The sequence below is a fragment of the Lethenteron reissneri genome, chromosome 12 (genome assembly GCF_015708825.2).
Source record: "Lethenteron reissneri isolate LAM-NWPU_2019-01 chromosome 12, ASM1570882v1, whole genome shotgun sequence".
Classification (NCBI taxonomy): domain Eukaryota; kingdom Metazoa; phylum Chordata; class Hyperoartia; order Petromyzontiformes; family Petromyzontidae; genus Lethenteron; species Lethenteron reissneri.
This window is the reverse complement of record NC_083790.1, coordinates 70,555-212,496: the sequence shown is the minus strand read 5'-3', so window position 1 is coordinate 212,496 and position 141,942 is coordinate 70,555. Positions and strand designations below refer to the sequence as shown.

At 56.9% G+C, this 141,942-nt stretch overlaps 6 protein-coding genes and 1 long non-coding RNA gene across 14 annotated transcripts in view; 2 read left to right on the top strand and 5 right to left on the bottom strand.

Annotated features, from left to right (window-relative positions):
* Window positions 1–1,405, top strand: part of PLA2G4A (phospholipase A2 group IVA) — an 18,307-nt gene extending 16,902 nt beyond the window's left edge. Inside the window, exon 17 of the mRNA XM_061550283.1 lies at window positions 1–1,405. This exon is cut by the window's left edge and continues 395 nt beyond it. The gene's annotated coding sequence lies outside the window, so the exon portion shown is untranslated.
* A 5,514-nt stretch (window positions 1,406–6,919) lies between these two features.
* RPL35 (ribosomal protein L35) lies at window positions 6,920–12,180 on the bottom strand. The gene is made up of 4 exons (XM_061550282.1): window positions 12,094–12,180; window positions 10,724–10,860; window positions 9,709–9,790; window positions 6,920–7,130 (listed from the first exon to the last, which is right to left on the bottom strand). The coding sequence occupies exons 1-4, from the start codon at window positions 12,094–12,096 to the stop codon at window positions 6,981–6,983; spliced, it is 372 nt and encodes a 123-aa protein (XP_061406266.1). The 5' UTR covers window positions 12,097–12,180; the 3' UTR covers window positions 6,920–6,980.
* Window positions 12,181–14,892: 2,712 nt separating this feature from the next.
* Window positions 14,893–30,740, bottom strand: LOC133341655 (myomegalin-like). Its single transcript, XM_061550248.1, has 15 exons — window positions 30,536–30,740; window positions 28,010–28,110; window positions 24,585–24,738; window positions 24,398–24,469; window positions 23,421–23,934; window positions 23,157–23,281; window positions 22,614–22,925; window positions 22,181–22,333; window positions 21,320–21,552; window positions 21,036–21,185; window positions 20,721–20,859; window positions 20,215–20,261; window positions 19,519–19,579; window positions 18,200–19,111; window positions 14,893–18,079 (listed from the first exon to the last, which is right to left on the bottom strand). Exons 1-14 carry the CDS (start codon window positions 30,738–30,740, stop codon window positions 18,978–18,980), a joined length of 2,400 nt encoding a protein of 799 aa, XP_061406232.1. The 3' UTR covers window positions 14,893–18,079; window positions 18,200–18,977.
* A 4,598-nt stretch (window positions 30,741–35,338) lies between these two features.
* Window positions 35,339–66,551, bottom strand: LOC133341680 (myomegalin-like). 5 transcript variants are annotated; one of them, XM_061550272.1, is made up of 33 exons: window positions 63,876–66,551; window positions 62,143–62,280; window positions 61,449–61,568; window positions 60,956–61,048; window positions 60,150–60,368; window positions 59,822–59,992; window positions 59,306–59,410; window positions 58,525–58,662; window positions 58,133–58,300; window positions 57,678–57,881; window positions 56,955–57,158; window positions 56,498–56,606; window positions 55,516–55,910; window positions 55,154–55,260; window positions 54,519–54,646; window positions 49,930–50,058; window positions 49,338–49,456; window positions 48,651–48,989; window positions 48,117–48,295; window positions 47,551–48,001; window positions 46,825–47,353; window positions 46,301–46,444; window positions 42,946–43,696; window positions 42,338–42,570; window positions 41,935–41,992; window positions 40,777–40,920; window positions 40,038–40,633; window positions 39,203–39,355; window positions 38,282–38,533; window positions 37,252–37,689; window positions 36,410–36,529; window positions 36,223–36,294; window positions 35,339–35,759 (listed from the first exon to the last, which is right to left on the bottom strand). In XM_061550272.1, exons 1-33 carry the CDS (start codon window positions 65,178–65,180, stop codon window positions 35,458–35,460), a joined length of 8,613 nt encoding a protein of 2,870 aa, XP_061406256.1. In that variant the 5' UTR covers window positions 65,181–66,551; the 3' UTR covers window positions 35,339–35,457. The 5 variants fall into 5 exon arrangements, with proteins under 5 accessions (XP_061406256.1, XP_061406257.1, XP_061406258.1 ...); XM_061550273.1 differs by having other exon boundaries at window positions 41,935–41,989; XM_061550274.1 differs by having other exon boundaries at window positions 46,352–46,444.
* A 6,069-nt stretch (window positions 66,552–72,620) lies between these two features.
* On the bottom strand, window positions 72,621–93,978 carry LOC133341682 (CDK5 regulatory subunit-associated protein 2-like). Of its 4 annotated transcripts, none has more exons than XM_061550278.1 (9): window positions 93,673–93,978; window positions 82,153–82,244; window positions 80,137–80,198; window positions 78,080–78,190; window positions 77,338–77,414; window positions 75,556–75,667; window positions 75,033–75,301; window positions 74,300–74,473; window positions 72,621–72,675 (listed from the first exon to the last, which is right to left on the bottom strand). In XM_061550278.1, exons 1-8 carry the CDS (start codon window positions 93,717–93,719, stop codon window positions 74,410–74,412), a joined length of 834 nt encoding a protein of 277 aa, XP_061406262.1. In that variant the 5' UTR covers window positions 93,720–93,978; the 3' UTR covers window positions 72,621–72,675; window positions 74,300–74,409. The 4 variants fall into 4 exon arrangements, with proteins under 4 accessions (XP_061406262.1, XP_061406265.1, XP_061406264.1 ...); XM_061550281.1 differs by lacking the exon at window positions 93,673–93,978 and adding an exon at window positions 90,094–90,243 and having other exon boundaries at window positions 72,623–72,675; XM_061550280.1 differs by lacking the exon at window positions 93,673–93,978 and adding an exon at window positions 90,094–90,226 and having other exon boundaries at window positions 72,623–72,675; window positions 82,153–82,241.
* Window positions 93,979–98,178: 4,200 nt separating this feature from the next.
* Window positions 98,179–132,993, bottom strand: LOC133341679 (paired mesoderm homeobox protein 2-like). Its single transcript, XM_061550271.1, has 4 exons — window positions 132,297–132,993; window positions 105,259–105,437; window positions 98,698–98,885; window positions 98,179–98,352 (listed from the first exon to the last, which is right to left on the bottom strand). The coding sequence occupies exons 1-4, from the start codon at window positions 132,622–132,624 to the stop codon at window positions 98,214–98,216; spliced, it is 834 nt and encodes a 277-aa protein (XP_061406255.1). The 5' UTR covers window positions 132,625–132,993; the 3' UTR covers window positions 98,179–98,213.
* A 4,984-nt stretch (window positions 132,994–137,977) lies between these two features.
* Window positions 137,978–141,942, top strand: part of LOC133341632 (uncharacterized) — a 4,841-nt gene continuing 876 nt past the window's right edge. Inside the window, exons 1-2 of the long non-coding RNA XR_009755050.1 lie at window positions 137,978–138,088; window positions 139,428–139,581. This is a non-coding gene — a long non-coding RNA (uncharacterized LOC133341632). The remainder of the gene's footprint in view (window positions 138,089–139,427; window positions 139,582–141,942) is intronic.

Genomic DNA, 141,942 nt, shown 5'->3' with positions numbered 1-141,942 from the left:
CGTGCCGGTCCTATTCTTGAGACGCTCTTCCCTCTCGCAACCGTTACTCAGTGCCCACCGTGACCACAAACATGTCGGAAGTTCGACCCCCTGACAAGCAATACAAACGTGACACGTAGCGAGGTTTTTTTCCCGGGAGAGCCCTCCCCTCCGTGAGGAATGAAGAGTAGCGCGGTGCCTCAGGTGTAGCGCAGGGCTGTGAGGAACGCGGGGCGCTACGCTCCACACGCGGCTTCGGTCGGCCAGCGGGGGAACGCGACGCTGCCTCCCAGTGCGGTCCCAACCGAGGGCTACTTTGACGGTGGTCACACCGCCCGGCACACAATGGCCAAGTCGGTAAATGCTCGTGCGCATTAAATATTTTTGGTCGTGTGAGGTGGTGGAGGGTCCTAACGACACAGATGGTTACATGGCCCATCCCAAAAATACATCCTGAACCGAAGGACATTTAAGGGATGGGTAGGCCGGCGACAAAAGGGATACGTAGGCAGACGGGGCCCGCGCGAGGGAAAGGTCGTCTTACAGAATAGACTCGGCGCTGTAATCAATTTCTACGCTCATCGACTGTTGCGCGACTATGCGCATATATTGTACGCGATTGGTTAATGTGATCCCGGGATGGATAAACCTACAGGGCTGCAGATGACACTGTATTTACTTGTGACACGACTATCCTGGATTCCACCCAAGTAGCCAGCAAAAACATCCTGGCTGATATCACCGCCATCATCACAACCCCCCCCCCCCCGTACCTCCAAGCCCTTCCGTAGAAGCAAAGGTCGTGTTTGTTATTTGGGGAGATTCCCAACGTCCCCGGCATACCGCATCTTGTATTCCTCCTCTCGCTCTGGCTGTGGCTACCGGACACATTCCACCGCTTCCAGTGTTACCTGCCCCGCGGAAAACATGTTCGTAAACCTGCACACCACATCCAGTAGAACTCCCCTTGGCTCTGCCTTCAACAACGTGCAGCCACGTGCCACGCACTCCCGACTTAGCAGCAGCAGCGTGCTCCGCAGTTGTGACGCTCATGAGCCCGAGAGCGACACGGGGACCAACTGCGCCCTGCTGCCCCCTTCCCCCGTGGCCCTGCCCTGTTGCCCTGCCCCGTGGCCCTGCCCCGTGGCGCTGGATGTGCAACGTGCGTCACGTCGCGGGATATTCATTGCGGGATTTCCCACCGGGTTTCCCAAATCCACTGCAGTGAGTCTGTGCGCTTGAGTCGCCGTGGAATTATTGTTAGCTTATTATAATACAAATAATGGGTCATAAAAACAAGCGCGGTCTTTAAATACACACGCAAGGCATATGTGTCACCTCCCTGTGCTCCCTAGTACTAATGCCTTAGAGAGCGGATACGTTCAGCCTTTTCATTTCCGTTTCTTCAACTTTGCCAATAAAGTAAAAACTTAGAATTGCGTCAGAGCGATCCAAACTGAGTGTGCGTGCGCGTGCGTAAACCACCACCGAAGTGGCAGGCAATAAAAACGTCCTCGTCAGCCGAACGGCAGAGCCAAACTGGGTGCGTGGCCACCACCCCCATGAGCCAGCGAGTTTAGACAGCGAGTTGAGACAGCGAGTTCGAGGAGGTGGCGAGGGGGCCTCGTCCCACACAGGAATCGGTCCCCGGGGTCTCGCCGTCTCACAAAACGAAGGGGGCCCAAGGGGATACTACCTCTCGTTCCATCGCAAGATCCAATCAAATACCGTTCCACGGTTCTCTCCCAAGTGCAAACTGCTCAATACATTTCAGAAACAAGTTTTAGATCTGGTTTCTGCCAGCAGCATTTGTTTAAGCAGGCAAAAGTGGACCGGTTTCACCTTCTCCAAGTCTCATCAGCAGTCAGGCCTGTTATACAAATGGTTCCAGGTTAAGGAATTGCACCTCCAGAGCGCCTGGTTAAATTCCTCAGGAACTCGAATCGCCTTGCACCCCATCTCATCTCAATTAATCCGACGCCTTGCTGCAGTGGAGCCACCTCTCCCTGCGCGTCGCAATGTGTACGGCGCACTGGCCTGCAAATGGGAATTTGTATGACCGATGTTACAAGCAAGGGCTGTCGAGACATGTTTTTAATAGGTGAAGGTTGCTGGAAATTAAGTGGCTTTCTGCTCATGTGTTTCACACCACGAGTCAGAGGTGGAGATACCACGTCCGTATGGCGAACACCGATCCGCGATGTTGGGGTGGTGCCGCGTTGATCCATCGCCAGCTCACGCACGTCACGTGCGAGCGGAGGGATCCACGTCCTTCTGACGATGTTCACCGCGGGGGTTTCCCCGCGCCGCGTGCGAGTTCACTTCCTGTTTGGGGCCGACTCAGCCCTTCTGGAATCTTGTCTACAAGAGACAAAGGTCCCCCGTGTATCCTATACAGACTGCTGGGGCAAGAGGTGCTCGCGAGCGCCTCTTCATGCCGGCATGGCACCAGGGGTAGTGGTTCGGTCAGCACCACGGCCACCCCCGGCCGCCTTTGTCTTTCCCGTGATGACGGTCACACACCGTATCCGGTACTCATGTAGGGCCGAGATGACCTATTAGGGGAGGTTTAAAACAATGCCCCGCAGTTCATGTTTCGCCAGACACGTAGGGCTTGACATTTGGACCGTGGAATTTCCAAAATTTCAGTGGAAAATTCCCGTCAGAGAAGCCGGGACCAGGGCCTCCCCCTGGTCCACTGACTGTGCACCTGGGAGGGGCTCAAAGGGAAAGTGGGGGGCGAGCAGGCACGGGAGACGGATGAACGGTGGGGGGAGCGAGGGGGCGGGGCAGGGATTATTATTAGAATGAACATCGACAGTCAACATTTTCCGAATTCCTCTCCTGATCCCCGAGTTCTGTCCGTGCCTTGCACCGCGTCTGGCTGAAGAGGGGGCTGGGATGGCTGCGGTGGCCAGGGGTTGGCGAATCACGAAAAGATCACGATCGTCGTCACATCCACGCCTCTCTCTGCAAATAAGACTCGTCTAAGTCCCTAGCGTTCGCACAGAGGTCAAACCAAATCCACTCAAAATACGAAACTTTCACTGTTGCCATAACCGTGATTACCAACCTGAGCCAGCCATCCCAATTACGGACAGGACCCTCTTGCAAAGGTCGTCCTCGTGCACTCGTGGTCAAAGAGAGGGCTGCTCACTGCGACAAATGTCGGAGTGGCAGCCGAGGAATGGAACGCGCGCGTGCGAGAGGTCATCCACGATGGAGATGGAGCCGCGAAGTTCGCGTGCTGGATGGACGGATTGTTCCATCGCAAGCTCCCAGAGACGTGACGGCGGCATGGGCAGTGGATCGACCAAGGCTGATGATGATGAGGATGATGGCTCCTACTCCGACAATAAACATGCGACCCGGACGACCACCCGGGCGGTCGCCGTCTCCCGGCAGAGTCGCGGCGACGCCGCCGGCTTCTTGAATCGTCGCCGCCGCCCCCGCCAGGGTCGACGTGGACAGCGGCTCGGCGTTGACGAAGTGGCACGTGTGGCACGCGTGGTGGGTTCCAGTGCGGGGACTCCCAGCCCTTCCCACACGGCTGGTCGGCGTGGAGACGCGGCCAAGCACCCTGTGGAGCTCCCTCGAGGGGAGGGGCCCTTCAGCCAGCAACGTCACGAATAAGCCATTGCAGGTCTGCGACTTGACCTCACAGAGACATCAGTAGAGTACTGCAAGTAGCACAATCTACTCAAGTTTACCCATCCCGCCACGCGACACCAACACGAGCTCGTGTTTGTCCCGTGGACCAGCCTGGGCCTGCCATCCCACTTACGCGCAGGATCCTCTTGGAGCGGCATCCTCGAGGGTCCGCCAAGGACCCTGGCGAAGCACGGCGCCTCCGTTGTGGCACGTGGCGGGGGGGGGGGGGGCGTTCATCTCCGCTTGACCGACCTCCTTTGTACGCAGAGATTGAACGCCCCCCACCCCTTCCTGCATCGTGAGGGATCAAGGTAGAGCCGGGGTGGAGGTGGAGTACGTGAAGGGGGGGGGGTACGTGGAGGGGGGGGGGGTACGTGGGTGGAGACGCTCCATTTTCCACGACCCAACCGAAGTTTCCGAGGCCGAGTTGGTGACCGTGAAAGTCGACTGACAAACAGAGAACCACTCGCAGGGCCTCCAGTCGGCAACCTTGAGACCGGCTTCAACCTCCTGGAAACGCTCGCTGCTGGAGTACCCAGTGGCCATTGGCAGGCGGACTCCACGCAGTCGGTCTACGCACCACGCGGCCAACCAAGTTCGATTCCCCGCTACGGCCGTGCCATCATTACCGATCCCACCCAAGCGCTTCTCTCACGAGCCTCACCTCGGAGGAGCCGCCTGACCAGGGAACACGTGACCTCCCCACGCCGTGTCGGTCGATGGTGGCCGTTTGACCATACTTCACTACGCTGGTCAGTGTGGGTAGGGAAAGTGAAAGCCCGGGTCCAAGTTTAGACATAACTTGGATCGCGGCCAGGAATCGAACTCAGGTTGCCGGGTGCGCAGCGGAGACGGGGCAGGAACCCACCTCGACACCGCTCCACTTTGCGGCAGGCAGAATCCACCCCGGGGTTTTCCCCCCCAACCCCGAATTTCAGATGACGTCTGCAGGCGTGTTAATTGATATGAATGATTGCTGGTAATTACACAGCAGCACACGTGGCGCTATTGCCAGGCCAGTTTTGGGTTTGGAAAGTTACAGGGACTTAATTCAGTCGCTGTCCCTTCACCCCCTAATTAACTTAATTAACCAACTTGGCACGCGCTGCCGAGACAGGAAATCCAGAGTGCAGTTCGTAAGCTCGTCAACACGGACGCTGAATGAACATCTCGCGGGCTTTACAATCTCACCTCGAACGGCGTCATCTTCCGCTTCTCGTCGAGTTTGCTCGGTCGAGCAAACTGCGTCACCACGCTGACGGCGGTCACAACACACCCAGCTGCACGACCAGTCAACCACCAGCTCACTCGGCATACTGCAGGTCACAACTCAACAACTTGTTTTTATATTTACCAGGTAAGGCCCCACTTGAGCTGCTCTGGAGCTCTGAAGCGACCCTGGGCCGTCGCGAGTGACGGCTCGACGAATTGGGCTCGTCACGTGGGAATGTCGAGCAGCCAAAAATACTCTGAACGCGTGGTGACGTCGATTCTGAACGTGGAGGGAAAAACGGGAGGGCCCGCAGAAAAATCCATGCGACCACGGGGAGAACATTCAAACTCCAAATGTACAGGGATATAACCTACGACCTCCTGCGTATCAGGCGAGGGAGACATCTCGCCACCGTGGCACCAACACCCTGCAGATCATCCCCCCCCCCCAGCTCTCACGGCAACAATAACAACGTTGCTGCTCAAGCTAATGAACGTCTTGACCTCTTTGTCAAAACGTTGCCAGTGCTGCTGGCCTACAGAGTGACGTGTTGGGCCTTTACTCCAGACATTGTGAGAGTAAAACAAGGACGCGGGTTGGCCATTGCCCACGATGGGCACAGACCCTCAGAGACGCCTTCTCGACAACAGCTTCCACGGCCACCCGATCTCGCGCGTGACTTAAGAGGTGAAGCCGGCAGCATTCGTCGCCCCGGGTCGTATCGAGGCCACTTCTGATTGACCAACTCGGATTCGTTTAACCCGCCTCCCACAAACACCAATGAGCCGTCATCTCATGTCCTTGCTTCCTTCCTCCCCAATCACATTGTAGCTCTGCGGCGACGGCTTTATCGAGTCAGGGCAATTCTCGTAAAATCCCTTCCCCCACATCTCTCTCGACTCTCCAAACCCTCACGTAGCCCCATTGTGTGGCCCTGGGGACGTAGGCACCGCCAGGATGCCGCGGGGCTGCCAAGGGAAGTGTTAGTGATAAGTGCGGGGCCGCCACTGCAGCAACAACCCAGCTCGCCAAGGCGCTCTCCCGGCCACTCTCACGCGAGTGGCGGATGCAGAGGCGCGCAAACACGGGAGCCGGGGTGGCGATTGTGCTGCGTTTGTTTAGGCAGCAACGTGCAATGTCTGCACACGGATTTAATAACACTCACACAGCCAACAACACTTACACACACAGCATAGCCAACAACACTTACACACAGCCAACACTCACACAGCATAGCCAACAGCACTCATACAGCATAGCCAACAACACTCACAGACAGCCAACACGGCAGAGTGGTGCACTGGTACCACTCACAGCCAAAACCATTTAACTCCTGTGTCCTTTGGGGCAGGTTTCTATTATCTCCCTCCGTTATGCATGGGTTTCTCCCGGGTTCTCTGGCTTATGTAGAAACAAAACATTGCTATAGGTCAAAAAATCTAAGGCTAATAAAATACCTGCAAATTAGTCGATTAGGATTACAAAGATACCCCGTTTTTCCAGAAGACATTTGAAGTGTTGTTCGTGAGCACCTACGAAGGGCCGCACCTCCGATTAACGCTGGCTACGTACGGTTTCAAAGTTCAACATGCATACAAGGCCAACTTGTTTCCCCAGTGTCGATGTTTACACACTGCAGAAAGTACCCAGTTGAGGCCAAGTCGACCTAGGAAAGATCCAGGCCAGGTCCAGATAATTGGCACTCGTTATGGCCTCGAGTGGGAATCGAACCCGGGTCGGGTTCATTGCGCCGCACGCGAACCACTCCACTGCCCCTCCCTCACACACACACGCGTACACGTACAAAAAGACAAAGATCCCCGATATAGACCAACCGCCTTTGTCTCCCCAATAGTGTTTTTATGCATTGCACCAGGTACTCATTTGAGGCTGAGTCAACCTAGGGGAGGCCCAAGTCCGGCTCAGATAATCGTCACCGATGTTGGCCGTGAGCAGGAATCGAACTCGGGTCGCCAGGTTCGTAGCACAGCGCGCTAACTGCTACACTGCCGCTCCTCACACACACGTGCACGCGCACACACACACACGAGCAGCAAGGCAGGCGCACGCAAAGACTGTGTGAAGAAGCCGACGGTTTTATTGAGGGCGATGGTGGTGGAGGTTGGGGGAGGCCTCACTAGGCCTTGACCGCAAACTTCCTCATGGGGAAGAGGCGCGTCTTGCGCTCCTGCTTCTTGGTGCGCAGGGCCTCCTCGTGCTTGCTGAGGCGCCGTCGCATGGCGCGCGTCTTCTTGGGCCGCAGGTCCAGCGGCTTGTACTTCTTGCCCTGCTCGCGCACGCACACAATCATGTCATCAAGGGAGGCAATGCTCCTGTGGTTTGGTTTAATTACACTGTTGCCGAGCAGAGGCCAACCATGTCATGTGACCAGCAACAAACAGCACTTTTAAAGTTGTGATGGATAAGCGTGAAACACATTTCTTAAATTTTAGTAAGATTGTCATTCGAACTTATGAAGAGGGATGATGGCAGGGAATTCCAAGTGGAGCATTGCAAGGGAAGAGGCAGCAAGAGGAAGGAGTGTCGCGGTGACCTGCCGTGTGGTGGTTGGACTCCGTGTGGTGGATCAGACGAACTCAATGCCGGGTGGACCCAATTCTCAACACGGGTGGAGGAATCAGCAAGCGGAGTTCACGGGAACAGTAACCACGGCCGTAGCGAAGAGTGATAAGCGGGCCACTGACCGCTGCTGGCGAGCGAGTGACCGGACTAAATCATCGAGTGCTTGGCCTTGCACAATCCCTGCCTGCAGTGAGTTGGCAGCCAACTGAGGGCCAACAGAGCGCTCGAAGGGGTGGTGTGTGACCAGAAGCAGCACGCTGGAAAGCTTCTTCAGGAACACAAAAAAAGTTGTTCTTAAAGAAGCTTGCACAGCATGTGGAGTTAAACGTTGGACATCCCGACAACAAACTGAAAATGCACGGAGAGGGCTCTGTGCAGGAGGCGCCCGGTGCCCCCTCCACGTCGAGTTAAAACGCGCACCGCACCCAAGCGGCACCGGAGCACGTGGGGGGGGGGGGCGGCTGATCGGGGGATTTAATAGAAGCGGTCAAACGGAGCGGGCAACGTCGTTCGCGTTAACACGCGCCGGCACGGGGTGGCACGCGGGTGCGGCGATGGGGCAGAAACAGCAATTCCCCCGTTGGTCCAGCTTGTGGCACGATGAATCGTGTTTACAGCGACACATTACGAGCCCGAGTAAAGTTCTGCTTGAAAAGCTCGGTGCTGGGCACAAGAGCTGTAAACGTGATCCAGGCAAGCATCACGTTTACAGCTCCACAACTCCTCTTGCTGCACGTGGCTCGGCGAGAGGCAACTCGGAGCTCTGCATCCACGCGAGAGCCAGACGACCGCTTCACGAAAGGCCCAGCAAAGTGCCGCTGTTGCCGCCGCTTCCGTGGAAATTGTAAAGTTCGCAGCGGTTGCAACGCGCCCGATGCTTTGGTCAGGGCCACATACGTCAAGGTGGTGACCAGATCTGGCTAGGGCTGCGGGGACCACGTGCGCCGTCGTGGCGGGGGAAGGGTGGCCCAAGGGGGCCGAGTGTCCCTCCCTTGGCTGAGATGGCAGCAGAGCACAGCAGCAATGCTCGCCATGGCGCTTTGGCTGCAGAGCCACGTGGATTCACGATCCTTCACCGCCCCCTTGTGGCCACACTCAATTATTCACCTCTACCAACTACCAACTCAAACCCAACTCTCAGAACTTGAAACGTCACAATTTAATTCAGGAATGGATTTTACAAAACAATCTTGGTTACACCGTCTTGGCGCATGTGCGTCTAATTTCTGACGTCTAACCTATGTACTGCCGGTCAGCGTGACGTGACGAAGCCTTTAATTTGGGTGTCAATGGATGTTGCGGTCTGGCTGCTCTCTAGCGGGCACCACGTGGCCCCGCACACCCCGAGGGACGTGTTGCTTGCGTTATGGATTATTTGGTTACAGGCTCACACAACTATACAGTGGGTTCAAACACGCAGAATGAGAACCAATATTGCCTAAACTTATTCCCCTCCTGAGGAGTAGGAATCGGTGAAAACAGCTCAACGACGGCTCGGCACCTGGACGCTCTCTCGCCGTGGCACGCGCCTTGTGCGCCACCGTGGATTACGGATCTTATGCCATCCTCCTTACGAGCTTACAGTGCATCCATCATCGCATTAGAGTTGGGGACAGCGCCTTAGCGGTGACGCACGCCGCACCGCCGTGGCCCGGTGGCGAAGACGTTAACCGGGGTGACTGGGGGGGGGGGGGGGGGGGAGATTCGGCGGGGCGGCACATTCGGGGTGGCCGACCACGGTAGGGACCAATTATAGTCAAGGGCAGTCAGGTCGGAGGGAAGCAACGGCATAGAGCAGCCAGGTCTGCAATAATCAGTATTTTGTAATTTCCTTCAAATGTCATGACGAGCGGGCTATCAGACGTCACGAGTAGAAACACCGACTCAGAACTGGCACGGAGCAGTGCAATCCTGTTCTCGACGACGGCTTGGGGAAGCGGATTTCGCCGTCAGCACGAAAATCCCGACATGTGAGCAGCAGAGGGCACTTGAAAGAATCTCAGTGGTAGCTCTCCGATATCCAGCTACACGAGAGCCATGTTCGTCGCTTGACAGTCAAGGAATTCAGTCAACTGAACTGCATAAGAAACCGAGATTGGATTCCAGGACCTCAGCGGTGCTGCCTCAGTGCTCTGACCTCCAAGCCACTCGGCCACCTCGGTTCTCTTCAGACGGGTGGGAGGGGGGGGGTCATGCCTACAGGAGGTGGAGCGGTTGCGCTGCATTTCGGTGGGGGGGGGGTGGCGCCCTCTAGTGGCTAGAGCCACGTGGTCGCCACTCACCTTGTAGAACTTGCGCAGGTTCTCCTTCTGGGTCTGGTTGATCACCGTGAGCACACGGGCGATGGACTTGCGCACCACGCGGCTGAGGAGAAAGGAGACGCGCACACACGGGACATCAGCAACGCAGGGCACCCCGGGGGCACGGCACGGGGCCCGCGGGCACCACGGCACCGGGAAGATGCGGGGCGCCGGGCGGTAGAGCCCCGAGACCGCCATGCTGCTACGCGGGTTATTCTGCTGTGTGCGGCGCACAGCCGTGGCGATGTGATTAATTTGGTTGTAGCTGGTGTGTGGTGCAGTGCTCACATTGTGGCAGTGGGCCGTTGTTTACGGTTTGGTGGAGGTGGTGTGCGGATAAATGTGCTGTGTGATAGTTGTGTGGTGTGGGACGGTTGTGCGGAAGCAGATACGGAGTACAAGGTTGAGCGTGACGTGCGGTCGCGATGCGGTAGCAGCTGTGTGGGTGCGCGCTAGAGGTACACGACTGTTACGTGGGTGCTGCCAGGTCGTGCGAGGTAAGGATATGTGGTTCCTGTAAAAAGCAGCTAGGCATTATGTGGTTATAATGCACAGTACAGTGTGTGGTTATAGTGTACAGTACATTGTGTGGTTATAGTGTAGAGTACAATGTGTGGTTATAGTGTAGAGTACAATGTGTGGTTATAGTGTACAGTGTGGTTGTGGTGTACAGTAGTCGTGTGCTGTGCGGTAGAGTTGCAAAGTAGCTATGCATGGTGGTGTGCTGTAGTGGCACGCAGTAGCTGTGCGCGCCGTGGTTGTGGAGCATGGTAGCTGTGTGGTTGTGGCAGCAGAGCGGTGTGGTCGTGCAGTGTGGTAGTGCAATGCGGTAGTGGTCGTGCAGTGCCGTAGTGGTCGTGCAGTGCGGTAGTGCAGTGCGGTAGTGCAGTGCGGTAGTGCAGTGCGGTAGTGGTTGTGAAGTGCGGTAGTGCGGTGCGGTAGTGCGGTGCGGTAGTGCAGTGCGCGGTAGTGCAGTGCGCGGTAGTAGGGGTCTCACATCTTGGAGAGCTTGTTGGCCGCGCCGCCCGTCACCTTGGCGACACGCAGCTGGGACAGCTCCTCCTTGAGCTCCTCCAGCTGCTTCAGCAGCTCCTCCTTCTTCTTGCCGCGCAGCTCGTGAGCCTTAATCTTACCCTGAAGCAGCAGCACGCACACACACACACACAAGGCGCCCGTCATCAACGCGCACTGGTACACGTAACACTCGCATGTATCACGCAGTGCTACACGCGACAAACCAGCAACGCACACCAACACACATCACATACCACACCAACACATCACACCACACCAACACACACCCCAACACACATCACACCAACGGCGCGCACCAGCACAGACAACTCCAACAGCGGACATCTCAAACAGTGCAGTTCACATTAAATAAAATTCCTATTACACGTGGGATAGAACTACGTAAAGCGTGGCTTATCTATTGAATAAGTCACTGGTTCGATACGTACTCGACGAATACGACAGCACCACCGTCACCATCCCCACGTGGACGGGTGTCGTCGGGTTCGACCCACTCTGTTTAATGAGCAGCACTCCCGCAACGAGAAACTTTACAGTTTATTTCTCGACCGCAGTCCGAAGTGGTTGCTGACAAGAGGTCCACTTTAAAAAAATCTAACTACAGTATATTAATAACAAGCTTCTTTTTAAAGTGTGAAATGTTGATTATTATGCGTTATATCGTGTCGGTACACAATGCCAATTCATCAATTATAACCCTCCACCACCCGACAGAGCCAATCGACTCAATATTAAATGTTTACAAATCAATGTGGAATGTTCATCTGAAATCGTGAAGCCGCCTCCCAGGAGGCAACTTTACATCGCTCGCGGCGGGGAACGCGCACTGAGGCAGCGACTCCCCACGGGTCCCGCAAACACCAGCAGCAGCAGCACAACGCGGTCAGCAGCACCCCAAGAGCACACGCCAGGAGGAGATCAACTCGTGAGGCCGTGGCCCTCGCCAGGAGATCAACTCGTGAGGCCGCGGCCCACGCAAAGCCCCACTACCCCGCCACCATCATTCCTCAGCAACACAACTCTCACCCTCGCCACCACTCTCCTTCGTCACATCTAATCCCCATTTACCGTCTCTCGAAATTAACCCCGACATCGTTTCCTTCTTCACCACCTTCTCGTCAAACGCACGAGAGTTTACGGACGCGGCCTCCACTCGCAGGCCGCATCCTCGCCCAACAAATAACCACAAGACGGAGCCTGATCCGCCCGCAGAACCCGGCGCCCCACATCGAGGGACCTCTGTTCCACATCCCCGCACGCCCCGCGGGGCCCGCTGGCCGCGGTGGCCGCCGATGTTCGCGGATTCTCGCGGCCCCGCAAACCCAACTTCACCATGGCGGCTCCGGTGGGAGAGAGAGAGAGAGGCGGGGTCACGGCGCGCGTAACCGCGTCCGGGTCACCGGGTGATACCAAATGTGGGTTAGCGGGGGGGGGAGGGGGGCAGCGCGCTAATAGTATTGCCCTGTAGTGGGCGTGGCGAGGCGTGGGCGTGGCATGCCCATATATGGGCGTAAGCGGTCGGGGAGGGGGGAAAGGCGCGCTAATGGTATCGCCCAATGACGGTATTTGCCAATGGGAACGCTGCTGGCCATTCAGAATCAGAATATTTATTTATGCTGGATGAATCCGATGAGCTATAAAGCTCTTCTTCACATATGTCCATTCGGGGCGGGTAATACTGTTACATCAACAAACAATACATCAAAGTGATAGGCGTGTAAAGGATAGGAAAGGTAAAAATGATCGGTTTAAAAAACTATACAAAACTAAACATGTTTTATCTTACCAGGTCAGGCCCACTGAGCTATTAGGTTATTTTTCAGAGGCGACCTGGCCACAAATGATAGCTCCACAGTGGCGTATGTGGAAATCTATAGCAGTAACATAATAACAGGACCCTGCGGGGTGGGCTGGTAGGAATAATACTTAGTACCGGTACAGGGATATCGACTGGGTATAGAGGAGTTAAAGAAAAAATTACTGTATTCTAGTGTAACGTTAATTAAAAGTGTTTGTTTTGACAAGAAACGCTGTGAGATTTAAAGACCCCCCCAACACCACCCTCAACACCACCCCCCACCACCACCTTCTGCACTAGGCCTCGCGAAGCCTGCCGCACTAGGCCTCGCGAAGCCTGCAGCACTAGGCCTCGCGCCGTGCTTTTCGTGCACAAATAAGGCGATTAAATGTATCTCGTCTCTGTGTTAATAAATGTTTCTTGTCTCTGTGTTAAAAAAACGTGCTGCGTTTCATCTGTGTTAATAAGCCTGCCGCACTAGGCCTCGCGAAGCCTGCCGCACTAGGCCTCGCGCCGTGCTTTTCGTGCACAAATAAGGCGATTAAATGTATCTCGTCTCTGTGTTAATAAATGTTTCTTGTCTCTGTGTTAAAAAAACGTGCTGCGTTTCAGTAAAGTAATTTTGAAGCGAAGTTTTAAGTTTTGCCGCGAGGCGCCGGAAGCGACGGCCATCTTGTTTAATTCACAGATCGCAGGGGGAGCGGGCGGCCATCTTGTCGGACAGGGTCATGCCAAGCGTTTGCAGTAGGGGGCGATGTTGATACACGGACGGACGGACAGTCGGACGGACGGACGGACACATTAATCTATTGGTGGTCTGGTCCACTTCGTTCATACCAGTATAAATGTTCTTCAAAGGTGCCCGCTCACAGCACTTGCCCCAACAGCCTGTTAAGGCTACGCAAGGGATCTTTGTCTTTGGTATAGCCAAATATTGGAGGACAGGGCGGTGGAAGCTCGAAAACGAAGAGCCGTTGCCCAAAACGTCGCCTATTCTATACGCTTAATTTTAAGGCCACAGTGTTGACGAATGTTGAGATTTTATTTTATTTGTGGTTGTGCACCACCGCCAAACGCAGTGTCACCACGTAATTTGGATATTGGGGCTGGAACGCCAATAGGCTGTGGACTAAAACGTTCTTATTTAAAGGGGTGGTGCCTGTGTTCGATTTGAAGCATCACAAAGTGGCCTCGGGGTGTGCGCCTTCGCGAGAGACGCGGCTACCCAGGCCTCGTGCGGCTCTCTCCCCACCACGTGTCGCGTCGGAAATGCGTGTGCACACACCGCCTGTTCACTCACCTGCAGTTGCGGCCAGGGGCCTGTAGGGGGCGCCAACCTGGACAAGGGGACAGAGAGAGAGCCGGACCAGGTGAGGGGTTGGGGGGGGGGCTTTCCAGGATCCCCTGGAAGGTTCCAGAAAGGGGGCGGTACCGGGGGCAGAGAGTCCCCGGGACGAGTATAAAAGGCAGCTCCCAGGTCGGCTCGAGGCAGCGCGACGAAGACCAGCTAGGCTAGGGCCCTGGGACCCGATGTCCTTGTAAGGGCCGTGGACGCGTGGTCAGGACTCGCACCTTGGCTGTGTCGGGTCAGCCAGTCTCCCCTAGGTCACCCTAGCCCAGGGGTCGGCAACCTACGGCTCCGGAGCCGCATGCGGCTCTTTACGGGCTGCTTCTTGACGATGAGTACGTATGTACTCAGATGCATTGCGGCTCTTGAAATACTGAATTTTGTACCGAATTGGAAAGAAATGGCTCTTCTTGTTATTTTGGTTGCCGACCCCTGCCCTAGCCAGAGGGCTCAAGGTGACCCCGAGTGACAGGGCACGTTAGCCCAGAGGCTGTAGCTCCCGAGAGAGCGGGGTAAGGGCTGCCCCGTGTTGTATTATCGCAAGTCTCCTGGAACTCACTACACACGTGACCAGCACAGCTGGGCTCGCAGAGGTTGATCGGGTCACTCGATCCGTCTGGATTGCAATTCAACGGTCGAATAACTCTCATCTGAATCTGCAACAGATTCCACGCGGCCAGCATCGCCATTAAAACCTATGATGTGGCATGGTGAAGTATGTCAGCGACTTGCGGGGGTGGGAGGCTTCCTCCAGCAGAGGATAGACAAAGACGAATGATAGAGCGGCTTTCATCAAGTAGTGGAGACCATGGCTCACGAGGCGGCAATTTCGCCATCAATGGATAGACCGTAGCCAATGTTAACGATGGATAATTCATCCAGCATTAGCAAGACCAGAGTTCATGATGATGATGACGATAGATCACGGCTCGCATGTGTGTGGGGGCAAGCACCTCACAGAGAACTCAGAGCGACACGGTACAAGTTGGGAGCGCTCCTCGTTTTATTAACACTGGGGGGGGAGGGGGGCGAGGGGTCCATGGGGAGGGCGCACGGACCCGTGGGGGTCAACTGGGCTCAGCGCATGCGATCGGGGACCCGGGGCTGTTTCCCGAGGCCCCAACTCGGGGCCTCCGGATCAGGGGGGCGTCTCGCCACGCCGTGTCAAACATACCCGATACATACAGTATATAATACTGTAACTTTATACAGTATATAATACTGTATAAAGTTACAGTATATAATACTGTAACTTTATACAGTATACGTCAATACAATGTCAGGTCTGCGGGCATGATCGAGGCTGCTTGAAGACGGCTCCGATTGGGATCGGGGAGGTCCGTGTCACGCGCCTCGGGTTTTTGAGATGAAGCTACACGCGGGGGTCCCTATAGCCTCACTCAGTAGCCGTGGATGTGACCTGGCTGGATAATTTGGTTATGGTTACCGCCAATGCTCAACTTCAGCCTGAACAGTCCGGAAAGCCGCTTCCGGGGGGGGGGGGGGGGTATTTTGGTAACCATATCCATCTCGTCCTGCTTATTCTAAGCATAGCTCCACAGGAATTTATGCCGAAATCTTGTATTATTACAATGTATAGGCGTACCTTCTCCTCTTAGCGGTAGTGCAAGCATGCCCAATGCTACCAACGACAAGCGAGCCAAACAGCGTACTGCAAAATTATCCAGTGAGAAATGAATCCCTTGGTTTTCGCTCTGGGTCTGGCTGGGCGACAGTGGTTATGGCTAGAGGCTGGGTTCTGGCTGGCTAGGGTGTGGTGACAGCAAGGGGTCACGCCTAGAACGTGGCGAGGGTCAGCATTCGCGCCGGCGTTACTTCACAGCGACACGTAGCCCACCCCTAGCCACCCCCCACCGCACGGACCACCGCTCACAAAGGGTGCGAACTTCAACAGTGACTGCTCAATGACGCGGCCACGTGCTCGGCAGCCTGGCCAATTCCACTGGCAATTCACATATGTACATACGTGCCAGCCGCTAAGCATCGACGACGAATCGTTCTATATACATACACACAGCGCACAGGCAGGGCGAGAGTGCCGCCCAACACCTGTACAGCCCATCCAAGTGCCCGTGCAAAGGTAACCATCAAATCAGTATTCATACTGAACCCCTGTGCGCGAGTGTGTACACCTGTGAACAGGTAACACTCGGGCACCTGCTGCCTCTTGTCGATCACCTGCGGGGAGGCGGGGGGCGAGGTGGGCTCCCCCTCCAGGAGGGACCTCCAGGAGGCGCAGGTAAGGCAGAACTCGCAGACTTAAAGGCAGAGGAACGGCAAAGCTCGCGGCACTTACGGTGGTGGCAGCTGAAGGGTTAAATCCCTTACATTCGGAAGCCTTCAGTCTCATCTCCTCATTACCGCGCCACGACTGCAATGACGCTTACAGGGCCCTTCCATGAAAGCGCGACACCGAGCTCTCGATTGAGATTCCTAGAACCTCCGTGGAACGGGACAAGGTAACTAACACACGCGCTGAGCGCGTCCGGGTTTGGTCGTGCCTTGAGGGTGATGTTGATGCTGGGACGTTCAGCAGTGACAAGAGTTCGTATGTTGGGATGTCTCGCAGTGTGTTGGGCCGTTCGGCAGTGAAGGGGTTAAAGTGTTGGTTGGTTTGGTTATGGCCTGGCTGGCTGGTGTGGTTACTCGTTAAAGTCAGAATTATAATCGAGCGAGTTAGTATGGTCAGTCTGGTTAGTACTGGTTAGAGTTAGGGCCAGTACTGGAGTGTGGCTGGCTAGTGTCACTAGGTTAGGGATACATTTAGACTGAGGGATACAGCCAGTATTAGCATCTGGCTGGCCAGTGTGGTTAGTATCTAGTTAGTTCTGGTTAGGGCCAGTACTATGGTCTGGTTGGCTGGCGTGGTTAGTGAGCGAGTGGAGATGACTGACGTGGGGTCAGCGCTGCGGCTACGTTGTGCCAAGACCTCGGATACCCCTCCCGCTCGTACCCACTCCATTCATAATCACCGTCTCAGGCGATCCTCTGAAAGGAATCGACCAAACATTATTGCGCAGCGGCCTCCGAGATAAACCATTGACGACATCGTCAACACAGATCACAACGTCTCCCCTCTCCCCGCGGCCCATGGCGAGGATCACGTCGCCCGCCTGGCCGTCGCGACAGATGGCGGCCCCCACCCAGACCCCAGGCTCATCTCCCATCTAGAGACTGCTCTGCAGAGCCAGCGGGGGAAACTCCACATTCCTTTGGTGGGGGCGAGTCTACTCATAGGACAATCACCGTTGAGCTTCCACACAATGCGGTACTTCTATCGACCCCAGAGAGAGGGATGATGAACAGTGTCAACACCCCCGCTCCCCAACTAGGATTTGAACTCGTTCCCTTCCGATTGAGTCCGAGGCGCTCGCTCTACCGCTGATCCACGTGGGCGGGTCACCCCAACCTGAACCCTGACCCAGAGGCTGACCTCCCCCCTCCTCTCTCCGTGTTGTGACGGCATGACGACAGTGCGCTACAACGCACCTCGTCAGGAGAGCCAGGGGTGAGAAACCTCTTCCGTGCCGAGGGCCAAAGAGGAAGATCAGTTACCCGTGGTGAGCGGCCACACGACATCACATCCCGTCTCAATTGTTTGTTTTACAAACCTGTCTCTACAGCCAGGACGCTACGGAACATTATTCCTGAAACAGTCGAAATTCATAAATATGGAATTCCCTCCTCCCATTGTCTCTTTTCCACCAAGCTCTTATAATAATGATAATAAACGTGCTCAATTCGCGAAACTTGTTCACTCTTATCTATTACAACTCAATTGTACTGTTTGTTACTGGCTGCTTGACGTTTTGGGCCTTGGGGCCTCTGGTTGGCAACCAAGTCTTAAAAAAATATAATCGAGGTGTTGGAATTAATCATAATTTGGGTTCTGGTGTCTGAGTTGGCCACACTGGACCAATGGGGGACAGCCAGCCATGCTGGGCCTACCCCCTGCCTCCCACAACCCAGCCCTGTTGGGAGCCCCCCAACACAACCCTGGACCATCTCACTTCCATACTCTTAATCTCACTTCCCTCTCTACCAATGACGGAGAAGCTGCCAAGGGCACCTTCTCACCATCCTGCCACCGTCTGTGACCTGCCACGTGTACCTGTGACCTGCCACGTGTATCTGTGACCTGCCACGTGTACCTGTGACCTGCCACGTGTACCTGTGACCTGCCACGTGTATCTGTGACCTGCCACGTGTACCTGTGACCTGCCACGTGTACCTGTGACCTGCCACGTGTATCTGTGACCTGCCACGTGTACCTGTGAGCTGCCAGATACCTACAACATTCCACAACCTGCCATGAGTATGAATTGCTACAAACGCATACAACCGGGGCTTAATTTAGCACGCAATATTTTCAAGGCTGCTGCTGCTGCTACAGGTAGGCTGGATTAGTAGGTGGCACGTGCCCAGTAGCCACAGCGATAAGCGAGAAAAGGAATCCTAGAGGTGGTGTGCCGGGCACAGAAATATTTTCTGGCTAGCCGACCCAGACTGCTGAAATGAAGCCCTGTCTACAACCTGCTACGAGTTCCCGTAATCTGCCAAGACCTTCTAATGACCTGCCACGACCTTCTAATGCCCTGATACAAACCCGCCACCACCTGCCGCGAACTCGGCCACGGAAACGGTTCGACGTCGTGACGGTGTCCGAGGGCTCGGCAAAAGGAAACGGCGCGGGATCGCGAGTACCGGCGAGCGATCAGCCATGCAGTGGTGGCGGTGGTTGTGGCGTGGGTTGAGCGGTGTAGCGGTGGCGGTGTTAGGCTACGTGTGGTGAGCTGCAGAGTGCGGTGCTGCTGGGTGCTTGGGCGGTGGGCGGTGAGCGGCAGAGGGCTGGACGTTGGATGCGGTGTTTGGTAGCGGCAGAGGGCTGGACGCTGGATGCGGTGTTTGGTAGCGGCAGGATGGGTGAGCGAGCGACGCTCGGGCCGCTGGCGCTGGGTGGTCGAGTGGTAGACGAGCGAGTGCTGCATGCTGGGTGGCGAGCGCTATTGTGCTGGGTGGTCGGGTGCCGCTGGGTGCCGGACACGGGGCTCAGTAGTGGCAGGGCGAGTGCGCCAGCTCCGGGCTGCTGGGGGCCGAGTTCCCTGCGGAACTGCAGAGGGGGTCCCACGTCCTGGAGAGTCCGGAGCTCAGCGAGCCGGGGGACAGGCTGCCTGCGCGTGCTGCTGCTGGCACAATGCACACAGCAACGCACGTGTCAACCTCCATCACCTTGGGTCGCCGCCTCCACTTCCATCGTGAATCAATCAACTACCACATGGTGCTGCATGGTGCTGCGTCTGGCGGTGCTGTGTTGAGTGGTGGTGCTGCGTGATGAGTAGCGTTGAGCGTTGGCGCTGGGATGCTATGTGGAAAGTTAAACACCGCACCTCTCATCACGTCGATGAGAGGCGCCCGATCACGTGACATCGTCGTATCAGCCGTTCCACATCAACCGAAAATCATCGTGAACTCGTGGGTAAGGAAAGAGCCGGGTAACACAGGGGTGAGGATTCAGGGGTTGCAGCGGGAGATCGTAGAGCATCCGGAGAGCGATTGGAGGCGCACGTAGAGGCGGGGCGGCGGTACTGACCTGAGCTCATCAGAGGAGCGAATCCGAGACCCAAGGCCAGGTAGGGGTTCACCTGCGTGGGCTTGCGTGCCACGGAGAAAACAAGAGGCGGCGGACGAAAAAAAGGAGAAAAGACAGGGACACAGGTGTGAAGGGCAGCTTGCAGGTGAGAGGCGAGACGGGTAAGTCGTTGAGGGAAACGTGCAGTTCACAAGTGACAGGTAAGTCGTTGAGTGGAGCACGCAGCTCACAGGTAACAGGTGTGGTAGGTAGGTCGCTGCGTGGAACACACAGGTGGTGCCCAGCCAAAGGTGAACAGTGCAAGAATAGCACTTAGCATGGACAGGTGAGGTGCACGGGATGTACAGTAGGGGGCGCAGATCAACGATGGCGTCGTCGCCATCGAAGCTCCGCCCCGATTGCGATGCGCAGGGGACGGGCACGGCGAACGCACGGGACCGAGCGACGTGGGCGAGACGGCGCCGTGCCGGTGAGTGAGGGTGCACGCAGGAGCTGCGAAAGGAGAGGCTGCGCCCGTGCTGCCAGTCGGAGCAGCAGCTGCCTCGCCGCACGAGACGAGAACCTCTGCTGCAGGCACTGCCGTGAGCCCGTCGCCCTGCGCGCACGCGCAGCCTGCGTGGCCCCAAGGGAACAAGCGGCGCCACCTCTCCCCTGGGCGGAGCGGCAGCATCAGCCGGCGCTCAACAGTGACCTCACCTCCAAGTTGCCGCGAGCCTTCTTGAGCACCTCGTGCGTCCTGGTCACTGTCGGGCACAGGGGGAGAACGTGAGAACCGCGCGCAGCTTCGAGGGCAGCACCGCCGGCAGCCACGCTGGAGGTGGCTCGTAATGCCCGGCCGCCTTTGCCTCCCCAGTATTGATGTTTACACACCGCACCAGGAACTCACTCGAGGCCGAGTCAAACTGGAAGGGTCCCTGAACCGGTTAAGATAATCGTTACCGGTGTTGGCCGTTAGCGGGAATGGAACTCGGGCCGCCAGGTTTACAGCGCAGGGCCCTGACCACTAAACTACCGCTCCCCACTCACGCACACGAGCGCACACCCCCTGGCACACCCCCTGGCACACCCCCTGGCACACCCCCTGGCACACCCCCTGGTACACCCCCTGGCACACCCCCTGGTACACCCGCTGACACCCACACAAACACACAAGTGTCCTCAATACTCCCCGCGGTGGCACGAGTTTGTGGAACGCAACGCACGCTGCTTGATGATTGCCCGCTCCACGCTGTCCTTGCGCTGGTTGGAGGTGCGAAGGCGGCTCACGGTGCTCTGCAGCAGCGACTCTTGCTCCGTCAATTTGCGCCGCAGCCGCGTCACCTCGTCGCTCAGCACGCCACCCTGCACGGCGCGGGGGAGGAAGCCGCGCGCACCGAGGGAGCGTTCACGCCAGGCCGCTACACACACCGTAGATGCTCGATGGTTCGTTACACCGCAGAACCGTGACATGGCGACGGCTTGAGGCCTTCATCCGGCAGCGTGCACGCGGTGTATGTACAGTGGGGCGCGCGAAGCACCTGCGTGTGTGTCGCCGGCGCCCCCGCCGGCGCCGTGGGTGGCAGTGCCGCGCGCCAGAAGAGCTGCAGCAGGGCGGCAGCCTCCTCCAGCAGCTGCTGCATGGCGCTCACGTTCCCACGCAGCTCCCGCACCGTCGCCACGTCCGACGTCTGCCACGCAGAGAACGAGAGAGGGCGGCGCGGTAAGCGGCGAGACGAGCGGCAAGTCGCGAGTGCCAAGTTTGCGACTTCGCCGCCGCCGCCGCCGTTCCACGAAACCGCGTGGTGGTGCCGAGCGGACGCACCGTGCGCCCGGCGACGTGCTGCGCCAGCGTGTTGAGGCAGTCGCGGATGCGCGAGTCCATGCCGCGGATCAGGAGCCGCCCCTCGGCCACGCGCTGCCGCAGCGCGTCGTAATCCCCGGCCAGCGCGATCACGTGACCGCCAGCCGCATCCCAGAATGCCTTGCTCCCCTCCGGGTGTGGGGTGGAGGACTTTCCGCCCTTGAGGCGCGGCACACCACTGCCGCTGCGGACGCCTGTCGCAAACACGCAGACGCAGCGGAACAACCGGGCGCCGTTTAACGTACAGCACGCACAGAGGCAGTCCCGCAACTGCTCACTCACAGCCCTGCTGGCAGAAGAGGCTCCACCGGAGAGGGCTCCGGAGCCCCTCTACTTCTACACGAACAGACGAGAAAGGCACGTTTGAACGTGCCAAATGGCACACGCTACGGAGTGTACCGATCAGTTAAAATCCACGAATCGACGAGTCGTTAAGACATCTCATGGTTGCACTAAGAGACCAAGCTGCGTCTGCCTAGAAAACTCCTGCTAGACCCTCCCACTAACGTCAATGAGTGATGAGTCATTTGAAAGCTCGTGTCAAGTAGTTTCCGCAAACAAAAAAACGGCCCTCACATTGCCGATCCGCTCAACCAATTTCAATAGGCAGGGATGAGAAGTGAACCTCCCATCCCAATCGTACAGAGGGTAGGCGAGCGTCATTAGGGAGGGGGTCACCATCTCACTCTCGGGACACGGGCGTCCTCTCATGCCGCAGGTGGCGGCTCTGCGGGTGTGGGCACGAGGTGCGGGGGGGCGGAGCGGCGTGAACGGGGAGGGAGTGGCGGGAGGTCGGTGGCGATCAGTGGGGGGGGCGCTGACCCTCGATGCTGCTGAGCGTCGACTCGGAGAGGTCGAGTCCTCGCAGGGACGAGGAGGAGCTGGGCGGCGTGGGGAACGCCTGCGGGCCCGGGGTCCCGTCGGCAGCCTCCGCTCCGCCGCGGGTCGCCCGCACGCTCCCTCCTCCGTCTTCTCCTGCGGCGTCGTCGGTGAGCATACGGAGGTCACGGGGCGCGTGGAGGAAGAACAGAGGCAGCGATGTTCATTTGATCAACGTGACCCGTTTGAGAGGTGATCGGTGAGCAATGGTCAGGGATGGCAGGGGATGAGAGGTGGTGAAAGGTGATGGGAGGTGAACAACGCAGGACGGGCATTCAAGCGAGGCGATGGGGAGATTTTGGGAAGTGCCATCTCAGGGAGGGGAAGGCGGCGGGCCTCGGGCGACAGCAGCGCTGGCGGTTGGGGGTGAACTTACCGGCGGCGCTAGCAGGGGAGGAGGGATCCCTCGGCCACATGTAGTTGATGTTGATGGTGGAAGCCGGCGCGGCGGGGGAGGGGGCCGTGGTGGGGGGCGGCGGCGGCGCCCGCTCCCCATGCCACAGCTGCGCTTGCAGCTGCAGCCGCAGGGCCTGGTTCGCCTGGATCCCGCGCTCCAGCTCTCTCCGCAGTGCCCGCATCTCCGCCAGCAGCTCCGCCAGCGTCACGGCGTCGGGGGTCGGGGGTCGCGCCCCGGTGTCGTGCCCGAGGGCGTCCGTGGAGCGCCGGCGACTCAGCACCGCCTTCTTGTCTGCGAGAGGCACAAATTATATGGAGCGACGGGTGAGCAGAATCGGATTTGTGTTCAATTACAAGAGAAAAAAACAGACTACATGCCTCCTTCACATAGCTGTTCGGTAAACAAGTGATTTATTCTTTACGCATCTGATCAGCCACACGGCGTTCTGAAAGTGCATGTAAACCGATGCTGTATTGAAGAGTCGCGTATTGCAAAGGAGAGAGGCCAGGGAAGTGGAGGAACCTGTGTGGCGGGCGGCAGGAGTGCCGCTGAGACGCTCCTGCACCTTCATCTCCACCTTCAGCGACGTCACCACCTGCTGTGCCTCTCCCAGCTGCTGCTTGAGCCAGCCCACCTCACCCTGCAGCCTGCGACACCACCACCACACAACTCACCACGGGCACCACGCCGCAAAGAGAAACAAAGCGACGGGAGGAAACGTCGCGAGCGCGGCACCACGGCGCGTGCGGAGGCAAGCGCCCCGCGGCCCTCTTGGCGCCGTCGCACCTGTTGATGTCGTCGTGGGCGGCCCGCAGCTGGCGCGACAGCTCCTCTCCGTCGTCGCCGTGATCGCCGGCTGGCGCCGCCCTCTCCCGCGCGTCCCTCTCTCCCTTCTCCGCCTCCGCCCTCCGGCGCTCGCCCCGCTCCGCCGCCAGCTCGGCGCGCAGATCCTCCCCCGCCCGCTCGGCGCCGCGCAGCCTCTCCCGCGCCACCTCCAGTTCGGACGCCGCCTCCCTCGCCTGCGCCAGCACGCGCTCCAGCTCGGCCTTGGCTCCCGCCCGCTCCCGGTCGGCCCGTTCCAGTTCGGCGCTCGCCCGCCGGGTCTCCTCTCCCGCCCGCGCCCGCGTCTCCTCCAGCTCGCGCCGGAGCCGCTCGCCGGCCGCCCGCGCCGCGTCCAGCTCGGACTGGCGCTGCGCCAGCTGCGAGCGTGACGCGTCCAGCTCGGCGCCGAGCTGCTCCAGCTCCTCCGTCTTGCGCAGCAGCGCCTCCCTGAGGACCGCCTCTTCCTCCGAGCCGGCGTCTGTAGACGACAGCCGCGTACGCGCGCTTAACCCTGCGCATCTTGGCGAGCGGCCTAAACCCAACGCGACGTACCGGCGGGGCCGCACACCTGTTCTAGACGATCAGGTGACAGTGACCACTCACTCAAGGTAACAGCTGAGGTGGCGGGGTGGTTGACAGCCGGCTCCTCGTAATGCTTAACGAAAACACGTGTGTACGTGTGCGTGCATGCACGTGTATGTATGTGGGTACAAACACGCATGTGTGCATGTTCACGCCTGCGCGTCTACACGTACACGTTTGCGTGCACGTGAGTGTTTGCGCATCAGTGCACACGATGTCTGTGTACGTGTGTCTGTGCACTGGCCACCCCACCCTCTTCTGTGCCGTTCCGGCCTTCATAGGTGCTCGCGAACAGCACTTGGCCCAATGGCCAGTTAAAAGACTACACGGGGGATCTTTGTCTTTATCTTTGCACTCACCGTGGGGTCCGCTACGCTCGCGGTGCCAGCGGTTCTCCTCCGAGCGTTGAATGTAGATGTTGGTGGAGTTGCCTGCGCATGCAGGGACACGCGCAAATAGGTTAACAGTGCATGCGCGCGCGTCGCGTGCCCGTCACTTACGTGCCGACCGCGCATGCGTCAAGCGTGTCCCGCGTGCGCTCCGCACCGTGCTCCGAGTCGGCGAGCCGCTGCTCCAGCTGGCGCCGGAGCTGCTCGTTGGTGAGAATCGACTCCTCCAGACGGCGTCGCAGAGCACGGATCTCCCGCAGGTGCTCCTCCAGCAGCTCTGCCACGCGGCACACACATACGGTGACCCTGCACTAGGCCTCGCGAAGCCTGCCGCACTAGGCCTCGCGAAGCCTGCAGCACTAGGCCTCGCGCCGTGCTTTTCGTGCACAAATAAGGCGATTAAATGTATCTCGTCTCTGTGTTAATAAATGTTTCTTGTCTCTGTGTTAAAAAAACGTGCTGCGTTTCAGTAAAGTAATTCTTTTTTTAAAAAAACGTGCTGCGTTTCATCTGTGTTAATAAGCCTGCCGCACTAGGCCTCGCGAAGCCTGCCGCACTAGGCCTCGCGCCGTGCTTTTCGTGCACAAATAAGGCGATTAAATGTATCTCGTCTCTGTGTTAATAAATGTTTCTTGTCTCTGTGTTAAAAAAACGTGCTGCGTTTCAGTAAAGTAATTTTGAAGCGAAGTTTTAAGTTTTGTCGTGATGCGCCGGAAGCGACGGCCATCTTGTTTAATTCACAGATCGCAGGGGGAGCGGGCGGCCATCTTGTCGGACAGGGTCATGCCAAGCGTTTGCAGTAGGGGGCGATGTTGATACACGGACGGACGGACAGTCGGACGGACGGACACATTAATCTATTGGTGGTCTGGTCCACTTCGTTCATACCAGTATAAATGTTCTTCTAAGGTGCCCGCTCACAGCACTTGCCCCAACAGCCTGTTAAGGCTACGCGGGGGATCTTCGTCTTTGGTATAGCCAAATATTGGAGGACAGGGCGGTGGAAGCTTGAAAACGAAGAGCCGTTGCCCAAAACGTCGCCTATTCTATACGCTTAATTTTAAGGCCACAGTGTTGACGAATGTTGAGATTTTATTTTATTTGTGGTTGTGCACCACCGCCAAACGCAGTGTCACCACGTAATTTGGATATTGGGGCTGGAACGCCAATAGGCTGTGGACTAAAACGTTCTTATTTAAAGGGGTGGTGCCTGTGTTCGATTTGAAGCATCACAAAGTGGCCTCGGGGTGTGCGCCTTCGCGAGAGACGCGGCTACCCAGGCCTCGTGCGGCTCTCTCCCCACCACGTGTCGCGTCGGAAATGCGTGTGCACACACCGCCTGTTCACTCACCTGCAGTTGCGGCCAGGGGCCTGTAGGGGGCGCCAACCTGGACAAGGGGACAGAGAGAGAGCCGGACCAGGTGAGGGGTTGGGGGGGGGGCTTTCCAGGATCCCCTGGAAGGTTCCAGAAAGGGGGCGGTACCGGGGGCAGAGAGTCCCCGGGACGAGTATAAAAGGCAGCTCCCAGGTCGGCTCGAGGCAGCGCGACGAAGACCAGCTAGGCTAGGGCCCTGGGACCCGATGTCCTTGTAAGGGCCGTGGACGCGTGGTCAGGACTCGCACCTTGGCTGTGTCGGGTCAGCCAGTCTCCCCTAGGTCACCCTAGCCCAGGGGTCGGCAACCTACGGCTCCGGAGCCGCATGCGGCTCTTTACGGGCTGCTTCTTGACGATGAGTACGTATGTACTCAGATGCATTGCGGCTCTTGAAATACTGAATTTTGTACCGAATTGGAAAGAAATGGCTCTTCTTGTTATTTTGGTTGCCGACCCCTGCCCTAGCCAGAGGGCTCAAGGTGACCCCGAGTGACAGGGCACGTTAGCCCAGAGGCTGTAGCTCCCGAGAGAGCGGGGTAAGGGCTGCCCCGTGTTGTATTATCGCAAGTCTCCTGGAACTCACTACACACGTGACCAGCACAGCTGGGCTCGCAGAGGTTGATCGGGTCACTCGATCCGTCTGGATTGCAATTCAACGGTCGAATAACTCTCATCTGAATCTGCAACAGATTCCACGCGGCCAGCATCGCCATTAAAACCTATGATGTGGCATGGTGAAGTATGTCAGCGACTTGCGGGGGTGGGAGGCTTCCTCCAGCAGAGGATAGACAAAGACGAATGATAGAGCGGCTTTCATCAAGTAGTGGAGACCATGGCTCACGAGGCGGCAATTTCGCCATCAATGGATAGACCGTAGCCAATGTTAACGATGGATAATTCATCCAGCATTAGCAAGACCAGAGTTCATGATGATGATGACGATAGATCACGGCTCGCATGTGTGTGGGGGCAAGCACCTCACAGAGAACTCAGAGCGACACGGTACAAGTTGGGAGCGCTCCTCGTTTTATTAACACTGGGGGGGGAGGGGGGCGAGGGGTCCATGGGGAGGGCGCACGGACCCGTGGGGGTCAACTGGGCTCAGCGCATGCGATCGGGGACCCGGGGCTGTTTCCCGAGGCCCCAACTCGGGGCCTCCGGATCAGGGGGGCGTCTCGCCACGCCGTGTCAAACATACCCGATACATACAGTATATAATACTGTAACTTTATACAGTATATAATACTGTATAAAGTTACAGTATATAATACTGTAACTTTATACAGTATACGTCAATACAATGTCAGGTCTGCGGGCATGATCGAGGCTGCTTGAAGACGGCTCCGATTGGGATCGGGGAGGTCCGTGTCACGCGCCTCGGGTTTTTGAGATGAAGCTACACGCGGGGGTCCCTATAGCCTCATTCAGTAGCCGTGGATGTGACCTGGCTGGATAATTTGGTTATGGTTACCGCCAATGCTCAACTTCAGCCTGAACAGTCCGGAAAGCCGCTTCCGGGGGGGGGGGGGGGGGGGGGTATTTTGGTAACCATATCCATCTCGTCCTGCTTATTCTAAGCATAGCTCCACAGGAATTTATGCCGAAATCTTGTATTATTACAATGTATAGGCGTACCTTCTCCTCTTAGCGGTAGTGCAAGCATGCCCAATGCTACCAACGACAAGCGAGCCAAACAGCGTACTGCAAAATTATCCAGTGAGAAATGAATCCCTTGGTTTTCGCTCTGGGTCTGGCTGGGCGACAGTGGTTATGGCTAGAGGCTGGGTTCTGGCTGGCTAGGGTGTGGTGACAGCAAGGGGTCACGCCTAGAACGTGGCGAGGGTCAGCATTCGCGCCGGCGTTACTTCACAGCGACACGTAGCCCACCCCTAGCCACCCCCCACCGCACGGACCACCGCTCACAAAGGGTGCGAACTTCAACAGTGACTGCTCAATGACGCGGCCACGTGCTCGGCAGCCTGGCCAATTCCACTGGCAATTCACATATGTACATACGTGCCAGCCGCTAAGCATCGACGACGAATCGTTCTATATACATACACACAGCGCACAGGCAGGGCGAGAGTGCCGCCCAACACCTGTACAGCCCATCCAAGTGCCCGTGCAAAGGTAACCATCAAATCAGTATTCATACTGAACCCCTGTGCGCGAGTGTGTACACCTGTGAACAGGTAACACTCGGGCACCTGCTGCCTCTTGTCGATCACCTGCGGGGAGGCGGGGGGCGAGGTGGGCTCCCCCTCCAGGAGGGACCTCCAGGAGGCGCAGGTAAGGCAGAACTCGCAGACTTAAAGGCAGAGGAACGGCAAAGCTCGCGGCACTTACGGTGGTGGCAGCTGAAGGGTTAAATCCCTTACATTCGGAAGCCTTCAGTCTCATCTCCTCATTACCGCGCCACGACTGCAATGACGCTTACAGGGCCCTTCCATGAAAGCGCGACACCGAGCTCTCGATTGAGATTCCTAGAACCTCCGTGGAACGGGACAAGGTAACTAACACACGCGCTGAGCGCGTCCGGGTTTGGTCGTGCCTTGAGGGTGATGTTGATGCTGGGACGTTCAGCAGTGACAAGAGTTCGTATGTTGGGATGTCTCGCAGTGTGTTGGGCCGTTCGGCAGTGAAGGGGTTAAAGTGTTGGTTGGTTTGGTTATGGCCTGGCTGGCTGGTGTGGTTACTCGTTAAAGTCAGAATTATAATCGAGCGAGTTAGTATGGTCAGTCTGGTTAGTACTGGTTAGAGTTAGGGCCAGTACTGGAGTGTGGCTGGCTAGTGTCACTAGGTTAGGGATACATTTAGACTGAGGGATACAGCCAGTATTAGCATCTGGCTGGCCAGTGTGGTTAGTATCTAGTTAGTTCTGGTTAGGGCCAGTACTATGGTCTGGTTGGCTGGCGTGGTTAGTGAGCGAGTGGAGATGACTGACGTGGGGTCAGCGCTGCGGCTACGTTGTGCCAAGACCTCGGATACCCCTCCCGCTCGTACCCACTCCATTCATAATCACCGTCTCAGGCGATCCTCTGAAAGGAATCGACCAAACATTATTGCGCAGCGGCCTCCGAGATAAACCATTGACGACATCGTCAACACAGATCACAACGTCTCCCCTCTCCCCGCGGCCCATGGCGAGGATCACGTCGCCCGCCTGGCCGTCGCGACAGATGGCGGCCCCCACCCAGACCCCAGGCTCATCTCCCATCTAGAGACTGCTCTGCAGAGCCAGCGGGGGAAACTCCACATTCCTTTGGTGGGGGCGAGTCTACTCATAGGACAATCACCGTTGAGCTTCCACACAATGCGGTACTTCTATCGACCCCAGAGAGAGGGATGATGAACAGTGTCAACACCCCCGCTCCCCAACTAGGATTTGAACTCGTTCCCTTCCGATTGAGTCCGAGGCGCTCGCTCTACCGCTGATCCACGTGGGCGGGTCACCCCAACCTGAACCCTGACCCAGAGGCTGACCTCCCCCCTCCTCTCTCCGTGTTGTGACGGCATGACGACAGTGCGCTACAACGCACCTCGTCAGGAGAGCCAGGGGTGAGAAACCTCTTCCGTGCCGAGGGCCAAAGAGGAAGATCAGTTACCCGTGGTGAGCGGCCACACGACATCACATCCCGTCTCAATTGTTTGTTTTACAAACCTGTCTCTACAGCCAGGACGCTACGGAACATTATTCCTGAAACAGTCGAAATTCATAAATATGGAATTCCCTCCTCCCATTGTCTCTTTTCCACCAAGCTCTTATAATAATGATAATAAACGTGCTCAATTCGCGAAACTTGTTCACTCTTATCTATTACAACTCAATTGTACTGTTTGTTACTGGCTGCTTGACGTTTTGGGCCTTGGGGCCTCTGGTTGGCAACCAAGTCTTAAAAAAATATAATCGAGGTGTTGGAATTAATCATAATTTGGGTTCTGGTGTCTGAGTTGGCCACACTGGACCAATGGGGGACAGCCAGCCATGCTGGGCCTACCCCCTGCCTCCCACAACCCAGCCCTGTTGGGAGCCCCCCAACACAACCCTGGACCATCTCACTTCCATACTCTTAATCTCACTTCCCTCTCTACCAATGACGGAGAAGCTGCCAAGGGCACCTTCTCACCATCCTGCCACCGTCTGTGACCTGCCACGTGTACCTGTGACCTGCCACGTGTACCTGTGACCTGCCACGTGTATCTGTGACCTGCCACGTGTACCTGTGAGCTGCCAGATACCTACAACATTCCACAACCTGCCATGAGTATGAATTGCTACAAACGCATACAACCGGGGCTTAATTTAGCACGCAATATTTTCAAGGCTGCTGCTGCTGCTACAGGTAGGCTGGATTAGTAGGTGGCACGTGCCCAGTAGCCACAGCGATAAGCGAGAAAAGGAATCCTAGAGGTGGTGTGCCGGGCACAGAAATATTTTCTGGCTAGCCGACCCAGACTGCTGAAATGAAGCCCTGTCTACAACCTGCTACGAGTTCCCGTAATCTGCCAAGACCTTCTAATGACCTGCCACGACCTTCTAATGCCCTGATACAAACCCGCCACCACCTGCCGCGAACTCGGCCACGGAAACGGTTCGACGTCGTGACGGTGTCCGAGGGCTCGGCAAAAGGAAACGGCGCGGGATCGCGAGTACCGGCGAGCGATCAGCCATGCAGTGGTGGCGGTGGTTGTGGCGTGGGTTGAGCGGTGTAGCGGTGGCGGTGTTAGGCTACGTGTGGTGAGCTGCAGAGTGCGGTGCTGCTGGGTGCTTGGGCGGTGGGCGGTGAGCGGCAGAGGGCTGGACGTTGGATGCGGTGTTTGGTAGCGGCAGAGGGCTGGACGCTGGATGCGGTGTTTGGTAGCGGCAGGATGGGTGAGCGAGCGACGCTCGGGCCGCTGGCGCTGGGTGGTCGAGTGGTAGACGAGCGAGTGCTGCATGCTGGGTGGCGAGCGCTATTGTGCTGGGTGGTCGGGTGCCGCTGGGTGCCGGACACGGGGCTCAGTAGTGGCAGGGCGAGTGCGCCAGCTCCGGGCTGCTGGGGGCCGAGTTCCCTGCGGAACTGCAGAGGGGGTCCCACGTCCTGGAGAGTCCGGAGCTCAGCGAGCCGGGGGACAGGCTGCCTGCGCGTGCTGCTGCTGGCACAATGCACACAGCAACGCACGTGTCAACCTCCATCACCTTGGGTCGCCGCCTCCACTTCCATCGTGAATCAATCAACTACCACATGGTGCTGCATGGTGCTGCGTCTGGCGGTGCTGTGTTGAGTGGTGGTGCTGCGTGATGAGTAGCGTTGAGCGTTGGCGCTGGGATGCTATGTGGAAAGTTAAACACCGCACCTCTCATCACGTCGATGAGAGGCGCCCGATCACGTGACATCGTCGTATCAGCCGTTCCACATCAACCGAAAATCATCGTGAACTCGTGGGTAAGGAAAGAGCCGGGTAACACAGGGGTGAGGATTCAGGGGTTGCAGCGGGAGATCGTAGAGCATCCGGAGAGCGATTGGAGGCGCACGTAGAGGCGGGGCGGCGGTACTGACCTGAGCTCATCAGAGGAGCGAATCCGAGACCCAAGGCCAGGTAGGGGTTCACCTGCGTGGGCTTGCGTGCCACGGAGAAAACAAGAGGCGGCGGACGAAAAAAAGGAGAAAAGACAGGGACACAGGTGTGAAGGGCAGCTTGCAGGTGAGAGGCGAGACGGGTAAGTCGTTGAGGGAAACGTGCAGTTCACAAGTGACAGGTAAGTCGTTGAGTGGAGCACGCAGCTCACAGGTAACAGGTGTGGTAGGTAGGTCGCTGCGTGGAACACACAGGTGGTGCCCAGCCAAAGGTGAACAGTGCAAGAATAGCACTTAGCATGGACAGGTGAGGTGCACGGGATGTACAGTAGGGGGCGCAGATCAACGATGGCGTCGTCGCCATCGAAGCTCCGCCCCGATTGCGATGCGCAGGGGACGGGCACGGCGAACGCACGGGACCGAGCGACGTGGGCGAGACGGCGCCGTGCCGGTGAGTGAGGGTGCACGCAGGAGCTGCGAAAGGAGAGGCTGCGCCCGTGCTGCCAGTCGGAGCAGCAGCTGCCTCGCCGCACGAGACGAGAACCTCTGCTGCAGGCACTGCCGTGAGCCCGTCGCCCTGCGCGCACGCGCAGCCTGCGTGGCCCCAAGGGAACAAGCGGCGCCACCTCTCCCCTGGGCGGAGCGGCAGCATCAGCCGGCGCTCAACAGTGACCTCACCTCCAAGTTGCCGCGAGCCTTCTTGAGCACCTCGTGCGTCCTGGTCACTGTCGGGCACAGGGGGAGAACGTGAGAACCGCGCGCAGCTTCGAGGGCAGCACCGCCGGCAGCCACGCTGGAGGTGGCTCGTAATGCCCGGCCGCCTTTGCCTCCCCAGTATTGATGTTTACACACCGCACCAGGAACTCACTCGAGGCCGAGTCAAACTGGAAGGGTCCCTGAACCGGTTAAGATAATCGTTACCGGTGTTGGCCGTTAGCGGGAATGGAACTCGGGCCGCCAGGTTTACAGCGCAGGGCCCTGACCACTAAACTACCGCTCCCCACTCACGCACACGAGCGCACACCCCCTGGCACACCCCCTGGCACACCCCCTGGCACACCCCCTGGCACACCCCCTGGTACACCCCCTGGCACACCCCCTGGTACACCCGCTGACACCCACACAAACACACAAGTGTCCTCAATACTCCCCGCGGTGGCACGAGTTTGTGGAACGCAACGCACGCTGCTTGATGATTGCCCGCTCCACGCTGTCCTTGCGCTGGTTGGAGGTGCGAAGGCGGCTCACGGTGCTCTGCAGCAGCGACTCTTGCTCCGTCAATTTGCGCCGCAGCCGCGTCACCTCGTCGCTCAGCACGCCACCCTGCACGGCGCGGGGGAGGAAGCCGCGCGCACCGAGGGAGCGTTCACGCCAGGCCGCTACACACACCGTAGATGCTCGATGGTTCGTTACACCGCAGAACCGTGACATGGCGACGGCTTGAGGCCTTCATCCGGCAGCGTGCACGCGGTGTATGTACAGTGGGGCGCGCGAAGCACCTGCGTGTGTGTCGCCGGCGCCCCCGCCGGCGCCGTGGGTGGCAGTGCCGCGCGCCAGAAGAGCTGCAGCAGGGCGGCAGCCTCCTCCAGCAGCTGCTGCATGGCGCTCACGTTCCCACGCAGCTCCCGCACCGTCGCCACGTCCGACGTCTGCCACGCAGAGAACGAGAGAGGGCGGCGCGGTAAGCGGCGAGACGAGCGGCAAGTCGCGAGTGCCAAGTTTGCGACTTCGCCGCCGCCGCCGCCGTTCCACGAAACCGCGTGGTGGTGCCGAGCGGACGCACCGTGCGCCCGGCGACGTGCTGCGCCAGCGTGTTGAGGCAGTCGCGGATGCGCGAGTCCATGCCGCGGATCAGGAGCCGCCCCTCGGCCACGCGCTGCCGCAGCGCGTCGTAATCCCCGGCCAGCGCGATCACGTGACCGCCAGCCGCATCCCAGAATGCCTTGCTCCCCTCCGGGTGTGGGGTGGAGGACTTTCCGCCCTTGAGGCGCGGCACACCACTGCCGCTGCGGACGCCTGTCGCAAACACGCAGACGCAGCGGAACAACCGGGCGCCGTTTAACGTACAGCACGCACAGAGGCAGTCCCGCAACTGCTCACTCACAGCCCTGCTGGCAGAAGAGGCTCCACCGGAGAGGGCTCCGGAGCCCCTCTACTTCTACACGAACAGACGAGAAAGGCACGTTTGAACGTGCCAAATGGCACACGCTACGGAGTGTACCGATCAGTTAAAATCCACGAATCGACGAGTCGTTAAGACATCTCATGGTTGCACTAAGAGACCAAGCTGCGTCTGCCTAGAAAACTCCTGCTAGACCCTCCCACTAACGTCAATGAGTGATGAGTCATTTGAAAGCTCGTGTCAAGTAGTTTCCGCAAACAAAAAAACGGCCCTCACATTGCCGATCCGCTCAACCAATTTCAATAGGCAGGGATGAGAAGTGAACCTCCCATCCCAATCGTACAGAGGGTAGGCGAGCGTCATTAGGGAGGGGGTCACCATCTCACTCTCGGGACACGGGCGTCCTCTCATGCCGCAGGTGGCGGCTCTGCGGGTGTGGGCACGAGGTGCGGGGGGGCGGAGCGGCGTGAACGGGGAGGGAGTGGCGGGAGGTCGGTGGCGATCAGTGGGGGGGGCGCTGACCCTCGATGCTGCTGAGCGTCGACTCGGAGAGGTCGAGTCCTCGCAGGGACGAGGAGGAGCTGGGCGGCGTGGGGAACGCCTGCGGGCCCGGGGTCCCGTCGGCAGCCTCCGCTCCGCCGCGGGTCGCCCGCACGCTCCCTCCTCCGTCTTCTCCTGCGGCGTCGTCGGTGAGCATACGGAGGTCACGGGGCGCGTGGAGGAAGAACAGAGGCAGCGATGTTCATTTGATCAACGTGACCCGTTTGAGAGGTGATCGGTGAGCAATGGTCAGGGATGGCAGGGGATGAGAGGTGGTGAAAGGTGATGGGAGGTGAACAACGCAGGACGGGCATTCAAGCGAGGCGATGGGGAGATTTTGGGAAGTGCCATCTCAGGGAGGGGAAGGCGGCGGGCCTCGGGCGACAGCAGCGCTGGCGGTTGGGGGTGAACTTACCGGCGGCGCTAGCAGGGGAGGAGGGATCCCTCGGCCACATGTAGTTGATGTTGATGGTGGAAGCCGGCGCGGCGGGGGAGGGGGCCGTGGTGGGGGGCGGCGGCGGCGCCCGCTCCCCATGCCACAGCTGCGCTTGCAGCTGCAGCCGCAGGGCCTGGTTCGCCTGGATCCCGCGCTCCAGCTCTCTCCGCAGTGCCCGCATCTCCGCCAGCAGCTCCGCCAGCGTCACGGCGTCGGGGGTCGGGGGTCGCGCCCCGGTGTCGTGCCCGAGGGCGTCCGTGGAGCGCCGGCGACTCAGCACCGCCTTCTTGTCTGCGAGAGGCACAAATTATATGGAGCGACGGGTGAGCAGAATCGGATTTGTGTTCAATTACAAGAGAAAAAAACAGACTACATGCCTCCTTCACATAGCTGTTCGGTAAACAAGTGATTTATTCTTTACGCATCTGATCAGCCACACGGCGTTCTGAAAGTGCATGTAAACCGATGCTGTATTGAAGAGTCGCGTATTGCAAAGGAGAGAGGCCAGGGAAGTGGAGGAACCTGTGTGGCGGGCGGCAGGAGTGCCGCTGAGACGCTCCTGCACCTTCATCTCCACCTTCAGCGACGTCACCACCTGCTGTGCCTCTCCCAGCTGCTGCTTGAGCCAGCCCACCTCACCCTGCAGCCTGCGACACCACCACCACACAACTCACCACGGGCACCACGCCGCAAAGAGAAACAAAGCGACGGGAGGAAACGTCGCGAGCGCGGCACCACGGCGCGTGCGGAGGCAAGCGCCCCGCGGCCCTCTTGGCGCCGTCGCACCTGTTGATGTCGTCGTGGGCGGCCCGCAGCTGGCGCGACAGCTCCTCTCCGTCGTCGCCGTGATCGCCGGCTGGCGCCGCCCTCTCCCGCGCGTCCCTCTCTCCCTTCTCCGCCTCCGCCCTCCGGCGCTCGCCCCGCTCCGCCGCCAGCTCGGCGCGCAGATCCTCCCCCGCCCGCTCGGCGCCGCGCAGCCTCTCCCGCGCCACCTCCAGTTCAGGACGCCGCCTCCCTCGCCTGCGCCAGCACGCGCTCCAGCTCGGCCTGGCTCCCGCCCGCTCCCGGTCGGCCCGTTCCAGTTCGGCGCTCGCCCGCCGGGTCTCCTCTCCCGTCCCGCGCCCGCGTCTCCTCCAGCTCGCGCCGGAGCCGCTCGCCGGCCGCCCGCGCCGCGTCCAGCTCGGACTGGCGCTGCGCCAGCTGCGAGCGTGACGCGTCCAGCTCGGCGCCGAGCTGCTCCAGCTCCTCCGTCTTGCGCAGCAGCGCCTCCCTGAGGACCGCCTCTTCCTCCGAGCCGGCGTCTGTAGACGACAGCCGCGTACGCGCGCTTAACCCTGCGCATCTTGGCGAGCGGCCTAAACCCAACGCGACGTACCGGCGGGGCCGCACACCTGTTCTAGACGATCAGGTGACAGTGACCACTCACTCAAGGTAACAGCTGAGGTGGCGGGGTGGTTGACAGCCGGCTCCTCGTAATGCTTAACGAAAACACGTGTGTACGTGTGCGTGCATGCACGTGTATGTATGTGGGTACAAACACGCATGTGTGCATGTTCACGCCTGCGCGTCTACACGTACACGTTTGCGTGCACGTGAGTGTTTGCGCATCAGTGCACACGATGTCTGTGTACGTGTGTCTGTGCACTGGCCACCCCACCCTCTTCTGTGCCGTTCCGGCCTTCATAGGTGCTCGCGAACAGCACTTGGCCCAATGGCCAGTTAAAAGACTACACGGGGGATCTTTGTCTTTATCTTTGCACTCACCGTGGGGTCCGCTACGCTCGCGGTGCCAGCGGTTCTCCTCCGAGCGTTGAATGTAGATGTTGGTGGAGTTGCCTGCGCATGCAGGGACACGCGCAAATAGGTTAACAGTGCATGCGCGCGCGTCGCGTGCCCGTCACTTACGTGCCGACCGCGCATGCGTCAAGCGTGTCCCGCGTGCGCTCCGCACCGTGCTCCGAGTCGGCGAGCCGCTGCTCCAGCTGGCGCCGGAGCTGCTCGTTGGTGAGAATCGACTCCTCCAGACGGCGTCGCAGAGCACGGATCTCCCGCAGGTGCTCCTCCAGCAGCTCTGCCACGCGGCACACACATACGGTGACCCTCGCCCAACTTCTCGCACCTCCGCCACGCTGCCTTCGCCCGCACCACGCTGCCATCGCCTCCGCTAAGCTAGCCTCACCTCCATCATGCTGCCCTCACCTCCATCACGCTGCCCTCACCTCCACCACGCTGCCCTCACCTCCACCACGCTGCCCTCACCTCCACCACGCTACCCTCACCTCCACCACGCTGCCCTCACCTCCACCACGCTGCCCTCACCTCCACCACGCTGCCCTCACCTCCACCACGCTGCCCTCACCTGTGCCACACCGCCTTCACCTGCGCCACGCTGCTCTCACCTCCATTAATCTGCCCTGACTTTGGATTGCAGATCACAGTCAAATGTCCCATGTGACATCTGCAGATGATTCGCTGGCTCAGTACAGGTGAGGACCTGGGTTCGAATCTGCAGCGAGTTGATGATCTGAGCCCAGTCACAAATTAAATTTGGTTTTGTTCTTAATTTGACGAACACGCAGCTCTGACTACCGCACGTGTGGATGAAAGTGGCCATTCGAAGGGATCTCAGAAGCAGTTCTGTGACAGCTCCTTTCACGGAACATTCTCGAACACATCTCACGACGCCAAAAGCGCACCTGGAATTAAATAATGGTAAAAAAAACCCACAAAAAAGATGTAAACTCCTGCGCAGACAGTGGAGGTGCACGCACGGCACACTGGCTACGCCACTACCTGCGGTGTTCCTGCTGGGGAACACGGGCGAGGGCGCCGTCGGCTGCTCCACGTTCCGGGGTGACGGCGCCTCCCGGGCCCAGCCTTGCCCCTGCCCTTGTCCCGACCGCGCCCCCTGGAGCTGCCCCTGCCCGGGGCTGCCCAGCAGGCTGTGGTGCAGCTCCAGCTCGGCCCTGAGCGTGGCGTTGAGCTCCTCGGCTCCGCGCAGACGCTCGTGCAGCGTCTCGTTCCGCTCCCGCAGCGCGGTGTCGCGCGCCGGCGGCGCCGTCTCGCCGGCAACCGGCGCCGCAAATGCTTTGGCGGCGCCGCCCTGCCAGCCCGGCGCTCCGTGCGGCTGCTGGCGCTGCTGGTGATGGTGCAGCTGCGACTGCTGCTCGTGATGCTGCTGGTGCGGTTGCTGCTGCTGGTGTTGCCCCGCCAGCGCCATCTCTGCCGAGCCTGCGAGCACCACACGGCCACCGCGTCGGTGAGCGGCGCCGGCCCCTGGGCGCTTTGCGCCGAGCTCCCCGCGCGAGCGCGGGCGCCAGCAAAGGGAGTGGACATTTACGAACCCCAGGGAGAGAGAAACCGATGGTGGAAGGCAGCAGATGAAAGAGTAGGAAACAAGGGCCCTAAGGCCGATTTCCAGCTGAGAATAAACCTCGAAGAGACCCAACACGTCAACATTCACCGCTAGCCACCTCGGTCTAAATACAATAAACAGTTTGAAAATTAACCCCAGCACACAGCCTAAACCCTTACCCGACAAGTCTACAGGATCATGTAAACGCATAGCATAAACCCCTTTGGAGTTTAGTTTCTCCAAACCACTGCCGAAACCTGCAACCTAATGCACAGTTTAAATCATCATCAGCCGTGGACAGTCCACTGCTGGATGAAGGCAAGGAACAAGCCCGTGGATCTTATGTCTACCTTTTAACTTGGGCCTTAGATGATTAACCAAGACCACAGGACATCAACCTAGCCCACTCCAACCCTAACCCACGAGCTCGCGGGAACCGGTTCCCAGAGAGGGGTTAGCGGAGCTCACGTTCTCCCAGCTGCCTCTGCAGGAGGTCGAGCTCCCGCTGGATGTCGGAGAGGCAGAGGGCCGGGGGGTGCGCGTGGGGGCCCAGCGGAGGGCGGCCCTGGCCCGGAGGGGGCGGCCGCGTGTAGGGCAGGCCCGGCCGATGGGGGGGGCCCTCGGCCACTGGCGCCGGCACCGCCGTTAACGGTGGGGGGCGGCACAGCTCGAGGGCGCGAGAGTGAGAAGGAAAGGACGGCAGGAAGAGGCCAGGCGCTCCTGGGAGAGAGAGGGAGCGGTAGGCGCGCACCCGCGCGGAGAGGGGCGGCAGCAGGAGGTTAGAGACAAGGTCACGGGAAGGGGGCAGTAGTGGAGGTCCGAGATGAGGTCGGAAGTCAGAGACAAGGTTCCATGAAAGGGGCAGCAGCGCTGTTACATCAGGAGGAGCGCGAACAAAACGTGAACAGCACTGGGAAGGAACAGGGAATAGAGTCCTGTGACTAAGTACACAAGAGTGGCCGAGCGCCGGCTGGAGGTTTCGAGGAAGGGGCAATCAAAAACCAAGCAGCTCTATCTTGTCAACACACGCCGAGGCTGCGTGTCGCGAGTCTGTCTCTCGATAAACTAAACATGTCTGCTGTATCTGTACCGCGCCCTCAGACGCCATCATCATCTGCACGATCCATGATCTATCCACTGCTGGATGAAGGCCTCTCCAAGCCTTCGACATCTCTCACGGTCTTGCCATGCAGAAATCGATCCGATCAGTCTGTCATCATGGACACGACTGCGGCACAAAACCCGACCGTTCTTCCGAGCGCAGCTCCGAGCTTGCCGGACGGCCTGGGATGAGCGCACGGGACCCGCAGAACCAGGCGTGCGTCTACAACGCGCCGGCCAACTCAAGGGGTCACGGCCCCCATTAGCGAGGAAGGAGGTTCCCGTTACCTGCGGTGGGGGCGTTCGCGTAAATGCAGCCGTGCGCGTCGAGTGCTCGGTTCTCCGCGCCGTGCACGACGAGCGCCAGATTCTTGGCGCCTTCCGCCGCTCCGAACGGCGCCCCTGCGGCGGCGGCGGCAGCGGCGGCGTACGCCTGCGCAGCTGCAAGATAACGGCACGCGGCAAGAACAAACGTTAGTATGGCGACGGCCGGGGGAACGCCGGTGGAGATGCCGCAGCAGCAGGTGCCTGGCGGCACGGCTCGGCTGGCGAGGAAGCGGGCGGAGCGGCGAGCGTAATGCAAGCCGCACGCCGGTAACCGCAGAGGCCGAGCGGCGCAGCCGTCCATCCGCCCGTCACACAAGGCGCATGAATGAGTCATGAGGAGGCCGTGGAGGCTGCCTCCCGTGCACTCCCCCTCGCTTCTCTCCTCGCCGCTCCCCTCTTGCCTCGCTCGGCTGCTCCCCCGCGCGTGGGGATCGATTACAGCGGCACTCAAGAAATGATGGCCACGTTAACCCGCTGCTCTCCGCTTCTCCCCGCTTCCCTCTCTTGGGCACGACGCGTCACGGCTAGAAGGGACGACGGCCCGGCGGTCAAGACTCACGACGGAGTGGCAACCAAAGGAGAGAACATCGAAATCCAGGGAGATCCATTTATTGATACCCTGCTGACTTCTCGTAACCATTTTACTTACTCAAGGCTATTGCATATTGAGGAAGTGATGACTCCACAGCTGACGGTGGCGAAAGTTATAATACTCGAGGTGTATTGAAACTAGCAGCTTCACAAGGAAATGTCGTTCCCTCTCTACACAAAACACAGATCGTGATCAAACGCTCACCTAGCGCATGATGGGAGGCGTGATGTCCAGCAGCCAATCCTGCGTGGCCCGTGTCGCTATGGTAACCCCGCTGCTCGAACGACACATCGGCACTTCCGAACCCGGACAGGCTGTGCGCCAGCCCATTTCCGTGGTAACCGCAAGGCCCCCGGTTCAGGACCTCCGCGTCGCTATGGTAACCCCGAGGCACCGCCGCCGCCACCGCCGCCGCGGGTACCGCCCCCGGCGCTGCCCTCCTTTGGTCGTCACGGTAACGCTCCCCTGGCCCTCTGGCCGGGTTGTAGTGATCCTGGAAACTGTCGCCATCCTCCTCCTCGGCGAGCGACTTGCGGTCCAGCGAATCGCGCTCGGAGCTCAGCGAGCAGGAGCGGTTCCACGAGCGTGGGGCGGAACCAGAAACGGATCCGTCCGACCCGGAGACGGATCCCGACGTGGAGCCGGCTCGGGAGCGCGAGTGGCTCGAGCGACCCGACCCGGAGGCGGAACGCGGGCGCAGGAAGCGGTCGTCGCAGGCCGAGGGCGATGGAGGCGGAGACGACAGCTGCTGCTGAAGGTCCTCGATCAGCCGGTCCCGCTCCAGGAGCTCCTCCTCCAGCCTGCGCCAGGTGCGGTGCACGGGTCCCGTTATGCAGAGAAGCACGGTACATGGCACTTGGTGTCTTTGTTCGGCGGGAAGTCGCTCATTCGACCGTAAAGAACGACTGTACTAAACATTGCCACAAGTGCGTGCGTGTGCCACCTCTCTATGCGCGTGTGCGTGTGCGTTGCTTGCGCCTCGCTGCGCCGCGTCGCCTCCTGCAGCTTCTTGGTCAGGTGACGCCGCTCGGTCTCCAGCTGCTTCCTCAGCATGGCCACCTCGTGCTGCAGGGATCCCCCTGCACCACTGCTCGCCGCACAACCACGCAAAAAACACACAACCACACAACCATCACTGCGACCGTTGTCACGACAACCACCCACGACCATTATTACGACAAGATCTACCACCACTGCCACTACCATCATTACTCAGAACCACCACCAGCACCACCACCATGTGCACATAACCGTGGCGCAAGTATCGCGACCGAAAGAACCGTTACAACCGGTAAATTGGCTAACTCCCGTGGACCCGGTGCCTCGACACCACGGGCGAGGCTGCTCGCTCACGCTTGGGGACCCAGGTACCAGGAGGGCCAGACACTGGGCTACAGAGAGGGCAGGAAATTGGACAGGGGTGCGCCCCAATGCCAGGTGCGCTGCGCCACGGCGCTGGCGCCGCCGCCTGTAAGCGGTGCTCCGGGAGCTCAGCTTCAATTTATTCTGGCGAGTGCCGATCGGCACCGGGGAAAAGGAACTGGCAAAAAAAGAATCAATCCCCAAGTCATAATCGTCACGAAAAATAAACTACGGTAGCCGTGCCGACGTTGGGGCGGGGGGTGGTGGGGGGGTGGATGGAGGGTTTAATTACATCCTCCAGCAGTGGCCAATCAGCAAGACAAACACGGGGCGGCCCCGGCGGGGTCCAACGTTAAACCAACATGCGCACGTACATGGGGGAACACGCAGAGGAACGCACGGTAACGCACGCATACAGGGGAACACACAGAGGAACACACACACACAGACATGCACACACACAGACAGGTACACACACACAGCAACACACAGACAGGAACACACACACGGGCCGACACCTCGGAACACAAACACACAGGAGCATATGAGCTTTCACAAACGCAAACACAAGCCTTGAATTATATGGGTCATGGTTACGCTCAGAAATAAGAGTCATCAACATAGCTATGGTGGCAGCCGAAGCTAGCATGAGTGCAGAGCATTGGGAGCTGGTGGTCAGGGCTAGGGGTCAGGCTTAGGGGTCGCGGCCAAGACGAGGAAGGACGAATCAGACACTCACTTGACGGTGTCGTCTTTGTCGCCGCTCTCCGCACGTCCTCCATCAGGGGCCCCCTCTGCTGGGGAGGAAGAGGAACAGCAGTTGGGTAGGGAGTGGGGGGGAGGAGACGCGTGGAGGGGGCAGCAGGGAGTTAGTGGGAAACAACAAGCCACTACGCCCTGCCAAACGAGCCGACTGGTCACTAGTACCAGACCTCTCGCTTACAGTGACCCGAGCCAACTAGCCAACAGTACTGGCCTCAACCCTAAACCCTCACCAGCCAGCTGGTGGCTTCGGGTGAAATGGCAGACAGACCGGGAAAAGCCGGTTCTCCAGTCCCAGCTCACGAAACGGTGCCGAACACCGCCCAAGGGAACTAAAAAGAGGAAAATACGTCGCTGGCGCCGCCGACGGCGCCGCTCACCCGAGTTGATGCGGGACAGCAGCTTGTCCATGAGGTGGGCGGTGCGCCCCAGCTGCTTGCGGACGCCCTCGCCCGCGTAGTAGTCCACGTCACCCGAGCTCAGCAGCTCCTCCAGCGCCTTGGTGAGCGTGCAGAGGCGCTCGCGCAGCTCCCCGCACAGCCGCGCGCTCAAGCGCAGCCGCTGGCGCAGCTCCGACAGGTCCCGCGCCTGCGCCTGCACCAGCGAGTCCAGCCTGGTGCCGGGGGGGGGGGGGGGGGCACAATGGTTAGTGCACTGCACTTGGCTATGAATCCAGCAACCGGGGGGTTCGATTCCCACTCACAGCCAATACCAGTGACCAGTATCTGTGGTCTTGTGGTGGTAGTGATAATGGTGGTGACGCGGTTACAGTGGTCGTGGTGTGAATGTAGGAGTGATGGTGGTGTAGTTGTAGCACTGTGTTCATGTCAGTGCTTGCAGTGGCGGAATTCGCACGGTGAATGGGTCTTTGCTCAGCGTCACCAGACGCCGCGCGTGTCGAAGCCACCCGGGTTTAGATTAAAATTCGGAACTCACATGGCGTCCCGTGAACGTTCCCGGCAGTGCCACAACACACAGCGAGTCTCACCGCGGGCCCTCGCCAGCGCTGCCGCTGCTGTCCCTCTTGCCGTGGAGGCCGCGCAGCTGCTCCTTGAGCTGCCGGTTGAGCCGCTTGGTGTCGTGCAGCTGCTCCTCCAGACGGCCGACCTGGCCCATGAGCCGCGTCACCTCGCGCTCCGCCTCGCGCGACAGCTGCCGCATCCACGCCGCCGTGGCCGTCCCCGCGGCCGACGCCGGTGACCCGTCGCTCTCCTCGCCGTCGCGTCGCCCGCCGTCAGTGTCCGCGGCGCAACGGGGGCCCTCCAAGGGGTCCCCCCCGTTCTGGGCCGGACGCGACAGATCCCCCCGGCTCGGCCCGGGGCCGACGCCCACGACCGCGGGGGATCTCGGCGTGCCGGAGGACGGCGTGCCGTCGCCGTCGTGCTCCGAGCCCTGTGCCGAGTCGGAGCCGTTGCAGGAGTCGCTGCGCGCCACTGCCTTGGGCTGCCCGTGGCGGTGCCCGCCCACGCCATCCGTGCCGACGACGTCCGCCGATGCCGCGACTCCGTCGCCGTCACGGCCGCGCTGGCGGGCCTGTAGCTCGCGCACGATCTGCCGGTAGTTTCCCAGTTGCGCGTTGAGGTCCTCTACCTGCCGGCGCAGCCCCGGGGCGTCGACGGCACCGGCCGCAGCATCGCCGGCGGCGGCCGCGGCATTGCCGGCGGCGGCCGCGGCGGCTGTGGCGCCGGCGGCAGGGAAGATGGCGTCCCGGCTGCCGTGGCGGGCGATCCCACCGGGGCCTGCGGGAACGAGAGGAACGGTTCGGTGTGGAGACGCAACGCGTGCGTGCGGACAGCCCCCTTCTGTCAATCCATTGCTGGATGTTCGACTCCACCGCGCCACGTGGGGCGGTAGGCGAGGAGAGCACAGCAGCCGCCTCTGATCACCGAGTTAGAGTTTGCGAAAGTCCTGCCACCCCGCTCTCGTTCGCCTACGTCAATCGTTACGTCTACAATCACTGCACCGGGGAAATCAAGGCCCCAACGTATGTGGAGAGATGAACCAGCCCAGGTTATAACCACCAGGGGTGATCAACGACACGGAGTGACTGCAGAAGCCATGGTCAGGTCCAGGCTCAAGAGCTTCCTCTTCTCCTATGGCTGCGGCAGACTACCCCCCTCTCTGTCCCTCTCTCTATATATAATGTATATTTTTCATACACATCTCTGTACGGCGTCTAGAGATGCGCTCGCTTTTAGACTCGATAATGTCAAATCACGTGGTAATTATATCATACATGGCATGGCGCACACATCACATAACGTACACATGTATAATGTACACACACGTAAATACACACGTACGCAACACAATCGCACATGCACGTGTTACTGTGCTGACGCATCTACATATATGTACCCATACGTATCTACGCATGTACACACGTATGTGCACGGGTACACGTTTACACGTGCGTTACCACGACCACCGGCCCACGACACATGACGGTCTTCACCGTCGTCTCGGCACAAAGGCAGCGGCGGCGCCCTCGTCATTTCCTCCTCTCCGGATCAGATAACAGGAAGTGCCGCTGATTAGAGGTTTCTGGGGGCCTGAGGGGGGCGCAGGAGGGGGGTGGGGCCGGGGGGCCACAGGTAGGGAGAGCGCACGGCACCGCCCCGGCTGGCCCTGCTGCCCCCCGGCCGCATCTGGAAACGCTTAAGGGCGCCGAGCGGCAGCGGCCGGCTCCATCCGGCAGCCTCGCCACGGGCGACGCCACTCAGACGACTTCATCTCGCAGTCACCTCCTTCCCCATGCCTCTCAGAGCGACCGGTGTGGACGAAAATAACGTCACGGAGCTCTCCGTGTTCGTCGGGGCGGGCGAGCGATACCAGCCGAGGTGGCGATCGTAGTACCGGGATCGTGTCCATGACATGACGCATCACACCCACTCGGATCGCTCACGACGCAGTGCCAGTCCTTCGTGTTAGAGGAGGGCTCGCAGAAGTGAATATCACAGAGCTACCTGTGACATCCCTGCATGCGACCTCTGGTCAACACAGCAGAGGGCAGCACTTTCCCACCCGCTCCGCCACCGAGGGTAATGTTCATCACGTGACAATCGGACACAATATTTCAAATTTCTCAGGGCTGGAATGTATCCAAATTAAGCGCAGAACCAAATTTAATGTGACGGTGTTTTCGCGCAGCCATCGATGAATGGGGCCAGGACCGCGGAGACTCCCTGTGCTCGAGAAGCTGAGGGCCCCGAGCGGTTTCCTAAAGAAATGAAACTAATACGGCGCTTGCTCTCCGTAGCGGCGGCGGCGCTCCCTGCACTTGAAACGGCCGAGCCGCTGAGCGCTGGCGCCAGCCAGGCTGGGGGCCGGCGCGGCGTGATTACAGCACTTATCCCCGCTCCTCCGCGCGACGCTGCGCAGGCCCCGACAACAAAGCAGGAACCGGACCGGGCAGGGCTCCGGCAGTGGCCGCCCCCCGTCGCCCCCCCGCCCCCCGTCGCCCCCCCCCCCCCCGCCCACCACCCCACCCCCGCCCCCCTAATTGGGCACTATTACCCCTTGCGTGGCAGGCGCACGCTCTCCGCGGCTCCAATTACACGGGGCTAGCGGCGAGCTTAACGGCTACGCGCCGACGTCTTAACGGGCGCCTGCTTAGCGTCAGCCGCGTCGTGCTTTGCTTTCCCCGCGATTAATAAGCCCGGTGGCGGCTCCGCAAAAACACGCGCCCCCCCCCCCCCCACGCCCGGCAGGGTGCGGCTCTCTCCCTTGCCCGCTCTCCCGCCCCCCACCCCGTCGCCCCGTGATTGATGGTAGCGCCTCTCGGTGGCCCCCCGCGGACGGGGCCCCGTGTTTCCGCGTGCACCACCTTTGGGACGCCGGCAAAAGCCGACGGTTGCTTTCATCTTGGCTTCCATTTCGTCGGCCTGGTCGCCCCTCAACTCGGCGATCCACTCCGTGTTTTGTTGTCGACCGAGCACCTCCACGATTTTGTTTCCCTTCTCTGCCGGTAGCGGTGTTCCCGTCCTTTCTCGGACCTTCATGACGGCTGCAACAACCAAACCCTCAGTCCCCCCCCACCTAGCCCACCCCCCCCGCCAGTGGTGCGATCTTTAAACGAAGTGGCCCAACGAGCTCAACATAGCCACTAGATGTCGCCAGATAAACTGAATAGTGTAATGAGAATTAACAAATTGCAGCGACCACAGGATAGACAACATCCTAACCCCACTCCTAGAACTGCTCCTCCTCTTAAGAGTAACTTATCGCTCTGGCAATATGTTGTCGCTAAAATCACATCGTTGGAAAACACTCCCGCTCCCTCCCGCCTCTGCTTGTGCCCCTTCCCTTGCCCTCTGACCCCTGCCACCACCCCCGCTGCTCACATTTAGCCACACGGCCTGGCCCCGGGGCGAGAGCGCCGGGCGGCGTCTCACCGGAGTAGTCCTCTGCCTCGCTGCGCCCGCACGTCTCATAGCCCAGGTCCTGCACCTCCACCTGCACTCCCTTGCAGGCCAGGCTCGCCTCTCCTGCAACACAAACGCAGCGGGGATGTTGGCGAACGCCGGTGCACGCGCGACATGGCGCCGATGTGGTCAGCAGCGTCACATCTAGCAAACGGTACAGACGCCGACAACTTAACTTGCAGAAAATCATTTTAGGCCGAGTTAACCTAGAGGAGGCCCAGCTTGTGATTATACTGCCAGGCTAGGAGATGGAAACGCCGATTTCCGGTTTGCAAGTCCATTGTGTTGACCGTTATAACCACAGCAGCATCTGTGGCCGATACCATTCCAGTAAAAATCTAAGATCAGTTCGATCTGGAGTAATCGGGGTTAAGAGCGCCCCGCCGCTCTCCCTGTGAGCAGGCACCCGGCGGTTGTCCGCAAGCGCCCCCGGCGAGACCCACCGCTCGGTGGCGGCGCTAGCAGCCCTGGTGGCGCCGCTGCATTGTTCGCCAGGAGGAGCCGCTCCTCGAGCGCGCGGTTCTGCTTTTTGTAGTCCTCCAGCGCCGCTCGCATGTGCTCCAGCTCCACCCGCGAAGAGTCCGCCTCGCACGGCCCCGCGCCACCCTCGCGCTGAGCCGCGTCGGCGCCGCCCGGGGTGGTCGCGCGTGCGCCGGCCGAAGTCACGTGACGTCCGGCCGGTGCCGCGTGACCTTCGATCGCCGTCGCGTGAGTTCCAGCCGGTGTCGCGTGACTTCCTGCCGGTGGCGTATGACCTCCGACCGGCATCACATGGCCTTCAACCGATATCATGTGACCTGCGGTTGGCATCACGTGACCTCCGGATATTGTCACGTGACCTTCGGACAGCATCGCGTGACCGCTCATTGGAGACGAGAGGGCATCGGACTGAGCGGAGCAGCGGGCGGGAGGAGGGGCGGCCACTACTGCTGCCGAGACCTTCGGCCTCTTGGGGACCGGCAGCCGCGATTTCTGGAAAGAAAAAACAACACAGCACGCAGAGTTACAGCCAGGCGCCAGCGTTCCAGCGCCAGCAATCCCGGCGGCAAGTCGCAGCCAAATGCTGCACGGCGATGCCAGCCAAGGCTGGGGGGGACAATCGGTGCCCGGCCGCGGTTACGGGGCGCGCCACGATGCACGACTCCTTCACCACCGCCGACGCGACTCACCCGCCCGGCCTTTGACCCCACAACGCGCGACGGTGAGGGTGGCGGCTCTGACAGCGGTGACAGCGGTGACAGCGGCTCTTCGCCGAGAGCGGCGCCGCCTTCGCTCCGGTCGACGGAGGAGGACGTGCACCGGTCCGTTTCGGCCGACAGCTGGTGCTGCCGGATAGCACCGAGCTCCGCATTGAGGCGCTCGATCTCGCACGCCATGCCCACGATGAGGTCGGGGTTGAAGCTGCTGTCGCCGTCGACGCTCGTGTTCATCTCCAGCTGGCGCCGGAGCAGCTCGTTTACGCGCTCGGCATCGCTCAGGCGCTGCACCAGCTCGGCCGGCTCGGGTGCCGGCGGCTTCCCGCTGGCGTCCACGTCCTCCGTGGTGGCTCCCGTGATCCGCGCCGCTCCTTCCTTCCCTTCACGAGCCTTCGGACTGCGACGGAGCCGCCGCAGCTCCTCCCTGCGTGAGCACAAGCGTTGCGCGCCGTCACCGCCGCCGATCTTACAGCGAGGAAGCCGCTGCAAGCCAGCGGCGGGCGCAAGTTGGAAAGTAGTAGCTAGAGCAGGGCGCTCACCGCAAATCGTCGAAGGACAGGAAACCCTCCTCCTCCAAACACGCCGTGACGCCCTCCAGCTCCCGCTCCAGCTCGTCGTTTTGGGCGCCCACCTCCTCGAGCCGCGTCGCCGCCTGGCGCCAGCGCCCCTCCGCGTCTCGCAGATGCGCCCGGGTGCCGGCGAGGTCGGCCAGGAGCCCCTGCACAAACAAAGTCAGAGCGTTCAGTTGACTCGAGGTTGCCAGAGCCGCAACGCAACCACCACCATTGTCACAACCAATGCTATCACCACCACCACGGCCATCAACACCACCGCCACTGGGCACCGGCTGCTCCGTGCCAAGTTGTGCCACAGGTTTCTCTCTCACTCTCCCCTCTCACCCAGGATCCCCCGCCCTGAACCTCCCCCACCCATACGTCTCTATCCTTGCGAGTGTTGTTACGTTTTTAAACCATTTAGAGGCGTGACTGCAGCTGCGTGAATGCGCCGTACGGCATCACGCTGCTGTTGTTGCAGTCGTTGTTCATGCGCGTGGCCATCTGACGACCTCTCACCTCCACCTGCTTCTCCAGCAGCGCCACCACGTCACCGTCGCTGCCATCGGAGCCCAGCACCAGCCGCCGATGGGACTGCGTCATCTCCCTCGGTGCCTCCTCCGCCTCCTCCATCCTCCTCCTCGTCGCCTCCGCCTCCTTCATTCTCGTCATCGCTTCCACTTCCTCCATCCTCCTCCTCGTCGCCCTCACCTCGTCCTCCATCTGTTTCCTCTCATTCTCCGCCTCGTCCAGACGGCAGCTCGCGAGTTGATTGGCCAACTCGCGCTCCCCGACCTTTCGCTCCAGCTCCTGATTGGCCAAGTGCAGATCTTTGAGCTGCGCTGTGAGCTGCAGGGCCTGTCAGGGTGACAGACATCATCCTCGTCATTATCGGCCATGGTCTATCCACTGCTGTGTCATGCGACTTCATATGTCCTCACGTGTCCCCATGGATCGACGTGTCAGCTGTGCTTCCGTTTAATTTTAATATTTTATATTCTGAGCATGCTACCACCGTCATGTTACTGAAAAAAGAAAAATTCATTCGGAAATCTTGCAGAAACGGGGGAAGTGTCGTGTCCCCATGCCTCTTCTGTGCACTCCCAGATGTACCCGGTTTCCTCGACGTGTCCACGTTCATCCATGCACCCCCCCCCCCCCCCCCGTGTGTCTCCGACACGGCCCCCTCTCCCCCGAGCTCCTGACCTTGTTACGGAGATCGGCGAGCGGCAGTGCGAGCAGCTCCTCCTCCAGCCCCTCCGGCTCCGCCAGCTGGAAGCTCATGTACGACGTCTGATTCCAGCCGCTCACGAGGCTGTCTGTGCCTGCGAGCGCGCACGGGCAGAACGCGCACGGGGGACTCCGGGGCTTCATTTCAGCTGGCCTGCCTGGGTCGGCACACCACATCCAGTATACTTCCTACCGCCACGGCTGTGGCTCTCGTCATGGCCGTGGACATATCGGATTGAGTAATGACATTCCAGGGGCATGGTACTTGTGCCCCTTTCAATGGTCAGATTTGAAAAAATAATCAGCGTGGCAGAAATAAAAGACTGGCTCCTATCAGACAGCGAAAGAGTTAACTGCTAGGTGAATTGTAGATGTATGGTGGATATCTGGTGGATGAATGATTGATGTCTGGAGGATGAATGGATGAAGAGTAGATGTCTGGCGGATTTCTGGCGATTATCTGGTGGACGTATAGTAATCTCGAGGCTGAACGGTTGATTTCTGGTGCACACGTGGAGTGAGTGAGTGCGTGCGATGAGCGAGCGAGCGATGGTGGAAGCACGCTTACGGGCCGTGTCGTTGTTCGCGACGTGGAGCCCGAGTCGTCCCTGAAGGGATGCGTTCCACCGCTGCGACTCCTCCAGCTGCTGCCGCAAGCGATCCACTTCCAGCGCCAGCTCACGAACAGCAGAGACACCTGTGGGCACGGACACAGACAGACACACACACAGTCAATGATACACATGCACACAGACATGGATACACACAAATGAACAGACACGGATGGACATGCACACGGGCACACAAACGTGGAAACATGCACGCACACACAAAGACAAAAGCACGTCAAGACGTGCGCACACAAGCAGGTAGGTAACAATCTAGTTTGGACATGGGTGCACCACTCACCCACACGATCGCTCACCCAGCCACTCGCTCACCCACACGATCGCTCACCCAGCCACTCACCCACCATGATACACACCACGTTCTGCCTACACATCAATTTTCACACCTGTCCGCACCCATCTTCACACCTTCCTACCTACTCATCTACCCACCTGCTGATCTACCCATCTGCACACCTACCCACCTCCACACCTACCCACCACCTACCCACTTGCACACTTGTTGCTATGCAGCATCACCTAGCAGCAGCACAATGTCCATGATCTGTCCGCATCGGAACCCTCAGGGACTTGCAACGCAACAATCCATGGAGCAACTTGCACTTGAGCCGATTTCATTGCTCCATTTCCACGATGGACGTGCTCTCTAGGCCGAGGTATTATTTTCGTATTCTCAGTCGTGAGTCTCACCCGGCGGCCGCCGATAACGACTTTGTGTAATCATGAACATCCCCCATTACAGGCCTTAGAAGCGTAAATCTACCGCTGCTGTCATTATTTCAAAATAACTGCCGATTATATTGCATTGATCCACGTGATTATTTTCGTTCTTAACTGGTGCAGTACACAGCCTGGAGAGGCCTCCACTCATCAGTGGTTTAAGTGCTGTGAATTATTTCGATAAAACATCTGCACATATATTGGCGTCTACATGTCTATGTGCAGGTACAATCCGGCAGCGGAATAAGGGCTGTGAATTTTAATCGTATTAATTCTACTTTGTAGTTAGCCAACAGTGGCAGCTTTACAGATGTACCTAATGTGGTATTTATGCCGCTGGCTCAGGGCGCTTGTTGTTGCAGAGGCTCGCGGTTTGAGTCCAACGATCACCCTGGTAAATACTGCACAATCATTCGACTCGCCGTCTGCTTGAGAGTGGACGTAAAACCCGTGGTGCCATTCACAGGAGTAGGCCATTGTGTACCCCGAGTCAAGGTCCAGGTTTGCAAAATTCAGCAACAGTTGATGAGCACCAATGCCTTGGCGCTCAACTGAGCAAAGCAGAAACTCAAGAGTTCATTTTATTCCCAAAGGGGAAAAAAAGTGTAAAAATAGTCTAGAAATTACTTATATTCAAAAATTGGTGTACTGTAAGCGATTGAAACAGAGTAATCAGGGTTCAGACACCCTCTCAACCCTCGCTTGCCGTTGTGAATTTAATCCACGGGCAGGGCTCGGCTAGTCAAGAATCAATTTTCAATCGGCACTTGTGGTTTCTGGACACGCACTGCACACTGGGGTGGCGTTGTCATGTGACGTCAAACAACTGTTGTGGGTGTGGGAGCAACCCTCAGGTGTGTGGTTGTAGCGTGATTGGCACGGAGCCCAAGTGCGAGGAATGAAACATGAAAATGTCCCCTCTCCTCTAACTTTAGGGTCTCTATGGGCTTTTATGCGAGTCTATATGCGTGGCATAGTGTGGTATCCGTGGCATAGCGTGGTTGGCGTAGCCTCTGGTGCAAGGAATTCAATGAGGCTTCCTGCCCATCTCTTCGTAGCCCAGCACCGGACCTCTTCGGCCGTGGGTCCGTGTGCCTTTGCACCGCCTGCACTAGATAGCTGCGCCACTGGTAGTCAAGGATTTACGTCCATTCATCCCACGGTGGGAATGCCCGGCTGACTTCCCAGCCAGCCAAGTGGGTGGTGGGAGTCGTTCTGTTGTGATTTTCTGTTGCGGTTGCTACGCAGGGAAGCGCGTGTTGGCGTGCGTCATCTCAGCTCCCGTGCCGATTTGAATGCTCGCTGGCAGGTGATGGGCACCACTCTCAGCCAGCCAAGTGGACTCGCTCGCTCACTCATTTCTTTGTTCAACCGCCACCCCCAACCGTACGATTGGGCCACTGCCACAAAGGGCGTGTGGCCGCAACGAGCTCAAGGCCCTGATGTGGGTCCCCATGTCCTGTAGCGGAGGGCCCATTCACTCCCCTCTTAAGGATCACCATAAGGGGAGCACAAAGCAAGGACAGGATCTTGGAAGTGTCACACGGGCCTGGCTCTCTCTCGTGTACGGCTGGATGAATAGCGACTCACGAGCCTAAGTCCGGTTAGGTTTAGCCAGCAAAGGGCTTTAGTCGGTGGATTAATCCGATTGGCTCAGTTGAATTTTTCAGAATGCAGAGACCTGCAGACTCGCATAGAGTTCACGGTGGTTCACTGCTTTGGTTGATGGTCTGGTCAGGTTCGGTGATGGCATGACAGGCAATGTGGGAAGGGCAGCAGTGTGGCTGCGCCAGAGACTTCTGGTCTCAATGAGCCCTTCATCATTCACAGCCCTTAATCGATCCACTGCTGGATGGAGGCCTCGGCACGCTGTATCAGTCATGAGGGTTGTGTGATCATACTTCACCAAGCTGGTCAATGTGGGTTCGTAAAGAGCAGGGTGGGTGGAGCCCAGTATCAGTTCAGATATCACTTGCCACGACTGTTAGAAGTGGTCGGAAATCGAACACAGGTGGCTGGGTTCACAGCGCAGTGAGCTAACTGCTGCACCACCACTCCACGCAAAGGGGCCCTTAACCAATAACGTCATCCGTCTCGGAGCCTCGGCATCCGGGGACAACGAGACACCCCGGGCGGTGCCACCGGGAGGGGCGTACTTGCGATTCAGTTTACACAGTGAAGTGGCTTTGGCCGGCACAGCTACAATGACTGGGCCAGGACCTTTGTGGCCTGGGTTTTGTGGGGGGGCGTCTTGACCCCCCCCCCTTGTTGAGCCACGGTGGGTGGGCCGGGTTTGGGGTGGGGGGAATGCAACACAAGGGCGAGTGTGCCGTGTGAACTTGCAGCGTGTTTGTTTATTAGGGGTGACGATGACGACGCCGCTCGGCTCCGCGCGCGTTTACATTCAGGGATTAGCGGTGACGCGCGCTGAGCCTCGACAGGCGACTCGGCTACCGTGCACTCGCACACACAGACCCATCCGTACAACTAACATTACCCTCCTCGACCCCGTGTAAACTCGACAAGTGCAGGTCTTCACATGGACGTTCAGCATTCTACCCTCCCCTCCTGACGGAATGTGCTCTGTCCAATGTCCCTATGGTTTTTGTTTGTGTGCCATTGTGTCGGTCTCTCTACAGCCAACACCAGTGACGAATATCTGAACGGGATCTGGGCCTCTCGACTCGGCCTCAAATGAGTACCTGGTATGGTGTGTAAACATCACCACTGGGGAGACAAAGGCGGCCAGGCGTGGTGTTGGCCACCCACCCCCTCGTGTGCTGTGCCGACGTTCATAGGTGCTTGCTAATAGCACTTTCCCCAACAGTCTGTTCAGGCTATACGGGGGATCTTTGTCTTTGTTGTGTGTGTGTGCAATGCTTTGTAAAGTAAACAATCATCAAATGGAGTGAACGTAAATGGGCACAGGGAGGAGTTTAATTATCAAAAAGAAACGGGACATTCAACTACTGAACAAACCCCGTGTACCCGCCGTGCCTCCCACTCGTGTCCAGCCTGCAGCGGGGCGAGGCAGCTTTGCAATGCTATTGCACTCGTAAAATGTTTTCAGAGAGAGACGAGCAGTTGAACACAATAAACCCGGGGTTAATTGGTACAGACACGCACGCAGACAGCGTGCACGCACACACACACTCGACAGGCAGACAGATTCCATTAGTAACAACAGCGATGTCACAGTGGCAGGCCGCGCGTGTGTGTGTGTGCGTGCGCTTGGCGGTGTGGCTATGAACGGGTATGAACCCGTGCGTGTAGGCATCTACGTGCGTATGTACCTGCGCACTTGTGCGCGTTTGTAAACAGATCAACCTCCTAACAACATAAACAGTGCAATCATAAATTACTAAAACTTCACGACAACCCTCACCACCACCCACCTCATGGCCGCCACCTCTCCTCCCCATCTCGTTTCTCCAAACTTCTCCATTTGCCTGGAATGGTCTGCATTAAAAACTATAACTGATCACCCGTCTCACCCTCACGTCGCACCCACGACCCCCAACGTCGCACCCACGACACGTAACGTCGCACCCACGACCTCTAACGTCACACCCACGACACGTAACGTCGCACATACTTGCTGGGCTACGGTTGAACGGAGCAACCAGACTACGGGGGCAGCCCGGTAGTCCGGCTGAGCGAGCGAGGCCGAGGTGCGCTGGCCTGGAGCCACCTCCGCTAACCCCTCAACCTGCCCACCCATCGCACGATCGGCGAGGAAGGACACGACGACGTCGCGACCGCACGGCCGCTCGCTAAGCCTCCCGAGGGCGGTCGCCCCCCGCCCCACCTGGCGAGGTCTCCAGCTCGCGCGACAGCTCCTCCAGGTTGTGCCGCAGCTCGCGATTGGCGCGCAGCCCGTCCAGCAGCTGCAGTCGCAGCGTCCGCACGCGTGCCAGCTCCTCCTGCAGGCTGCGGCTGTGGCGGCGCCGGGACGGAGAAGTTAGCACGGCACAACTCGGCGAGGACAATTTGAGTACTCACCGTGCGATGCTGCCGCTGTTCTTGTCAGGAAATCTAAAAGATAATTATACGACTCCACGCAGGTGATCACATCTCAGTCAACCCAAACCGCCTGGGTCTGTCCCGTGACATCCTGCCAGTGGCGAGACTTCCTCACTTCACGTGACGGCCTTATAGTGCACCTAGCCTGGCGCAAACAAAGTGGTGACATCCCCCCCCACTTAATGGCGGTCATTGTTATTGTGTATTGCCCACTGCCCAAGAGGCTGTGCGCGAGTGGAGGAGGCTCGTGAAGGACATTTTTGTGCCATTGGAAGTGACGAGCGGAGGGCCGGGCGGTGACAATGCAGCGAGATGGCACAGGTCGTCTCAGTCCACGCCAATGGAGGTTGTTGTTCCAGAAGTAGGAGTGTAATAGGCAACAGCTCACCACAAAGGCGTGCGCGCGTGTGAGACACTCACCTGTCCGCATGCTGCGGCAGGGCAGCCAGGTGCTGGTACACCTGCTGTTCTGCGTGCAGCAGCTGCTGCAGCTTCCCACCCTCCTGTTCCTGCTCCATCAAGAGGAGCTGCACACGAGACAAAGACGTACCTTCGATTAACATGCCTACGTAAGGTGCAAAATAAGTTAAACATACGTAGCCCGTTTAGCCGTGCAGATTGCGCGGGTAAGTGATGTTACCAAGGCCGGCAAAGTGCACGAGAAGGTGGTGTGGCCAGGGACGCGCCTGGCCGCCTTTTGACTCCCGACTGCTGATGTTTACACACCACACCGGGTGCTCTTATTAGGCTGAGCTGACCTAGGAGTGGGCTTTCTCACTCACCTCGTGGGCGTCGCTGCCGGTCTCCGGTTTCGCTCCGACCGGGTTCCTTGGACTCCGCACTCGCAGAAGCAGCACTTCCTGTGTCAGCCGGTGCACTTCCTGTGTCAACCGATCCACCTCCTTGTTCAAGAGCTCCACCTCCTGCGTTGGCCGAAGCGCTCCCTGGGACCGCGAGGCCTCGGGGGACGACGCCAGCGGATGCCGGAGGGCCGCTCGCCCCGCCGCGGGGCTCCCTCGCCTCCGAACGGCGCGGGGCGGTACAGTCCTGTCATCGTCACCACCCTCCTCTTCCTCCTCCTCGTCCTCCTCATCCTCCTCGTGACAGCCCACATCATCCTCGTCGTCCTCCTCCTCCTCCTCCTCCTCGCCCAACAAATTCTGCCGGGTCTCTTTGTCTGCGGAGAGAAGCGATCGGAAAAATAACCCAACGCCTTTGTCATTAATCTTCACAATAATCACATCAAGATATCGATATGAATTAAAGTCCGTTGTCAATCCACTGCTGGATGGTCTTCACATGCCGTGGCAGTAACGGGGGTGGTTTGACCATACTTCACCGAGCTGCTCGGTTTGGGTTGGCGAACAGAGTAGGGTGCCCAGTAACGGTTCAGATGTCACTCTGTACGAATATTGGCCGAGGATGTTACAGATCTCTGTGATGTCATTCCAAACGAGCAGGCCATTGTGTGGCGGCGTCACAGTTCATATTTGCCAAATCCGAAAGATTACACCGCAAATAACTCAATCGGGATCACACACGGCAATGATAATAATCGTTTAGATTTGAAAGGCGCCCTTAAACAACGGATCTCAACACAACGTCGCCCTCTGCTTGCGAAGTGACCGCAGATTGCGTCTGCCAAACGCAGTGGCGCCTTCCTCCGCAGGAGCGGTGGCGCCGGTCCCGAACGTTGCGAGGCAACGGGCAAGCTTCTCCTCTTCCCGCCCCTCGGTGCCCACCGCTCTGTACACCGCTCCGTACCCCGCTCGTCCTTCAAGATGCGCAGCGTCTGCTTTAGCTCCAGCGTCCGGGGCGGCGCCTGCACCAGGGTGAGTAGCCGGTCCTTCTCCTGCCCGTTCTCCACAAGCCTCTGCACCGCCCACGCAGAGGCAAAGGGGCCCCCGTATGGCCTTCAACAGAGCGTGCACACACGCGCGCACAGCCATCGCCACCGAACCCCGACACGCAGGGCCCCGCGGTAGGAACGGTGGTAGGGGAAGGCGCAGTCTTGAGACGGGGTTGGCTGAATGTAGACGCTATACTCATTTGCTGACACAAATGTAATTGAGTCATTCAATAACATATTCTCTCACTGTTATTTATTCACTCATCCTTACAATCATACATTCATTTGCACACCCATTAATGCATTCGCTCATCTGCACACACACACTCATACACGCATTCATTCATCGTTCCGTCTCCGCGAAAGACGCACGTGTATGATGGAGTCCTTCTCCTGCAGCACGGCATGGAGTCGTCCCAGCTCCACGTGCGTCAACGTCTCCTGGCCCGGATCCCCCTCCTTCACCCTCTCCGCGTCTCCCTCCCTCTCCGTCCACCGCTCTCCCCCGGCCTCTGCCAGCCGGCGCCGGAGCTGCTCCATCTCCCGCTGCTGGCGCGCCCGCTCGGCGCGCTCGGCCTACACACAACGGCAACGGGCGAGACCAAAAAGAAGCCGTGACACATTTAGGCAGATGGCCGGGTGGCACAGAGGTCAGGGATGCCGAGCCGGTGCTGCCGAGTGCCTGGGTTCGACTGGGTTCTCAAGAACCAGGTTCCCAATAACCGGATTCTAAAGAGTTGTGAGTTAATGACCCAAACACCAATGACTGCACACAACGAAAAATAAACCCCATCACATTCAAACCATTAGGCACTTAATCTGGCCAAATACGAGTTGAACGATCATGCGACTGACACGATTCTTGTCTGGCAGTGGGTGGGAGTGCCGCCCTCGACTTCGCCTCAGGACGCGACGGCGATAGTGCGATTGGGATAATCGTGGGGAATTCTCGTTCGGCTGAGAGCGGCGACATCGGTGGTGGCCCCTGCATTGATTGGGCGTGCCTGCCTCCCCCCCCCTCGCTAGCGAGCGCGGGACCTAGCGAGCGCGCAACGAAGCGAGCGAGCGAGCGAGTGAGCCGGAGAGGATCCTGACCTCCAGGCACTCCTCCTTGTCGCGCAACTGCGCCAGCAGCTCGGCGAGCCGCCGGCCCTCGCGCGGCGCGTCGCCGCCTGGGCGCCCCCCCTCGGACAGCGCCTGCTCCAGCAGACGCTCCTTGTCGGCGAGGCGCTCGGTGAGCTGGCGCACGAGCTCCTGCGCCCCCACCTCGGCCCGCTCCAGCAGGGCCTGGCGCGCCGCCTGGTGCATGTACACAGATACACACGGATACAAGGGCTCATAGATGACAGTCGCTGAATGGGTTTGCGTGAGTGTAGGCGTGTGTATCTGTGTGGATGTGTCTATGCCCAGTGGGTATCTGCTTGTATCGTTGTGTATGTACGTACGAGTGCGTGCGTATGTGCACGTACACGAGCGCGCGCGTACGGGCCGTGCGTGCGTATTTGTATGAGCGCGAGCGTGCAACCGTGCCAACGCGGGCGGCGTCGCACCTCCAGCTCGGTCTCGCGCTGCGCCAGCAAGGCGCGGGCCCGCTCCGCGTCCGCCAGCGAGCCGTCCAGCGCCTCCCCCGCCTCGTCGCGTGCGCGTCGCGTCTCCTTCAGCGCCGACGCCAGCCTCTGCAGCTCCGCGTCGCGCTCCCGCATCAGCTCGTCCAGACCCTGTTCGCGCCAGCGCCACCGCCGCGGTCAGGGAGCCGGCGTCGGTGACGGCGGTGGTGAGATGGTGACGATGACGACGGCGACAAGGTCGCGACGGGTGGAGACGATGTGAGGGAGCGCGTCCACAGGCATGGACGAGAGGGTGAGCGGGCGGTCGAGTGGGTGAGAGGGTGAGCGGGTGGGTGAATGGGCGAGCGAGCGAGCGTATGGGTGGCGTCGCTTGCCTGGATCGTCTCGTCCTTGCCGGCGAGGAGGGCACGCAGGCGCTCCAGGTCGCGCGAGCGCTCCGCCAGCTCCCGCCGCAGCTCCACAATCTCCGCTTCCTTGTGCTGCAGGGCCGCACTCCTCGCCTCGTCCGCTCTCTACGCGGCACACGGGCACCAGCGGACGTCACGGTTACCGCCGGGACAGCACCACCTCCTGTCGACGGCCACGGTAAGCGACTCGTTGCCGCCCCCTTACCCCCCCCATCCCTCGCCGCTCCCCCCCCCCACCCTCCCGTTGTAAGCACTTGGTGATAAGTTGCTATTCCTCCATAAGATGTCATCGCCTGGCGTCGAGATTCCAGTTTTCAATGCATGATTTTTCTTTATCCTTGAGTGGGATGACGTAACCTTGCAGTAGCATATCTCAGAAATCTACTTAGTAAAATAAACATATGGTTTATAAATCGGTCGTATTGATTCACGCTCCGAGTGTGTTTGTACACACGTGTTTGGGGAGCGTTGGCGCAGCGATTAGCATGCTGTGCGACTAACCCGGCAACCTGAGTTTCAGTGACAAATATCCCTTCGGTCGGCTCAAAATACCTGGCATGTGGCGTCCAAAACATTATAATTAGGAAGACAAAGGCTGCCGGGACGTGGTGCTGGCCAAACCACCCACTCATGCACTGTCAGCCTTCACAGGTGCTCGCTAGCAAGCCCTTGCCCCAACAATGAACGTGACCTACACGGGGGATATTTGTCTGTGTGCACGTGCGTGAGCAAACAGGGAGCTCCGCACCTCCAGCAGCTGGTGCTGCTCGTTGAGTCGCTGCTGCAGGGCGGCGATGAGGGTGCCCTTCCCGTCGGGGAGCTGGTCCGAGCCTCGTAGGAGCTCCGTGTACTCCTGCACAACCGCAATCAAACGACCACACAAACCAAACAACCCGTGAAGGCACCTGCCATAGCGCCACCGCTGCGATGGGGACGCAAGGCCCTTGATGTTGCTCTCATTCTGGTTCTATGTCAGTTGTGCCTTGACATCGACACGTTTCCCTTGGGACATCTCAGAGCAAGCAGCGGTCCACCGTCGCCCCGTGCTACACAACGTAGGGAACTGGAAGGTACCGCCTTCTAACCGCCTCTGCGTGTGGCCAAGTGACAAACCACATTTCTCACGCGCGGTCACTGGCGACCGGGCTGGGACCATCCACTCGTTGCCCTCGGGTCACGCAGTAGAGACCCGTACCCTCGCCTCAATCAATCGGCGGTATCGCCTTACTGTCTCCGACAAGGCCGTTAAGAACCGCGGCCGTACCTGCAGCAGGCGGTCGCGGTCGGCCAGGCTGTCGGTGAGCCTGCGCACCAGCAACTCATGCGACGCCAAACGGTGCTCACAGTCGCGCCGGTGCGACTCGTGCTCCTGCACCAGCTCCAGCTCCCGCTCACGCCGCTCGCGCTTTGCTCGCTCCAGCTCCGAGCGCAGCTCCTGGGAAGAGATGGCGATGCAGGGGGAGGAGGAAGAGGAGCGACGACGCTCGGTGAGAATGAGGGAACGTGTGGCATCGGCCCGCCCACGAGCTTTAATAGTTGCTCGGAGTATGTCACTCACTCATTCACGCAGGCACAGCCACACAGCGGCTCACCTGCACGCCCCGCTCTGCGCGCTGGCGCTCCAGCACGGCGCCCTCCTTCTCTTCCTCGGCGGCATCCCTCTGCGCCGTGGCGTCAGCGAGGCGCTCGTCGGCACGGCGCAGCGCCCGCTGGGCGCGCTGTGTCTCGGTGAGCGAGCGCTGCGTGGCCGCGCGCAGCTCGCACAGCTCCTCTTCCTTCTGCGTAAGCAGCGCGTGCTGTTCCTCCGCTCCCTGCGGGGTCGGGGCCGAGGTCACGGGGTCAAAGGCCAGGGTAAGGCTCGGCTTGATGGTTTAATGGCATGGTGCAGGTTCAATTTGTAAAGCTTTCCGACTACGGTTGAAACCATTAACATCGGCTCCGTCCGTTTGTTGGTCAGTCTGTCCGTCCGACCGTCCATCTGTCTGTCTGTCCACGTGTCCGCACGTCCGACTGCCCGTAAACAGGGGGACACTATGAATCCACTATAAACACAAATAAAGTAGAGAGCTGTGTGGCTATTCGGGATACGACTTCTTGAAGACCGGCTACATGGGTGAGTCGCCCAAAACCAACCCGGGCACAACAGTTACATCACTTGGGCGCGATAATAATCCTAATTGCACCAGGAACTGTACCAAGTGTTCCGCCAACAATAACACGGCTGTTCATGCTGCTGCTAATGACGGTGCCGATGACTTGATGATAATTATGAAGATGATTATGCTCTTATAACTACTCCTGCTGTTGTTGCAGACGGTGTTGCAAATTAAAATACTGCTGCTGATACTGCTGCTGCAGCTGATGCGAGAGTTGTGTACACTCGCTGAGTATGACGCACGTGGAACTTCTGCAGCTGGGCCTTGTGCGTGGCGTCACGCGCCTTCACCAGCGCCGCGTCGCGGTTCTCCAACTCTTCGCACAGCTCCGAGATCTGAAACAGCGGCAGCGACACCAGGATCGGCAACGGCACAGACGCCAGCACCGGCGGTATGGGAATGGGATGGGCAGGGGCGGCGGCATCCGGCCCCGTCGGGGTGCGTGGTGGTGCGAGCGATGCTCGAGACACATGGGTGCGTGGGCATCGTGTTTGCTGTAAAGCGCTGACGCTGCGGTCGTGCGGTGCGCGTGTTGAGCGGCGTGCATTTAGGCCACACGGGGTGTGCGTGCCAGGTGTGGCCGCTGCCTGTTTCTTCGCGGTGTGTTTGAAGGTATGTGCGCGTGTCCGTGTGTGTGCACGTGTGTGTGGTGCGTGTCTGGAAAGGTGGAAGTGTGGGGCTGTGGTGTCTGAGCGAAGGGGGCCGCATGCGAGCACCGGGCGCATCACCGCACACCTCTTTGTCCTTGGCCTTCATGGCGAGCGAGAGGCCCTGGATGGCACGGTCTCGCTTCAGCGCGTTCTGCTCCTGCGTTCGCAGCTCCGACGCCATCTCCGCCAGCTTCTCCTGCAGCTCCTGCCGTGGCAGCAGAAGCAACTCCCTCAGATAGGGGGACCAGGCCTTCGTTTCTCACCTCGGTATTCTCCGGTTCACCAACCCCAATGGATATGGCTCTAGTTGAGGCCTTGCACATCTATGAGTGTCTGTGTATGAGCATCTACACGAGTCTATTCAAACCTATGTGGTTCTATACTAGTCGATCAGTCTCCATGCAAGTTTATGGGTCTCTCTGGAAGTGTACGGATTTTAATGAAAGTCTACAGGGTTTAACACGTAGGCTCTACAGGGTTCCATGCAAATCTATAGGTCTCCATTTGAATCTATGGGTCTCTATGTTAATCCTCACTGATAATATTGCCCGGGTCGTTGATAATCCAGAATATGTGGCAAACAACTTGTCGCTAAGGCCACCACATACCTACCGATTTAAAGCAGCCCTGATGGTAGCCCAGCACCACAGTCCACCAGTTAACTTCTCACGCTATTGCTTGGCAGAACACAAATCTGGCCGTCTCCCGACAGCAACGCCACTGGCGACTCTGCTGGTGACCTTGCAACCGTGTGACCGCCGGCGGACCCTGCAACGCACCTTGCCGGCACTCTCCAGCTGGCGCACGTGCTCCTGCAGCTCCCTCGCCTCCGCCTGCGCCTTCGCCAACGCGGCCGCCATCTCCCCGGCAGAGCGCTGAAGCCGCCCGGCCTCCTCCTCCCGCTCCTCGGTCATCTTCTGTGGAATGGCGATAATAATGATGACGACCCGGCCAAATATGTGTCTCAAGACCCTTCACCACCCGATAGAGCCAAATAAGTAAAAGTGTCATGCGGTGTGCAAATTTTAAACAAGGCGCCAATTATTTGGTCCAATCCCCGGAAAGTTAATGAACAATCCTCACAAGCAAATTTGTGGTGTAATTTTAAGCGAACAGTTATAGAATTGATGTATGCACCCAAGCGTGCGAACACATGCATATGCAGGCACTCACGTCATCTACGGCCAGAAAGGCAAAATCACTTAGGTCACTGGGACCACAACACTCACACTCAACACGCAGACACACACAAACGCACGCACGTGCTCATGAGCACACGCGTGCACACACGCCCAGGCACGCGCGCAAACGCCGCTCTTGACCCACATCGTTCGTTCAAATTAAACAACGACAGAAAGTGAGCAAGGAGACCGAGCGGGGAGGCAAGATTAGTGCCGTTTGGATAGGTTTTCTTAACGAGCTTCCTGGGAATGGCCCCGACGCATTTACGGCCCCATTAGGAGTTTCCCGTGCTCCCTCTGCTAGCCCCGCTAGACCCGGCTCTCCCTCTATCCGCGCGCACAGCTCTCATTTCGGTGATCCATCAGCCGGCACCGCACGTGCCGGGGCTTTACAAGCGTGCCGCCGCCACCACCACTCCCCACTCACTCACCCAACATTTAACAGGGGTCAGAGGTCGCATTCCCCAGGCCGCTAAGCTCCCCCAACCCGTCGATTGTGCTGCGACCCCACGGGGTTAGGGGGGTGCCACAGGTGTGTGGCATTTCCTGAGCCGGCGGTGGAGGTGACAGAGCGGGAGTGGCGCTACCTCCGCCACTGCCTCCTCTGCCGCCGTCGTCGCTCGGGTTACGCACAAGCCGGATCAATTTTCCCCCCGGCCACTCCAAGTGACGGCAGCGCCCCCGCCCTCCGCCCCCCACCACTGGCGCTGGGAGTGGAGGTCCCAGGCTCGACTTCCCCTGATAGAGCGGTGACGTGGCGGAGTGGTCGTGCATTGGCCGCTTGCAGCAGAGGGTCGTGATGCGAGCCGCCCCTGGTTAACGCCACAGGCGTATTGTGTGTATACCAAGCGTAAAAACACACGCGCTCTCTGCGTCAGAGTAGACGTTAAAGATTCCGTGACATCACTCGTGCGCCGTGCCGGCGTGCCAGTCCAAATTTGCCAACTTTTAAAATTACACCGCAAATTACCGGACTGAGCCAAGCCAGCATCACTCCCTCCCAAATGCGCCATGACTGCACATTATAGACGTATGTGAAACCGCTTTCCTGATGAAAGCCTTGCGCTATAAATGAGAAAATTTCAAGTGATTTTTAACATTGAGGTGGTGCTCATCCCCCTACTCAGAGCCCTGAGAGTCAGGGATGGAAAATGGAGACCACCACTGTTGATTTCCTCAGTGGTGCTCATTTTGTCAACCCCAAAACAGGATTTGAACTCGCAACCTTCTCACTACGAGCCGTTGCTCTCGCACTGGGCCGGCAATACGAACCGGGCGAATACCGAACTGGCCAATGATTTCATGCCATCGCGACCTCCGGGACCCCGTACCTTGCACTGGAAGGGCAAATACTCTTCACAGAGGTCATCAATCAGCTCCTCGTAGAGGCTACACCGGTCGTCATCGTCGTCGTCATTGTCGTCAGCGCCCAGCCGGCGAAAGCACGGCGGGGGCACGGAGGGGGGGGCCGGAGATGGCGTGTGCTTGAGGGCATTTGGCACGGGGGGACTGCCCCTCGTGGCGGGGACGATGGTGGGCAGCCGCACCAGCACTGGCAGCCGGCTCCCGACGGCGCCACGCACCGGCCTGAATCCGATGTCCCTCATGGCATGCAGCACCTCTGAGAGGGGACAGGGCCCGGGGTCCGGGTTTTCCGCCAGCGACAAAGGAGCCTGCGTCGAGTTGTCTAAGTCGCGGCACAAGCAGCGACTGCTGAAGGTGGTGGAGTGGTGCTCCCCCTGCAGCAAGGGGCACCTATGAGAGGGGATCGCCCCATCGGGCACCAGCTCCCCAGCAGATGAGGCCTTCGATAGGTCCGTGGAATTCAGAAAACTACCATCGTCTCGGCGGAAAGGCGATTCTTCCTGATCCGGCACGGCGAGAAACGGCGCCACCTCGCTGCCGGCGCCGTCACTGCACACGCTCGCAGAGACTAGCAGAGACGCTGAGCAGCAATCCTCGGTGTCGTCTTCTTCGCCGCTCGGTGAAACGGCACCGTTGAATGTTGCGGCGGCACCGACGTTGGTTCCGTGCTGCAGCCGGCGTGGCACGCCGCACACCGACTCGTAGCCCCAGTCTGGCACGCGCAGTCCCGAGCAGCAGGCGCAGCGCCGGCCGCGGCATGGCGGCCCGTCGGAGGTGTCGGGTCCCGGCTCCGCCCAGCACTCGAACGCCGACAGCTCCAGGTCGGCACGGAGCAGCGCGTCGTAGCGGGCGTCCGCCAGCGCCACGTCGTCACCGATGGTGCCGTCGATGGGGCCCTGCGTGCGGCCGTAAAGGTGCAGCAGGCACTGCACCAGCTGCTCCTTTTCACGCAGCAGACGGCGCAGATGCTGCAGGGACAGCGCTTGCACGCGCGCCCCCACCGCGTCGTAGCGGTACACGCGCTCTAGCATGAAGGCGCACTTGGAGCAGGCGAAGGGCGAGGCGCCATCGCCGGGCCGCACCGGGCAACGCGTCACGTGCGCCAGCGCCACGTGCAGCTCCGGGCGGCGCGGGGAGGCCGCGGGGGATCCGGGGGGGCCGGGCGAGGAGGGGGGGCGGCCTGGTGGGACGTGAGGACCCCGGAACAGCCATCGCCGCTGCTTGCCTTGCAGCTTGCGCCCGCACACGCGGCACGAGCCGATCGGCGCCATGGCACGCACGGCCGACGGGAAGCGTCAGCCAAATTGGTCCCAAGCAAGACGACGAACGTAGGAGATCCGACCTACGCACCCGTGCAGCCGTTCACCTGCACCGGCAGCTCAGTCGCTCGTTCGCTGACACGCGCACCTCTCATCTACCCGGCTGGCAACACCGTCCACGTGGTAACCGCTGGGCAGTGAGTTGGGTGTCGTGGTTGATCCACCCGGGATGTTGTCACTCGGTGCAAAATTAATCTTTTAGCGTGAGGGGTCGTTGTTTAGAACGCCAGTTGGCCACACCCCCTTCTCCCACTCGCGTGAAGTCCCCACCCCTTGCCACGTTTATAATTAACACAAATTAACACATCAAAGGAGACACCTGGCTCCCACGAAGCACGCGCATTGGGAATGCTGCGAGCCTCCTCATTACACAACCGCTAACGAGGCTTCGTAAATGAGGCGCCCGCTGAGAAACGCCGCAAATTGGCGACTCGTGATGAGGTGGCGCAGAAATCATCCCTCTCCTCGTCACCCAGCGACTCCCGTCTTCATGGCGCCGCTCAACAACGCATGCCCCGGTAGTGACGGCACCACAATGAGATCCGGGCTTGCGCCTTTGAGTCCGTTCCGTCGAGTTCCTCTAACACCGAGCTGCACCGGACAGCGCCGGCAAATTTAGGGTTCGGCCGATGCAACCTCCCTTGGGTTTGACTCCACACGGCGGCCCCCAGCAGCTCCCACTTGTCCGCTGAGCTCCCCGCACAGTCCTGCTTGTCCGCTGAGTCAACCCGGCTCATGACATCGCTGCAGGTGCAGCTCGTGTTCCTAATCCAACAGTCCCGTGTCAACCGTCGTCTTGGGGCGGTGAGGGGAGCGGTGGCAGCCCGGCGAGAAGAGATCCGGTGAATCCCCCTAGCAACGGTGGTGATTCAGGCCCGGTGACAACGCAGGTCGCCGTCCTCGTTGCCCTAAGCGCTTGCGAACCGACTCCAGCTTGAACCCATGCTCACTCCGAGTGGACAGGGCGAGGTGGTGGTGGTGGCGGAGACAGCGGCGGTAATTACCTCCTCCTCCTCTTCCCTCACTCTTCCTCTCCCCCCTCAGCTGTCGCTTCTTTTAGCAACACCCGGATCTTGGTGATCAGTGCCGCTCGGCGCGGATTGCGGTGCCACTGCAGGTTATCGGGCAGTGGTGATATCGCCAGGTGCAGTACCACGTGACACCGTGACACGCACACACACTGCGTCCCCTACCACCTGACGCACCACGTGGGTAGCTGCCGCCTGGCACGACAAGGTGGCCACAGGGCGCACCGGCTCACAACCCTGGCGGGCCGGTACAGTGAGCCGCTCTGCGCCACTGTAGAAAAACGGCCAGCACTGTGATGTGGCAGCAGCAGCAGCTCGTGTTCTCTGCCCCCTCCACTCACACCCCTCCCCTCCCTCCACGGACCCAACCATTTCCCAGCAAAGGGGAAGCGTAGTGTGAGTGACAACGCTGTAAGAGCAAGGAGCAGACTCGGCTAATGCTGATGCGGAGCAAGGGGTAACAATCGGAGGAAAATGCATCACGCCAGAAATGCGCAGCGGCTTTGTTTGCCGACTGAATCCGATGTTCAACGAGCGGGCTCGGTCTCGCCGTTCCCGCCTCTCTCGCGGGACTTGGTACTGGCCATTGTGTTCCCAGAAAGGCGGAGTCATCGGGGCCATTTTAGCGGACCTGCCAGGCAAGCTGGACGTGCGGAGTGCTCGTTCGCTCTCCCCCCCCCCCCCCATGCCGTTAGCCCCTCCGACCGGCCAACCTGCTAGCAGCGGCGTGCGGTGACACGGAGGCGCTGGTATAACATCCATCCGTCAGGTCACGACCCCCCCACTTTCCTCCGGCACGGATGCACACTAATCCGTTCCGAAGGAGCCACCGTCAAAACCAAAATCCACAGTGCTGTCCAAAATTCCGCGTACCAGCACCAGCAGCGGCAACGCCCGGCAAACAAAATTCTAAAATTCCCCCAACCACCCAAAAAACACCCTGGATAGGTATCCGATCTCGTTAGATTTCACCAGCTTAGCACGCTTCGGTCTGGTTAATACGTGGATGAGAGACTGCCGAGGAATAGCAAACATCGCAGGCTAGGGCAGCAAAGTGGCCACATGATGGCAGTAGAGCAATGGATTATTAAATCTATCTGTGTGGAGGTTTGAGAGTAACAACGCTGTGTTGGGTTTGCTCCCATACGAGGCCAAAAACTCAAAACGTTTTTAAAAGGAATCTTGAGAAGCAGTCTTTCCTAGAATAATCATTCTCACCCCTTCATTAATCCAGTGCTGGATTAAGTCTTCCCATGACATATGTTTGACCATACTTCACCGTGCTGGTGAACACATGACATTACAAGTGCAATGTTTTCATTATTTAACACACTCAGTGTATCTATCCGGGGGTCATGGCACATCGTCTCTCTGCCTTTCACCACTTCCTGTTTCGTATCGACGCGGATCTCCAAACGTCCTCACCACGACCATCGGCAACTCCAGCACCCACCCCCCTCCCGAACACTCAAAGGGATGAAGGAGTGGGGGGAGCAGGGGATGGGCGCCACGACCTTGCCAGGGTGTGCTGACCAGCACCCCCCAGAAAGGGATGAAGTAACTCGCCCCCCTACACGGTGTGACTTACGATCCGATTTACAAATTGATTATATTGTTTGGCTCACGTGGGACTGCATTCTGCCATTGTATGAATTCAGAGCGTTGTTATTGCTGCTGCTGCTGTTGTTGTTGTTGCTGCTGCTGTTGTTATTGCTGCTGCTGTTGTTGTTGTTGTTGCTGCTGCTGCTGTTGTTGTTGTTGCTGCTGCTGTTGTTATTGCTGCTGCTGCTGTTGTTGTTGCTGCTGCTGTTGTTGTTGTGATGTGGAGAATCCATGCTGGCTGCCAGGATGCCATGAACCAATCGTTCGTGAATTAATTATTCAATAAGAGTTCCAAGGTTCTTTTTCAGGAGGGTCCTGCAAGGAGATGATTTTCTAATTCCTTTTCATCATCACCAGCCATGCTCTATCCGCTGCTGGACGAACGCCTCACTCCCCCCCAAGCCGTCGCCATCTCTCACAGTTTCCATCCGGCACGCGAGACGATTTCACCAGAGCGCCGTCTCCCCGGTATGCATACTCCCGGGCACGTTCCCGCCCTTGGATGCCGCTCCATTGCGAGTCTCGCCTGCCATGGCCATCGTCCCTTCTAGCGATGACGTGTCCTGCGCGAGGCCGCTTATGTTCCTAACAGTCAACGTTATGTCTCCATATGACTCACGTTCTCCAATTCCACGTGTTCCTCTTTCTGTGCCCCCTCCGCCACGCATCCACAGACGCCAACCGAGACAAGTGACCTACACCCATACTTCACCACGACCGCATCAGACATGCAAAGCCATCAGCCCCGAGAACAGAACGAGAAACACTACAAGCTGGGCGAGCCAGTCCACTCACCACGTCAGATTGCGTCGACGGTGGTTGGCACAGGAGTTGGCTCGCTGGGATGTGAACCCAGCGATGACCTGAGAATGATTCCCGGACGCGGCTAACGTTGGCGATGTCTGAACAAACCGGCACCGTCCAGCATGGCGATGTATGGCCAAACAACCCACATTACGGCCAAAGGCGTGGGTAGGCATTCATCCAGCAGAGGATTGACAAAGGGCAGTAATCCGCTATTAATTCTACTGTAGATATATATGTGCGTACAGTAACATACGGATGCACGAGTTGAGCACTCATGTTCTAACACCCACGTGCTTGCGTTCTAACACCCACGCGTTGTAACGAAATTGCACCCGCCACACTGGCGTGCAGTGTAACGCCACATGTGTTTTACACACTGGAATGCTCATGTGACACTATTCCGCTGGCTGTCCTGCCCAAAAACCCACACACATCTGGGTATTGGTGTTGGCAAGCTCTCCGATGACATTCAAAGCAATTGTCTTTTGTAGTTTGTGTAAATGTGTGAAGTGTTCTTGGATGGTCACACGGATGGGTGTCATCTCATGCCAATAGCGATGACGGGCCTATCGACTCCACCAACAAAAAGTACTTATCCAGGAAGACCTCAGTGGGTCTGTTAATTTATTGTTTGTTAAAATATGTCCCCTGGAATATTCCATGAGATGGACGGACATCTGGTTTGCAAGGGCAACCCCGGGGTCGATGGACACACACGTAACCAACACGTCACGACTCCTGCACACAAACGTTTTAAATCCACAACTTGTACTTTTCAGAAGAACAGTGCTGCATTAGGAGGTTTGGTCAATTCCCGGCCACACTGGTAAAATAACCAACTCAGCTCCGTTAACAACGAAAATTCATCGGGTACCTAAATGTGGAAACCACCACACATGGCCTCATGCGGCGGATAAGCAGATTAGCGGATAAGTCCCGCAACAGGAAGGTGCGTTCTTGGAATTAGCGGCTGAATCACCGAGCCGAAACGTCGCATTCGATCAAGTTCATCGCCGTCGGAGGAAGCGAGTGCCGGCACCACGCACAACCTGAGGCGGAGTCCACGCCCGGGTAGAGCGGGAGGAACCGCGGCCGCCATAGCAACGATCCTAGCAACACAACGACCCCAGTAACGACCCCAGAGATAGAACGCCAAACACGGCCACCGGACCCTCCGGCCACCGCAAAGCGCGAGCCGCGAGCGGGATTACGTTACTGGCACGAGCGAGCGTTTGACACCTTGGCTTAGCCGACTTGGAGGCTCAGCGGTATAGTAAGCGGCTCGCAAGCAGAGGGTTGTGACATCAAAACCTGGTTTGGGGGTTAATCAGCCAATCATATATATGGGTCGATAAAATCGGTACCACTTTACAGTGAAGTCAACAGTGGTTGTCATATGGATAGACGCCTCCGTCACAGGAAAACTGGAATTTCCACCACTGGCTCTGCAGGGCTGTCAACAGGAGATGAGCACCAATGCCTCAATGCTCGTTTGAACAGCAGGAGATCACTGACTGTAAGCAGATTGGTATCAACAAGTTAATTGTCAGAGAAAACGTCCGTTACAGGAGACGTATCTTCTTCTGCTTTATTTCTATTTGTTTTGCTTTTGTCAATTTTCGTGACGCAGGTCACCCTCGCAAATGAGACTCCTATCTTGGTCTCTTGAGTTGGTTAAAGAAAATAAACGTGGACTTGGACTTCCCGTGAAAGTCCACCGAGCCTAAAGGTCTCGTCTATAAAGCGAGACCTGGGCCCTTAGAGCCACACAGTGCACATCGTAAACCAGCAGTCAAGGCAACTCACGACAACAAAGAACATCAACAATCAAGACAGTTTGAATATTTTTCAACCAAAGCATTAATTCCAATATGATGCACTGTAGCCATATGGGCTGTAGGAGAATAGCTCAACGTAGAGGTGAAGCCCTACTGACACTCCATTGCTGGATGGGGGTCTCGACACGCTGTGTGGGTTGTCGGGGTTTACACGACCGGACCCCTGTTATAGTTTCCAGCTCTTTCTGAATCCAATGCTGGATGAAGGCCTCGTCCACGTTGTGTCGGTAACAGGGGGTTGTCTTTGATCATACCTCACCATGCTGGTCAGTACCAATCGGTGAAGGAACCTAATACCAGTCCAGATACCGCTCGACAACTGATAGCCGTGGTTTGGAAATAAAACTCGGGTCGATAACCATTGCATCACCACTCCACAATGACAATTATATTTACGCCAATTAACATGCACACCTGGCCAATGAGTTTTCACCTTGTGAAATAAAACACAACTGACACGTTCCGACACGGCGCTCCCATCGCACACAGGAATCGCAAGCCCTGAAGCTCCGTGCGCTGATAATCACGCACGAGTGTACCACCCGGGAGAAAGAGAACCGCGCCGTAAACAATGGCCACAGCACGGAAATAACCAATGGGCAGTCACACGCATGCACGTACTCGTGCAGGCACACGTGTAGGGTTGGGGCTGGGGATGCGTACGCGAGGGCCTTAAGTGCGTGCGAGGCTCCTCCGAGGGGCCCTGGAGTGCACTCTCACACTCGTACAGTGGCCACTGCAGACTCGCCCTGGGGGAGTTGCGGAGCCAAATAGAGTGGCAGCGTCCGGAGGGGATGGCGTCTCGTCCTGATGTGGCATTTCACTCCCTCCCTCCATCGATTCATCCCCCCCCCTCTGTCCCATCTCTCTCACCCACCTCCCTCCCATCTCCCTGGTAACTGGTGAGAAGTCACTGATAATTATAATAACTCTGCTCTGAAAAAGTGTCTCTCGTGCTAATCTACACAGGTGGTTCTGAGCCAGAAGTGCAACATTCCACATTCCTCTGGCAAGGTTTAACTCTGATGTTTTTACAGCTATTCCAATGCTCCAGCACATTTCTGCAATGAGTACAACGCTCTCACACAACGATTCAGGTAGTAGACTAAGGGCGGGGTCCACATGGGAGGACCGTGTCCACTGAGGAGGAGTTACAGGACCCACAGGCACCCTCAAGCGCCTGCTGCCTCACCGTGGCTGTTGGTACTATTAGTCACCTGCCACCTACTGCAGCTTACCGATGACCCAGATACTTCCGCACCCAGCACACCACGTCCAGTACACCTCTCGCTTTGGGCGGTGGCTACTAATAGTTACGCGCCGCTTACGCCAGTTAACTAGCGACCCGGAATAAATATTCGGTGAGACACTAAGTCCTGGCCGTAACCCCACAACCCAGCGGGGGGCGGCGGCGGCGACGGAGACGGCGTCGTAGCCATGGTTTTGAGCGGCGGCGGTGGCGACGCAGCGCTGGAACCATTTACCCAAACAAACCGGGCAATCGCCAGAATAAATAGCGCCCAGCCAGCGCCACGGCTCCCAGCACAGCGGGGCCTCATTCATCTCCCACAAATTCCTTCCCCAAGCGATTCCAGATGTGCCCCGTTCGTCGCCGCTCCAACGACCACCACCCCCACCCCTCGCTTCTCTGCTTCAACGTCGCTTCTCCGCTTCTCTGCATCACAGCTGAGTGGAAGCGTTCGGCGGTTCGGCCCATGGTCGGGACATCGAGCGGAACGACCCAAAAGCGCGACAGAGAGCCTTGCGGCACGGTCGCGAAACCCGACGCAGTGGCAAGACGGAGCGCGCGGAGACGCTCCGAGCACGCGGGGCGAAACGTCGGACGTCGCGCCGAACATCACGCGTACAGTTGCAGGGACGCTCCCGCGTGTTCCATCTTTCTCCCACCGCCACCCCCAGTTACTGCGAACATGGCCATTATGCGCAGCCTAAGCGGGCTTAAAGTGGAAGTGGATCTAGAGTCTAGAGGGACCGGCCAGCATAATGTTGTTATTATTATTTTAGGAAACGACTGCTGAGCAGAGATTTATTTACGGTACGCGGACCGTACGCGCTAAGCGGCCGCGTTAATGGAAGCCACGTTTCCTACCTTAATCACTTCTTGCTGCTGCTGATTCTCCACCTTCTCCGCTGAAGGTCCTTTATGAGCGCCTACAACAAACCGCCACACGGGGGTCAGAGCGAAGGGTCAACGCGCGAGGTGAAATATAACAGCAGCAGCGCCGTAGTGACACTCATTCGTACCTCACAGCAACAAGGGCCCGGGTTTGATTCCCGACTTTGTGTGAACACCTTTCTGTGTGCAGTGTGCATGCTCTCCCCCTGTTGTGCATGGGTTTCCTTCATCCAGCAGTGGTTCATCCAGAAAAAAAGTCTCGGTGATTTGCGCACTTGGCTACGTACGGTGTGAAAGAAGATCAACTTACATACGTTTAAGTGGTAATCATCTTCTATTTCCAGCCTCTAAGCTAGTAGTGGGAATTCCACATTCCTATGCCGAGGACGAGTCTACCCACAGGATAACCAATGTTGATCTTTCCCACAAAAGAGGACTCATTTTATCGACTCCGGAGGAATGAGATGATGGGCCGAACCGACTCCCCCAGCCAGAAATTACATTTTCAAGCTTCTGATTGTGAGCCGCCCACACCTACCTGAGACGCCTGGCCGGATGGAGTGTAATCTGTAACGCATGGGGCTAAAGCGTGGAAAAGTAGGCCAAGTACCCTCGAAAGGGGCTCTCAGCCAGAGCTCCCTCTCGTGGAGGCCCTTCTGCCAGCAGTGGCGTGAGCGAGCTATTGCAGGGCTACACCTCTACCTTGAGCGTGTACAAGGTTACCCCACAGGTTGCACCACGGCTGCGCGAGTGCCTTCCCATGGCGCGCAGGCTGCGGGGTTCTCATTCTCGTCCCAGCACTAACCAGGTTAAAACTGCTTAGCTTCAGACATCCGACGAGATCAGGTACAATGCCGGGTGACTGGTCACAGGCATTGATCGTGGCTACGAGGACCCAAGCTTCCCCACTAGGGGGCGCAATCTGCCAAGAGCGTCCACTATCTGATAAGGGATGCCCCTCCCTTGCAACAACGTGGGCTCCGTCCCAATTCAGCGAAACGTCTTTATTTAACCCTAACCATCCCGCCGCCCGCTACCAAACGCTCAAAATAAAAACCCAAATGTTCTCTACCCTGGAGAGCCTCGCCGGGTCACGGGACCCACTCGGGAGGGCCCTGCTGGGTTGGGGTGTGTCCCGGTGATGGTCGGCGCGCCCGACTTGCGACCGAGGTCGCCGGTTCGGTTCAAGCTCCCGGTGCGGCAGTTGAAACAACGGTGTAAGTTTCTTAAATTGCCCCTCCCGTGTCTGTGTGCTCAGCAGTACATTGTATACATGGGTTCACCAAGGTTGACCGATCCGCAGGTCGCGTGTGGGTGGGGTAAAGTGTGGGTAGGCACACCTCTTCTAAGATGTCTGGGCCAGCGTGGAATAGTTGACCAAAAAACACTCCAGAGCGGCTCTCTAAAGCTTCCAGTTGTGGAGACGCAATCCTGAATGCGTGTGAAACCATGTCGCAATCATCGTCCCCTCTAGAACTCGACTACAACAATGAATCTCAGTTCACGAATGCACGTGGGATGATGAAACAAGTCGCTTATGAATTGCGCAACTGCTCGCAAGCACTTACAGAGATGTGCAAGCGCAGGCCCACAATGCATCAGAGCAATGCATTTGTGGGCGCGCGCTGGGCCCAGCCTGACGACAGCGACGACACTTACATCGCTGGTAGCACGGTTTTCCTGCAGCGTCCTTTTCAGCTTCTCGACGCGCATCCACGGGCTGGGCGGCCCCGACCCCCAGCCCTCCGACGAGCCATCGTCTCCCTCCGCTAGCGGCGGGGGCCCTCGCTCGCCCGGCCACCCCTCTCCTCGGTAGCGCCGGCTCGCTCGGGACTGACGGTGCCCGCCATGCGGGATGAGGACAAAGAGCCAACGTGTAAAAATGTCAATAACAAATTTGTTTAAAATGCACGCAATTTACAGGACCAACAATTGACTGTAAACCCCAGGGCACGGGACGGCTCCCCACAAGGCTAACTTCACCAGGGCCAAGGACACTGTTCTAAAAACCAGGGGCTGGGAACCGATGGATCGAGGGCCAGACGTGGCCAACTACTTCAACTCGTACGAAGTTCAACATACATACATAATGGTTCCACTTGTGTACCCAGGAAGGCCTCAGCTGAGTCTCAAGATCCTTTTTCAAGAGGGTCCTGGCAAGTTTTTGCAGTCGGGGGCAATTTTGCTGCGGTGGGTGTAATCCCAATTGAGTGATTTGCAGGCAATTTCTGAGCAGTGGGATGTTTTGGTCCAATACAACCCAGGCCCGTATTAACGTTTAGGCATCCTGTGTTCAGGCATGCTATGATAAGTGCTATATGAGAATGTATTATGGACAGGTGTTCTCTATGAGTAATGCTCTGTGACAGGGTACCATGGTACACACACACACCTGTCATTAGGCCCGACCGCCACGGACCTCCTTCCTGTATGGGCCTCACGCCCGTGTGCTAGCTGCTGGAGCTGTTGCTGCTGTTGTCCCTGCGGCTGGTACGGCGGTGGTGACAATGAGGACTGCTGCTGCAGCTGCAACTGTTGCAGCTGCTGCTGGTGCGATGCACGGAGCTCCCCGAGCTCAGCCTCCAGCTCCAGGCCGCGCTCCCTCTCCGCTTGCGCCAGCCTGGCCATGTGGCCCAGCTCCTCCCGGCCCTGCTCCAACTCCTGGTACCGACAGAACACGTAGAGCCACGACTCGCTCACCACGGGGCGGCCCCAATCCACGGCAGCATCTACGTTTGATCACATCTCAATGTGGCCGGGTTTCTTTAAGGCAAGGCCCAGCAAGCAATGCAACTGTTTAACTTAAATTTCGTTTATACTTGATCATCTTTACGACAGTTACAGTGGCCCACCTGTCATAGGCAGAGGGACACTTGACAGGCGGACAGAGCTGTCACATAAACGCTGGTGCGTACCTCCTGCAGCTTGCGCAGCTGCCCCTGCAGCTGCTGCATCTCCTGACGCGCCTGCTGATGCAATCGCGAGATCTCTGCCTCTCTGCTCCCAGCCAACGTCTCCACCGCGTTGCTGTACGGGGTTTAGGTCGGGCGTTTGGGAGGGGGCAACACAAGGATAGCGATCAGCGTCCGAGCCACAGGGGGGATTGGGGGGGCGGTAGTAACCATGGACAGCAAGCGACTGGACAGCTCACAGCACTACCACTGCACCCGAGACATGGAACCTACATTTAACGTAATAGGACAACACAGGACAAACTGGGATATAATCTATAGTAAGTCGTAAATAATTTGTGTTTTTTTGCAGAAAAATACCAATTTTTGTAGTTGTTAATGTCTGATCATAAATCAAAACTGTAAACAATCATATCAGGTGCATTGTTATATTTATTTAAAACTTTTACCTGACAAAGACAGGCTTTATGAATAAGTAAATCATAATTCATACAATCACCGTAGGGATGAGCGGCGGAGTGATCGGTACTTGCAGAGTCGTCGTCTCATTCACATGGCTGTTAAACAGCAGCTGTTTGGGATGTCGTCGTAATGTAGCCAATCGGTTTCTTTATCTGCCGAGTGGTAATGCAGTACCTGGCCTGCACTCTCTCTGTATTGTCCCCAAGTGGCAGCCCTCAAAGGGTTCTTCCCACCGGCACCAGCAATAACCCCCCCCCCCCAAGCCACCCCGAGCGACGGCCCAGCCGCGAGCGCCCCGGCGCAGCTTAATAGCCGACCCCGTGGCAGCCGGCACCCGGGAGGCCATGCCGGCAGGGCGCTATGGGTCACGGGGGGGCCCGCCGGCCCGGACGGCCCACCCGGCAACCGTCCGCCGGTCTGTCGGCGCGTTCCAGGTAATCGTTCGTTATTCCCGCTCGAGGTTGTCGGGCGAACAAAGAATAATAAATGTTAAGATATTAATTGCTCACTAAGGAAAAACACGGATGACCTCTGAGCTAATTGCTGCCACGTGTTGTTGTGGTTGGCGCTCGGCGCCTGTCTCGTGGCGCGTGCCGGTGTATTGTAGCAGAAGAGCCGTGACTGCGGTGGGGATTACGGAGCAGAGCGCTGCCCCAACCAGGGCAGTGCTGCCCTTAACATTTGCCTGCATGTGCATGTGCGTGCCTGAGCACCTGAATGTGTGTGCAAGAGTGTGTGTGTGTGTATCTGTCATTCTTAATACGGGCTAGAGAGGAGACGGGCTGACGCGGCACAGGAGCACATAGAGCTGAGTGGACTTCCGATGACCGATACCAGCGGTGTCAAGTTTGGCCTCTGTGGAGGAGGCTCGTAAAGGACACTACTGAGCAGTTGAAGCCAGTTGCCCTCCTGCAACAATGGAGGGCAAAGTAGTGATGCTCACAACAACGAGCAGAGTGCCAGGTGGCTAAAACGCAGAAAGTTGTAACAGTAGGGAGCACAGATGGTGCAACTGGCAGTCATCTCAATCAGTTAACCCATGGCACCTGGGTCTGTCCCGTGACCTCCTGCCAGCAAGCCTTCGACACTTCACGTGGCCTCAAGGTGTACCTAGCGTGGCACAAGCGCTGTGGTGACATCACCGCAGTGGCCAATGGCGGCTGTTGTAGTGTGGGGAATCACAGTGCCGTGGTTAGCCATGTCAGTCTTCATAGACGTTCGCTAAGAACACTTACACCAACCGCCTTTGTAGGCTACACGGATAATGTTTGTGTCTGTGTACGCACGTGTATGTACGTGTGTGTGTGTGTGTGCGAGACATACGAGGCCTTGACGAGCAGATTCTGCTTCTCCCTTAGGTCTCTCTTGAGGCTCTCCACCTCCACCTTGAGCTCGATGTTCTGTAGTAAGGACAATGACAAAGATCCCCCGTATAGCCTTTAACAGACTGTTGAGGCAAGTGCTGTGAGCAAGCACCTATGAAGGCCGTGACGGGACACGAGGGGGTGGGTGGCAAGCACCACATCCAACCGCCTTCGTCTCTCCAGTGCTGACGTTCACCCAGTACTAAGTACTAATTTCAGGCTGAGTTGACCTTGGGGTGCCAAATATTCGTCACTGTTGTTCGTGGGCGGAACTCGAACTCGGGTCACTGGGTTCAGAGTGGAGTATACCAACCACACCCCCTGGCACAGACACACACACACAGTCTATGCTCACGCGTATACAGTCAACCATACGACAACGAAGACAACGCACATTGGAAAGCAGTGCAGAATCCATGCATGTGCATGATTTTCATTCCTGGCTTTTGAGGCGATGGGGAAGGGGGCAGAGGGACAAACAAGAGGGAATAAGACCACACATCCGCCCATAGCAACAAGCATCAATCTATAGCAACGAGCAACGATCCATACCAGGCCATAGCCTGGACCGGCAAAGGCTTGGGTCATGTTGCCAAGAAACCGTGGAAACACAGCACGACCGGTCGTGGCAATGACGACAGAAAGGCAGCCACGGGCGCTGGCACGGCCGGATGTTGCCAGAGCGGCAGCACAAGCCTCACCGTCCGGTAGACATCTTCCGTGGCGCCATCGCAGCCTTCCTGCACGCGTTCTTCCAGGAAGTAGATGCGCAGCTTCAGGCTGAAGTTCTCCTTCTTTAGCTCCGCTATTTGCTGCACGGGGAAAAGACCGACGGATGCAGGAGGCGGTGGGGGGGGGGGTGGGGGAGAGACGCCGGTGGTGAGAGGCGGCGGAACCAACGCCTGGGCACCAACGCCACCCCTCACCTCATCTGAACTCACGAAACATCATCCCTTACCCTTATGTGGGCCCCAACTACCACCTCTCCAACATCATCCATGACCCGTCATGGGCCCTAAGAATGCCTCCTCACCCTCCCTATGCCCCAAGGACCAATCCTCCTTCTTTTGTGGCTCATAAAAGCAGGGGTTACAAGCTCAGTCAAACAACCAATATGTAACAATGGCTCGTTAGAATGATTATCATGAGCAGGAACAAACTTGATAACCCACAGGTATATTCAAGCTTGGACTGTAAACATTTCCAGTCGAAACTAGTATGAGCTATTTTCAAATATACGGGGGTTATAATGTGTTTCCATCCAGTGACCCGAATTCAGTTACTGGCCAAGGCTAACATGAGTAGTGGCGAAGTATGGTCACGCAATTTGTACAACCGACACGGAGTGGGAAGGCATTGATCCAACAGTGGATTGAAAAAGGGCTGTGCATCTTAAAATTAATCCAGGACATCCCTCAATTTGCAAGATCGCCGGGACGGGAGTGAACGGTTTCGATCGTCGATAAACCATTCGCGTCCTTTCCCCCGCTGACGTCACGCAAACCGATCTAAGACAGAAGCAGCGGGGGCCGCGTGCTTGAGCCGGCACGGTGAAAGTTCCGGATCGGAAGTTTCTCATCCGGCAGTGTCCGGTCGTGAGGGGCACGGTGATCAACCGCTCCTACACCCTCCTCTTCCCGCCACCACCACCGCCACTGAAACCACTGCCGCTATCATTATCATTTCCGTCACCATCAGCAGCGCAACCAATACCACCACTCCATACTCCTGCCATCACCACCGTAGCCACCATCCTCATTTCCAAAACTACCAGCACCATCATCGTGGCTACCAACACCACCACTTCCTCCTCCTGCCACCACCACAATCGCACCCCCTACCCCGTTTCTCTGTCACCACCGCCACCACCTCCTCGTGCCACCACCACGGCCCCCACCCCTTTCGCCTGCCACCACCGCAGCCGCCGCCCAGCACGGAAGGACAAACCGTATCCGCAAATACCGCAGGGTGGGGGTGCACTTGGGGAGGGGGACATTTATTAATAGGGACGGACGAAACTCAACCGGGCAGTGGCAGGTGCATAACCTCTCCCTGCGGCTCGCGTTGTACCGATACGGCGCGGCGGTGAAGCCGGGACGCTTGGAGCCGGCCTCAGCGCGCAGTTGGCGTTTTGGCAGCTGAATAACGGCACGGCACGCCGGAGACCCGTACGCGCGCGCCATTTCAACCATCAGTGGTGGCGCCGTCAAAAGAATTTCAATAATTTCCCCCATACTCAAACGAGCTCGGTCTGGCGCCGATCTCTGGCACCGGCACTAAACCGGCGGTGAAAATTCCACATTCCTATGGCTGCGGCCTGGCCACAGCCCAGAGCAGGCGCGGCTGAGACGGTGCAAACGAGGGCCGGGCGGCGGCAGCGGTGACCCGGTCGCCACTCCATGAAACCTGAGCTGCACGGCATCCTGGGAGCAGCTGCCCGGGGAGAGCTCTTAGCCGCATCAATTATGTACGTGGTAAGACACACCAGCACGGAGCGTGTCGGGGGACAGGAGGTGAGGGCGCTGGCTCGGAGGCAGCGATGTGACGGTGGGTGATGCGGAGTTAACAGAGGGAGATGTTTATTTATTTTAGTTTCCTTAGCCAGGTGAGAACTCAAGAGACCACGATGAGTCGCAAGAGTGACCTGTTGTGTGTATCGTGATGGTGGGTCACGGGGAGTTTTTGTGGTGGTCGGAGATGTTGCGTGTGGTGGGGGATGAGGGGGAGGGAAGGGACGGGAAGAAGGCGGGACGCCCACCTGTTCGTAGTCCTTCATGGTGCGGGCGCGTGTGGGTGAGATTTGAGTCCCTCCCGCCAGCCCTGAGGAGAAGTGAGGGGAGGGACGTTAAAGATCCCATTAACCAGGGCGGCTTCTGGGATTCTAACTGCAAACCTGTACAATGAGCAGCGAACGCGCGACCGCTGGGCGTTGTGTATAACACTGCGGCGACATATAAAATAATTTGCACAGTTGCTATCTGCACCATTCTGATAGCGCAATGTTACAGGGGGTCATCATCACTGCAGTTAGCTGGGGGGGCAGGGGGGGGCGGTGGAGGCACCGTGTGACACTGGTGACATTGAAACGTGCACACACAGGGAGAGGCTCCGACACAGGGGGGGGGCATCACGAGCTGGCAGTGTCTAAACATAGGACCGCGGGGGGGGGGGGAGCTGCACTCGCACATTCACAATGACCATAACACACAAATACACATTTACAGCAGGTGGATGAGTTTGTGTGCGGCTGAATAGTAGAGGAGGTGGGAAGGTGAGTGGGTAAGCGAGTGTTGGGTAGATGAGTGGGTGGATGGGTGGGTTGGTAAGTAGATGGGTGAATAAATGGTGAGTGGGTGAGTGGATGACGAGTGAGTTTGTGTGTGGATTGGTGGGGTATCAGTGTGGGCGAATGGGTGGACGGATGGTTGAGAGGGTAAGCATGTGAACGGGCCGGTGGATCATTAAACAGGTTTATGAGTGGGTGCTTGTGCGTGCGGATCGGTGGATGGTGGGGATGGCAAGGGTGTGGGTCTGTGTGTGAATTGGCAGGTGTGTAAGTGGATATATGGATGGATGAGTTGGTGAGTGGTTTAACGGGGTGAGCATGTGGAGCAGTGGGTGAGTAAATGTGTCAGTGGATATGTGGATGGTTGAGTGGCTAAGTGTGGACCAGAAGATGTGTGGATGGATAGGTGGGTGGATGGTTGAGTGTGTATATAATGTGGTCGGAGGGTGATTTACTGGGTGAATGTACAAAGAAATGGACAGGTGGGTGAATGATTGTCTGATGAGTGGGTCTTCGTGTGCCTCGTGTGTCTGAGTGGGTTGGTGTGTGTGAAGAAGCAGTGGCCCTCGCACTGCGCTATGAACCTGGCAACCCGAGTTCGAATCCCGCTCACGGTCAACATTAGTGACAAATATCTGAACTTGTCCTGGGCCTACCCTTGATTACTTGAGCCTGGTGCAGTGTGTAAAAATCAGTATTGCAGAGGCAAAGGCATGGTGCTGGACACTCACCTCCTCGTGTGCCATCCCGGCCTGAATAGCTTCTCGCTAACAGTATTTTCCCAAACAGTCTGTCAAGGTTGTAGGGCATCGTCGGATCTCCTTTGCCAGTACCAAAATATGATAATAAGGTTGTCCCCTTTTTCCCGGCAACAAAATAGGTGTTAAGATGTTAAAACACCAAACCGAAACCTTTTACAAGGAATCATGTCTGCATTAACCACAATGCTTGTGGTCAACACCGTTTAAGATGAGGCTCAAAAGAAAGCTGTCTCTAGTGTGGACCAATCCGTTTCAAGGACAATGGATATATTAGAGTACGTTTTTTGTTTGCATTCTGACCACAAGCATTGTGGTTAATGCAGACATGATTCATTGTAAAAGGTTTCAGTTTGGTGTTTTAACATCTTAACACCTGTTTTGTTGCCAGAAAAAAGGGGAAAAACCTATTATCATGTTATGGGGCATCTTTGTCATTGTCTTTGTTGTGGGTGGATGATTGAGAGGGTGAGAGAGTGGCTTTGTGTATGAACTGGGCGAGTGTGTCAATGGGTTTGTTTACGAGTTGATGGTTGAGTCACTGAATGAATAAGTGGGCATGTGAGTGATTGAGGAGAGGGGGAGTGAATTATTGCGAGCGAGAAGTTAAGCGAGCAAATTAGTGGGTTGGTGTGTGGTGGGTGACCGAGTGAATAAGCGGGTGGGTTAGCGATAGGCGAGTACGCAGTGAGGCATCGGTGATGAGCAGGAGGAGGAGTGCCACCCGTACCTCCCGGTCCGCCCGGCTCCACCCCGAGCTCCATGCCCAGCAGCCCCCCGGGCTCCACGCCCGTCAGCTCATGCAGGCGGGACAGGCTGCTGCTAACAACAACGACAAGAGGCCTCGATCAGCACTGCACTCAGCTCTGCACCCGGCACCGCACGGTCACCCGCAGCTTTTGAGTCAACATCACCGAGTGACCTTTAAATGCGATCGAGAGCCTTCATGGACACGTCCACTGTTACCGTACTCCCCGGATCACAAGACGCTCCGGAAAGTAAGTCGCATCCCAAACTCATGCCCCGAGTCAATAAAGTCACGCACACCCGGTAAACTTACAAACACACTCACACACTTGCATAGACACAATAGCATGCACACACACTAACACACAAGACAACGGTCCCCCATAAAGTCTTAACAGACTTTTGTGGCAAGTGCTGTTAACGAGCACCTATGAAGGCCGGCACCCTGGCTCACCAGGTTACAGCAAGTGAACTAATCGCCATATGTACGGGGATAGAGCGTTGACCCCTCGCGCAAGGCGTGGGTTTTCTCCGGGTGCTCTGGTTTCCTCCCACTTGTATAATAAACATTAATCATTAATTGGCTGAAGACAACTTAAAATAAAAACCCAATGTGGGACGAGGAGGTTGGTGGCAGACAGCAAGTCCCAGCTGCCTTTGTTTCCCAAATGTTCATGCACCAGGAAGTCATTTAAGGCTGAGTCGACCTAATGGAGGCCCAGGACCAGTTAAGATATTCGTCATCGGCGTTGTCCGTGACTACTGCGCCACCGCTCCTCACGAACAGCACACACACAACTTACACAGATAACGACACACACCCCCAACTGTTGCTTCACAGCATAGGGGAACAATGCGAGTCTCACTATCCACAGGACTGGGCAGCGTGCACACTCGTGGCAAACGTTGGCGATGCCGAGCAATCCTTCGCTCAACCCGCGGCAAAAAAAAATACCACGCACGGCCAGGTGCGGCGACCAGGGAGCCACTCATGGGCCGTCCGGGGGCCACGGCCACATCGGTGATGGTCAGCACTAAAGCACCGCGTTCCCAAATTATAAACGTTACCCGCCACGCCACGCCATTCTATTCTGGGATGTTTTTCAGAGATGGTGTTTGAACACACGGAGCTTCACGAACAACTGCGTCACCCTCGCACCATTGCTCCGCCGTCACGTTCCAGCGATGTCGCGCTTTTGGGCCGATGACTCGAGCGCGCGGCGAGCGTGTGATGTGTGTGAACTGTGGGCAGCGGCAGCATAGCGGTTAGCGCGCTACGAACCCGGTGACCTGAGTTCGATTTCCGTTCACGGCCACCAGTGACGATTATCTGAACCAGTCCAGGGTATTTCTTAGGTTAACTGATCCTTAAGTGAGGACCTGGCATGGTGTTGACCACCCACCAGCCTTCATAGGTGCTAAACTAATACATGGTAAGCGAGTGTGTGCATGGGTAGATGATAGAGTGACCAGTGGCTTGGTGTGTCCGCGCCTCCGATTAGCACGGTTGGCTACGTACGGTGCGAAATAAGTTTGACAAACACACGTGAGCAGATGTGAGCGAATGAGTACCAGTGAGTGAGTAGGTGATTAAGTGAGTGTGTGAGTGAGCAAATGAGTCGGTGAGCCAGTGAGCACGGGGGAGTGCGAGCCCTTTTGAGAGTAGGCAATTGAATGAGCGAGCAAGTCAGCGAGTGAACGATCGAGCAAGTTCCTTTCCCCGTAATCTTGCGGTGCATGCGCGGTGAAGGAAGCCAGACCCCCCCCCACCCAATGCTGCCCGTGTGTAAACGCCCGTATTAGGACGCCGCCTGCTTGTATTTCCACCGATTTAGCTCTCGCTGAGCGCAGCTCCGACCGGGGCTCGGCACGCACTCCGACACCTCTCCATCCCGCTTTCCGCTCCCCACAGCGCCATGACACTTGTCTTTTCATTATCTCCCAATTACAATCCAATTGGGCGGCAGGGGGGCGAAGTGGCGGTGACGATCGTGCCTCACGGCAAGGAGCACCTAAGTTCCATTCAAGACTCGGGCGTGTTTCTGTACGGAGTTTGTATGTTCTCCACCTGTTCTGTATGGATTTCCTCAGGGTTCTCCAGTTTCCTCCCACAGCTAAAAGAAATACCCAATGTAACTGATATCAACTCAAATATCTACAAATTACTCAATTGCGAGTAAATGTAGCGACATTGCCCCCTATTGCAATAACTTGACAGGACCCTCCTAAAAAGTAATGTGACTACGAGTCTTTCCCTGGGTAAACAAGCAGAACAATCATGATTGGGATTGCTGCCACGGTGCAACGCAATGGCGCATGGAGTAATCTCAGAAAACTCCACGGTGACTGGAGTGGGGCGGTGGGGGCTAGGTGTAGGGTTAGAGTTAGGGTCGTGAGCAGGACCGATCAGTCATTGGCTGCCAGTGAACATCCACATCGCTGCATCCCGTGCGTGTGTCACACATGGCGGATGGACACCAGCACCAGCGGTGGAGGCGGTCACGTGAATTATTCATCTGCCATAAAACATTCAACGCCGCGGGGCACACAACAAATGCTGGTTCCCATTCGGCCGGATCGATAACAGCGCAAATACATTATCACAGCAATGCGATTAGCGGCCACCATAATGGCCATTAGTAGCAGACACGCGGGACTGACAGAAAGTGACTCGGAGATGGCACAGAGATGGCTCACGACACCTAACCCGACTTATCCAGCCACGTACACACAGACCCACCAAAACATCGAGCTCGATCAACGAGGAAAAACAACACCCAGCCACCGCTGCCAACACCAAATCACTACACAAACCCAGCCCATGCTTTCATAACAACCCTACCAGCGAGCGGGATGAGGTATTGAGGGTCATGCAAGTGATGGCTATAGCGTTGTTACCGTATCCTCCGGATTATAAGACTGCTCTGGAAAGTAAGACAGTGTACAAAAAAAAGTACCTATAGACCACGCACCCAAAGTCATTGGTATTGGCCAAACATTCCAACGCTAAAAGTTGCTCAAGTGGGATTACACATGGCAATATGGTCTTCGAGAGAATCACTGAGGCATTTCCTGGGTAACCAAGCAAATAATAATGATAATTCAATACAATCATGTTTGTCAACAAGCAACTGGTGTCTGCTGGTTGGTCTTGTAACACCTCCAGTCTGATCGCATGGGATTATCTTTGATATTTTAACACATCGTCTGATCAGTCGGCTGGGCTTATCATCTCGTGATTTGATTCCATGGGGTTATATGAATCTTGGCGCAAGCTCTGACCTGGTCTCTCATTTACAGCAGTCATCCATCGTAGCTTCTATTAAATTCGCCGTGGACCCTTGGAGTAAACAGTGTCGTATGTATGTGGGCAGTGTTGATTCCAGACGCTACAAGACTACACGGACTGCGCTGCTGTTTGCCGTGGACCCTCAACATTCCGTGTCTCACATTTGCAGTTATTATATTATTATTAACCCTTCATCACCCCGTGAAGCTTCGCACGAGGACGCCACGTGCCACACACGCACGTACACGCATGTACACTGCCTGCTTGGCCAACAGTTCAACAACCCAGTGTGAACTCCACGGTCATTCGCAAGCTTTTGCCAGACGTAATTCCCCCGGCGTTCATGACCACTTAGTGCTGTGCCCGCTCTCCTCATAACTCACCTACGACATATCAATTCAACCACCCGCTCACCTACTTGGTCACTCACTCACTCTTGCACTGGTCTGTACACCTTCTGCTCAGCCGTTAACACTCTTGTTCACCCAACCACTCTCTGGCTCACTGTAAACCAATCCACCCATCCAATCACTCACTTGCATTCACCTATTTACTCACTCACCTACACTGTCGCTCACTCGCTCATCCACTCATTTACTCGCTCACTTGAGAACTCACCCACCCATCTACCCACTTTCTCCGACTCATCCACGATTCACTCAATCATCCATTAAATCACTCACAATGCTATTCATCCATGTACTCACAAATCCACCAACTGACCCACACAACCGATCTCTCCATTGCCCATACATAGACCCACTCACCCACGTTGCCACTCACTCTTACAGCTACTTATCCACTCTCTTGGGCATACACCAACTCACCCATTCGCTCTCCCACACTACCGCCCACCCGTTTTCTCACTCACACTTTCGCTTGCTTGCTCATTCACCCACTCGCACACCCTCTGGCTCACCCACCCATCTGCTTGCTCACCCACACTTTCGCTCACTCACCGACCCCACACGGCCACACAAAGGCACCGACCGGGCGGCATCAATGTTTAATGGCCCCAGCGGCCGTCCGAAGAGCGCCAGGGGCACCGGAGCTGGCGCAGAACTCAACAGACGCGGCGTAACAACAACAATAAGTCCTTTATTTATACAAACAAAGCCATGGCTGAGTCTCAAGGCTCATTTTCAGAAGGGTCCTGCGATGGGAAGTATCACCAATTGCTGGTAATTGTATCTTGTGGTTTTAAAATGAAATTATGGAAGAGTGCCCGGAGAAAACTCAACACAATACTCAAAGCGATCCGTAGAGATACGAAGATCTTAGAAAACGGCTGCCCTCTGTCCCACCTCCTACTATGGGCAACAAGCCCGGCGTGCCTACTTGATTCCGTAAGCAGTGAACACGATATGATGTACGCAGTGACTTAGAAGGGCACAAAATACAGTGACACGTTTTCACACACTGCCCAATAATACCAACAGTGCAAAATAATTGGGTGGCAGGGTGGTGGCACAGTGGTAACACTCCTGCCTCACAGCAAGACGTTTCTGAGTTCAATTCCCAATTCTGGATCCTTACTGTGAGCAGTTTGTATTCTCACCCCCCTGTTCTGCATGGGTTTCCTCCGTGTTCTCCGGTTTCCTCCCATAGCTCAAAACATAACTGGTATCAGCCCAAACTTCCCCAATGCTAAAAACTTAAATGTAAACCACTCAACTGGAATCACGCACAGCAGCAGCAACATCGCCCCCAAATCAGACTCCGTGAGGCATTCCTGAGTAAACAAGCGAAATCATAATAATCATAACATACCCTCAACTGTTCTCACAGAAGGATCGGTCATCTTCCTACTCCTCGCACAGGGGTGGCTTGGCATTACCGTGGCGAGTGGGTGAGGAGGCCTGTAACGGACTGTGCCCGCATTTGTTTTCGTAAACAGTGGGCGGCGAGGGCTGCGAGATGCCGCTATTTCCACGGCTAACCTTGGACAGGCGATCGCGGCAGCAATCGCGGCCCCGCGGGCGGCCGGTTCGGGTGACAGGCGATACGGCCCGAATTCCTCCGCAAGAAACGCGTTAAATATAGCGTCGGGGCACAAGCGCGCGTGCGTACGTGTGTGCGTGTGCAGCACAGCCAACAACAGCTGCTGCTGCAACCCAGGTCCAAACCACAAAGCGGGATAGGACAGGCGTTTCCTTTGTGCAACATCACTACCGTGTGAGACCACTACCGACAAGTTCACTCATGAACGATATAACAAAAGCGTGGGATCACCACAGAAAGGTTTCTACCTACTGTGAGGTCAATACCAAGGTCACGACTGGGGTAAGTTGAACACTGAATGAGTTAACAAAGGAATGAGTTCACAACTGTGTTTGATCACTACCAGGTTCACTACTGTTGGAGTTCACTAATGGGAGTGGTCACTACCGCACGAGTTCACTACTGAGGTCGCTACTGAATAATCTCAATGAATGGTTGAGCGAGTTCACTGTCGTGATTTCACCAGTGTAGAAATGCAACAACGCAGATTCATCGATTAAAATCTATTCTTGCATTCAATGTACAAGTGTCTAATTGTACTTGTCCTCATCGATTACATAAGATGCACGCTATTCATATGCAAATGACTTGCAAGTTGTACACATCCGAGTCGTTATACAACCAGGTCATTACACACGCAAGCCGTGATGCACACAAGTCTTTGCAGTGAAACCCCTCCTATCCGTGGCCCTATTACCCGTCACTTCTAATACCCAAATCCCCAATCAATATGCAACATATCCTATGAAAAACCAATAGCCTCTTCCTATTATCCGCCTATGAGAGGGACCACCTCGATGTGGAGACAAAATAGCCCTATTGTCCACAATTATCCGTGGATAAGTAACCCAGAAGTGGTCTCCTGGATTTGCTACATTCATTACATTATCCATATAATTTACCCAATAACAGTGACCTAAAATTGTTGGCAAATGATTATTTCTATTATTCCACTCTTTTATCCAGGAAAGCCTCACTGGGTCTTAAGACTCTCTGTTCAGGAGGTTCCTGATACAAGTGTTTTGCAGTATGGGGAAATGCTTCTGCAGTGTGATCCTAACCGAGTAATCTGCAGGTTCATTTCAGCATTGGGATATATGACCAATGACAGCTACATTGTACAGTTTTATTGTAAAGTTAATCTGAACTCCATTCCTAAATTCATGGTATCCTCAAATAAGTCTCCCAAAATCACCATGGACCAGAGGCGGACCAGAGGGGTCGCCCAAACTGGGCCTGTAAATTCATCTTATTTGATCACGTTTACCTTAGATAACCGTGCTGACATCACGAGTTATATTTCACCGACAATAATAATAATATGCGCCAATAGCACCCCCACCACGCATCTCCACCGACGGGACATATTTCACCGGAGACACATGCACACACACACGGGCCGGTACCCACGTGGCACGGTGAGAGACCAGGGACACCGCGACCGCACACGCGGATTATCAGCACTGCTCGGAAAACACAGCTGGCAGCACCGGGGCCACGCCTGACGTCAGTGGCGTCGTGCCCCGGGCTGTGACGCCGGCCTCTTGCGCCTGTTCAGGTCCATATCCTCATAAAGAGACCCATAGACTCACATAGACCCGTAGACTCACATAGACCCATGTACTCACATAGACCCATATACTCACATAGACCCATATACTCACATAGACCCATAGACTCACATAGACCCGTAGACTCACATAGACCCGTAGACTCACATAGACCCGTAGACTCATATAGACCCGTAGACTCACATAGACCCGTAGACTCACACGGTGATTGCTACGCACATGGAGACCCTTAGACAACACAAATAAAACTCGCGTAGGCCCGTAAACTGACGCAGACAACGATAGACTCGCAGAGTCTTACGTAGAGATCCTTAAACTCACACTGACAGAGAGACCCACAGAATCCCTCTGCCCCTATTCACATCCAAGCTCCTGAACTTGCTCCTCTCCTCTGCCTGTGACTGACTGCTGATGCAGTCATATTTAGATACGAAGTAAATACACACTGTATTACATTGCGCAGTGTAGACTTGTATAGAAACCCATAGATTCCCACACAGAACCATAAACTCCCTGAGAGATCCAAAGACTCACAAAGAGATCCATAGTTTCAAATAGAGGCCAACAAACTAACATTGGGAAACAGAAAATGCACATGAAAGCCACAGACTCACATTCTATAAAACTCATAAATCGCATTAGGAACCACAGATTCAAACAGCAACCCAGAGACTCACATAGAGCTCCAGACTCATGACCACTGTTCAAGTCCAGGCGACAAAATAATCATGAACACGGTCACATTTAGATGCGATGTAAATACACATTTTAACGTAGTGTGTTCACAGTAATGGCAGAGAACTCAGCACGGCACGGTTTCAAATCCAACCGCAACACACAATCTATGTCTAACTCAGATGAACACACACCACTTGTCTCACCGTTAATCCCAACACACCACCTGAGCGTGAATAACACTGCCACAACACACCACCAACTGTGTGTATTGCACTCAAACCACAACACCCACTTCTCGAGCCGCAACACACCACTTGTGTGCGAATAACTTCAGCCACAACACACCACCACCTGTCTGTGCCACATCGCAACCATCGCAAGTTACCAGTTTCAGGCTGAGCGGACATAGAGGAGGTCTTCTCCAGCTACAAGAGTGCCTGGGAAGGGGACCCAGGAGTGGCGGCTCGCGTCCCGTTAGGCGGTGTGTGCGCACACACCGCGCAAACAAATGCACACACACACGCACGCGCGCACATTCCTGGCAGAACACAACACTGAGCACATCGCCTCTCGCTCGCTCAGCGCATCGTGACGTCACCGTGGATCCAACGTCTCACCACGACACCACGCCGCTAGCCGTGTCAGTCAGAGCCGATCCACCACACAGCTGCCTATCCCCCCGAGTCCTTACCCCCAACTGGCACCAGGTCCCCTGCCTCTGTGGGTCCCCTGCCTCTGTGGGTCCCCTGCCTCTGTGGGTCCCCTGCCTCTGTGGGTCCCCTGCCTCTGTGGGTCCCCTGCCTCTGTGGGTCCCCTGCCTCTGTGGGTCCCCTGCCTCTGTGGGTCCCCTGCCTCTGTGGGTCCCCTGCCTCTGTGGGTCCCCTGCCTCTGTGGGTCCCCTGCCTCTGTGGGTCCCCTGCCTCTGTGGGTCCCCTGCCTCTGTGGGTCCCCTGCCTCTGTGGGTCCCCTGCCTCTGTGGGTCCCCTGCCTCTGTGGGTCCACCTGTATTACGGGGTCTCGTGACCTCACCATTCTCCCGTCCTCCTGCTTTGGTGGTACACTGCCTCCATCGCTCTGTGTATTTGAAACATGTCCCAGTCTGTTGACATTCTAAGTGCTGTAATCACCCGAAATCCACTTTGGAGCTGTTGCTTACATTTTTCACCCAACTTCATGGGTTATGTTGATTCATGTTTGTGCAGTGCTTTTTGCCCCGATTTGTATTTGTTTCGTTGTTATAGTTAATTCCTGTTATTTCTGCTGTCATTTCATTGTCTCAGGTCACTCTTGCAAATGAGAGACCTGGCCTCCTCCAGAATTCCCCGTCCTTTCCCCTGCCTCACGTCCCCCCCCCCCCCCCCCATCTTCATAGATCCCCTGGGCCTCACAGTTCCCGTGTCTTCACCGAGACCCCCGAGTTCCCCTGGCCCCTGCCAAGTCTGCGCTTGCGTGGAGCTCTCGTGGATCCCAGGTCTTCCTAGATCCCCTGTCTTGTGATGCCTTGCTTCCATGGGAGAGGCAACTCGAGTCGACTCAACACGACTCAAGTTGGCATGAGTTGAGTTGATTTCTTCACACAACTCAGGTTGAAGAACAAATCAAGTTGCTTATAAAAAAAGCGGTGTCTTCATAATTTGCCGAGTAACCCGAGCCATGGCGTGAGGTGGGAAGGGCTGGCCCAGAAACACTTCCTAATAAGACTTTCCAGGAAATACCTGTGAATAAAAGGTCCAGGATTGCGTTGCCGACAATGTTTAATTAAACATAAATGGAAAAGTTCCCTCTCTCTCCAACTGACTGAACTTGACACATTTGTTGACGTATTTCCGCTCAGCCCAAGTTCTGACGTGGGCCCCAAAATCCGCCCACAGAATTTAGACACTGTTCCGAAATTGAGCCGAGTGGAAACACAGCACTGATGGGGGGGGGGGGGGGGGGGATTCACACTGCTGGGCATTCCTGTCCTCAAGGCAAATTAATATTTTCATCATCATCCATGAATAATCCACTGCTGGATGACAGTGTCCCTAAGCTACCACCCCGTTTAATGATCCTGCAATGTAATAATCCACCCAGCACCTGCACAGGAGCCAATTCCATCGCTCCATCTTCCCTAGTCCACGTCCTCTCGGACGCGTTTCATTTCTTGGCTGCCGCTCCATTATTATTCTTGCCCGTCCGCCATCGTCCCTTCTAGCCATGACGAGTCCTACACCCCCCCCCCCCCCCAAAGCCTTTTCCTCACAGTTTGAATGATGCCATTAACCGTATGTTAATGACATCATCCGTGGAAACGTGGTTTCCATGTTAATAACATCGTTCAAACTGTTTGCAAGCGTAAGAGGGTGTGAGCAGAACACGTTGCTAGGAGTGGGCCGCCAAGGGATGGAATTCGACAATTATTCTCCGTCTCGTTTTGTGCAGCTCCGTCTGCTCCAGGCCTGCCAACACTGCTGCACGTGGCGCACCTGCTCACGACCCCATCCTCAACAGACCCCTTTTTCTGGGGGCCGAAGAGAACTTTGAAATTCCTTTGGCGGGCAACACTAACAACAGCAACCGCCATTAACCGCGAAGGAGCGGTGACGTCACCACAGCGCTTGTGCCAGGCTAGGTGCACTTTCAGGACATGGTGCTTAGTGTGGAAAGCTCGCTCGCTGGCACAAGGTCACGGGAGACCCCAGGCAGTTGCACCACCTGTCCTCCCTTACTCCGGCAGGCAACAACCACACATTCACCCACACTTTAGCGATTTAAAATAGCAAAGCAAAAACAATTGCGGCTCCCTCCAACTGCACTCATGCAATGCTTGCGCCTGCTTTCCTCCAACACGTTGTTGAAAATTCTTAATTGGTTTCTTTTGCATGAGATCGTGTTGGAATAATCCCAATTCGTTAAACATAACCCTCCACCCAGCGATAGAGCCAATCAAATCAAGGTGTCACGTGGGCACATTTGTTAAGTCATCTGGTTAATTAGCAACAGCGGAGGGTAATGCCGAAAGGCAACCTAAATATTGGACAATTTATATACTGTACAATTTAAATGTGGCTGATGCCGGGTCGCAGCCCTTTATTAAAGACACACAGCTAAAATGTTTTCAGGGATGAATACACATTATCCTCAGGCGGTGTCAAAGAGTTAGGCCTCGTGTGTTGGTGGGTCGTGATAAGTGTGGTCGTGTGTTGTTGCTTGTGGCCCGCGGGCCGTAGGCTCTGCAGCCCTGCTGCTCCTTGTGTAGGTACAACAGATTATTGAACTTCTATCGCATCGTACGGAGCCAACCGCGCTAATCGGAGGGGCTCTCGACATGCACACACGGCAGCGAGAACGTCCCTGGTCGAAACACCACCGTACGCGGTTCATCTGAACCGATGCAATTCGCAAGGCACACATTAGCAAGGAGACATTGACTGGTGCATGCCCCGACATGCAGTGTTGTGCATCAAGTGAAGATGCAACCTCCGGACACGTTACTGTCTTTTTATTTTTGGGTCAATAAAATGTGTCGTAAACCCTCCTCCACCCGACACAGCCAACTTACAAAGTATACGCAAGGCCCAAGGCTCCCAGCAGCCCGTCCCTGCACAATTGTCAAATGTGTGTGGATCGCTCTGCAACATCAACATTGGGGCGTGTGTACGTCACGTGACAACTTGTGTCGGGTGGAGGAGGGTTTACGACACGCATTTATTTTCGCGATAGGACCCAACACTCAATTACGAATCATAACACTGGTCGCCCAAGCGTGCACGTGTTACACGGAGCACGAACCGACTGGGGTTCACACAATTACACACCGATGGGCAACACACGGAGCCGCACGGCACGACGTGGGGCCGCGTGGAGTCGCAACAAGGGGGCTCACGAAGCCACACGGAGCCCTTGTAGAGCCACGTGAAAGTACACAAAGACATAAGACAACAGAGACCCATCCACGACACAGAGCCACGCGGAGCCGCACCTCAGGTCCCCGGGCAGGCTGGGGTCGTCTCCCACAACCGAGTCCATGGCTCCGCGTATCCTGCACCTCCGTCTTCCTCCCTCCCATCAAACTCCAGAGACGGTGATGAATGTTTCTTTTTATAGATGACGAGAGGCGCAGAGCGATTCCGGCTCGGAGTTGAGTGAGAGGCGAGAAGTTTTGTTTACGGCGAGTGGCGGCTGCGCTGAGGCAGCTGCGCGGGAGACGGAATCGGGCCCCGTTCAAACGGCGCCATTTGCGCGAGCAGCACGACGGGAGCGAGACCACGCCCCCTTCGCGTCTGGCCACGCCCCCACCATAGCTGGCCACGCCCCCTTTCCGGTTGGCCACACCCCACCCCCTGCAACTGTCCGCGGCCGTTGCTTGCAGTCCTTTCACCACGCACTGGCCACGCCCCCTAAAGTAGACCACACCCCTTTGACAGTTGGCCACGCCCCTCAGCGGCATGTGGCTGTTGTGTTGCCTTTTCTCGATTTGAAGCTTTCGTGACTGCAAGGATTCATACTCTCAGTTCTTTCGGTAAAGTCACGTAGGTAAAAAAATAAAATTAAAATTAATATTTTATTTTTATTTATTTGAATTTCATTTTTTTACCTACGTGACTTTACCGAAAGAACTGAGAGTATGTTGTGTTGTCGTTTGTGTTGAGTTGTTGTTTGTGGTTGTTGAGTTGTTTGTGCTTGCACATCATTGCCAACGCAGGCTCGCCAGACGAGGCGTTTACCGGACTCGCCCTGACCCCGCCCTCCTCGCCCTGACCCCGCCCTCCTCGCCCTGACCCCGCCCATCCACGACGTCCGTCATGGACACGCCCCCTCACTCCCTCCTCGGCAGCGAATCAGGAAGTCGCGCCCAGCCAGGCCACGCCCCCATGGCTGGCCACGCCTCTAACGAGACGAGAGGAGCGAATCTCGATTTGAAGTTTTCGTGACTGCAGGGATCACGTGACTTTACCGAAAGAACCAAAGAGTAAGAGGAGCGAAGTAACAGTTCTTCAACTTCGTTGTCTGCGTCGGGTGGAGGAGGGTGCACGACTCACATTTTACTTAACGTGACCTGACCCAATTATAAAGATCACCGCGTTGGCTGTTTAGAGAAGTGAGTGGCTTTGGGCCGGACACGTGACGGCTCAGCGGGGACGGTGGCCGCTAACGACAGAGTGGCAGCCAAAGCGGAGAGACACGGAGGTCACGCTCGAGGGGGCGCTCACGGCGGAGACGGAGCCATGGAATCAGCTCGCGGGCAGCAGCGAGACGCGTGGCAACATCGCGAGACTGCGAGAGGTGTCGACGGCTTGGGGTGGCCTTCACCCAGCAGTGGATAGACCATCGCCGATGATGATTGGTGATGTGGAGGACACGAAACGGAGTTCTTGACGTGGTTCGCTCCTCCCGGCGTGGTCACCCGGGGCAGTGGCGCCCTCTGGCGGCCGCCGAGTGAACAGCAACGGGGCTCGAACCGGGACGCATTCACCTCCGAGGTCTCTCTCGAGCCGGCCGACAGGACACGGAATCCCGCCCCCCCACATTACACGCTTCTCACTCGTATCGTGTGCGGTCTGGTGTCCTCTGCAGCAACAACCTACCTGCTGTACTGCTATCGCAGGTGGTCGCAGTTATCACGTGTGCGAGCGTTAATGCGGTCAGTCGCGGTACGGGGGTCACTTAGCAACGAGATCATCATCATCATCAATGACACACGCAGCAGTCGGCGATATCATACGCAGCAGCAGCGTTATCATAATCACATACATCACAAGCATCATCATAAGCAGCAGCAGCAGCAGCAGCAGCGAAATGATAATAATCACAGGCATCAGCAGTAGCATCAGCATTCATTGCGGGAAAATGAGCAGCCCTGTTTCGCACAAATGTCAACATTGGGTCATCCTTTAGATGTCCTGGCCCCCGCCATATGAATGTGGAATCGCAGCCAATCGCATTTCCAGTCGTTTCCCTGGTAGGTTGACCCTACCGGAGGTTGATGAGTCATTTGCAGAGAGAGCGTGGCTCGGGGAAGAGGCGGGGATATCCATGAAGGGAAGAACTGTGAAGACTCAGGAAGGACCGTGAAGAGCCATGAAGGGTAACGAAGGGTTGGGAAGGGCAGGGAAGGAACAGGGAAATTCGGGAAGATCCGGGAAAGCGGTCCGTAAGGCGTAATGTAGGGACTTTATTGGCTTCACCTCACGTGTACAGCGCCGTTACACCGCGGACGGAGAGAACGGGCTGTAACCCATCGAGATCATCATCATCACGGGCACCGTCATCACCCCGCTTATTGCCATCATCATTATGAAACATCACATACATCACATACATCACCTTCACAGATATCGTCACGAACATCATCAGCATACATCCTCATCAGATACATCAGCAGCATCATCACAGTTATCATCATCATCACATGCGTCACCATTATTATAAGACATCATCATCATCATTACTACCGCATTATCACATACATTAGCATAATTAACAATGACATCACATACATCATCATTATCACCGATATCATCATTACACACACCATGACAGGTATCATCAGGGTCATCATCACAAGCACCATTATCATCTTCACTATCATCATCACAAGCACCATGATCATCTTCACTATCATCATCACAAGTACCATGATCATCTTCACTATCATCATCACAAGCACCATGGTCATCTTCACTGTCATCATCACAAGTACCATCATCATCTTCACTATCATCATCACAAGCACCATGATCATCTTCACTATCATCATCACAAGTACCATGATCATCTTCACTATCATCATCACAAGTACCATGATCATCTTCACTATCATCATCACAAGTACCATGATCATCTTCACTATCATCATCACAAGTACCATGATCATCTTCACTATCATCATCACAAGTGAGGGTCAGCTTTGAGTTTCTTATTAAAGGTCAAGTCATACAAAAATATTCATCATAAACAACAATAAACAACAGCATCAAGAGTTAAATCAATAGTACGGAGTAAACATCTGTACATGGTCCTCTTCTCGGTGGAGCTCGCCTGGACTTTGTTGAAACCTCAGAGAGGGGGCGTCTTAGGGACTCTTGGGGGGGGGGGGGGGGGCGCAGAGATTTCTCGGGGTCCCTCTGCGTGTCCGGGAGGGGGGTGGGCGGCTCCTTCCCTCTGCAGGCGAGACAGAGGCGCCCCCATCAGCGCACTCAACTCATCTCCTCTCGACTTGGTGTGGCACCGGACGGAAGGGATCGCATTCCCGTCAGGTTGTGCGTTGGGTTTGCCATGAGGGCTTCTATGTCGTTGTCATCATCGGCCATGTTGTGTCCTCTGCCGGATGAAGGCCTGCTCAAGCCATCACCGCCTCTCACCATCCTCACGATGCAACAATCCATTGAGCACCTCACCACGGACTGATTTCGTCGCTCCGTTTCCTCGGTGAACGTCCCCTCGAACGCATTCCATTCCTTGGCCGGATTACTAAAGTGTGCGTGGTTGGGCAACGACAATCGATAATGTGAGGGATGGGACACTCTTTCCCCCAGTCACAGACTCACACAGAGACACATGGACTCACATGGAGACCCGCAGACTCACACAGAGACTCCTTAATTCTCTAACGAATCTCCTCTGGCCGTCCACTCCACCCCATGGGTGGATGCATGACTGGTGGGATAGGAGGTTGGCTGGCTGGATGGCTGACTGCATGGGGAGTTTCCTGGTTGCTTGGTAGCTTAGTGGGCACCTGTTGCCTGGTTGCCTGGTTGCTTGGCTGCCTGTCTGTCCGGTTGTCCTCCGAGTTGACCCCTGGTAGCTCGGTTGCCCGGTTTCCTAGTTGCCGGTTGCTTGCTTGTCTGGTGTTGTCGTCAGCTGATGGTAGACACCTGCTCGTTTAGCTCCCCAGTTGTCCACCTGTCTCCCTGGTTGTCCCCTGGTCACCCAGTGTCTCTGACACTTGATTGGACACGTGGTCACCCAGTGTCTCTGACACTTGATTGGACACGTGGTCACCCAGTGTCTCTGACACTTGATTGGACACGTGGTCACCCAGTGTCTCTGACAATTGATTGGACACGTGGTCACCCAGTGTCTCTGACACTTGATTGGACACGTGGTCACCCAGTGTCTCTGACACTTGATTGGACACGTGGTCACCCAGTGTCTCTGACACTTGATTGGACACGTGGTCACCCAGTGTCTCTGATACTTGATTGGACACGTGGTCACCCAGTGTCTCTGACACTTGATTGGACACGTGGTCACCCAGTGTCTCTGACACTTGATTGAACACGTGGTCACCCAGTGTCTCTGACACTTGATTGGACACGTGATCACCCAGTTGTCCACCTGTCCATCCGTAATGTTCTTGGTTGCCTGGTTGGTGTGGCTGTCAAAGTAATTGTCCACCTGCTTGTTTGGCTGCCTGTCTCTGTCTGTGTCTGTCTTCTCAATTGTCCATGTGCCCTCCCGGTTGTCCATCTGTCTGTCCCCCAGTTTCCCCAGCAGCCCGGTCGTCCGCCCGGCGCGCTGTCAGTTGACGGTGGACACCTGGTTGCGCTGCAGGCTGTACTCCTTGGCCTTGAGGCGCAGGCTCGCGATGCTGCTCGCCATGTGCACCCCAGGGCCCGGGCCGCTGACCGCGCCGCCAGAGCTGTACGCGGACATGGCCCTGAGACGCGGAGACACGCGGTGAGACGACCGCGCGGGGACACGGGGACACGCGGGGACACGCAGGGACATGGGAATGAGGTATGCAGGGAAGGGAGGCGTACAGTAATAGGGTGGAGGGAGCGATGGATGGAGAGAAGGGAAGGATGGATATAGGGTTGCAGTGGAGATGGATGTAGGGAGGGAGTTGGGGAGTGAGTGGGTCAGTGAGGGAGGTGGTAGATGAATGGGGGAGGGATGAATGTAGGGAATGAGTGAGTTGGTGAGTGAGCAATGGAGGTGGTGGGGATAGGGTAAGAATGGGATCTCTCACCCCCCACCCCACTCCCCCTCCCCCCCGCGATACCCGTAGGATGCGGCCGAGGCGGGAGGCCAGGAGAGGAAGTCGGGCGCCGCGAGGGGCGCAGGCCGGGCGGCCATCGGCTGCTCGACGGCGGCCTCGCCGCTCGCGGCAAACACGCGGCCTGCGCTGCGCGTGGCCAGCAGCGCGCGCTCGTTCCGCCGGAACTTGGCGCGGCGGTTCTGGAACCACACCTGGGGAATACACACACACACACACCTGAGCCACGTAGAGACACACACACACGTGGAGACACACACACACGTGGAGACACACACACGCGTGGAGACACACACACGCGTGGAGACACACACACGCGTGGAGACACACACACGCGTGGAGACACACACACGCGTGGAGACACACACACGCGTGGAGACACACACACGCGTGGAGACACACACACGCGTGGAGACACACACACACGTGGAGACACACACACACGTGGAGACACACACACACGCGGAGACACACACACACGCGGAGACACACACACACGCGGAGACACACACACGGGGAGATACACACACACGTGGAGACACACACACACGTGGAGACACACACACGTGGAGACACACACACACACGTGGAGACACACACACACACGTGGAGACACACACACGCGTGGAGACACACACACGCGTGGAGACACACACACGCGTGGAGACACACACACGCGTGGAGACACACACACGCGTGGAGACACACACACGCGTGGAGACACACACACGCGTGGAGACACACACACGCGTGGAGACACACACACGCGTGGAGACACACACACGCGTGGAGACACACACACGCGCGGAGACACACACACGCGCGGAGACACACACACGCGCGGAGACACACACACGCGGAGACACACACACGCGGAGACACACACACGCGGAGACACACACACGCGGAGACACACACACACGTGGAGACACACACACGCGGAGACGCGGAGACACACACACGCGGAGACACCACACGCGGAGACACACACACACGCGGAGACACACACACACGCGGAGACACACACACACGCGGAGACACACACACACGCGGAGACACACACACACGCGGAGACACACACACACGCGGAGACACACACACACGCGGACACACACACACACGCGGACACACACACACACGCGGAGACACACACACACGCGGAGACACACACACGCGCGGAGACACACACACGCGCGGAGACACACACGCGCGGAGACACACACACGCGTGGAGACACACACACGCGTGGAGACACACACACGCGCGGAGACACACACACACGCGGAGACACACACACACGTGGACACACACACACACGTGGAGACACACACACACGTGGAGACACACACACGTGGAGACACACACACGTGGAGACACACACACACGTGGAGACACACACACACGCGGAGACACACACACACGCGGAGACACACACACGTGGAGACACACACACACGTGGAGACACACACACACGTGGACACACACACACACGTGGAGACACACACACACGTGGAGACAAACACACGTGGAGACACACACACACGTGGAGACACACACACACACGTGGAGACACACACACGTGGAGACACACACACGTGGAGACACACACACGTGGAGACACACACACACGTGGAGACACACACACACGTGGAGATACACACACACGTGGAGACACACACACGTGGAGATACACACACACGTGGAGACACACACACGTGGAGACACACACACGTGGAGACACACACACACGTGGAGACACACACACACGTGGAGACACACACACGTGGAGATACACACACACGTGGAGACACACACACACGTGGAGACACACACACGTGGAGACACACACACACGTGGAGACACACACACACGTGGAGACACACACACACGTGGAGACACACACACACGTGGAGACACACACACACGTGGAGACACACTCACACGTGGAGAACACACACGGGACACACACGTGGAGACACACACACGTGGAGATACATACACGTGGAGACACACACACACGTGGAGACACACACACACGTGGAGACACACACACGTGGAGACACACACACACGTGGAGACACACACACACACGTGGAGACACACACACGTGGAGACACACACACGTGGAGACACACACACGTGGAGACACACACACGTGGAGATACACACACGTGGAGATACACACACACGTGGAGACACACACACGTGGAGACACACACACACGTGGAGACACACACACACGTGGAGACACACACACACGTGGAGACACACACACGCGGAGATACACACACACGCGGAGACACACACACACGCGGAGACACACACACGCGGAGACACACACGCGGAGACACACACACACGTGGAGACACACACACACGTGGAGACACACACACACGTGGAGACACACACACGTGGAGACACACACACACGTGGAGACACACACACACGCGGAGACACACACACACGCGGAGACACACACACGTGGAGACACATACACACGTGGAGACACACACACACGTGGACACACACACACACGTGGAGACACACACACACGTGGAGACAAACACACGTGGAGACACACACACACGTGGAGACACACACACACACGTGGAGACACACACACACGTGGAGACACACACACGTGGAGACACACACACGTGGAGACACACACACACGTGGAGACACACACACACGTGGAGATACACACACACGTGGAGACACACACACGTGGAGATACACACACACGTGGAGACACACACACGTGGAGACACACACACGTGGAGACACACACACACGTGGAGACACACACACACGTGGAGACACACACACGTGGAGATACACACACACGTGGAGACACACACACACGTGGAGACACACACACGTGGAGACACACTCACACGTGGAGACACACACACACGTGGAGACACACACACACGTGGAGACACACACACACGTGGAGACACACACACACGTGGAGACACACTCACACGTGGAGACACACACACACGTGGAGACACACACACACGTGGAGATACATACACGTGGAGACACACACACACGTGGAGACACACACACACGTGGAGACACACACACGTGGAGACACACACACGTGGAGACACACACACGTGGAGACACACACACGTGGAGATACACACACACGTGGAGACACACACACGTGGAGACACACACACACGTGGAGACACACACACACGTGGAGACACACACACACGTGGAGACACACACACGCGGAGATACACACACACGCGGAGATACACACACACGCGGAGACACACACACACGCGGAGACACACACACGCGGAGACACACACGCGGAGACACACACACACGTGGAGACACACACACACGTGGAGACACACACACACGTGGAGACACACACACGTGGAGACACACACACGTGGAGACACACACACACGTGGAGACACACACGTGGAGACACACACACGTGGAGACACACACACGTGGAGACACACACACACGTGGAGACACACACACGTGGAGACACACACACACACGGAGACACACACACACGCGGAGACACACACACACGCGGAGACACACACACACGTGGAGACACACACACGTGGAGACACACACACACGTGGAGACACACACACACGTGGAAACACACACACGCGGAGACACACACACACGCGGAGACACACACACGCGGAGACACACACACGCGGAGACACACACACGCGGAGACACACACACACGGAGACACACACACGCGGAGACACACACACACGTGGAGACACACACACGTGGAGACACACACACACGTGGAGACACACACACGCGGAGACACACACACACGCGGAGACACACACACACGCGGAGACACACACACACGCGGAGACACACACACACGCGGAGACACACACACACGCGGACACACACACACACGCGGAGACACACACACACGCGGAGACACACACACACGCGGAGACACACACACGCGCGGAGACACACACACGCGCGGAGACACACACACGCGCGGAGACACACACACACGCGGAGACACACACACACGTGGAGACACACACACACGCGGAGACACACACACACGCGGAGACACACACACACGTGGACACACACACACACGTGGAGACACACACACACGTGGAGACACACACACGTGGAGATACACACACGTGGAGACACACACACACGTGGAGACACACACACACGCGGAGACACACACACACGCGGAGACACACACACGTGAAGACACACACACACGTGGAGACACACACACACGTGGAGACACACACACACACGTGGAGACACACACACACGTGGAGACACACACACGTGGAGACACACACACGTGGAGACACACACACACGTGGAGACACACACACACGTGGAGACACACACACGTGGAGACACACACACGTGGAGACACACACACACGTGGAGACACACACACACGTGGAGACACACACACGTGGAGATACACACACACGTGGAGACACACACACGTGGAGACACACACACGTGGAGACACACACACGTGGAGACACACACACACATGGAGACACACACACACGTGGAGACACACACACGTGGAGATACACACACACGTGGAGACACACACACACGTGGAGACACACACACGTGGAGACACACTCACACGTGGAGACACACACACACGTGGAGACACACACACACGTGGAGACACACCCACACGTGGACACACACACACATGTGGAGACACACTCACACGTGGAGACACACACACACGTGGAGACACACACACACGTGGAGACACACACACACGTGGAGATACATACACGTGGAGACACACACACACGTGGAGACACACACACACACGTGGAGACACACACACGTGGAGACACACACACGTGGAGACACACACACACGTGGAGACACACACACGTGGAGATACACACACGTGGAGATACACACACACGTGGAGATACACACACACGTGGAGACACACACACGTGGAGACACACACACGTGGAGACACACACACACGTGGAGACACACACACACGTGGAGACACACACACGCGGAGATACACACACACGCGGAGACACACACACACGTGGAGACACACACACGCGGAGACACACACACGCGGAGACACACACACACGTGGAGACACACACACACGTGGAGACACACACACACGTGGAGACACACACACACGTGGAGACACACACACACGTGGAGACACACACACACGTGGAGACACACACACGTGGAGACACACACACACGTGGAGACACACACACGTGGAGACACACACACACACGGAGACACACACACACGCGGAGACACACACACACGCGGAGACACACACACACACGTGGAGACACACACACGTGGAGACACACACACACGTGGAGACACACACACACGCGGAGACACACACACGTGGAGACACACACACACGTGGAGACACACACACGTGGAGACACACACACACGTGGAGACACACACACACGCGGAGACACACACACACGCGGAGACACACACACACGCGGAGACACACACACACGTGGAGACACACACACACGTGGAGACACACACACACGTGGAGACACACACACACGTGGAGACACACACACACGTGGAGACACACACACGTGGAGATACACACACACGCGGACACACACACACGTGGAGACACACACACGTGGAAACACACACACGCGGAGACACACACACGTGGAGACACACACACACACGTGGAGACACACACACGTGGAAACACACACACGCGGAGATACACACACACGCGGACACACACACACGTGGAGACACACACACGTGGAAACACACACACGTGGAGACACACACACGTGGAGACACACACACGCGGAGACACACACACGCAGAGATACACACACACGTGGAGACACACACACGTGCGCCACATGGAGACAACAGCCGCCATTCGCCACTAAGGGGCCGTCCATAAATGACGTCACGCGATTTTATACGATTTTTGACCCCCCCCCCCCCTCGTCACACGGCGTAACAAAAAGTCAGACCCCCCCTCAAATATTACGTCACAAAGCTCTGCCCCTCCCCCAAAAAAAACATGCTTCAAATCGCTATAAACTATTGTCATTGTAGTGCGTATTTAATGTGCCGCTGCACTCTGATGTTGTAGGAGAAAACATTTATCAAAAAGTCAATTTAATTAAGTAGAACGTGTTGTCTATATTTATTTAAAGTTGCACATTTTGATGTGACGTCACATTTCTCAAACCCCCTCCCCTCGTCACACATCGTCACAAATGTCTGACCCCCCCCCCCCCCCTAGGTGCGTGACGTCCTTTATGGATGGCCCCTAAGTGGCAGTGATGTCACCACGGCGCCTGTGCCAGGCCAGGTGCACTTTGAGGCCACGTGAAGAATCGAAGGCTCGCTGCTGACAGGTCACGGGACGGACCCAGGTGCCATGGTTTGACTGACCGTGATGACTGGCAGATGTATCACCTATGCTCCTTCCTACCCCCCTGCCCCCTTTCTCGTCACCCCCCCCTCCCTCTACCCCCCCCCCCCAACCTGCACGCGCGCCTCGCTGAGGTTGACGCGCCGCGCCAGCTCCTCGCGCACGAACGCGTCCGGGTAGTGCGTGCGCTCGAACACGCGCTCCAGCGCCGCGAGCTGCGCGCTGTTGAACGTCGTGCGGTTCCGCCGCTGCTTGCGTCGCCTCTTGGCCTGCTCCGAGCCCAGGGCCTCACCTGGAGGCCAGGGCAGAGGGAGGTGGGGAGGGGGGTACAGAGAGAGAGGTGGGGGGGAGTGCAGAGAGAGAGAGGTGGGGGGTGCAGAGAGATGGTGGTATAAAAAGAGGGCAGAGAGAAGGGACGTTTCGCGTGTTAACATCCATGCGAATGCTGACCAGAAGCAACACAAGAGCATCGTTTAGCCGTATAAGGTAGACATCTTGAACAGAGAGGGGGGAGGGGATAGTGGGAGTTGAGGTCCGGCATCAGTGAAGCCACGACACTCAGCTCTGATTCACTGGCTCAACATCACTCAGCACTCACTCCACGCCCACTCAAGAACAACACGGTACCACTCGGAAGTACGTAGAGACGCATCAGCAACCCACTTCACTGATTTACTTCGATTCATAAGTTTGCTCATTTATCCACGACACGCCCACTGAGTCAAGGGACTATCGTTTTTCAGGAGGCTCCTGCTGCTACGTAGTTTTTGTTTATTCGATTTCAGCCAATTCATGGCGAGTCGTGTTTATTATTATTATTATTCACGTGGGGAGGAAACCGGAGCACCCGCAGATAACCGCATGCCTTGAGCGAGGGGGAAACACTGTATCCCCGTACAGATGAAATAAACACATGTCGATGATCCCACTTGCTGTACCGCCTTGTCCTGGCGAGCGAGGCTACGGCTCCTCCTCTACGCCCACCCACGTGAAGGGGGTGTCACACCCCGTCTGTGTGTGATCCACCAACCCTCCAGCACGCTGGGTTACACAGACCACGTGCAGCAGCGTGGGCCACCACCACCTCCCGGCTAGCCACCTCCCGAGCCCCGCAGAGCCCCTAGGGAACAAAGATCTCTGCGTAAGACGCCGACCCCTCGCCTGGCGATGCATCAGCCGCCACCTATCCACTGCTGGGTGAAGACCTCCCCGAGCAGTCTGTGTCGCCGTCACGCGATGCCACCGTCCAGCAGGCTTCTCGCACAGCGCTCCATCTCCACGCTGCCTTCACCCCCTGTTCCGTTATCATTGTTTGAATGCGAGTCGAAGAAGTAAAGTCAGAGTGACTTCCTACTCGCACGGTGCTCATCTCGCGCTGACAGCCCTGCAGAGCAAGTGGTGGACATTCCACATTCATATGGCGGGGGGTGATGGAGTCTCTCCAAAGGACCACCACTTGATGTTTCCCACAAAATGGTATGTATTTTACCGACCCCCGGAAGGAAAGACTGGGTGATGGTGGGCTGAGTCAACCCATGCCTCCACCAGGAATTTAACTCCCAAACATTTTCTGATCGAGGGCGCCGAGTGGCCCTCGACACAGCGGCCACTGCCGTCGACGCGCCACCTGCCACGCTACACGAAGCTCAGGCGCGCTCATAGCTAACACGACAACAGCGACAATGGTCACAATAGCCGATGTTAGAGCTGCTGTGTGATCATCAAGGTTACAGCTATTACAATACTGGCACGTGGCCGCGTGGACACGTGATGGATGGAGTGAGCGGCGAGCAGCGGCACGTGTTTGGACGGGGGGGGCAGGGCGGAAGGGGGGAGGGGGCTGGGGGGCAGAGGCGGGAGGCGGGGGGAGCAAGGGAGACTAAACTAGATACGAGGTACTGTATACGATTCATCATCATGGGCCATGGTTTATCCACTGCTGGACGAAGACCTTCCCCCGCCGCCGCGATCCGCAACTGGAAGTTAATTTACCATAAGCAGGAACACATCCACGAGGAGTGACAGCCCAGATTTTTCTACCGCCACGAGTTTACGTACGGTCACTGCCGAGAGCGTAACGAGTCTATGGATATTCTCGCTGTGCAAGCCCATGGGTATCTGTGTGATTCCGTGGGTCTCCTTGTGAGTCTATGTGTCTCTATGTGAGTCGGTGGGTCTCTATGTGTCTCTATGTGTCTCTATGCGAATCGGTGAGTCTATGCGAATCGGTGAGTCTCTATGCGAGTCGGTGGTGACCGGGCTGAAGACCATCAAGCCGCTACACATGGTATGTATGTTGAACTTCCTTCGCACCGTGTGTCGCCAACCGTGCCGATGGGAGGCGAGGGTACTCGCTGTGCTTGGGACTGCGATCTGGATGCGATCCGAGGTTCCCAGCGGAGCCGGCTCCGCGGCTCTGCCCTCGGAGCTCTTTCCTCGCCCTGGAACCCGCTCCACCCCGCGATGTTATCACTCCGTGCCTGTCACCATTCTCCGCTCTTCCGAGTCGTGTCGTGGCTAGCGCACTGTGGGGAGTGGTGGCACAGTGGTCGAATGTTTGAGCCGTTACCGCGCCTCCTCTAGGTCGATTCAGCCTTAAATGAGGATTTGGTGGGTTATGCAATCATCGGCGCTGGGAAGACAAAGGCGGCCGGGCATGGTTCTGGCCAGGGGAGCCTCGCTGAGTCTCGGGACTCTCTCTCGGGAGGGTCCTGCCCGGGTTTCGCAGCCGGGGGCGACGTCGCTGCTTCTGCTGTAGCAGCAGCAGCAGCAGCTGAGCCGCGTTCACTCTGCAACGGGGCCTTCTTCTAAGCACTCCGAGCCCAAGGCTCTGTCCCTGCAGGAGTCATCGGACTTGTGCCACCGCGCAGCTCCCAGGCGTTGAAGGTCGTTGCGTCGCTAATGAACAAGACGACAGAGTCGTGAGCGATGCACTCGCCTCTTCAAAGTGGCCTTCGCCCCCGCATCGTCCTGCCGTTGAGCCCGCAGGTTCGGTTTGCTGCCTGCTTCCCTTACACGGTGGCGCAGTGGGATCTCCAGATTAAACGCGCCTTACAAATGTATACAATTATATATTATTCTTCAAATCCTGATGATACATCATTATTAGTATTAGGACGGTGGAGCGGTGGTGCACAGGCGGTGTCTGTAGTCGTGTCGCCGCTGGGTGGGCTCGCTGTGCGCGCTCCACCGCCGTGAGGCCACGTCACGACGCGTCGGCCCCAGCGCTGGGCTGTCTCAAGTCGTGGAGGAGGCGAGGGAGGGATGAGAAGGTCGGGAGAGGAGGTGAGAGGGAGGGGAGGTGAAAGGGCGTGCGTAAGGGAGTGAGTGGGATTGTGAGTTTGTGAGTGGGTTAGTGAGTGGGAGAGTGAGTTTGTGAGTGGGTTGGTGAGTGAGAGAGGGAGTTTGTGAGTGGGTTGGTGAGTGGGAGAGGGAGTTTGTGAGTGGGTTGGTGAGTGGGAGAGGGAGTTTGTGAGTGGGTTGGTGAGTGGGAGAGTGAGTTTGTGAGTGGGTTGGTGAGTGGGAGAGTGAGTTTTGAGTGGGTTGGTGAGTGGGAGAGTGAGTTTGTGAGTGGGTTGGTGAGTGGGAGAGTGAGTTTGTGAGTGGGTTGGTGAGTGGGAGAGTGAGTTTGTGAGTGGGTTGGTGAGTGGGAGAGTGAGTTTGTGAGTGGGTTGGTGAGTGGGAGAGTGAGTTTGTGAGTGGGTTGGTGAGTGAGTGAGGAGGAGGAGGAGGGGAGTGAGTGAGGAGGAGGGGAGTGAGTGAGTGAGGAGGGGAGTAAGGAAGTGAGTGAGTAGGGGAGTGAGTGAGTGAGTGAGGAGGGGAGTAAGTGAGTGAGTGACGAGGGGAGTGAGTGAGTGAGTGACGAGGGGAGTGAGTGAGGAGGAGAGGAGTGAGTGAGGAGGAGGGGAGTGAGTGAGGAGGAGGGGAGTGAGTAGAGGGGTGAGTGAGTGAGTGAGGAGGAGGGAAGTCAGTGAGTGAGGAGGAGGGGAGTGAGTGAGTGAGGAGGAGGGGAGTGAGTGAGTGAGGAGGGGAGTAAGGAAGTGAGTGAGGAGGGGAGTGAGTGAGTGAGTAGAGGGGAGTGAGTGAGGAGGAGGGGAGTGAGTGAGTGAGTAGAGGGGTGAATGAGCGAGTGAGGAGGGGAGTAAGGAAGTGAGTGAGGAGGGGAGTGAGTGAGTGAGTAGAGGGGAGTGAGTGAGGAGGAGGGGAGTGAGTGAGTGAGTAGAGGGGTGAGTGAGCGAGTGAGGAGGGGAGTAAGTGAGTGAGTAGAGGGGTGAGTGAGCGAGTGAGCAGGGGAGTGAGCGAGTGAGCAGAGGGGAGTGAGTGAGGAGGGGAGTGAGCGAGTGAGTAGAGGGAAGAGTGAGCGAGTGAGCAGGGGAGTGAGCGAGTGAGTAGAGGAGAGTGAGTGAGGAGGAGGGGAGTGAGTGAGTGAGTGAGTAGAGGGGTGAGTGAGCGAGTGAGGAGGGGAGTGAGTGAGTGACCGTGGTAGAGGGGTGAGTGAGTGAGAAGGGGAGTGAGTGAGTAGAGGGGTGAGTGAGCGAGTGAGGAGGGGAGTGAGTGAGCGAGTGAGGAGGGGAGTGAGTGAGTGACCGTGGTAGAGGGGTGAGTGAGTGAGTGAGGAGGGGAGGGAGTGAGCGAGTGAGGAGGGGAGTGAGTGAGTGAGTAGAGGGGTGAGTGAGTGAGAAGGGGAGTGAGTGAGTAGAGGGGTGAGTGAGCGAGTGAGGAGGGGAGTGAGTGAGCGAGTGAGGAGGGGAGTGAGTGAGTGAGTAGAGGGGTGAGTGAGCGAGTGAGGAGGGGAGTGAGTGAGCGAGTGAGGAGGGGAGTGAGTGAGTGACCGTGGTAGAGGGGTGAGTGAGTGAGTGAGGAGGGGAGTGAGTGAGCGAATGAGGAGGGGAGTGAGTGAGTAGAGGGGTGAGTGAGCGAGTGAGGAGGGGAGTGAGGAGGAGGGGAGTGAGGAGGAGGGGGGGGGGCTTGCGTGAGAAGTGTTGCCGCCTCGGCTGGTCCCGGGGTGACTTCCCGGCGCCTTCCCACATCTGGTACCCGCTAGCCTGTCTGCCCGCCAGCCCCGCCCCTCCCCCGCTCCCAGCGCCAGCCCCGCCCCTCCCCCGCGCTCACACTCGGCCCCGCCCCTACCCCCACGCCTGGGGAGGCGATTCTCTGACCCAAGGGGAGGGGTCGTGGTTGATGGGGGGGAGGGAGGGGGGATGCCCCCCACCCAAACCTACGTCACAGTGACCACCAGCACGCGCGTGTCGCTGTGGACGTCGACGCCGCTGAGTGTGGGGTGAAGTGCGGCTGCTCCCAGACGCCTGGCTGGCGTGGAAGAGTAGACCAAGTGCACTCGCGAGGCTGCGCCTTTAACTTACAACTTTACGCGCAGACACCCGCAAATAAAGACAAAGATGCCCCGTGTGGCCTTGAACAGACTGTTGGGGCAAGTGCTGTTAGCCAGAACCTATGAAGGCCGGCACGGCACACCAGGGCGTGGTGTGGCCGTGCTCGGACGCCTTTGTCTTCCCAATGCTGATGTTTACACAAGACATCGAACTCGGGTCGCCCGGTGTCGTAGAGCAGCGCGCTGACCACTGCCCCGCGACTTCCCACAAACGAACACAAAGACACACAAAGACACACAAAGACACACAACGACACACAAAGACAGACACACAACGACACACAAAGACAGACACACAACGACGACACACAAAGACACACATCGACACACAAAGACAGACACACAACGACACACAAAGACAGACACACAACGACACACAAAGACATACACACAACGACAGACACACAAAGACACACACAACGACACACAACGACAGACACACAACGACATCATCAGGGACACAACTCCCACATGGGACCGGAACAAGAGACCCCCCCCCCGCCAAGAGCCCCGCCCCTCGCCCCCTGCGTGGGACTGAGCGCGTCCCACATGAGCACACATACACCATCACATACACCATCACACCATCACATACACCATCACACCATCACATCATCACACACACCATCACACCATCACACACACCATCACACCATCACACCATCACACCATCACAACACCATCACACCATCACACCCAACATCACCATCACACCATCACCATCACACCATCACCATCACATCATCACCCACACCATCACACACACCATCACACACACCATCACACCATCACCATCACACACACCATCACACCATCACACACACCATCACCATCACACCATCACACCATTACACACCATCACACACATCACACCATCACCCACACGCGTGGTCTATCCCACAGCCCGCTGCTGCTGCTGCTGCTGCGAGGCGGGCCCCGTCTGGGCAGCGGGAGGCCTCTGGGACGAGCCCAGGGGCGGAGCGGCAGCCAACGGCGGGAGCGCGGAGACGGAGCCGTGAACTGGGCTCGTGCCAGAGACCTCGGCAGAGACGGCGACAGCTTGGGGCGCCCTACCACCCAGCAGTGGCTATCCACTGCTGGGATAGCCATGCAGCAGTCTGGGACTGCTGCACACGCAGCAGTCCCAGACTGCTGCGTGTCCCAGACTGCTGCGTGTGCCGAAGCAATGCCGCTCAACAAAATAAAATATCTCGCGGGGGGCTACGTGCGGTGCGAAAGAAGTTCAACAAACATACCATGCGATTTGTTTTTATACATCTGGAGATAGATGCTGGATAGCCGCGAACTTCTCCCCTTACGTACTGAATCATTCTAGTTTGTCATTAGAACAATTATTATTACTTCACAATTATTTACTTAACTACCCAGGCCAGCCAGTCGTAGGACCTTCAGGAGGCCACTGCTACATTTGGGTTCTTATTTTACGATGTTCAGCAAATGCATGATGAGTGGTGTTTATTATTAATGATGACGACGACGAGTCGTGTGTGTTATTCTACACGTGGGGAGGGAACAGGAACACTCGGAGATAACCCCGCACCTTGCGCGAGGGGGAAACACTCCATCCCCGTACAGATGGAATAACAAACAGATGGCGATTATCCCACTTGCTGTACCGCCTTCTACCTGGTGAGACAGGGTATGGCACCTCGACCCCGACGGGAAGGGAGTTTCACTCCCCATCTGTGCGTGATCCACCAACTCTGGCGACTGCCTCCACAGCGCCGCAGCGCAGCCACTACGACCGCCCGGCAGGACGAGTGTGTCTGTGTGCACGTGTGTGTGCGTGTGTCTGTGTGCGTGTGTCTGTGTGCGTGTGTCTGTGTGCGTGTGCCTGTGTGCGTGTGTCTGTGTGCGTGTGTGTGTACGTGTGTCTGTGTGCACGTGTCTGTGTGCACGTGTCTGTGTGCGTGTGTCTGTGTGCACGTGTCTGTGTGCGTGTGTGTGTACGTGTGTCTGTGTGCACGTGTGTGTGCGTGTGTCTGTGTGCGTGTGTCTGTGTGCGTGTGTCTGTGTGCGTGTGTGTGTACGTGTCTGTGTGCGTGTGTCTGTGTGCGTGTGTCTGAGTGCGTGTGTCTGTGTGCGTGTATCTGTGTGCGTGTGTGTTTACGTGTGTCTGTGTGCACGTGTCTGTGTGCGTGTGTCTGTGTGCGTGTGTCTGTGTACGTGTGTCTGTGTGCACGTGTATGTGTGCGTGTGTGCGTGTGTCTGTGTGCATGTGTGTGTCTGTGTGTCTGTGTGCATGTGTGTGTGTGTCTGTGTGTCTGTGTGCATGTGTATGTGTGCGTGTATCTGTGTGCGTGTGTCTGTGTGCTTGTGTGCGTGTGTCTGAGTGCGTGTGTCTGTGTGCGTGTATCTGTGTGCGTGTGTGTGTACGTGTGTCTGTGTGCACGTGTCTGTGTGCGTGTGTCTGTGCGTGTGTCTGTGCGTGTGTCTGTGTGCACGTTTCTGTGTGCACGTGTATGTGTGTGTGTGTGCATGTGTATGTGTGCGTGTATCTGTGTGCGTGTGTCTGTGTGCTTGTGTGCGTGTGTCTGTGTGCGTGTGTCTGTGTACGCGTGTGTGTACGTGTCTGTGTGCACGTGTCTGTGTGCGTGTGTGTACGTTGTGTACGTGTGTGCGCGTCTGTGTGCGCGTGTCTGTGTGCGCGTGTCTGTGTGCGTGTTTATGTTGTGTACGTGTGTGCGTGTGTCTGTGTGCGCGCGTGTCTGTGTGCGCGTGTCTGTGTGCGCGTGTCTGTGTGCGTGTTTATGTTGTGTACGTGTGTGCGTGTGTCTGTGTGCGCGCGTGTCTGTGTGCGCGTGTTTGTGTGCACGTGTCTGTGTGCACGTGTCTGTGTGCGTGTATTTGTGTGCGTGCGTGTACGTTGTGTACGTGTGTGCATTATGGACGTGTGTGCGCGTGTCTGTGTGCGTTGTGTATGTGTGTACGTTGTGTATGTTGTGTACGTATGTGCACGTGTCTGTGTGCGTGTGTGTACGTTGGGTACGTGTGTGCGCGTGTCTGTGTGCGTGTACGTTGTGTACGTTGTGTACGTGTGTGCACGTGTCTGTGTGCATATCTGTGTACGCGTGTGCGCGTGTCTGTGTACGTGTCTGTGTACGTGTGTGCGTGTCTGTGTGCGTGTCTGTGTACGTGTGCGCGTGTCTGTGTGCGTAGGGAGCGGTAGTGCAGCGGTTAGCGGGCTGCGCCACGAACCCGACGACCCGAGTTTGATTCCAGTTCATGGTCAACAACAGTGGCGACTATGTGAACCGGTCCTGGGCCTCCCCTCGGTTGACTCCGCCTCAAATGAGCATCTGGTGCGATAAGTAAAACATTGCCACTGGGGAGACAAACGGTTATAGCCACCCACCCCTTCGTGTGCCGTGCCGGCCTCCATAGGTGCTCGCTTACAGCACTTGCCCCAACAGTCTGTAATATACTAAGACAAAGACCCCCCATATAGCTTTAACACACACACACACTCGCACACACACACACGTACGCACACTCGCACACACGCACACGCACACACACACGGGAGCTCAGCCGAATTCCCACGGCAGTGTCGGCCATTAATCTGCCTTTGACATTGACCCCCAAGTGTCGGGCAGCCCCCCCCCCCCCCCCCCCCCCAGAGCAGGGAGACCGGAATAGTGAGTCGCACGGATCGTGATGCCCTCGGTCTTCTCCGTCTTCTTCCTGGAGCTGATGATGATGATGATTACGCAGAACAACAGCTGTGATTTCACATGGAGGTGGTTAATGAGCCAGAGGATTGCGGAGTCAGGAGTAGCGGCGGAGTGGGGGGGGGCATCGCTCTGATGATGCCTCCTCCATCTCCTGCTCCTCTGTGTTTGTGGAGCGGGGCACTGAGTCTGCGTTCGAGGCTCCATGGATCACACTGCCGCAGAGTTTTTACATTCCCATTTGTGCATCGGCATCATCATCATCGGCATCAGCATCAGGTATCCGCAGCTACCGCTGCTGCCGTGGTCTGGCTCTATGAGCCTCGCGCATTAACACTGAACCCTGATCATCCTGAAGATGCCTTTGTCTCGCTCTGGGAGCACAAGGCATTGATACTGAACCCTACGAATTCTATACAATTCTCGATACCACCATCAACAGCCATGGTCAATGCACTGCTGGATTAAGGCCTCCCCGAGCTCCCACTTCTCACGATCATGCGATGCCAACAATCCGCCCAGCACCTGCGTTCGAACTGATTCCATCGCTCCATCTCCTTGGTGGACGGATTCTCAGTTGCGTTCCATTCATTGACTGCCACTCCGTTATTAGTCTCGACAGTCGACTATCGCCCTCCCTTCTGGCCAAGCCCCACTCACTTCTCTTAGCAGTCTGGACGATGCCATCAAGCCACGCGTCTCCTCTAATCCACGTGCTCCTCTTCATGCCTCTCACTACAAAGACGCGATCTCTCCGTGCGTCCGTCGTCATCGTGGTCTATCCACTGCTGGCTGAAGGTCAGTGCGATGCCATCAACCCGCGTGCGTCCTCTACCCCACGTCGCCCCCCGCTGTGCCCCTCTCTCGCTCGCGCACGAGCGCGGCCCCCGACTCGCCACGCGATCCACGAGCCCAGGCCCAGACGTCTCGGGCGTCGGTTCCACGTGCGGCCAGCAACGGGCGAGAAAGGCGGGAACCATGGGCAAAGATTGTGGTGGCCAGCTCGCCCGCCGGCATGTGCCCGCGTAGGCGATGGTGCAGCTCGCGCTGGTGCGGCTCGCGCGGGCTGCCTCAGCGGGCACCGCCGCCTCCCCCTCCCGCCCCGGCACCGATCGGAGTCTCGCGCCTCACGGCAGAGCCAAGCGACTCACCAGCACCATAACAACCACAACAACCACAACAACCACAACAACCATATCGTTACTACGATTAAAGACAACTAAAAATAGGTTCGTTTACCGATTCAAGCCCGCTGAGCTATGAGCTATTTTTCGGAGGCGACCTGGCCACACATAATAGCGCATCAAAGTGGCATAGATCATCATCCTAATCATCATCACACTTCTAGTAGCAGCCAACTAATATAAACGCATGTTTCCAAATGTGGAGGGCAAACCCAAAGTACCCAGAGAAAACTCCACGCGACGAGCCGGAGCGATGTCGAAAAGCCCAAACAACATTTTGGCAATTTTGTCCGACGTTTCGGCTCTCACACCACGGGCGAAGACGCCCACACTCTATCTGGGCTTCTCCTCGCCCCTCCTGCTCCTCCACGGCCGCGTCGTGACGACAAACAACATCGAGCTGCCGCGTGTGGCCACGTGACGGCTTCATGTGATGAACTCTGTCGCTGGGTGGTGGAGGGTTATAGTGAAAAAAATGACATTGTACCGACACCACGATCTACAATGAAAGAGAAACGAAGTTATGAATGGTGAATATCGGTCTTGAACGCCTACGTGTAACGTTACGACGAGAGGACTGCGGTGCATGCGGCTCTTCAGGAACTGCTGGTGGTTTTTTGTGTGCAAAATGATCGAAAGGGTCCGTGAGCGCGCTCCGTGCGCGAGCTCACGGAGCGCGCTTTCTGTGCGGAACTTCGCACGGTGCTCGCTAACAGCACTTGCCACGACAGTCTGGTGAAGCTACGCGGGTGACCTTTGGTGTGAAACTTGGGCCGCACGTGGCCCGGCTCGCGTCTCTCCGCGTTGACCACCATCGCGGTGCCCGGCGAGCCGCGGAGGTCGCCACAGCGGAGCCACGGCGGCTCGCGGAACAGTCCGCCCGGCGCTGCCGCTGCCGCCGCTGCTGCTGCCGCTGCTGCTGCTGCTGCCGCTGCCGCCGCTGTTGCTGCCGCTGCTGCTGCTGCCGCCGCTGTTGCTGCCGCTGCTGCTGCTGCTGCCGCCGCTGTTGCTGCCGCTGCTGCTGCTGCTGCCGCTGCTGCTGCCGCCGCTGTTGCTGCCGCTGCTGCTGCTGCGTGCCAGCGGTGGAGGTGGTGCACAAGCACGGCCAGCCACAACCACTCGACGGGTTCGTCCCATAACACGCGTTAAAAGGGAAAACAGATAATAGGCGACGTTTCGGGCAATGGCCCCTCCCCATAGCACGTGACTCGTAGAATAGATCTGGGAGAGCCGCCCTGCGCCACGTGGCGCGGCTGCCTGGACGAGCACAGTCGGCTGCGTGCGGCACGGCACACGCACGGCACGTGCCGTCGTGAGCCGCACGGCACCTGCTGCACGTGCCGTCGTGAGCCGCACGGCACCTGCTGCGCGTGCCGTCGTGAGCCGCACGGCACCTGCTGCGCGTGCCGTCGTGAGCCGCACGGCACCTGCTGCGCGTGCGAGCAGCGAGAAGGAACCCCGCCCCGTGCTTTGCACGAGGGGACAAGACGATGACGAGGCAGTCATTTTCTTGGTTCTTTCGGTAAAGTCACGTAGAAGGGAAGTAATAAAATAATAAAAATAAAACATAATAAAACAATTCTCACAACAATTCTGTGAGAATTGTTTTATTATGTTTTATTTTTATTATTTTATTACTTCCCTTCTACGTGACTTTACCGAAAGAACCAAGAAGATGAATCCCTGCAGTCACGAAAGCTTTAAATAGAGGCAGTCATTGTTATGCCTCTATTGCTCTCGTGTAATAATGTCACCGTGTTCATCATCCTCACAATCTGCGCAAGTCGTCGTGCTGTTGCTGCTGCTCTGCATCTCCGAGGTGTGCCGGGCTGTGCCGCCACGCCTTGTCCGGCACGATGTCCGACGTTTCGCTCCATGTGCTGGGAGCTTCTTAAAGAAACTGAATTAAATTATCATCATGATCATCACCTTACGAGGGAAGTATGGAAAGTTGCTTGACCGACGTTCTGCCGTTCACGTGAGAATCAAACTCACGACGAGGACGTTCACGGGGGGCAATCGAAGTCGCCAAGGGCGAGGAGGGGATTCGAAGTGATTGGTGCGTCGTCGTCTTTTGTGGTGATGACATTCGCTCGTTTACCCAGGACAGCCTCGCTGAGTCTCAAGGCTCTTTCTCAGGAGGGTCCTGCCAGGTTATCGTGGGTGGGGGGAGGGGGGCGATGTTGCTGCTGCCGTGTGATCTTAATGGAGTAATTTTCAGGTTATTTTTCAGCATTGGGATGTTGGTCAATACCGGTTGCTTTGGGGGTGTGTGGAGGTTTTAGAAGCTTTGGGAGGCGCCGGGGGAACACGCAGAGTGCGCCTCTGTGAAGTGAGAAAGCGGCGCGGGACCGGTTGATACAGATATCGCGATGCCACTGATGTTAGCCGTGACCGGGGATCGAACTCAGGTGGCAGGGTTAATAGCGCTGTCCGTTGACGGCTGTTCGTGAATAAGAGTATTATGTTGTGTGTCCTCTACACTGCTGATGGGACTCGAGAAAGGCGAAACTGCTCCACATATCGCTGCTTAAATGCTGCAGAAAAGCAGATTAACCCACCAATCAACCCTTCAGACTGTTTCAACCCCATACACACTGTACACCCACCACTGGTGAAGTCACAACAGCACACTCGCTCACACGCTCACCCACTCACGCACCCATGCATCCACCTACTCGCACACTCGCTCACACGCTCACCCACCTACTCGCCCACTCGCCCACTCACGCATCCACCTACTCGCACATTCGCTCACATGCTCACCCACCTACTCGCCCACCCACTCACCCACCCACTCGCTGGCCACACTGCAGGTCACTTCACTTCACTCGCTGCTCCTTCCCTCGCGCTGCTCCTCTCTGGAACTCCCTCTCCCACCATCGCCACCGGCTCTCTCCCCCAAGCTCGTAGAACAATAACCGTGCTGCTCCATTCACGCAACACGTTACACTCTCATCATCGATTACGACTCTGACTGTTCCGTTTTTCGCTGACCGCTCGATGTTTTGGGTCTTCTGAGCCTGTGCTCAGGAACCCCGATGGAGATCAAGCCAGGCCCTCAACCCACACCCGATGATCTCGTAAACCCCCACCAGGTACACCGGTATCAAGATTCAAACCCCGATGCTGGGCCGTGAACGACAGCTCTGTTCCTCGGCTCCAAATCATCCCAGAGTCACTTTCCCTGGAGTCGTACTCCCGAACGGATAAAGACACAGCTCCCCCGTATAGCCATAATAGGCCGTTTGGGCAAGTGCTGTAAGCTAGCACCTAGGAAGGCCGGCACTGTGGTACACGAGGGGGTGGGTGGCCAGCACCACGCCCGGGCCAATGTTGCAACCCCTACTACTACACCCCTACAGCTACACCCCTACTACTACACCCCTACAGCTACACCCCTACTACTACACCACCACTACTACAACCCCTACTACTACACCCGTACTACTCCAACCCCTACTACTACAACCCCTACAACTACACCCGTACTACTTCAACCCCTACTACTACAACCCCTACTACTACACCCGTACTACTTCAACCCCTACTACTCCAACCCCTACTACTACAACCTCTACTACTCCAACCCCTACAACTACACCCGTACTACTATAACCCCTACAACTATAACCCCTACAACTACACCCGTACTACTTCAACCCCTACTACTCCAACCCCTACTACTCCAACCCCTACTACTACAACCCCTACAACTACACCCGTACTACTATAACCCCTACAACTACAACCCCTACTACTACACCCGTACTACTTCAACCCCTACTACTCCAACCCCTACTACTACAACCTCTACTACTACAACCCCTACAACTACACCCGTACTACTATAACCCCTACAACTACAACCCCTACTACTACACCCGTACTACTTCAACCCCTACTACTCCAACCCCTACTACTCCAACCCCTACTACTACAACCCCTACAACTACACCCGTACTACTTCAACCCCTACTACTACAACCCCTACTACTACACCCCCTACAACTACACCCCTACTACTCCTACTACAACCCTACTACTACAACCCCTACTACTACTACAACAACAACAACCCCTACTACTACAACCCCTACTACTACACCCCTACTACTCCTACTACACCCCTACTACTCCTACTACAACCCTACTACTACAACCCCTACTACTACTACAACTCCTACTATTAAAACAACCCCTACCACTACTACAACTCCTACTATTAAAACAACCCCTACCACTACTACTCCTACACACCGCACACCGGGAACTCGACGTGGCCACGCGGCTGCTGCCCCGGCGCGGCCACGCGGCCACGCGGCCCCGCGCACCGACTCCTCCGCGCGGCAGCTGCGGCCACAAGCCACCCCCCATCAGTGTATGTGTGTGTGTACGTGTGTGTGTGTGTACGTGTGTGTGTGTACGTGTGTGTGTGTGTGTACGTGTGTGTATGTGTGTACGTGTGTGTGTGTGTGTACGTGTGTGTATGTGTGTACGTGTGTGTGTGTGTGTACGTGTGTGTACGTGTGTGTATGTGTGTACGTGTGTGTGTGTGTGTGTACGTGTGTGTATGTGTGTGTATGTGTGTGTATGTGTGTACGTGAGTGTGTGTGTGTACGTGAGTGTGTGTGTGTACGTGAGTGTGTGTGTGTACGTGAGTGTATGTGTGTACGTGTGTGTATGTGTGTACGTGTGTGTATGTGTGTACGTGAGTGTGTGTGTGTACGTGTGTGTGTGTACGTGTGTGTGTGTGTACGTGTGTGTATGTGTGTGTATGTGTGTGTATGTGTACGTGTGTGTGTGTGTTTGGCAAGGTGTGAGGTCTAGTGTATAAATGCGAACTGTTATATTCTATGAATTGTAAATGTTTGCATACGTGTCATTACGTTTTAGCTGTGTGTGTGTGTTTGTATGGTGGGGAGTGGTGGTGTGGTGGTTGGTGCCACAGTGTTGAAGTGACGAATGCACGGACTCACGCCCGAGTCCCAGCATCGCCTCGAGTAGCAACTTCACTGAACTCCGAGCGGCACCACGTGGCGAGGAAGGAGCCGATTCCACTCACGCAATCCACCTCCTCCACCCCCTCGCCTCCACCTCCTCCTTCTTTACCTGCTCCACATTCAACCTCCTTCTACACCTCCTCCTCTCCTCCTCATCCCTGCGACTCCTCCACCTCATCCTCCCTCTTCTCCACCCCTCCTCCTCCACCCCCTTCCGCTCCACCTCCTCACACTCACACACGTGTGAGTGTGAGCGAGTGACAATTATCTGAATCGGTTCTGGGCCTCCTCTAGGTCGATTCAGCTGCAAATTAGTACTTGGCGTGGATGTGTAAAAATCGCATACACCTGCCCCTACAGTCTGTTAAGGCTATACGGGGAATTTGTGTATTTAGTATGTACATATTACGTGTATCGGAATCAATAAATGTGTGTGTATATATACACATTGTGTATATATACACACACAATGTGTGTGGAGCGTTAGCGTAGCACTGACGATTACCTGAACCGGGCCTGGGCCTCCCCTAGGTCGACTAGGTTTCGCTCCGGATGGCCGCTGCAAAGTATGATCTTGTGTTTTGATTGAGTGTGCTGATCTTTAAAGGTATTTAGAAAATGTTTGATACTCCGACTGATGCTCCTGCTGTTGTGGGGTGACTCATGCAGCCAGCTATGGCTGCAGGGTTTGGTAGTACGTGTTGTTTATGTCGTTTATTGTGAAATTTCGGTCACAGTTGCTATGGTCACTATTACATTGATTTTATGGATTTATTTTGGTGATTTCGAAAAGTTTTTTGGTTTGGCCATGTTTGTTGTAATACGGAGTTAGACTGATGGCTTTAATCTAAGTTGTCTTGTGGTTGTTGTTGTTTGACTTGCATCCCACTGGGATTTTTTAACACAGCGTTGGTGTACGGTGCTTTTTCTGGAATATGTTTTGGTGTTTTTCCTGGATTTTTCTGCTTGCGCATAGTCACGTAGTCACTTTAAGATGTTTTCTTGTTCATGTTTTTGTTTTTTGTTTGTTGCGGTTGCACCCGATTCAAGAGCCGAATGGCTCACAGGGCTATACCTAATACATGAAACCGAAACTGAAACGGACCCAGCGACCCATATTCGATTGATGCGAACGACTGATAACAGTGACAGCGAATAGTTGAACCGGTCCTGAACCCTCCCCTAGGTCGACTCCGCCATGAATAATTCCCTCTTACGGTGTGAAACATTAGCACTGGGGAGACAACCCGGACGTGGTCCCAGCCACCCACCCACCCCCTCGTGTGCCGTGCTCGCTAACAGCACTTGCCCCAACAGTCTCTGATAGGCGTATCGGATAATCTTTGTCTTTGTTGTGTTATTGTAAAGGACATGCATGAGTGTACAGGGCTAGTTCTACATGTGTACATTCGCAGATCGCAGCGGGCATTGCCCGCTTTCTCTCGGCTTCAGCGTCACACTCCATGGGAGGCGAATGACTCGGCCACCGATGCTGCTGCTGCTGCCGCCCTGAGCCCGGCGCCTCAGCTCGGGCCCCGCGCCCTCGGCTCTGGGGCTCCGCGGCGGAGCCCCAGAGCCGAGGGCGCGGGGCGGTGCCGAGACTCGGCTCCTTGCGGCGCGAGAAACGACGCCCCCCCTCCCTCGCCCCCTCTCTCTTTCTCTCTCTCTCGCCCCCTCAAAAAAGTTGTATAAAAGTCAAAAGTCTCTCTCTCGCCCTCGCTCTCTCTCTGGTCCTTTCTCTCTCGCCCTCGCTCTCTCGCCCTTCGAGGACACCGCGGGGGTTTCACTCATCCGTTCACGGGGAGCGCGTTCGTGAAACGCGGACTCTGCGATGGTGACGGCGTTCATTTGCACTGAGCCCAAACGCACAGTGCTCAACGTGAACACAGCAACGATCCCCGTGTCGCCTTTAACAGACTGTTGGGACGAGAGCTGCTCGCGAGAAGCACCTATGAAGGCCGGAACGGCACACGGGATGGTGGTGTGACCAAAATCACACCCGTGCAGATGTCTCCCCCATTGCTAACGTTTTACACATCGCACCAGGTACTCGTTTAAGGCTGAGTCCACCTTGGGGGTGGCCAGGACCAGCTCAAATATTCGCCGGGTTCACAGCGCAGTGCGCTAACCGTTGCGTCACCGCTGCCCCAACGCGAACAGACCGCGCAGAGCGCTCTCGAGCCCTTCGAGAACGCCACCAGAATTGCCACCAGTCACGCGGTGACTGCGTGTCATGATGGGAGCTGTCTTGGTCTAATGGGCAGCAGCACACTGGACTTTGACAATCCAGAGGTGACCGGTTCGACTCCATCTCCTGGCGCGGCAGTCTAAGCCACGAGCGAGGGAGGGAGGGAGAGTTTCTGGACCACCCCGCGTCTGTTCCCCGGCAGGGTCACAGTCACCTTGATGGGGCACCACAGGTCGTCTATGATGGGCAGGTGGCGCGCGGTGGGGTAAAGTGTGGGTACGCCATCTCTCCCAACACGTCTGCTCAACGCCAAGGAGTTGACCAATTAGCGGTTCGCTCTGGAGGAGGAACTTCCGCTAGCAGTGTCGTGAGCGAGCAATTGCGGGGCTACGCATCTACCTGCTATGAATGTAGTGGGGGGAGCGGTGGCGTGTGTGCGTGTGTGCAGGTGAGCGTGCAGGCGAGTCGGTGTGCAGGTGAGTGAGTGTACTTGTGAGTGAGTGCATGTGAGTGGGTATGCAGGTGAGCGTGCAGGCGAATGAGTGTACCTGTGAGTGGGTGTGCATGTGCCATGCGTACAGAGACACGGACCCTCTCGATGTGGGTCATAGTTCGACCCAAACCCGAACCCTGTAATACGCAACACAGGACGATCACCGGCGTCGTTATTCTCGTGCTCATGTGCGTCACCTGCTATGCTCTAGGAGGCGCCGTATCCCGAAACGTCGCCTATTATAGATATCCCCCACTAAGGCGAAACAGCTTGTTATAGGACGAACGCGGCGAGTGGTTGTTGTTGTCTGTGCTTGTGCACCACCACCACCACCACCGCCACCACCACCGCCAATGCAGCAGCAGCAGCTGCGCCAGGCAGATTGTCGCGCGCCGCCTCATCGCGGCGCCAGCTTCGCGCGGCACACAGACAGCCCCCCCCCCCACCCCGGCGCGTTGTGCACACACCAGCAACTCCTCCAGAACTGCACGCGTCGCGGACCTCTCGTCCTGACGCCACACGACCGACAGTCCGAGTCACGCGGCAGGCGAGGGCCATCAGCGCCGCTGCACGGGCACGCGCACGCACGCGCACGTCCCTTCGTTGTTCTAACCACCTTGAGAAGGCCCCCATCCAGCAGTGGACGGATCAAGGCTGATCATGACGATGGTGAGTATTTGAATTACACTCCGCTCGGTGTCATTCGGATGTGTCCAAGCTGCGTGTCCAAGCTGCGTGTGTATTCTCGTTCATGAGGTCGCCGTGAGTCGTCGTCGACACGACCGGCCCTGCTCTATCCACTGCTGGAGGAAGACTTCCTCGCGATGCCACGAATCTCCCCGCTGCTGCGCGAGCCGACTTCGCCCCGCGCCGTTGTCGGCATTCTGGAGCGAGCGACAGAAATGAGAAGATTGTTCTGGAAGGGCGAGAGAGCTCAGGTGGAGTCGACGTCGTCAATTCACGACTGGATGAAGGCCTCCCTATGCCGCGTCGGTCACGGGCGCCGCTTGACCATACTTCACCACGATGGTCCCCGCGGGCTGTCACAATTCACCCAGCGCATGCACACGAGCTCATGTCACCATCGCTCCATCTCCTCACCGGCGGGCGACCTCTCGGACTCGTCCCACTGCTCGAGCTGCGCTCCGCGAGTCGCCTCGACCACCGCAAGTTGCCCTGCAAGTCCCCGCGGGCTCTGCCAGGCGCTGCGGGCCGTAGCGAGCCCCGAGTGTCAAACCATCGCCGGCTTCGTCGTCGTCACCGCCGCGGTGTCGGCACGAGCATTCAATGGCACAAACTGCGCCATCGCAGCAATCGCCCACCTCCCCTGGACCCTTTTGTCTGGAAGACGAATCGAACCAAGACCACCGGCACTCAGGGAACTCGCCCGGTCGCAAGCAACGCGTTGCACGTTGTACTGTGCACATCGTGTGACACGTCGCACTGCACGGTTTGTTTTCTGAAGAAGACCGCTCGATCGAAACGTCTAATCATATACCGTACGTGTATTTCCGCAGCTACGTCTATTTCGTGTGAATGTACCCCAACAGCGGAGGCTGCGTCGCTTTCTCTCGGCTTTAGCGTCACACTCCAGAGGGGGGCGAATTACTCGGTCCACCGATGCCGAGGCTGCTGCTGCCCTCGAACCGGGAACTCCACTCGGACTCGGCGAGGTGCATCGGGCTTGTTGGTGGGGGGGTTGGGGGGGGGGTTGAGGGGGTTGGGGGGGCGGGATTGGGGGGTTGAGGTGGGGATTGGGGGGGGGGTGTAATTGGCAAATGTTTGTACGCGGACAAAGGCCCGGCTCTGTGCGTCTCCAAGATTATTCAGACGACCGCCACGCGGTCGAGATTGTGAACATGAACTCCCGCTGCGTGCCATTCTATAAACTGTGTATATGTGTGTGTGTATTACACACACACATATACACAGTTTATGTGTGTGTGTACTACAACCCGTGTGTGTGTGTGTACTACAACTCGTGTGTGTGTTTCCCATTGTGTACACTGTGTATACAAGTACTGTCAGTGTCTCTGTGCACGTGTGTGCGTGTGTGCATGTGTTTATATTCCACGCTGCGTTGTGTCATGGTGAGTGTCTATGTCTCGTGTATGCATTGTTAACACTGGGGAGACAAAGGCGGCCGGGGTGGTGCTGGTCATAACACCCGAACAGCCTGTTCAAGCTACACGTGGCATCCTTGTGTTTGCACTGCATGTGTAGCTATACATGTGTGTGTATGTGTGTATGTTTTGCCCGCATGTTCATCACTAGATATGTGTTGTGATGTCGTGTATATCGCTGTACACGTCTCGTTCTGTAGATACTCATGTCAGATACGCGTGCATGTAGCGCTCACGGACAACATCGGTGACGAGTATCTGAACCGGTCCTGGGCCTCCCCTAGGTCAACTGAGCCTTATAAATGAGTACCTGGTGCAGTCTGTAAACATCAGGACTGGAGAGACAAAGGCGGTCGAGCGTGGTGCTTGCCACGTGACCCCCTCGTCTGCCGGGTTTGCCTTCACAGGTGAGGATTTTCAGGTCGGGGGGGCAACCCCTCCAGCAATGAAAAATGATAGAGTTGTTAGTAAGTAAGGAGTTGTTAGTGAGTAAGGACTTCTTAGCGAGTAAGGAGTTGTAAGTGAGTAAGTAAGGAGTTGTTAGTAAGTAAGGACTTGTTAGTGAGTAAGGAGTTGTGAGGATTTGTCCTTTGCTTTTTGTTCGACGCGTGTGCGGCGATGGCGCAGCCGTCGATCGAGGGTCGAATTCGACCCGCGTCGTGTGATCGGCATCGCGCTCGCTGAAGGTGAATGCCTTCAGGGAAGTCGTGGACTCTGTTTACGCAACTGTGCACAATTTTGAGTCACTTATAACCGCTTTGCCGTTACTTATTGCCAATTATGGACTCAGACTATTGTCCTATCATCTCATAAAGTCCCTCGCACGTAATAATATGCTACACAGTGGCAGTAAAGGTCGCAAATGCCGATTTATTACTAATAACCCGCAATTATCCGATCAAAATTAGGGATTTCGATCGGATCATTGGAGGGGCACGCCCTCCCCCCCACTGGCTCCGCCAGTGTTTACAGGCGCTCGCTAACAGCACTCGCCCCAACAATTTGTTTAGACTACACGAGGGATCTTTGTTATTGTGTACATACATGTGTATGCGTTGTTCTGTACAGCATCATCATAGTGCACACGTGACAGCGTGTGTGAGTGTAGGGAGGAGCTGTGGGACAGTGGTTAGCGCGCTGCGCTACGAACACATGGATGACAAGAGTTCAATTCCAGACCACGGCTCACATTTAACAATGAGTGATATCTGAGCCGGCCCTGGACTTCCCTTAGATCGACTCAGCCTAAAATGTGTACCTTGCGCTGTGTTAAACATCATCAACGGGGAGACAAAGGCGACCGAGCGTGGTGTTTACCACATCACCAATCGTGTGTGCAGTGGCGGCCTCCTTCATAGGTGCTCGCTCGCAGCCTCCACGGGGGATCTTGATCTTGATCCCCCGAGTCGGCTTGATCGCTTGGGCACGTGGTTAGGGTCAAAGTTCAGTGTGTGGTCAGGCCACCGGTCAGGTTGCGAGCTGCCACGTGTGTGGTCAGGTGTGTGGGTAGTTGTCACGTGCTCGGCCAAACAGGAGGTCGGGTTCGGTGGGGGTGTGTGGTCGCGCGCATGTGTGATAGTGTCCACGTGGTCAGGTGTTGCGGTTCACGGTGATGAGCGGCGGTGTGACCACGTGGGGTGAGGTGTGTGTGCTGTTGTCGTGGTCACGTGCGTGGTTTGCTGTGTGGTCACGTGTATTTTAGGGTTCACGAGAGGCGTGGGAATGGTAAATATTTTTCTAAATCGTAAACACATCTCAGCAGTGACGACTTAAAAAAAAGCGCAACTTAACACTGTGCGTCCTTACAATCGCGTCTGCCTGTTTGTTTATGGGTCTGCCTGTGTGTCTGCCTGTCTGTCTGTATGCCAGTCTCTCTGAACACCGGCCTGCCTGTAGAGCTCTCTGTATGTCAAGCGACCTGGCTGTCTTCCTGTCTGCCCGTCTCTACACGTCTGTGTCTGTGCGCCTGCCTGCACACCTCTATTTCGAGCTCGCCGATGTGGTTTTCGGGTTCATGTAGCCGCGACGCGTCGTTCCCGCACGGCGTCCGACGTTTCGCTCCACGTGCTGGGGGCTTCTACAGTTATATGAATTCCATCCAACTCAGGAACTCAATGTAGTGACCCTGAAGAAGCTCCCCAGCACATGGAGCGAAACGTCGGACGCCGTGCCGAACCCCGCGTGCCAGTACAGTCCGAGAGCCACTCGCGGGAGAGCCACTCGCGGGAGAGCCACAGCGGCAGCAGCGGCAGCAGCAGCAGCCGCGAGAAGCATCCCGGCCGCACTCCGCCCGCGTGGGCAGCGGCTGGGGACCGGAGTAGGCAGATTACGAGACGCGCCCTGCTCAAAGCGCGCGTCTCACAGACCGATGCGCGCGTGCGCGTGTCTGTCGTCCTAATCGTGTCACTTCGTGCGCGGTGTCGGTGACAGAGCGATCAGCGCGCTGCGCTACGAACCCGACGTCCCGAGTCTCGATTTCCGCTCACGGCCACCAACACCGGTGACGATTATCTGAACCGGCCCTGGGCCTCCCCTAGGTCGACTCAGCCTCAAATGAGTACCTGGGACAGCGTGTAAACATCGCCACTGGGGAGACAAAGGCGGTCCGGCGTGGTCCTGGCCCTCCACCCCTTCGTGTGCCGTGCCGGTCATGATCTGTGCTACTTGCTAACAGCACTTTCCCCAACAGTCGATTCAAGGCTACACGGGGGGATCTCTGTCGTTGTCTAACTTTACTGACACCGATCACGAGTGTGGGAGTGCGTCTTACTCCCCGGGGCGTCTAATTACAATGGGGAGAACGAGGCGTGGGCCGTGAAGGGGCGCGCACTCCAGAGACGACGTCGACCTCGGTTCGAGGAAGCCGCCGGCTGGGTCGCCCCCGAGGCCGCGCGCGGTCCAGGCGATCGCGACGCGATGTCAAACGAAAGCATGACAGTGTTGTTCTTAAAACTCCACAACCACACGCTGGATTTGGGAGCTGGGCATGTAATTACGGGACGGCAAGTTGGGGTTCGTGTACCCGTCTGTGTGGACCAGCGAGTGTCGCGCCCCTCGTGGCCTGCGCGGTGCCGGGGTTTCTCCGGGGTCTCCGGGGTCTCCAGCCCCTCGTCGTGGGCTGTATAGAGGACACGTGTCGTTTGCTGTGTGCAGAGACGTTGTCTGCAGAGACGTTGTCTGCAGAGACGTTGTCTGCAGAGACGCTGTCTGCAGAGACGTTGTCTGCAGAGACGCTGTCTGCTCGTCTCTCGCGTCCTTGAATTCTCCACAGCCGCGCGAACCATGGGGCTCGCGTCTCGTTATTGAAATGGGAAATTGCCAAAACATCCCCCGTGTAGCAGCAGCAGCACGCTCCTGGCAGTGGAGTCTTGAGACTCATTGGAGTGAGTGGCACTTGGGAGTGAGTGACACTTGGGAGTGAGTGGCACTTGGGAGTGAGTGACACTTGGGAGTGAGTGGCACTTGGGAGTGAGTGGCACTTGGGAGTGAGTGACACTTGGTGGAGTGAGTGGCACTCGGTGGAGTGAGTGGCACTTGGGAGTGAGTGGCACTTGGGAGTGAGTGGCACTTGGGAGTGAGTGGCACTTGGGAGTGAGTGACGCTCGGTGGAGTGAGTGGCACTTGGGAGTGAGTGGCACTTGGGAGTGAGTGACACTCGGTGGAGTGAGTGGCACTTGGGAGTGAGTGGCACTTGGGAGTGAGTGGCACTTGGGAGTGAGTGACGCTCGGTGGAGTGAGTGGCACTTGGGAGTGAGTAACGCTCGGTGGAGTGAGTGACACCCGTAGGGGCACAGCCGCTCACGGACTCGTGCGGGAGGGGCGGTCTAACCATCGGTACCGGATTCGAACCTGTGGCGCGCCTCTCGCCTGTTGCTCCTCAGAGAGAACAGGGAAGGAGTTTGCAAACAACAACAAACACCACCGAGCTCCCGGACGAAGTCACGTGACGCCAATTAAGGGTAATTAATGCGCGCGTGATTCACTGCGTTAATTAATTCGTCATGCGTCCCTTATTGGCGTACGGCAAGTCGCGATGACGGATGATGATGATGATGCTGCTGCCGATGATAATAATGATGAAAGTGCTGATGATGATGCTGCTGCCGATGATGATAATGATGAAAGTGCTGCTGATGATGATGATGCTGCTGCTGCCGATGATGATAGTGATGAAAGTGCTGATGATGATGCTGCTGCTGCCGATGATGATAATGATCAAAGTGCTGATGATGATGATGCTGCTGCCGATGATGATAGTGATGAAAGTGCTGATGATGATGATGCTGCTGCCGATGATGATAATGATGAAAGTGCGGATGATGATGATGCTGCCGATGATGAAAGTGCTGATGATGATGATGCTGCCGATGATGATAATGATGAAAGTGCTGATGATGATGATGCTGCTGCTGCCGATGATGATAATGAAGAAAGTGCTGCTGCTGATGATGCTGCTGCCGATGATGATAATGATGAAAGTGCTGATGATGATGATGCTGCTGCTGCCGATGATGATAATGATGAAAGTGCTGATGATGATGCTGCTGCTGCCGAATTATCGAACTCGGGTGGCTGCGATCGTAGCGCAGTTTGCTGACCACTACGCCACCGCTACCCACTTGCTTGCACGCAAAAAAGACAAAGATCCCCCGTATAGCCTGTAACAGACTGCTGGGGCAAGTGCTGTTAGCGAGCACCTATGAAGTTCTGCCCGGTACTTGAGGGGGTGGGTGGCCAGCACCACGCCCGGCCGCCTTTGTCTCCCTAACGGCGATGTTTACATATCGCACCAGGTACTCATTTGAGGCCGAGTCGACATATGGGAGGCCCAGGCATGGTAAAGATAATCGTCACTGGTATTGGCCTTTAGAGGGAATCGAACCCGGCCCGCCAGATTCGTAGCACAGCGCGCTAACAGCTACACCACCACTCCCCACTTGCACACACACACAGACACACACAGACACACACACACAGACACACAGACAGACACAGACACACACAGACACACACAGAAACACACACACAGAAACACACACACAGAGACGCACACACAGAAACACACATACAAACACACAGACAGACACTGAGACACACACACACGGCACTACTACGCCCGGCCGCCGCTGTTGCTGCTGTTTACCCATGGCACCAGGTACCGTGCTAAATTAAGGATGGACACGATGAACACGCGTGGTATGGACGCACCTATCCATACATAGACATAGCTCCGCCGTACATCCTAAACGGCCCTTTGTAGCACCGACTACGAAGGCCGGCACAGCACACGCGGGAGTGGTGTATCCAGGACCACGTCCGGCCACATTTGTATCCCTCGTGGTAATGTTTACACACCGTACCAGGCACTCATTTGAGGCTGAGTCGACCTAGGGGAGTCCCAAGCACGGTAAAGATAGTCGTCATTGGTTTTGGCCGTGAGCGGGAATCGAACACGGATCGCCGGGTTCGTAGCGCAGCGCCCTAACCACGACACTACCACTCCCCACGTATACACATATACATAGTATATACAAATACATACAACTATACACACGAGGCACACGCATACACGCAGACACGCCAATAGACAGACACGGTACACAGACACGCACACACGAACACACAAACACACACACACACGAACACGCACACACACACGAACACGCACACACACACGAACACGCACACACACACGAACACGCACACACACACAAACACACACACACACGAACACGCACACACACACGAACACGCACACACACGAATACGCACTAACACACGAACACACACACACACACGAACACGCACACACACGAACACGCACACACGAACACACACACGAACACACACACCCACGAACACACACACGTGCACTAACGAAAACAGCGACACACGTTTACTGACGCAGTTGGGATGCGCGCTTGCACGTAAACACCAACACACGTACATTCGTGCAAACGCAGACACGAGTACTTTAACACACACACATATATACAAAGACAAAGAACCCCCGTATAGCCTGAACAGAGGGGGTGGGTGGCCAGCACCACGCCCGACCGCCTTTGTCTCCCCAGTGACGATATTTTTACACACTACACCAGGTACTTATTTGAGGCTAAGTCGACCTAGGGGAGGCCCAGTACAGGTTCAAATAATTGTCACCAAACCCGGCTCCCTGGGTTCGTAGCGCAGCGTAGCGCTAACCGCGACACGACCGCTCCCCACATACGCACACACAGACACACGTCAACATACATGTTAACCCACCCACTCACACACGTCAACATACATGTTAACCCACCCACTCACACACGTCAACATACATGTTAACCCACCCACTCACACATGTACACACGTCTGGAAACTCACACAGAACAAACAAAGATCCCCCGTGTAGCCCCAACGGATTGTTGGGGCAAGTGCTGTTCGCGAGTAGCAGTGGGTTGTGTGGCCCGCGCCACTCCCAGGCCGCCTTTGTCTCCCCGGGGCGGATGCTTACGCGCCGCACCAGGAACTACATGAAGGCGGAGTCGACCTCGGAGATATCCGCCACTATTATTCTAAATAATTATCTCGCAATCAAACGTGGGTCGCCTGGTTCGTAATGCAGTGCGCTAACCGCTGCGCCACCGCTCTCCGCACACCCACACATACAGTATACAAAGACACGTGTACACACACGTGCGCTCACATATACACACGTACACGCACGCACATGTGTACGCACATGTGCGTACATTTTATACGCACGCGAGTACGAGTACGCACGCACATACTTGTACACAAAGACAAAGATAACCCGTATAGCCTTACCAGACTGTTGGGGTAAATTTTGTTAGCGAGCACCTATGAAGTTGTACACAGATACACACACACACGTGTACACACACACACAACGTGTACACACACACAACGTGTATACACACACAACGTGTATACACACACGTGTACACACACACACACGTGTACACACACGTGTACACACACACGTGTACACACACACGTGTACACACACACGCACGACGTGTACACACCGTGCACACACACACACACGACGTGTCCACGCGCTCTCGTACCCTCCGGCTGCGCCGTGTCGCTGCCGCTGCTCAGGCCCCCCAGCTCCATCTGCCTCGCGCAGGCGACGCCCCGAGCCCCCCCCACTTCGTCCTCGTCGTGCGCGGCCCCCCTCGACCCCGGGGGGGGCTGCTGGACCCTGCGCAGCGCCCCCGCCGCCTCCTCCAGGTCCAGCAGGTGGCTCACGGAGAAGTTCTTGGGCGCCTGCAGGTTGACCCCCCCGGGGTCGACGCCCGAGAAAGGTCCCTGCTTGTCCACCCCGGCGCCGTGCATCGTCCCACCGCCACCACCTCCACCACCTCCTCCTCCGCCACCTCCACCTCCGCTCATGGTCAGACCGAGCGGGCTCCGCAGGATGAACCGGGGGTTGCTATCAAAGCGGTCGGTCGGGAGACGCAGCCAGCCGGCTCAAGGGCGGAAGTCAACAAGCGCGCAACGCTTGGCCAGGAATCATCATCATCAGCACCATCAGCAGCATCATCATCAGCACCATCATCAGCACAAGATCAGCATCATCGTCGTCATCAGAGTCATGCGGAGCGAGGAGATCCGATCATCATCATCATCATCAGTCGCCCCAGCCCGATCCGATTCCTGTTGCCCGAGACGACGAGCAGCAGGAGCTGCAGCAGCAGGAGCAGCAGGAGGAGGTGGTGGAGGTCCTCCCGAGTCGCCGCGACTGGGAAGTTGCCGCGACCCGCGGAGTCGCCCCGCGTCGCTTTACGCCGCGCGCCGCGCTCGGCCCCACGCCCCGCGCGGCTCCCATTGGTCAGGGGGTGAGCGGGGAGGGGGCGGGGGGACGAGGCCCCCTCTACCCCCACCCACCACACGATACCCATACACACATACCCATACATACACACACATACCCACACACACACATACACACACATACCCATACATACACACATACCCATACACACATACATACACACACATACCCATACACACATACATACACACATACCCATACACACACATACACACACTAACAACCCACACACACATACACACACAAACAACCCACACACACAAACACCCCCCACACACAAGATCCCCCGTGTAGCCTTAACAGACTGTTGGGCCAAGTGCTGTTTGCGAGCACGGCACACGAGGGGTGGGTGGCCAGCACCACGCCCGGCCGCCTTTGTCTCCCGCAGTGGTCAATGTTACACACACATCACACTCGGTACTCATTCGAGGCTTAGTCGACCTGTAGGAGGCCCAGTTACACCCTCATACACACACACCCATCCCACTCTGACTCACAAACACCCCCCCCCCCCCCACACTCATACACACTCAAATATATTCTCATACACAAAGATTCCCCCTTTAATGGGCTGCTGGGGCGAGCGCTGTGTGTGTGTGCGCAATGAAGGCCGGGACGGCACGCGAGGGTTCGGTGGATCGCACCACGCCCGGCCGCCTTTGTCTCCCCAGTGCTGATACTCACACCTCGCGCCAGCTACTCATTTGAGACCGAGTCGACCGAGCGGAGGCTTCGGACCGGTTCAGAGAATCGTCACCGGCGTTGGCCGTGAGCGGAATCGAACTCGGGTCGCCGGGCTAATAGCGCAGCGCGCTCGCCACTACACTACCGCCTCCCAATTACCCCCATACACTCACTCACACTCTCAATCACACCCCCCCCCCACTCACCCACACCCCACCATAACACTCCCCACACTCACACACACTCCACACTCCACACTAACACACCCCACACTCACACACACACGCCCCCACACACACTCTCAATCACACACCCCCCACTCACACACACCCCACACTCACACCCCCACACTCACACACACTCCACACTCACACACTCACACACACCCTCACACACACTCCACACTCACACACACCCCTACACTCACACACACTCCACGCTCACACCCTCCACACTCACACACACCCCCACGCTCACGCACACTCCACACTCACACACACTCCACACTCACACACTCACACACACCCCCACACTCACACACACTCCCCACTCACACACACTCACACGCACTCCACGCTCACACCCCCCACACTCACACACACCCCCACGCTCACACACACTCCCCACTCACACACACTCACACACACCCCCACGCTCACGCACCCCACTCCCCGCGGCCCAGCCGCCAATAAAATCGGACTTCAAACGCGGCCCAAAGTGGCGTGGACGATTTGATTTGAGCGATTAGAGCGCGGGTGACTCGCGGGGAGGGGTGAGTGAGGAGCGTGAGTGGTGTGAGTGTGAGTGAGTGGTGTGAGTGAGTGAGTGGTGTGAGTGAGTGGAGTGAGCGGTGTGAGTGAATGGAGTGAGTGGTGTGAGTGAGTGGAGTGAGTGACTGGTGTGAGTGAGTGGTGTGAGTGAGTGGAGTGAGTGAATGGAGTGAATGGAGTGAGTGAGTGGAGTGAGTGAGTGGTGTGAGTGAGTGGAGTGAGCGTGAGAGTGTGAGTATGTGAATGAGTGTGTAAGTGTGAGTGTGTATGAGAGTGAGTGTGTGTGAGAGTGAGTGTGCGAGTGAGTGGTGTGAGTGAGTGAGAGTGAGTGTGTGTGAGAGTGAGTGAGTGTAAAAGGGAGTGTGTGAGAGAGTGAGTGGTGTGAGTGTGTGAGAGTGAGTGAGTGTTTTAGTAAGAGTGAGAGGAGTGCACGGTGAGAGTTCTGAAGTTCCTCTCCCTCCATTCTCTCCCTCCCCGCTGTCCCCAGAGGGGGGGGGGGGGGTGTGAAGAGATCGCGGCCTGGGAGCAGAGCCGAGGGAAGAGAGTGAGGGAGGGGGGGAGAGAGACGGGGACAGGGGAGGGAGGGGAGAGAGAGACGGGGAGAGAGTGGGAACGGGCAGAGACAGGAAGACGGGGAGAGAGTGGGCAGCGTGAGAGGGTGACGCGGAGAGAGTGGGGTGAGAGCGCGGGACGAGAGAGAGGAGTGAGAGAGCGTGTGGTGAGTGAGAGGAGTGAGTGAGCGTGGGGTGAGTGAGAGGAGTGAGTGAGCGTGTGGTGAGTGAGAGGAGTGAGAGCGTGTGGTGAGTGAGAGGAGTGGGAGGGCGCGTGGTGAGTGAGTGAGAGGAGTGAGTGAGCGTGTGGTGAGTGAGAGGAGTGGGAGGGCGCGTGGTGAGTGAGAGAGAGGAGTTAGAGGGCGTGTGGTGAGTGAGTGAGAGGAGTGAGTGAGCGTGTGGTGAGTGAGAGGAGTGAGTGAGCGTGTGGTGAGTGAGTGAGAGGAGTGAGAGCGTGTGGTGAGTGAGAGGAGTGGGAGGGCGTGTGGTGAGTGAGTGAGGGGAGTGAGAGGGCGTGTGGTGAGTGAGAGGAGTGAGTGAGCGTGTGGTGAGTGAGTGAGAGGAATGAGTGAGAGGAGTGAGTGAGCGTGTGGTGAGTGAGTGAGAGGAGTGAGTGAGCGTGTGGTGAGTGAGAGGAGTGAGTGAGCGTGTGGTGAGTGAGAGGAGTGAGTGAGCGTGTGGTGAGTGAGAGGAGTGAGTGAGCGTGTGGTGAGTGAGTGAGAGGAGTGAGTGAGCGTGTGGTGAGTGAGAGGAGTGAGTGAGCGTGTGGTGAGTGAGAGGAGTGAGTGAGCGTGTGGTGAGTGAGAGGAGTGAGTGAGCGTGTGGTGAGTGAGAGGAGTGAGTGAGCGTGTGGTGAGTGAGTGAGGGGAGTGAGAGGGCGCGTGGTGAGTGAGAGGAGTGAGTGAGCGTGTGGTGAGTGAGTGAGAGGAGTGAGTGAGCGTGTGGTGAGTGAGTGAGAGGAGTGAGAGGGCGTGTGGTGAGTGAATGAGGGGAGTGAGAGGGCGCGTGGTGAGTGAGAGGAGTGAGTGAGCGTGTGGTGAGTGAGAGAGAGGAGTGAGAGGGCGTGTGGTGAGTGAGAGGAGTGAGTGAGCGTGTGGTGAGTGAGAGGAGTGAGTGAGCGTGTGGTGAGTGAGAGGAGTGAGTGAGCGTGTGGTGAGTGAGAGGAGTGAGTGAGCGTGTGGTGAGTGAGAGGAGTGAGTGAGCGTGTGGTGAGTGAGTGAGAGGAGTGAGTGAGCGTGTGGTGAGTGAGAGGAGTGAGTGAGCGTGTGGTGAGTGAGTGAGAGGAGTGAGAGGGCGTGTGGTGAGTGAGAGGAGTGAGAGCGTGTGGTGAGTGAGAGGAGAGGAAGAAGAGAGGCGGGGGGGATGCGCCTTGGACTCCTCTCCGAGTCTCTCGCTCTCCCACGCGGACGCGAGCGTCACGGGGAGGAGGAGGGGGTGAGGGGAGGAGGGGGGAGGAGTGAGAAGTGGAGTGACCAGGACATTGGAATTGCCGCGGCTCGGCGCGTGCCAAGTCCCTGACTCGGGCTGAGCCCATAAATCAGCGACGTTTCCGACTGCAGTCCACACCACGCGCCCCCCCGCGGGCACGGGGAGCGTGGGGGGGGCGGTGGTGGTGGAGGAGGAGGAGCAGGGGGAGGGGACGGAGTCCCCGGTGGGAGAGACGAGGGGGAGACGGAGGGGGTCGTGGGGAGACCGGGCGGCAAGTTCTCGCGGGGGGGATTGTGGGAGACGGGGAGAGAGGGGAGAGGGGGGAGACACCACGAGAGAGACACCACGGGGGAGACGCCAACGAGACGCGGGAAGGGACGGGGGTGGGAGTTACGGGGGGTGGGGGGCTGGGTGAGATGGGGGAGTAACGTGCCCCCCTCCCCCCGTGCCCGCCGTGTGCTGGCGGCCTTCACGCTGATGTCTTATCAGCGAAAGTGGCCCTCTGCAAATGAGTGACGAGCACAGCTCGGAACGCAGCTTGAGTCTGAATGTGGAGGGAGACGATGCACGCAAGCGCCAGGAGAACACGCAAACTCCAAATGTAGAGCAGGCGTCAGGGTCGCGGTCGGACCCAAGACTCCCTGTACACCAGGCGAGGGAGTTAACATCCCACCACCGTGACTAGCGAGACGACGCCAGGCAGGGAGACCCGTGATGAGTGGGCGATGTGGTGATGGTGGTGGTGGGTGATGTGGTGGTGGTCGTGGTTGATGGTGATGTGGTGGTGGTGGGTGATGTGGTGGTGGTTGATGGTGATGTGGTGGTGGTCCTAGTATGAAAGCAACAGGGTAATGGATCAAAGCCCACTGTTGCACTGTACTTCCATGATCTCCAATACCTTCACCAACCCGCACTGACCAGCGTGGTGAAGTATGGTCATAACACCCACACAACCACCACAGGCGTGGGAAGGGGGCTCTCAAAACTCCACTCATCCAACAGTGGATTAGCAAAGTGTGAGTACCTGGTGCGGTGCGTAAACAGCAGCACTCGGGACACGGAGGTGGTGGACGTGGTGCTGGCCACCCATCACCACGCGTGCCGTGCCGGCCTTCAGAGGTGCTCGCTAACTGAACTTTCCCCGACAGTCTGTTAAAGGCGACGGGGGGGGGGGGGTCATTGTCGTTGTTGCGACTGTGTTAATTACTCGTTACTTCTGGAGCGAACTTCACACCGATAAAGAACACAAACAACAACTGGCAGCTCGCCGGCAATGGGCCGAGGAAGCCTGGCCTTGCTGATGACTCACTGAATGCAGAAACCGGTCCAAAGTGTCGCTCAGTGTGGACATCAATGCGTCTGAGATGATGCACTCCCAGGAGGAAGTCTGCGTGCGGCTGATGTGATGTGTGAACGACCGCGCCGTCTCGTGTGTGGGGGGTGCAGGGAGACGCAGATTGCGTCTTCATTCCAGCAACGTCAGCGCCGGCGTCTGGCAGCGCTGTGCGCGGGAAGTTGGGCACGGATCTGCAACTCTCTTGGAGCTGAGATCATTTCTGGACCATTGTATGGTAGAACGTACTCGGCAGGTAATGTGAGATATCGACAAAGCAATGTACATGACACCGTCGGAAACTTTATTTATGAAGAATACGCAATTAGGTTGTGGTCGAGCAATCTAGATTGAAAAGTAATTTCTTTAAAACTGTTTGTTGTGTTGAGTTTGTTGTTGAGTTTGTTGTCCTTCCGCCCGCATCTCCGACGAGCACGGTTGGCTACGTACTGTGCGAAAGAAGTTCAACATAGATAGTTCATAGAACTGAGACTTGCGCACAGAGAGGTGGAGAGACGCGCGCGAAGAGCCCGGGAGCTCAATGCCAATGTGGAGATCTGCTGCTGCTTGCTGCTGCTGCAGCCTGCTGCTGCTGTTGCCGCCGCTGCTGCTGTTGCCGCTGCTGCTGCTGCTGCTGTTGCCGCTGCTGTTGCTGTTGCCGCTGCTGCTGCTGCTGTTGCCGCTGCTGCTGCTGCTGCAGCCTGCTGCTGCTGCAGCCTGCTGCTGCTGCCGCTGCTGCTGCTGCTGCTGCTGCTCGCCACGACAAGAGAGAGAGAAAGGGCTTCGGCAGAGAGAGAGGGAGAAGTCGTGTCAGTCTGCTGTTTCTCCGTCTCCTGTTGAAGGAGCGCAGACCAACTGAATCGCTTGGGTTGCCTGGTCACAATCGCACGACTGTGACTCGTGTCTTGAACATATCTCAGTGTCTCGATAGTGTATATCTACGTATCTCCACGTGTCTCTCCGCGTCTCTGTATCTCTATGACTGTCTGTGGGTCTCTGCACACGATCTCTATGAGTCTCTCTGTATATCTCTGTATCTACGGGCTCACGATACGGGCCGTAGTTCGCGCTGCATGGCCACGGTCGCACTCATGTCGCTGTGTATTCAAGTTTCTATTGATGAAGACGAAGCTGTGGTGCGCATCCGCCTGTTGATGTTCTTGATGCGGTCGATGGTTCCACCGCTGCCCTCGAGGAGGAACAGGAGGGGGGGATGACGCACCCAGGAGGTGCGCGATTTGTGGGTCTCCGGGCTGTTCATTCTGGACGCGCGCGCTGTTCCATTCTGTTCGCCAGCAGCTGCAGCAGCAGCTGCAGCAGCAGCTGCAGCAGCAGCTGCAACAGCAGCAACAGCAGCGGCAGCAACAGCACCAGCAGCAACAGCAGCAACAGCTGCAGCAGCAGCAGCAACAGCTGCAGCAGCAACAGCAGCAGCAACAGCAACAGCAGCAGCAGCAGCAACAGCAGCAGCAGCAACGCGATCCCAGATGGGACATTGGGACTTGGGTGGTCGGTGATGGCCATTGTTGAGATCTCGGTTGGTGACGGGTAGCAGGTTGTCGTTGGCAAGAAAACATGGAATCTCCCTTTTGCAGTTTGAGATGGTGACACAGAGAGAGAGAGAGGGGCGCCTGGGTTGGAGGCGCCGATTGGACACGCGGCGAGAGGAGACGAAGGCCGATGGCTGAGAATACAAACGGAGCGGCAGCCAAGGGGTGAAAGCTCGTCTGGGGAGGAGGAGATGGAGCGGTGAGGTCAGCGCGTGTGCAGATGCCCAGTGGACTGTTACATCGCAGGGTTGGGCCTCCATCCAGCAGCGGATTAAGTGCGTCTGACGACGCTCTGATTCACGGGTGTCCTGCACGCGCCTGCGGGCCGAAGGGCCTCCGCTGGAGGAGGAGGAGGCGCTGTGGAGGCGCGGCCACAGAACGTGGCAGCGCAGAGCCCGGCGACCCGATTATCTGAACCTCCCCTAAGTTGACTCAGCCTCAAATGAGTACCCGGTGCGGTGTGTAAGCATCACAACTGGGGAGATAAAGGCGGTCGAGCGTAATGCTGGCCACCCACTCCTTCGCGTGCCATGCTGGCCTTCAAAGGTGCTTGCTAACAGCACTTGCATCAACAGTGTGTAGAGGCTATGAGGGGGATCTTTGTCTTTGCGTGCGCGTACTCTTGTTTGCAACATCTCCCCAAACCCACCCTCCCCCTCGAGCCCTCCCCCCACCACCCCTCGCTTTGAACCCCGCGTCTCGTCCCACTCGGGCTGTGGTCGGAAGAGCGAACCCCGAGACTGCAGGGAACCTCCAGACACGGAGCCGGGAACCCGGGGGGGGGGGTGCAGGGGGGGGGGGGTGCAGGGGGGGGGGGGGGTGCAAGGGGGGGGGGGGGGGATGCAAGGGGGGGGGGGTCAGAGCGGGCGCGGGGGCGGGGGCCAGGTGCCCCACCCCCCCACAGCAGCAGCCCCGCCCCTACCGCCGAAACCCCCACCACGTGGCGACTTCACGCGGAGCCTCGCACTCACAGAGAGCACAGAAAACACAAAGGCAAAGCTCCCCCGTGTAGCCTGAACAGACCGTCGTGGCAAGTGCTGTTAGCGAGCACCTATGAAGGCCGGCATGGTACACGAAGGAGTGCGTGGCCAGCACCACGCCCACCTTTGTCTCCCCTTTGTCTCCCCTTTGTCTCCCCTTTGTCTCCCCTTTGTCTCCGCAGAGTCGATGTTTACACACCGCACCAGGTACTTATTTGAGGCTGAGTCGACCTAGGCCTGGTCAGACAATCGCCACCAGTGGGGTGCGTAGCGCAGCGCCCTCTCCCTACAGGCTAAAACACGCACACACAACCCCACTAACACACACAAACACACTAATACACAAACACACTCACACAAACACACTAATACACAAACCCACTAACACGCAAACCCTAACACACACTAGCACACTAATACACAAACCCACTAACACGCAAACCCTAATGCACACTAACACACAAACCCACTAACACACAAACCCTAATGCACACTAACACACTAACACACAAACCCACTAACACACAAACCCTAACACACACTAGCACACTAATACACAAACACACTAACGCGCAAACCCTAATGCACACTAACACAAAAACCCACTAACACACAAACCCTAATGCACACTAACACACTAATACACAAACACAAACCCTAACGCACACTAACACACAAACCCACTAACACACAAATCCTAATGCACACTAACACACAAACCCACTAACACACAAACCCTAATGCACACTAACACACTAACATACACTAACACACACTAACACACACTAACACACTAACACACTAACACACACTAACACACTAACACACACTAACATACACTAACACACACTAACATACACTAACACACACTAACACACTAATACACACTAACACACACTAACACACTAACACACACTAACACACACAAACACACACTAACACACAAACACACCCTAACACACACTAACACACACTAACACACACTAACACACAAACACACACTAACACACACTAACACACTAACACACAAACACACACTAACACACACTAACACACAAACACACACTAACACACACTAACACACTAACACACACTAACACACAAACACACACTAACACACTAACACACAAACACACACTAACACACACTAACACACACTAACACACACACACCTAACACACACACACTAACACACCCTAACACACTAACACACAAACACACACTAACACACACTAACACACACTAACACACAACACACAAACACACACTAACACACACTAACACACTAACACACAAACACACACTAACACACACTAACACACACTAACACACAAACACACACTAACACACACTAACACACACTAACACACACACACACACTAACACACACTAACACACTAAACACAAACACACACAAACACACACTAACACACTAACACACAACACACACTAACACACACTAACACACAAACACACACTAACACACACTAACACACACTAACACACAAACACACACTAACACACACTAACACACACTATACACACTAACACACACTAACTAACACACTAACACACACTAA

What these genes read in the sequence shown, in the direction of transcription:
- RPL35 (XM_061550282.1), bottom strand. An exon ending in GCCAACAAGCTCTCCAAGAT is followed by an intron (nt 9,791 to 10,723) that starts GTGAGACCCCTA and finishes CTTTCTCCTCAG; the next exon opens with CCGCGTGGTGCGCAAGTCCA. An exon ending in ACCTGCGCAAGTTCTACAAG is followed by an intron (nt 7,131 to 9,708) that starts GTGAGTGGCGAC and finishes GTGCGCGAGCAG; the next exon opens with GGCAAGAAGTACAAGCCGCT.
- LOC133341655 (XM_061550248.1), bottom strand. Translation starts at nt 30,740, where the DNA reads ATGCAGCACTCGCTCGTCTACCACTCGACCACCCAGCGCCAGCGGCCC. An exon ending in TCCTGCCGCCCGCCACACAG is followed by an intron (nt 22,926 to 23,156) that starts GTTCCTCCACTT and finishes TGCCTCTCGCAG; the next exon opens with ACAAGAAGGCGGTGCTGAGT. An exon ending in GACGCTCAGCAGCATCGAGG is followed by an intron (nt 21,553 to 22,180) that starts GTCAGCGCCCCC and finishes TGTTTGCGACAG; the next exon opens with GCGTCCGCAGCGGCAGTGGT.
- LOC133341680 (XM_061550272.1), bottom strand. Translation starts at nt 65,180, where the DNA reads ATGGCGCCGATCGGCTCGTGCCGCGTGTGCGGGCGCAAGCTGCAAGGC. An exon ending in AGCAGCACCAGCTGCTGGAG is followed by an intron (nt 58,663 to 59,305) that starts GTGCGGAGCTCC and finishes TGTGCCGCGTAG; the next exon opens with AGAGCGGACGAGGCGAGGAG. An exon ending in TGCTGGAGAAGCAGGTGGAG is followed by an intron (nt 48,296 to 48,650) that starts GTGAGAGGTCGT and finishes TTGTTTGTGCAG; the next exon opens with GGGCTCCTGGCCGACCTCGC.
- LOC133341682 (XM_061550278.1), bottom strand. Translation starts at nt 93,719, where the DNA reads ATGGACTCGGTTGTGGGAGACGACCCCAGCCTGCCCGGGGACCTGAG. An exon ending in GGAGCCGGGCGGACCGGGAG is followed by an intron (nt 80,199 to 82,152) that starts GTACGGGTGGCA and finishes ACTTCTCCTCAG; the next exon opens with GGCTGGCGGGAGGGACTCAA. An exon ending in GCGGTCGGGCCTAATGACAG is followed by an intron (nt 74,474 to 75,032) that starts GTGTGTGTGTGT and finishes GGGCACCGTCAG; the next exon opens with TCCCGAGCGAGCCGGCGCTA.
- LOC133341679 (XM_061550271.1), bottom strand. Translation starts at nt 132,624, where the DNA reads ATGAGCGGAGGTGGAGGTGGCGGAGGAGGAGGTGGTGGAGGTGGTGGC. An exon ending in TCAGCGAGGCGCGCGTGCAG is followed by an intron (nt 98,886 to 105,258) that starts GTTGGGGGGGGG and finishes TGTATTCCCCAG; the next exon opens with GTGTGGTTCCAGAACCGCCG. An exon ending in GCCTCGGCCGCATCCTACGG is followed by an intron (nt 98,353 to 98,697) that starts GTATCGCGGGGG and finishes TCCGCGTCTCAG; the next exon opens with GGCCATGTCCGCGTACAGCT.